General features: G+C 34.8%; 1 protein-coding gene across 5 annotated transcripts; it reads right to left on the bottom strand.

Annotated features, from left to right (window-relative positions):
- Positions 1–41,848: 41,848 nt before the first annotated feature.
- Positions 41,849–112,424, bottom strand: LOC100242759 (probable LRR receptor-like serine/threonine-protein kinase At1g56140). Of its 5 annotated transcripts, none has more exons than XM_010647664.3 (24): positions 112,055–112,424; positions 108,478–108,689; positions 93,164–93,235; positions 92,896–92,967; positions 88,078–88,149; positions 70,192–70,263; positions 70,011–70,082; positions 69,834–69,905; positions 69,609–69,680; positions 69,392–69,463; positions 69,203–69,274; positions 68,995–69,066; positions 68,824–68,889; positions 68,418–68,480; positions 57,371–57,415; positions 57,172–57,233; positions 46,193–46,563; positions 45,854–46,049; positions 45,603–45,746; positions 45,176–45,294; positions 44,820–45,030; positions 43,888–44,119; positions 43,425–43,575; positions 41,849–43,332 (listed from the first exon to the last, which is right to left on the bottom strand). In XM_010647664.3, the coding sequence occupies exons 1-24, from the start codon at positions 112,076–112,078 to the stop codon at positions 42,973–42,975; spliced, it is 2,976 nt and encodes a 991-aa protein (XP_010645966.1). In that variant the 5' UTR covers positions 112,079–112,424; the 3' UTR covers positions 41,849–42,972. The 5 variants fall into 5 exon arrangements, with proteins under 5 accessions (XP_010645966.1, XP_002270976.3, XP_010645965.1 ...); XM_002270940.5 differs by having other exon boundaries at positions 108,478–108,661; positions 112,055–112,423; XM_010647663.3 differs by lacking the exon at positions 93,164–93,235 and having other exon boundaries at positions 108,478–108,661; positions 112,055–112,423.
- Between the last annotated feature and the right edge of the window lie 31,755 nt (positions 112,425–144,179).

A 144,179-nucleotide genomic window follows, 5' to 3' on the forward strand; every position in this document is an offset into this window, starting at 1 on the left:
AAATTAAATTAAATTATTGAATCAATTTAAATTATTAAATTGATATACCACACACCCACTATATATATATATATATATATATATATATATGAGAGAGAGAGAGCTTAAGGAAAAAATTGAAAATATTGAGAAGACAAAAATCTCATTTGAAAAGGAAAATGGGGAGTTGAAAAAGAAAAATAAATGGTTAATATCCTCTCTACAAAAGTTCTCAAATGGTCAATAGACTTTTGATATGATTTTGGCAAGTCAAAAGTACATTTTTGATAAAAAAAAAAAAAGGGCTAGACTACAAGCCTTACAAAAATAAAACATATTTTAGGAATTATTTTGTAAAGGAAGCCTCTAGTTTTTCACCTTCAACCATTTGCAATCTTTGTGGAAGAAGAAGTCACATTTCTGATAATTGTCCCTTAAGAAAATCTCCTCATGTTCTTCAAAACTCTAAATTATTTTGGATTCCAGATGGAGGAAAGACTAACCCTCTAGGATCCAAAAAGATATAGATACCAAAGGTTACTTAATTTGTTTTGTATGGATCCATGCAAGAAGAAGGATATGCTTCTCTTGGAAAGGATGCATTTATAATATTGGTAATGGTATCTCTTCTAAAGCTTAATTTGCAATATCATTTTATCATTTTGCTAACAGTTGGTATAATTTTTGTTAATAATATAACATTTGGTATCAGAGCCGAGGTCATGGGTTCAAACCCTAAGAGTGTCGCTGGGAAATAATATCAAAACAATTGCATATAAAGTAAAAGAGTAGGGAAGAAAGAATGAGGGAAGAAAGAATGCAAACACAAGATTTTTATAGTGGTTCAGCGTAACCTGACCTACTTCCACTCTCTTCTAGCTTCAATCCCAAGCTTGAGGTTTCACTATTTCAAGGCTTTCAAACCAAGCCTTCAAACAATACAATTGGATTATGGTTTTAATCCACCTTCTTGGACTTTTGGCTCCAAGCACCCTTTATAATCCTCAAGAGATATCTCACTCTTGAACAACCCCTCAAGTGATACCCCACACTTGAGAATCCCTAAGTGATACCTCACACTTAAATTCTTCCTCTCAAAGATTTACAAATGAAGATAATAAATGATCTCACAAAATCATAGTACAAAACTTTAACCTCAAATGATATAAGAAAACAAGGATTGAATGGTGCACTAAAGATATACAAGTTTTAGAACAATAGTGCACTTAAAAACACTCTCCCAAGGCTCAAATATATTCAATAAATGTTTAGGAAGGTTAAGCTCATGAAACAATAAAGATTGGAGCCTTTTTATAGAGGAAAAATGCAAAACTAACCGTTGGGGGTTCGACCAGTCAAGTTGGGGGTCGACCGGTTGACTAGTCGTTGGCATTTAATGCTTGACAAGTAACCATTGGACCTCGATCATCTCTTGACCAGTTGAGGCTCAACCTCAACCGGTTGAGGTTCAACCTTGAGCTGTTGAACAACTGTTCTGGAAGAAAGAGAAGGTTTTTGCACCTTTCGATCGGTTGAGCTAAATAGGTTAACCAATTCCTCATCCAGTTCAATCGGTTGAGCCGTTTTTGGCTCAACAACCATCCTTTTCAATTTAAAACCTTTTAAACAAGTTTGGAAAACATTTTACACAAGGTTTTAGTTGAAAACATGAAATCATCCAATTTTAAAGGATTTAAAACAAAATTACTTTTGGATGATTTTGGTGCATAAATTAATAATGTAATGCATGAAAGACCTAGTGCACCAATAACCTTACAAAGAGATCCTATAAAGCTTAGGTCTTGAAAAGAACTTCTCTTTGAGGTCTTCTTCTTCTTATTGATTTCTCTTTGTCTTGATTTTGTCTTTGTGGTTGCCGCTTTGGAAATCCTCTTGCTTAATCGCACTTGAAATATAATCATTAGTTCCAAACCTTGTTTTGTTATCATCAAAACCAAGATTAACCAATCATTGGTTTCACATTTATCATTTTTAATTTCATTCTCATCATCACTTAAGTTATCCAAATATGAGAATGGATGATAAAAAGAATAAGATGTCCATTCCCACTTCTCATTCCCTTATACCAAAGATGTTCTTTGAGTCCAAATCCTATAATTCTCTTATACAAATCCAAACACCAAAACTCCTTTTACCTGACATTAATTTTGATGGTATTTACACAAATACACTCATATTCTTTACATTGCTTTAATGACTAAAGTATTAGGATTAGGTTTAGATTTGATTTTTATAATTGTTGTATACACTTGATTGTCACTTCAATAATTTTTCTTCAAATTAAGTAATTTAATCCAAAAGGTTAATTTAAACCATATATTCAATTCATCATAAATCATATTCCAATGATTAACATAACGCAACTATTCAACTCATTATATCTTCTTTTAAGAATTTAATGAATTTACCTATTTGCATTATAGTAGTCATTTAAGACAATTTGAAGAGAAAATCCCTAAAATTTAATTAATCAATCAATTGAATCAAATTACCTTGGCAAATCAAACTTCATTTATCTGATTCACCATAAATCTTATCTCTAGATCATCATTCATTTGAGAAAAATGAGATTTAGCCACTCATTCTTAGATATTTGATCTCACAAGGCATGTTTGGATACTAAGAAAATGAGGAAAAATGAAAGAAAATAGAGAATTCTATTGTCAGAAAAAAAGAGTTTTAAAAAAAATTCCAACATCCAAAGTGTCAACAGTTCTCAAAGAAATCCTTAATAAGAATTTCCATCTCCTATTTATAGGCTAAGGTCAAGTGGACACTTGTCAACATCTTTGAGGTCTTTTAGAAACTTCCAAATTAAAAAAAATATAAAATTTGACACCAAAAACACATTGCACACCAAATTTGGTCATTTCACACGAGCACCAATAGTTTCACACAGCCATGTGAAATTCCAAAGTGAGTGGCAATAGTAGGTGAAAATGCTTTCTAAACCATTTCACATCTTCATGTGAAATTCACATGGTGGTGCAAAATCCTCTTTTCAAGCTATTGCATATTCTCCTTCTCTAGTCTAATTCAGATGTTCATGTGAAATCTTCTTTGACATTTCTTCAATTTTTCTTCCTTTGAAACCAAGTTGACTAACTCCCACCAATTCCAAATTTGGTCTAAACCAATTTGCATTATTGAAGACATGAACCATATACCCACAACTCTCATACTCTATGAATTCTCAACTTCATCCATCTTTCAAAATCTCTATATTCCAACAAGTTAAACTACTTTTTTCCATTATACATTTGGATCATCATCAACATTACCCTCTTCAAGTTGATTTATCTCTCTTTATCACTCAATTCATCAAAAATCACATCTTGAAATGACTTCAAACCTTACAAAATTTTTTAGTAACTCTTACAAGGGAAACAACATATTAAGTGGGTATTTTAAGCATAATTACTACTAAAAAAATGTGAAATGCATGAGAATTGTTATCTATAACATACTCTTTTTTAGTAGTAATTAAACAACTTCGCCAATTTTCATATGTAACAGTTTTGGTTATGTTAAAAGTTGTCTCTTGAAAAGACACCTTCCACATTTTTTTTTATCAAAAAGTTAATTTCTCAAGATGGCACAAATTGCCATGAATTGGAAATATTTTTTAATGTGTTGCATTTTAAAAGATTTTTTTTAAATGGTTGTACCTTTATAAAAATCATTGACTTTGCTCTATGTGTATGTGAAGCATTTGTGTCTAGGAACACATGTGATGTATATGGTTCCCACATAAGTACATGTATGCATAAGTGTGTACATTTGTGTATATATCATGAATGTATGCATCATGTATGGGTGCATGAATATATGTATCATGCAAGGATTGAAATATCGGTTTTTACGGATATATCGGTACTTCGATTTTACGGATATATCGGAAATATCGGAGAAATATCGGTGGATATTTTTTCACAAATATCGATAAAGTGAAAATGATTTAAAATTAATAGGAATGCTTAAAAAAACTTCAAAAAATGATAAAATAAGTAAAAATACACATTTTAAAGTTATCTTGTAAGTGTAATTGACATATATATAATTAAGAAGAAAAATATCGTAAACGAAGATATATTGGTAGATTCGATATTTGAATTTTAAAAATAATATATATGAATTTTGAAAGTATATAGAGTTAGAATTGAGTTAAAAAATATTTGATTTTATTGAATAAAAATAATTTATACATAAATATAATACATATGATATTACAATAGTCCTTATATTAAGGAAGAAATCGATGTGATTTCATTATATTGTTAGATGAAGATGACCTAATTTGTTGAAGATAATATTTATTTAAAAAATTTTAAAATATTTTTCTTAAAAACATGTTTTATTATATTTTAAATGAAAATTAAATTAATTTATATAAATATTTTATTTGAGATTTAATTTTTAAAATTTTATTAAAAATATATAGTAATAACTTTTTTTTTATTAATATTAATTTATTTAATAATCAAAATAAAATTTGATAATTTATAATTATTTATATGGATAGAGGAAAATTGTTCATGATTTGGTTTTTTTTTTTACCTTTACTAAATCTAAAAATTAAAAAGGCCACCACTTTTGAAGTTGCCCTCCAGCCGAGAGAATTCCCCTTTTCTCTCCCCTTTTCTGAAGTTGCCCTCCAGCCGAGAGACTTTCTTCCTCTGCCACTCTCAATCCTCGCAGGTACTAATCTAATCACGTTGATATTATTTTTTTTTGCAACCCCCGTTTGATTTCCAAGAAAATCCATCCCCCATTCGATTTCCGGGAAAATTCATCCTCGTTTGATTTCCGAGAAAATCCATTCAAAACCCCCAAAGAAAACCAAAAAATTTGCTTTTTTTTTGCTCCCTGTGATTTCTGGATCTGTTTTAAGGGTCTCTTTGCTGTTGTGCCATTGGATTTAAATTTCACGAACCCTAAATCCACGATTTTTGAGCCAGATTTTGTATCCTGTGTGCGGGCTGGATTGGTAGGAAATATCGGGAAATTTTCCGAAAAATCGGTAAAAAATACCGAAATATCGGCGATATTTTCGGCGATATTTTAAAATTCTCCTCCGATTGCTCCGCGCGTCAGTCCACTCGCGATTTTTCTTCGATAAATCGGTGCTTCACCGATATTTCGCCGATATATCGACGATTTTGCCGATTTTTTGCCGATTTTTCCGTCGATCGATAATCGGTGACGATTATCGTTTCGATGCTGCCCGATATCCGATATTTCTTCGAAATATCGGCGATATTTTCCGATTTTTCAATCCCTGGTATCATGTATAGGTTTGTACACATATGTGGCCACCATCACTTAAGTTCAAGGCCACTAAAAACACCAACCACCCCAATAGCCCCAATCCAATAACTTGGTCTTGGCTTCATGTGGTTTTAGTCTTGAGTTGAACTAATTTATAAATTGAATTAGACCATGGTGTAACTTGAACCTTGCATAATTTGGACCTTAATATGATTTAGGTTTGGCTTGAATTTAACTTTAACATGAATTTGGCTTTAAGTTGACTTAAACAAAGTAAACCTAGGTTCTAAATAGCTTGATCTTAGATCAAAGAGGTATTTCGTATATTTCAATCTCAAAGTCAAAACTTGAGTCTTTAACTATCTCAATAATTTGAAGACACTTTGAATAAATTAAAGATTTTTTTTAAAATAAACTTTAAGGATAGATTCATTAAATAATTTTTTCTTTTTTTAAGATTTTGAAAAGTTATAGATCCTTGTTTTCTAAATTGTCTTTAAAGTTGTGCATTACGAACCTTGAAATGAACTCTTACTATGAGAAAAGACAGCTATAGTGGTAGTCATAAATCGTAGCAATAGATCAGTATTGTTATGACTATATCATATTAATATAGTGAAACTTAGTTGCGACAAAGCATCGCTATGGGTGGTGCAAATACAGTAGACAATAACCATATATGTCGAAGCATAAGACATCAACCGTGTAGAGTATGTGGCTAAACATTTATAATATAGCCATAATTTCTTAATTCCCTCCAACAAAACACATTGAAATTATTTTATTGACAAAAACGATATATGTATGATCATATTTGTGACATTTGACAATAATTTGAAGAATTTAAAAATGTATTTAATATTAAAAGAGTTATTCATCTAATTTGTATATATTCACGGATATAAAAGAAATGATAATATCTGTATAATTATTTTTTATTTAAAAATATTTATAATTTTATTTTACAATTTTATGTTTTTATTATATATTTAATTATTATACAAAAATATAAAAAAGACTAGTAAAAAAATTATCATGATGATGTTATATTTTTAACAATTAGTTAAATCAAATTTGAAAATGAGATAACTAAATTTTGTCCATAGATATATGGCGGTGTTAGGTTAAAGTTGTGTTTTAATATTCCATTGTGCATAGTGGTTCTGTCATTTTTTTAACTTAAAAGTATTTTGCAATGAAGTTTTATGAACAAAAATTAAACTAGATTGATTATTGAAACTTTTAGTTCTTGAATAAAAAAAAATTACTAATAGTTATATAATGATTAGGTATCTTCACAAGGAACTTAATCTAGTCTAATCCTAATTAATTAATTGGCCTCAATCCATAAAAATCATTCATAAGTTCTTGTGCAACCTTATGTATTTACCAAAATGCTCTTATATACTCATGTTAATAAACAACCTAAATATCCTTTAAAAAATGGTTATTATGGAATATGAGCTCAAGTGGAGACCATTATTAACTCTCTAAGAATCCAATTTTGAAGTTGATTAAATATCCCACTATAGAGAATTAACTACACTTCGGTATCTTATGATACTAAACTAAGATATAAAGTTTGAGTCCTAGAAGCATAAGTGTTGTCTTTATTAATTAATTAGGACTTAGTGAGTTATATTAAGTGACCTAATCCCAAGATAGAATTCTATATATCTAGGGTTAGACACTTGATTCATTCTATCTTGAAAATAGAGATATCCCTAGCCTTCATCCTTAAGAGAGAATTCCACAATTCTTAAGTGTCAAGATCTAAGAGAAAGCCATTGGGCAAAAGGTCACAATGTTTTCAAGATCTACACCATCCTCTTCATTGATTGGAAGTTATATGGAAACATTAAAATCATAGGTAATGTTTTTGAAGCACTTGGATCTACAATTTTATTTTATCATTACTTTTATTACGTAGATTAGTATCCTTAGGAATATAGTTGCATGCGCTCTAACAATCCAAGACTTGGTATGAAGTTTTCTAGATATTTCAACATGTTAATTGTAGGAGTGGCTAATCTTAACGATGAAAATCACTACTTGGTAACATTGATGTCAAGGGAAGTTCAAGGGAAGAAATGGAAAGAGCAAGCCTACGGGTAAGTACTTCCTTTGTGGCATTTTGAGCCATTAGAAAATGAATGCTCAAACTACCTTAAGGAGCTTGAGATTATGTCTTAATTGAGTGTACTTAAGACTCCACAACAAAATGGAGTAGTAGAAAGAAGAAATCAAACTCCAATGAAATGGTAAGATCAATGATGAGTTTCTCAACTCTTCTTACATCCTTTTAGGATATGCCTCAGAAGTTGTTGGATATCTCCTAAACCCATTTCCTTCTAAATTGGTACTTTTGACACCCATGGAGATGTGACCAAGTCATAAACTTAGTTTACAATCATTAGGATAGAGCCCTCAAAAGCATGACATGATGTAATTAAATAAGTATTCATTAATATATTTATATAATATGATTTTTGGCTCTCATTTATATCATTAATTGCATTGTTTATTATCTGAGCATCCATATCTATATCAATTGTATTGTACATGATTTGGGTACATTAAGAGTTACACAGGGGATCTAAGTCATGAATTTCTAACAAGATGATAAATTGTTCATAGTTGATTCATGGAATTAGATAATCCATTTGAGGGCTTAGGTCACTTAATTAGCCCAAAAAGGGTCTTAATTGATTAACTAACCTAACAATGCTCTAATTAATCAACTAGCCAAGTGTAGAGATACCGTTCACTAACTCTTGTGTGACTTTGCATGATTACCAAAACACCCTTATGCACATAAGTGAACTATGAGCCAATCTAACCCTCATAAACTATGTTATCCAAGGTATATGAGCTTGAGTGAGGACTATTGGAACCCATAAGCAGTAATGATTCTCTTAAAATCAAATTCTAAAGTTGAGTCAACATCCCACTATAGAGAATCAATTACACTTCAACATCCTATGTATATTATAATGAGATATTAAGTACTTGGGTCCGTGACCTACTATCCATTGTATATAATCTATTCATGAATTAGTATTTGCAATCTAATAAGGTGAAAGTTATCAACCTCTTAAGATTCTCAAGATTACCTCTACCATCCTTGAGTTACAAATCTTCCTATTATATGATCAACTAACACACTCTAGCTCACAAAGAGCATATGTCAAATTTCATTTAATAAATTACTATGATTATAGTTTTCCTAATCATATGTCCTTAGGGTCATCCAAGGGAACACACTATCTCAATCTTATGAGATATAATGGTACATCTATTGGGAATACTTATTGCTATTGACTTTCATCAACAATGACCTAATCCATAAGAAATATATGATTACTATAAGATCTTACCTGTAAGTTAAAGCTACAACTAACTTTGGCATAAGCTTATTATTCTCTCAAGGTTGAGAGACAATACAATATAGCAGCTTAGTGAAGCTATAACTACATGATAGCCTTATGTCATGACTCATCATAGGCCTTGTCCAACGTGTAACTATACACACTAGTGCACTCACCGTAGGAACCCTATCCTAATGGCCAAGATCATCCATCCCTCCAATTATGAGGTAGTGTACTATAACCTCAAATGGATTGCCTAAGTCCACAAATTGATTGTGAACAAATCATCTACTTACAAGGAACACATAACTCAGATCTTCTATGCAACTCTTAATGCACCTCAATCATGTACAATGTAAGAGAAGTTAGTCCAGAATGCTCATAAGATATAATATATGAAATAAGGATAGATAAAAATGAAATTGGAATATTATTAAATAATAAATCCATATTTGTTATTCATGTCATGCTTTTAAGGGCTCTTTCTTAACAACTTAAGCCCAATAGGAAGTCTATATGAACCCTTTTAAAGGTTTTGGGTTAAACACACTTGACTATTATCTTTTAGATTGTATAGCCACTTTACACGAGTGCCAAGGTTCAAGAAGAAGTGATCGGATGGAAGATTATGAGGTGGTTGAAATCTTATTTATCAAGTGGATTTTAATCTAGGAACATCTAGATTAAAAGGTAAACTTTTTAAGCACCTAGATACATTCTTTTGTTTTTGTCCTCCACTACGATTAGAACTAGTATCCCTAGGTTGTTAGAAAAGTTTGCACTTATGATCTACGGGTATCTTAATAACAATATAATCACATATGGGATATCCAACACATGTTTTGAAGTCAAAGGCAGATAAATTGGAACAAAAGTCAAAGGTCTATCTAGGATATTCAAAAAGAACAAAGGGTTATTATTTTTATAGTCAAGTTTATTAAAAGGTATTTGTTAGCATAAATGTCAGATTTCTACAAGAAGACTATATGATGATTAATAAGGCTGGAGGTGATGTTGATTGAATAGATCTAGAGGATAGTCCAACATTAGTGCAAGATACTATAGATCTATTAGTAATGACACCTATCATTCTTGATAGTTCTAGTACACCAATGCCTCATTGTAGTGGGAAGATTGTCATATAATCAACATGATTCATGTATGTGGGAGAGTCTTTCAAGGCATTTCTAAAGGAACATGAGATTGATCTCATGGATTATTTTAAAGCTATAATTGATGTGGATTATCATTTGTGACAAGGGTAATAAAAGTTGAGTTAGAATCCATGTATTCTAGTAAGGTTTCAAATCTTATACACCCAAAGGAATAAAGCCTAACATTTTCGAAGTCGTCTTTCTTTTGTTTTTCCAAAATAATAATACACGACTACTATTTTTATTTTTATATTATATATATTTAAATAAATTAAATAATATTTTAGTTTTAATTGCTTTTATTTATATTTTTATTTTTAGATCTCAATATGTTACAAGAAATTCTTCAACAATTTAAGACTAATATTAATTTTTTAAAAATATATAAAATAAATTCATTATTTCGAATAATGTTTTTTTTTTCTATTTCTTAGATTTTAATATTTTTGAAATAATATTTTATGCAAAAATAATAATTTAATACTGATAACCATTACTAAATTTATAGTTTTTTATTTTACTTTATTATATATTCTAACATTTTACAAGTCCATCTTTCTTTGTTTTTTTTAAAATAATAATATAGGACTACTATTTTTTTTTTGTTATATTATATACATTTAAATAAATCAAATAATATTTTAGTTTTATTTCTACTTTTATTTATATTTTTATTTTTAGATCTCAATATTTACAAGATTTTTTTTCAACAAATTAAGACTAATATTAATTTTTTAAAAATATATAGGATAAATTCATAATTTCGGATAATATTGTATTTCTATTTTTTAGATTTTAATATTTTTAAAATCATATTTTATGCAAATATATAGATATATAATTATATTATTATTATTATTATTATTATTATTATTATTATTATTATTATTTTCCATTCTCATTTTACTAATATTTATATTTACAACTACTATTATTAAAACATCATATAATATTTTTATTTTATTTTTAATTTTTAATTTTAATATTTTATAAAAACATGTTAGTTGATAGCTAAACATAAACAATATTACTATTATTTCATATTAATTAAATAAACTAATATCACTTTTATTTTTTAAAATGATTTAGTTCGTTCATTTCTATAAAATGATAATTTACAACAAATATTATTCTAAAAAAAGTAACATAAATCCAGTAAATTGAAAAATATATATAACAATAAATATCATGCATAGCAAAATAAAAATGAAACAAAGTAGAGTAATAATATTACCTAAGAATAAAATAATATAACTTTTATATTTCGAATGATTTAATATATTTAAAATGATAATTTCTATAAATATCCTGCATAACAAAATAAAAATGACACAAAGTAGAGCAAAAATATTACCTAAGAATAAAATAATATAACTTTTATATTTTGAATGATTTAATATATTTAGAATGATAATTTATAACAAATATATTCAAATAAATGTTATATGAATCCAAATAAATTAAAAAACTTATATAACAATAAAAACCATACATTACAAAATAGAATGAAATAAAAATAAAGCAAAAATAGAAAAAATACTACCTATCAAGATGAGTGGCATGAGTGTTTGAAGAAATGGAGAAGATATGCAAGAAAAGTTGCATAGAGGGAAACAAGGAATATGGAAAGAATTGAGGAAGAGTGAAAAAAACTGGTTTTCAAATGGGAAATGAGAGAAAAATGAGGATGGAGATTGAAGCAAATTGAAGTAGATTTTATTTTGTGAGTGAAGATGTGTGGACCCTGCATTTTTAGCATGATGCATTCCCACTCGAATGGTGAGACTCGCTTTTTTATTTATTTGATGAAAAATATGATTTTTAGAAAAGACTTGGAGTCGCCACTTATTTTTGTTTTATTTTTAAAGATAAAACAAAATAAGAAAGAAAACCCTAAGTGTGACTCCTTATTTGGAAAAACAAGTCTGTGAAAAACTGAGTCGAGTCCGGAGATCAAGTTACCTATTAGGAAGGTACGGTGGTGAGCCGTAGCATCCCTCTAAGCCCATATACATACAGTCTCTACTAAACAAATTAAGGAAATTGTGGTAATTAATTAATTGATCATAGATACCAAGATTGAAGAAATGAAACAATATACACAAAGATGATGACAAAATAAAATTACAAGAATGGACAAAATAAATGACAATAGAATTATGTAAATTGATTTATTGAACTAATTAAAAAAAATATTTGAAAAAAATTAGTATTCCGAAAATTTTGAAGGATTTTATTAAAAACAATTTTGAATGAGTGATTTCAATTTATTTATTTACAAAATATTTTCTTCAAGTGATTTGATTCAATTTCATTTGTATTTAATTTTCAAAAAAATTATTTACACTTATTGTATCTAGACTTTGAGACTCAGTTGAGCCTCGAGACTCCGCACTTAGGAGGATGTGGCTCATGAGTTCCTGACTCAGTTTGCTTTCATTGCCGACATTGATGTATCTAGATGAGAGTTGGAGGCTACCAGACAGAGGCTAGACGAGTTTATTTCTTCTTTTGTCAGTCGTTGGAGGGCAAATGTGGTTGGTATGATAGACCGGCCTAAGGAGCAGGATTAAATTGATATGGTTTTTTGGAACCTACAACCGAGGTTTTCTAGACGCCTTGTGGGCATTCCATTTTAGGATCTTAAGAGTCTAGTTTATGCAGCTTTCAGTGTTGAGGAGGCCATTGCTCGAGGATTATGGACAAATATTATTCTTTCCCCTGACAGTATGGGGAAAAAGTCAATTGGATCATCTAGTAGGTCTAGAGAGGTTGATACTATTAGCTATCAGCATCAGAGGCCCGCATTTCACTCATCTTATAGGACTTCTATAGTCAAAGCTCATTTCTCTCATCCACAGTATCGATATCAACTGGTTTATGTTCAGTAGCCTTACATTGCTCAGACTAGCATGCAACCATGACCACCACATCCGAGAGCCACTACTCCCCTGTCGCCCATACCATATGCATAGAGGCCCACGAGACAGTTCATTCCATTGGGCATGACTTTGACTAAAGCTTTTGAGAAGCTTAGAGACACTGGTGTGATTGTTCATTTGGCACTATGCCCCTTGTTGCATCCTATTCCTCCTCATTTTCACTTACATGAGCATTCCTTATATCATCAGATTCAGGGGCATGATACTGAGCATTGTGCGGTGTTCCATCATGCGATATAGAACTTGATTGATTTAGGGTTGGTCAACTTGTCTGGGCCAAGTGTGACTATGATTACTGCCAAAAAGTGCTATTTTGTAGACCTAATTATAATGGTTTTAAGAACCTTTGAGTAGTAATCATATTCATTTAACCCAATTAATTCATTAAGGTCCTTAGTAATTGGTTTTAACCATTTTGTGGCAAGTTTACATGTTTTTATCAGCTTATGAATCAATTCAAGCATGCCAAATGATGGAGGAGCTACTTGGAAAAGTTATGGCAAAGCTTTTGGAAGCTCAAATTCATGAATAACCAAGCTTTGGAGCTCCATAGCCCTTTGCCAAAGTCGTTCAAAGTATGCAAGGAAAGAACAATGGAGAAGAGGAAAACAGAGTGAAGAAAACAGAGGACAGCAGCTGCAGTCTTCTTTCGCACTTTTGGAGCACTTCCCGAAGTCCATTTTCTACATGCTATATACCATTTCAAATCTCAGGAAGTCAAGAATCCAACGCTTCAAACCGTGTACGATTTGGAGCTGAAATGAGGAAGATATGGCCTTCGGAAGACAACTGCTCCAGGCTTGTGCGAAAATTTCGCACAACACCTTCCAAATTCGCACACCCCATGCGTGGTGCGAATTTTCCCCTGTTTCTGCCGACTCCACTTTAGATCTTTTCTTTTAGATATTTTTGTATAAATTTCCATTCTTCTCCTTGTAATCCACCAATCATAAGATTTATTGGCTAGGAAGGTTGGAAAAACTTCTCTATTTATATCTCCTTGCATCCGTTGTAACATATATTGATATATAGATAGAGAATATTTACAGAGCTCTCCCGTTTCTATTTTCTTAGTAGCCAAACAGCCTCTGAGGGTTTTTCCTCAAAGGATGATTGGCTAAAACTTTTAGTTTCTCAAAGTATGGATGTTATGTGATGGCTTGGATGCAATCCCATGGAAATTTCTCTCACCCGGAAGGTAAGGTAGTCGTTTTTCATTAAAGGTTCATTAATGCAAAGTTTGGTTTTTATTTCCTTTGGACAACTTCCAACGGCCAATACTTGATAAGCTTTTGGATTTCTATCCATTAGTTATCTCCTACGAGCTATTGGAAGGTGAGGTTTTCAATTCCAAGTTTTGTATTAATCCGTTAGAACCAATTTCAATGGCCATTGAAAGGTGAGTTTATCACTTGGAATGACTTTGAGTTGCCAATATTTGGTAAGCTTTTGGCTTTAGACCATTAGTTATCTCTTACGAGCCATTCAAATGAAGTCTAAGGTGAATAACCATTGATGAAATTCACTACCATCTGTTTTGCCATTTTAAAGGATTAAAACTTGATTTGCTAAATCCATACCGGTTCGGGAAGCAAGCATCACCATAGTTGCAACCCCAACGCGAGGAGCCTATCCTGAGATTTCCAATTTGCATAAGAGCCAGAGCATAGCTATCCTATCTTTGAGAAACTTGCTTTTACACCCTTTCATTTTAGTCTTTAATGTTAGCTTAGATTAGTTTAAATCTTTCTAAAACATTTACATCTTCTTTTAAAGCTAACATCCATAAGAAAATCACCTATTTTCCTAATTTGAATATCACTTGTGTTTGCGAAAACCCTTCCCAGTGAACGATCCTAGAACCACTATGCTATAGTAGCTTGGCTACTTTAGTAATAGTATTCAAGGTATAAATTTTGTTGATACGCCTTTAAAGCTAAGCTACCATGAGTCGAATCAAATGGCGCCGTTGCCGGGGAAGGTGCCATAAGCACAGTGAAGCAACCATTAAGGGTAACTTGTGATCTTCATCACAAGTTTGGTGAGTTTTCTTATAATTTTTTTTTTTAGTTTAGTTTTTATTTAGTTAAATTTTTTTTTTTATTCTTTTTTCTTTTATTTTTGTTTTAATTTCAATTTGTGCATTCCTTGTTGGATTCGAGACCAAGAGAGAATCCTGGTACAAGTTGAAGAAAAGAGCCTTAGTTGAATATCATTTTTTTAGAAATGGAAATTCCACATGAAGATCAAAACTCTCATTATGATCATGAGAAGGACAAATTCGCATACCTATCCATGAGGGATCGGATTGAATTAGGGAAAAGGCAAGTTCAACAAAGCCAATGGGGTAGTAAGTATGCTTTGAATGGAGATGATTCATATGAGCATACGGTAGGAGAGTGCCCTACCATTCCAACTATGAGAGACATGTACGGTTACCAAAGCTCCTACACCTCAAGTTGGAATAGCCATCCCAACCTTACAACCCACCCTCAACCTCAACCATCAATGAGTACATCTTCATTGGAGCAAGCCATTTTAAAGATAAGCAAAGTCATGGAGGACTTTGTAGGTGAGCAACAAAAGATCAACTCTCATCTTAATGAAAAGATTGATAATATGGAGAGTTCAATAAATGTAAGAATGGAGGGGGTTTATAATGATCTATCACTAAGGATAGAAAAAGTTCAAGACTCCATTGAGAAGCTCACCAATCTCGACATAGCAAGGGGGAAAAGGAAGCTTCCTCCTCAACCCCACCATAACCTTCAAGGAACCAATGCAAAAAGATCAAGGAAAGTGTTGATGATCGACACTGTGGTGGGGGATTGCTATGACAACTTTATGGACCAACCTTCCATTGAAAATCATAAGGTTCAAGATGATAAAGGGTTACCTGAATCCTTTAAAGTATCCACTTCTCTAGGGAAGATAAGAGAAACGAATTCCCTTGGACCAAATGGGAAGGATGCCAATTTTGTTTGGGATCCAGGGGGAATTCAGCATGAAGTGGGTGTGTGAGTGAGGATGAGCTAAATAGTTCATCTTCTTTTTGGGGTACATGCTATCAGCTTCATTTAAATTCTATGTTTTCTTTAAATTTATGCATATTTTAGTTTGAATTCTTAGCTTTAATTTAGTTTTAATATGTTTTTAAGATGAGTTTTGAAGTGTTCATGCAGGTATGATGCTTGCAAAAATCGAAGTTATGGTGAAAACAAGGGAAAACAGGGGAGAAAAGCCAAAACAGAGCAATTCGCACCACCCCATTTTGGCAACTGTTGGGAACATTTCGATCACTTCCCGAAGTTCATTTCATGCGTACTATATCTCGTTTCGAAGCTCGGGAAGTCAGGAGTCCAACGCTTCAAACGGTGTCCAAATCGGAGTTGAAACGAAAAAGTTATGGTCATTGCAAGAAAACTGGACCGAGCTGAGCGGGAATTTCGCACACCTCAATCCAAGGTGCGAAAAATTTCGCACCGTGCGAAACCACCTCCTGGCACACGAGTGCCATTTCGCACACCTCAAGCCAATTTTCGCACCGTGCGAAACAAGGTGCGAAAATTTCGCACACCACTATTCAAGGTGCAAAATTCATTCCAAGGTGCGAAAATCTCAGTTCAAGGTGCATCAATTTCGCACACCACAATTCAAGGTGCGAAATTCATTCCAACGTGCGAATTCGAGTGCGAAAATTTTACTACTGTTGGACATAATTTTGAAGCACTTCCTGGAGCTCAAATTATACATATGATATGTCGTTTTAAAGCTTAGGAAGTCAGAAATCCAGAGCTTAAAACGGTACGTGATTTGGATTTAAAACGAAGAAGTTATGGCCGTTTGAAGACAACTATGCAAAGCTGAACGGAAATGTTGCAGCCGCACCAAATTTCACTACTGTTAGACACGTTTTTGGAGCACTTTCTGGAACTCAAATTATGTATACCATATATAATTTTAAAGCTTAGGAAGTCAGGAATCCAGAGCTTCAAACGGTACGTGATTTGGATTTGAAACGAAGAAGTTATGGCTGTTTGAAGACAGACTGCGCAAAGGTGCAAAAATTTCGCACCTTGAAATCCAAAGTGCGAAAAATCCTTTCCAAGCCTCAGGAACATGCATTAGAGGAGAGAACACCCCCGTGCACCATTTGAGAACTCTCTGGAAATCATGAACAGCCACCTCTCTCCATTCCAGCCATGGCCAAGACTAGAGGAGAGCCCTGTGCACCCTGGGATCACACACATGAAGCCTCTCACTCCATTTCTGACCTCCCTAAACCATCAAAGCTCATAGCTCCAGTTGAGAGCTCCAGCAAAGGAGACTATGCCACTTAAGGAGACTACCAGAGCAGAGGTCAATGTCCTGACCCAACCCATTCAGAAGGCCACCATATCTCCACAGGACCCTTCTATTACTTGATCATCTCTTTATTTTTTGTCTTTGCATATTATATTAGTATACATAATTCCATGTTTTGATGTCTTATATTCTGGGATTGGATGTATTACTGATGATACATCATATATAGACATCAATTCTTGTTTAAAACTTGGCATTTTTCTATTTTCTCTACTCACTAACTCTTTTGTTTTTTTGAAACATGTGGTTTCTCCTATTCGACTCAGACTCCATGTCACTCAGGAGGTACCACTTCCTCCCTATTTTTTAATCGCCTTGTCACATTGAGGACAATGTTCAGCTTGGTTGGGGGGAGAGTTGAGGAAGGAAGTTTTTGTTATTAATGCTAAGTTATTTTGGCAATTTAGTTGTTTTTTGCTTAATTTTAAAATTTTTGCTTTAAACTCCATGGATATTAAGGATTAACTCTCAAAATTAAATGAGAGAAGTCGAGTTTCAACTTGATTACATGAGTCTTAGAGTTTGTATTATGCTCTTCTAAAAGTTGATGAATTGTTGAAACTCCCATTGCATGCAAACTTATCTCTTCCACCTTAAGCTATTCGCACACACATACATTAGATTCCGGTTATAAGATGTGAAACTATCTCACCCTCTAAGCTTGAGAAATCATAATTTGACACCTTTAACCTCTCTTTAATAGTGTTGGGACACCTCATAAAGACCAATGAGTCTTTGAAAAAATAAAAATAAAAAATAAAAAAAAAGAAGAAAAAGAAAAAGAAAAAGAAAAAGAAAAAAGAATATATATATATATAGAATAAACTTCTTTGCTTGCCTTGAAACCTGAGCATGGTCCGAAGGGGTGGCGAAAGCCTTTAAAGCCCGGTGCCCTAAGCCTTTATTGGTTGGGAGTCACTGATCCTTTGCTTGTTACATGGGTGAATTGGTTAAGTTTAGTAAGTGAAAAGAATTGTGAATAAGAGGTGTGTTCCTAGCCTATCAAGAGATGGTTAATTTTGCTAAGCTTAAAGAAAGACTTAGGTTGGGGGGAGATGATAGTTATCCATACTATACTCGGAAGCTAACCACATTAACACTTAGCTTTTAGTGGAAGAATTTGATTTGGATCTTTTGAGAGTGGAAATTCTTTTGATGCTTAAACTTGCATAATATCCATTCTTTGTACTCTATGATCAAGCGAATGCTTTGACAACTCTTATTATAGGTTGAGTTTCACATCTTTATTGATCCATGGATGTCCATCATGCCACTCATATCATTTTTTGGAGTGATTTGCATGATCCCTTTTATGTATATTATTATAGTTTACTTGGTTTTTATCTCCTCCATTGCTAAGGGACTAGCAATGAGTCGGTTGGGGGGTGTGATTACTGCCAAAAAGTGCTATTTTGTAGACCTAATTATAATGGTTTTAAGCACCTTTGAGTAGTAATCATATTCATTTAACCCAATTAATTCATTAAGGTCCTTAGTAATTGGTTTTAACCATTTTGTGGCAAGTTTACATGTTTTTATCAGCTTATGAATCAATTCAAGCATGCCAAATGATGGAGGAGCTACTTGGAAAAGTTATGGCAAAGCTTTTGGAAGCTCAAATTCATGAAGAACCAAGCTTTGGAGCTCCATAGCCCTTTGCCAAAGTCGTTCAAAGTATGCAAGGAAAGAACAATGGAGAAGAGGAAAACAGAGTGAAGAAAACAGAGGACAGCAGCTGTAGTCTTCTTTCGCACTTTTGGAGCACTTCCCGAAGTCCATTTTCTACATCCTATATACCATTTCAAAGCTCAGGAAGTCAAGAATCCAACGCTTCAAACCGTGTACGATTTGGAGCTGAAATGAGGAAGATATGGCCTTCGGAAGACAACTGCTCCAGGCTTGTGCGAAAATTTCGCACAACACCTTCCAAATTCGCATACCCCATGCGTGGTGCGAATTTTCCCCTGTTTCTGCCGACTCCACTTTAGATCTTTTCTTTTAGATATTTTTGTATAAATTTCCATTCTTCTCCTTGTAATCCACCAATCATAAGATTTATTGGCTAGGAAGGTTGGAAAAACTTCTCTATTTATATCTCCTTGCATCCGTTGTAACATATATTGATATATAGATAGAGAATATTTACAGAGCTCTCCCGTTTCTATTTTCTTAGTAGCCAAACAGCCTCTGAGGGTTTTTCCTCAAAGGATGATTGGCTAAAACTTTTAGTTTCTCAAAGTATGGATGTTATGTGATGGCTTGGATGCAATCCCATGGAAATTTCTCGCACCCGGAAGGTAAGGTAGTCGTTTTTCATTAAAGGTTCATTAATGCAAAGTTTGGTTTTTATTTCCTTTGGACAACTTCCAACGGCCAATACTTGATAAGCTTTTGGATTTCTATCCATTAGTTATCTCCTACGAGCTATTGGAAGGTGAGGTTTTCAATTCCAAGTTTTGTATTAATCCGTTAGAACCAATTTCAATGGCCATTGAAAGGTGAGTTTATCACTTGGAATGACTTTGAGTTGCCAATATTTGGTAAGCTTTTGGCTTTAGACCATTAGTTATCTCTTACGAGCCATTCAAATGAAGTCTAAGGTGAATAACCATTGATGAAATTCACTACCATCTGTTTTGCCATTTTAAAGGATTAAAACTTGATTTGCTAAATCCATACCGGTTCGGGAAGCAAGCATCACCATAGTTGCAACCCCAACGCGAGGAGCCTATCCTGAGATTTCCAATTTGCATAAGAGCCAGAGCATAGCTATCCTATCTTTGAGAAACTTGTTTTTACACCCTTTCATTTTAGTCTTTAATGTTAGCTTAGATTAGTTTAAATCTTTCTAAAACATTTACATCTTCTTTTAAAGCTAACATCCATAAGAAAATCACCTATTTTCCTAATTTGAATATCACTTGTGTTTGCGAAAACCCTTCCCAGTGAACGATCCTAGAACCACTATGCTATAGTAGCTTGGTTACTTTAGTAATAGTATTCAAGGTATAAATTTTGTTGATACGCCTTTAAAGCTAAGCTACCATGAGTCGAATCAGACTACCAATCCCCTGCCTACACATTCTACACATGTAGTTCCTCCTCCTCCTAGTCTTTAGTAGATTGATTTGGATGTTGATGATATTGATGGTCATATGGTATTTTAGGATATTCTGAGTGAGGACTTGGTTCAGTCGACATGGGTACATCACTTTGTAGTAGTTTAGCTCAGCGCATTTTTTATTTTGATTATGGTTTTCATCAGAGTCATTTTTGTTTTGTCGAGTCCAGTTTTTAGTTCATCAGAGTTATTTTTTGTTTTGTTGAGTCCAGTTTGGTTCAGAGTCATTGTTTATAGTTCATGTTAAGAGTCCAGTCGTTTGTAGTCCTTTATCGTTTCACACATTATGTACTCATTAGTTCATTTAGTGATATGATCTTTTTATTCCGAGTATGTGTTATTCTCTTTCTCATGAGTATGCTTTACATATCTTGCCTTGATATGTGTTATGCTTTGGATATGAGACATTTTTTCACTTATACATCATGATCACTTTGGCCTGACCTATCATGGAGGATATTGAGCCTATTGACCTAGGATTAGAATATCGACCTAGAGAATTCGAGATTGTGACCCATTTCACCTTCTGATCAGAGCATTATCATATCTATATCCATATCCTGACTTTGTAGACTTGATGACCTACCCATTTTGAGCCTGACATGACACCACTCCTTCGTACCATTATACGACCTTACCATCCTTATTCGTCTTTGTATACTATAGTACCATTGCCTATTCTTTCCATCATTTCCTTGATCTAACCAGGTAGAGTCCGAGATGGTTAGACCTGAGGTGAGCTTTGCATGATGATAGATGGATCATGATGATGAGAGAGTGGTTTGACTACTTGATGATGTTGCTGAGGCAAATGGGTTGTCATGAAGCTTCAAAATCTGAGTTATTACACATGACTTAGGGGTTTTGGTATGATCAGAGAGACTGATTTTATGAGATGATAGTGAGTGGCATGTGATGATAGAGTGAGCTGATTCTTAGAGGGCTTTGATGATTATCATATAGCATTCGTGGGAGCTTTCACACGATTTTAGAGGAGTTGACATGACTGTGTTTGATAGATGCCAGTCTTTAGTATTGACCATATGAGATCTTGAGGGTGTGATGTTTGTGGTTATGGTTAAAAGATGGGTGGCCATTGCTTCATGAACTCATTTACCCTATTTACTTTATCACTCTTGCATATAGAGTTACCTGTTACTAGCTCTTTGAGCCTCACACGAGCACCATAGCCTTTTTATTTCATCACCTCATTTACATATTACACCGGCTTGGGGACCTTATAGTGCTTGCATGCTTTGATTAGATATGTCATGAGTTCTAGACCTGACATACATATTCAGGCCTCATCTCTCACTCCTCATTGTGATATTTTCCACTTTGACATTATCTCATCACTTTTTCCGGCATCACATATCACCACTTGTGATATTCGTTCTCTTTCTTTTCTCTTATCATTGTTTACTCGACATTATCCTTGTTTCACCTTGAGTGGTGGTTTTTTACATATCATTGCATGGAGGATTGTCACATTCTTTCCCCCCATTCACCCCATGGGCAATGGTTTAAAGATTTCGGTTTGAGAGGTTGTCTTGTTAGTGAGGATTCATGTTACATCCGTATGTGGAGAGGGTTTGATCATTTGGGTATGTATTTTCATGGGAGGTCATTCATTATTGATCAAAGTATGCGCAAAAAAAAAAAAAACCTATGAGATAAAAGATAACGCATTCTTCATTGTATCATCCTCCATTGAGCACATGTATGGATGTGCTAGTTTGCTTTATTGAGTTTATGTGTTAGAGAAAGTTCATATGGGAGCTTATTTCTGAGATTCTATCTTAGTATATATTTTGGGTGAGAGTATGAGTTGCTCATTCGATTTTTGTGAGAGAAATGAGCGACCTTTCTTTAATATTTTTGGATCCTTGTCATATTCATCATTAGATCCATTTTTTTATGTGACTTATCTTCATGCTTTGATACGGGTTGACCATCACTCACTTTTCTATCTCTTTGTCTTCTTTTATCTTTATTTTATTCCTCCATTTTACTTGATCTCATCTAATTTCTTTATTTTCTCATCCTGCTTGGTGTTTGATTTGGGTTCATCATCCACACTTTATTCTTGCTTATTTGATATTTCCATTCCTTTATCATCACTTTTTCGTGTGGGGATGCTTAGGTCCGCTACTCATGATGTTTTCTACGCATTGCATCTCATGCATAAGGGGTATGGGGATTATATCATTGGGATTATTGAGCCTAGTTTCCTTTCATTTCTTTTCATTTCTTTCACCCTATTGCTTTAATCTACGTTACGTCCCGTGTCTCAAAACCACCTTGAGGCCATGACTTCACATTGTGCTCGACAACTCACGCATGGGCAATGCTTGAGATTGGTTGGAGATTATTTCTTGGAGCATGTTGAATGAGGAGCTATAATATGATTTACATTGGGGCATACCCCTCTTATCAGTGATGGATTTTAGGAGGTGATGTGATCTACACTGGGGCATACCCCGCTCATCAATGACAGTTTCTTTCGAGATGATGCCTTGCATTGGAGCATAGCCAGTTCACTTTTTCACTTGGGTTATGATGGATTAGGAGTTGTGGGATGACCTTACACTAGGGCATAGCCATTTGAGAAAGCACTTTTATTGGAGATACAATCACTTTACTGGATATTCTGCATTGGGACACGCTCCACTCATTAATGGTTGATTTTTTAGATGATGGTTTATTTTGAGACACCGTTACTTCAAAGATTGTGCATGGTAGACATAACCACTCTATAGTTTCTTGTAGAGCATAAGGTGACTAGGGTTTATTGAGATTATAATGGTATTTTCATTTTCAACATTGATGGATGAGATTGACCTTATTATGAAGACACATGTTGAGACATAACCCTCTCATTGGCGATGGACTTTGATTTATCTTGGAGCATAGACACTTCAAATGGTTTATACTGGGGCATAGCCACTTCATTCACATTCATAGAACCTGAGGATTCTGATTCATATGGATTATGTTTAGATGTTTCCATTTTTGGCACCAGGAATAGAGATTGATTGATTTGTTGACATACACTAGGCATGATCTTCCTCAGCAGTTGTTGACTCAGATACACTACTTTATACTGGGACATAGCCGGGATGGAGAGTATTTTTCATTGGAGCTAACCACCCTATTGGATCATTTACACTAGGGCACATCCATCTTTTGGAGGGAGATCATATTGATTCTTTACATTGGAGCATCTGACGGGTGATATAGAGATCATTAGATTGTTTCATGTTGTCCTCATTACGTACTGGGGCATAGTCACCTAGTCGAATGTTTTGATATCGAGACTTGACTTTCTATTTATGATTGCTGTTTTCGATAGATTATGGAGCTATTGACACCTTGGGTTTAGTCTTCTCGGTATACTTGGATGATCTCGGATACCTACCTACCTTTTATTTCATATTCAGACATTTCACCTTTGATACTTTCATGCTTTCTATCTTACCAGAGCTTGATCATTACTTTCTTTTATCCCACACATCTCACCATGACACATGACCTCACACCCCTCTCTCAATTAAGAGAATATGTAGATCAGTCCTCTATTTCTTTGATTTCACTTTCATACATCTTTTGGACTTTAGGTTCAACATCTTTCATGATGGCAAGGCCTGACAGATTGTTGATTTATTAGTGATGATGCTTTCATTTTGACAGTTGGCATTCTGAGTGTCGATTTGCCTGCTTTTTGTATTTTGAGCATTGGTCATCATTGTTTTTATTCATCAATTAGTTTTGTTTTATTAGCATGGTATCACGATACATGGTCTTGTTTAGCATTACCTATTCAAGGTTGGACATTTTCATTACATGATGGATGAGCATATTTCAGAACACAGTAGTTTTGAGGCATTTTGTATCTTAGTTTGTTCACCTTACATGTTGGGGCATGCCCTATTCTTCGAGAGCACCAGACCTTTTAGCAAACTTTTATTCACCTTTTGATCTAGTTGTTGACGCCTGCGAGTTACATACTGGGGCATACCCTCATTCCTTAGGATCATACAGGCTTCATTATCTTTTGAGCTAGTGTCGATCCTTATGAGTTGTCATACTAGGGCATATCCCCTCAGGCCGAGTTTTCTTGCATCATTATCTTAGTTATCCTTTGGCTTTGGGCCACTTGATCAAATCATTTGTCTTGTTAGTTTGAGTTCAGTTTGAGTTTTTAGGCTCGCACCTATATCGATCGGCCATCTTCTTGTCAGTTTGAGCTTGATTTTTCGAGTTGGGAACGCACCTATATCGATCGGTCATATCATGTCAGTTCAATTTGAGTTTTTAGGGTTGCACCTATATTGATTGGTCATTTGTCTTGTTAGTTTGAGTTTTTGGGATCGCACCTATATCAATCGATCATCTTCATGTCAGTTCCGTGTCAGTTTGAGTTTTTAGGGATGCACTTATATTGATCGGTTATTTTTTTGTCAGTTCAGTTTGAGTTCTTCAAGACCGCACTTATATTGATCGGTCATCTTCATGTTAGTTCCATGTCAGTTTGAGTTTCAAGACCGCACCTATATCGATTAGTCATTGTCTTGTCAATTTGAGTTTGAGTTTAAGTTTTTGGGACTACACCTATATCGATCAGTCATTCATCTTGTTAGTATGAGTTTGAGTTTTCAGGACCGTAACCTATATCGATCGGTCATTATCCATGTCAATTTGAGTTAGAGTTTGGGGTCACACCTATATCAATCGGTCATTCATCTTGTCAGTCATTGTCCATGTCCATGTCAGTTTGAGATTTTAGGTTTTGGGACCGCACCTATATCGATCGGTCATTGTCCATGTCAGTTTAAGTTAGAATTTAGGGTCGCACCTATATCGATCGGTCATGTTCATGTCAATTCCATGTTAGTTTGAGTTTCAAGACCGCGCCTATATTGATCGATCATTGTTTTGTCAATTTGAGTTTGAGTTTGAGTTTTCGAGACCGCACCTATATCAATCGTTCATTCATCTTGTTAATTCAATTAGAGTTTTGGGGCCGTACCTATATCGATTGACCATCTTCATCTCGGTTTGTGTTCAGTTCGAGTTGGGATTACACCTATATCGATCGGGCATTCATCTTATCAATTCAGTTTGAGTTTTTAGGGTCGCACCTATATTGATTGGTCATTTGTCTTGTCGGTTTGAGTTTTCAGGACCACACCTATATCGGTCTATCATTCATCTTGTTAGTATTAGTTGGAGTTTTTAGGACCGCACCTATATCGATCGGTCATCTTCTTGTCAGTTTGGGTTTATGTTTTTGGGACCGTGCTTATATATATCGATCATCTTTTTGTCAGTTCAGTTTGAGTTCTTCAGAATCACACCTATATTGATTGGTCATTTTCATGTCAGTTGTGTTCAGTTCAAGTTGGGACCACACCTATATCAATTGGTCATCTTCCTATCAGTTCAGTTCTATTTGAGTTTTTCGGGATCGTACCTATATCGATCGGTCATTGATCTTGTCAGTATGTGTTTAAGTTTTCGAGATTGTACCTATATTGATCAGTCATCTTCTTGTCAGTTCAATTTGAGTTTTTAGGGCTGCACCTATATCGATCAATCATTCATCTTGTCAGTTCAGTCTTATCTTTAGCATAGACCACATCTTATATGATTGGTCACATCTTTGTCATTTTCCTTGATTTTAGGTGATTTCGATCATTACGACCGCATCCCATCCTTTCTTTTATGTTTTAGGTGATTTTGGTCATTGCGACTGTGTCCCATCCTTTCCTTGTTTTAGGTGCTTTCGGTCACGATGACCGCATCCTGTCTGTTTTTAGGTGTTTTCAGTCATGACAACCCCATCTGATCTTTCCTTTGGTTTGGTGATTCCGGTCATTACGACTACGTCTCATCCTTTCCTTTAGATTTAAGTGACTCTAGTCTTTGCACACCTTATCCTCACAACTTCATATTCCATCCTATTTCATATAGTAGATGTGTGGTTTTCCTCTTTGTACTCATCCCTATGCTCCTAAGTGGTTCGACTACTACTCAACTTTGACATTGATATTCGAGTCACTTTTGGAGACATCTTAGAGGGAGTCTAGATCCATAGCACAACTTTAAAGGCACTCTGGGAGCTATCTTTCTCTTAGGATTTTAGAGCCCCTTTTGTTCATTTGTTGGTTTGAGCAAGTTTGCGTTCTACTTGTGTACCTTTAGGGGTCTTTCTTTTTCTTCGGTAGAGTTCACTTCATTTTACTCACTATTCACACTTTCTTTTCATTCTAGTGTTCATATTCCATACAATTATGAACTCTATTGAAAAGGGGCATATTTGTAGACCCCTTAGTGGACCAAAGGTTTTTTTTTCTTTTTTTTACCACCCCAAGAAGAGTTGGCAGCTTGTTGTTGGAGTGAAGGGGACGACTTCCAGGCAAACCGGCATGGGATGCGTAGCAATGGACGTGACCACTTTGCCTTGGTGGTGGTTGAAGCAGTAGAGCTGGTGGAAGTTGAGAAAAAAAGAAACCAGTTGGGGGAAGGACAGGGGAGGTTGAAGGAAAACAGGAAAAAGAGAGAGGAGTTGAGATAGAGTTTTTGGGAGGGTGAGAGTTGTGGGTCTGGAGATATTCTGGAGGGTCAAGAAACAGGGGGGATCGGGAGAGAAAAACAAAGTGTGATAGGGTTTTCAATAGGTGGAGGTTTTGAGAGCGGGAGAAAAATATGGGAGTAGAAAAAATGGGGAACGAAAACAAAGAGGTGGGTACCTAAGAGAAAATAACATAAGAGAGAGAAAACAGTTTGTAGAGAGAGAAATCTTGAAAATTTTCTTCAATGGCATTGGTTGTGACCTCCTCTTTTACCATTTCTAGCCCGATTTCCTACGCTTCCTTTGAGAACAAAGCTCCTTAGATTGGATCATTTCGGCCTACGGATCGATCCAATGCTTTATTGGCAGCCATGAGTTTTTCACAAAGACGGAGTGCGATGAAGCTGATGAACGTTGAGCTAAAGCAGAACGATTCGATCGTGCGGCTTGTAGCGACGATTGTTGCGCTTGAAGTGGTAGAAAAAATAAAGGTAGAAGACTTTGAAGGTCAGAATCTGTCAGGAAAGAAGAGAGAGAAGTGGCCGAAGTTGGAGTCTCTTCACCGCCGCTGTTCAGACGGGAAACTCATCTTCATCATTCTCACCACAATTTCTCTCACTTCTAGGTTCATCGTCCCTTGTTGCCGTGGTTAGAAGAATGATCAAATCTTTTTTTGGTGATGTTAGCACATTGTATAAGAGTGGAAATACTACAGTTGATTTGAAACTTGATACCTATTCTAATGTGTCTACAAAAGTGACTGCCCTGCCATATACCAAAGTAGCATGTAGCTTCAAAATTCCTGACCACAAATTTGGCAAGCTGGATGTGCAGTACATTCATCCTTTTTTTTTTTTCTTTTTTTTCATCTTTTGATGCCAAAATTTAATTTTTAAAATTTTAATCTTCAAATAATTTTCCAAAATTCCAATTTTCAAAACTTTAATTTTCAAATCATTTTCCAAAATTCCAATTTTCAAATTTATTTATTTATTTATTTTTAAAAAAATCCATTCTCAAATGATTCTTCAAAATTCCATTTTTTTAAAATTTAATTTTCAAGATTTCAATTTTCAAATTCCCAAAGCTCCAATTCTTATGTTTAATTTTCAAAACTCCAATTTCTTTCAAATTTAATTCCAAAAACTTCAATTCTTAAAATTAATTTTCAAAACTCCAATTCTCAATTAGTTTTCAAAACTCCAATTTCTTTCAAATTTAATTTCCAAAACTCCAATTCTTAAATTTAATTTTCAAAACTCCAATTTTCACTTTAATTCCCAAAACTCCAATTCTCAATTAATTTTCAAAACTCCAATTTCTTTCAAATTTAATTCCCAAAACTCCCATTCTTAAAACTAATTTTCAAAACTCCAATTTTCAAAACTCCAATTCTTAAATTTAATTTTCAAAAACTCCAATGTTCAAAACTCCAATTCTTAGATTTAATTTTCAAAACTCCAATTCTCTAACAATTCTTCAAACTAATTTTCAAAACTTTCATTCTCAAATCATTTTCCAAAATTCCAATTTTTAAATTTAATTTTTGAAATTTCAATATTTAAATAATTTTCAAAACTGTAGTTTTCTTTCAAATAATTTTAATTCTACAACTTTTCATCCTTCATTAGGGTTTTAAGTCACTAAAAATCTCGTTTTTGAATAAACTCGCTACCTTTCCTTTTAAGTAAGCACTTTTTACAAATGTTCTCTAATTTTAAAATAATTTTCACATTTTACACTATTTTCAATAAGCATGAATGTGATTTTCATAATTCCAAAATAATGGGATTTGTGGAATTAATTCATGCAAAATCAATTGGGCTTTGGTGGGGCCCTTACATATGAGTTTTCTCTTTTGATTGTCAATTTTGCTTAATGAATATTGTCTAATCTTTGTCTTACTATTTGATATGCATGTAATAATTTTATACTTAAGCTAACCTTGTCTCCATGATAGCGCACTATTACCTGCTGTCAATGTACGTTCTCACTCTTACTTTGTTTATTTATTCATTATCATGACTTGCTTTTGATCTATGATCATTTTGGTATTCATTGATCTCCTAATTAATTGTCATACTTGCCTCACTTTATTTAGTAAAGACATTATTATAGGGCTTAGAGAGGTGTTACGGCTCACCATCGTACCTTCCTAATAGGTAACCTGATCTTCGAACCTGACTCAGTTTTTCACAGACCTGTTTTTTTAAATAAGGAGTCACACTTAGGGTTTTCTTTTTTATTTTGTTTTCCTTTTAAAAATAAAACAAAAATAAGTGGCGACTCCAAGTCTTTTCTAAAAATCATATTTTTCACCAAATAAATAAAAAAGCAAGTCTCTCCATTCGAGTGGGAACACATCATGCTAAAAATGCGGGGTCCATAAGATGGTAAGCAAGGAATTTTGAAGGTAGGATGAGTGTAGTGTACAAGATAAGGGGTGTGTTTTTTTTTTTTTTTTTTAAAAAAAAAAACTTTTAGATATTTCAAAAGAAGTGACAATACTTGAAACGGTAAAATTGTATGAAATGGTGTAGTGTTTAAATATTTCAAAAAAAATAGTGACAATACTTGAAATGGTAAAATTGCATAAAATTGTGTAGTGTGAAATGTCAAACCGATTGACTGTTGCAATGATATTATCTAAAGTGGTGTAGTTGCAATGATGCAGTGTAGTATTGGATTAATGTGTGAAGTAGTGGGGAAAATGGTGTGTGAAGTAGTGGGCGGCCTTGTGATGAGTAAGATTCTCCTAAAAATATGTCATTCAATATTTTATTGTCAAATTTTAAATTAAAGAATAACATTTTTAATTTTAAAGCTTATCTAATAAAATTAATTTAAAAATTAAAACAAAACAAAATTATTTATTTTGTAAATAATTATTTAATAAATTAATAATAAATTTATTTTTTAATCCGAAAGTGAAAGAAACAAAAAGTAATAGATAAATATTATTTATCTTATAAATAAAAAAATATATAAAACTAAATTAGTTTTTATTCATAGTTATAATTAATTGTATTAATTTAAAGATAAAATTGAAGATAAAGATCAAAATATTTTTTAAATCAATATCTACTTAATATCCGAAAGTGAAAGAAACAAAAAGTAATAGATAAATATTATTTATCTTATAAATAAAAAATATATAAAAATAAATTAGTTTTTATTCATAGTTATAATTAATTGTATTGATTTAAAGATAAAATTGAAGATAAAGATCAAAATATTTTTTAAATCAATATCTACTTAATATAAAATAGTATTTTTTTTTTTTAATATTAGATGTTAAACATAATTTATATTTGTAAAAAAATACTAGTATTACAATATGTGCAATATGCATGTGAGCAATGTTTGAGTAATGTTGATTTCATAATTTATTAATCTCTTATTAACATACCATTTGCATTTATTTTTTTTATAGTTATATAAATTTTTTGTTTTTTTAATCAAATTCATAAAATATTATTAATTCATTATTTTAAAAAGGTTTTTTTTCCCCTTTTGAATTTATTAAATTGGATAAAAGTCGAAACTTACATATAAATTTATTTTTATAGTCATTCAAAAATTTCTACCTATTGCTTTAAATAAATTCTTTTAACTCAAAATTTATTTATAATCCTTCAATATTTTCTACCTATCATTACATCAAAATAAATTGTTTTCACTCAAAATTTACTTATAGTCATCCAAAATTTTCTACCTATCATCATTTCAAATAAATTATTTTCAAAATAAAATCTTGAAGTTATTATTTAAATAAGCTTCTTATTTTGTTAAAAAAAAAAATTTAACATAAAATATAAAATTTGAAAAACTTATCTTAAAAAATTAATAACTTTTTAAAAACAATTTTTAAAAATTAAGGTAGCAAATCATTTTTAATACATCAAATTTAAAAAATTTTAAAACTAATTTTCAAGAATGTAAAATAATCTCATAGTTTTATAAAAGAATTCTTACATTTAATATATAATTTATTATTGTTTGTTTATAATAAAAATAGAAAGTATATGCAAATTATGATTCCAATAATATGAATGTGTGGTGTGGACTTCTATACATATCATGATTCCAAATCACATTCCAATTAAAAAAAACAAAACAAAAATAACAAATCAATTTATGTATTAATTTTCCCCATATCTCATTATAAAAATTCTTTAGCAGCTTTGTTTATCCTCAATTATGGAAAATGAAAAATTAAAGGAAAAAGATGTTGAGTCAAATGTCAATTAAGGCATGTTTCATATTATTTTTTATTTCTTAAGTGATGGGTGAAAAGTTACAGGAAAATAACATAATGGGTTTCCAAATATTGTAGATTTTCACTCATTTTCCTATTATTTTTTCTAGGCAACCAAACAATGGAAGATATAAGTTTAAATGAGAATAAATCAAAATGGTGAGGGAGGTTATTGTCAAAACATTTCCATTTAAGATAAACCCATAATCATTTCCACAAACACTCACAACATATATCATTTTCAATTTTTCCAAAAACACCAACTAAGAAATAAACCCAATAACAATGGAATCTCAAGCCTAATCATAAACATTTCTAAAGTACCAACTAACAAAACCCAAAAAAAAAAAAAAAAAAATCTCAAAACTCACCAAAACCTAGAGAGAAACGATTTTTAAGGGAATTTCTTGGAGGTGGCTTCGACTTTACCGACCATAGCTTCCATGGGGCTTTTTCGGCATGACTTCCATAAGCTTTTTCCGGCAATGTCTTCTTCCAAGCAATGGGGCCTGTGGGTAGGTTTTGTGGGGGAGAAATGATGTCTTGTTTTTGTATGGCCGTAGTAGGTTTTGGAAAGGGAGAGAAAGTGGGTTTTGTTTTGTTGGCTGTGTGGTACAACTATTAATGAGTGTTATGTGAGTAAAAAGGCTTTATATATAGATGCAGTTAGGAATTTTTTTTACATTTAGGCATGCAATGTATTTTAAATATTCATGGTTAAAATGTTTTACTAAAATATAACAATGAAAGTTCAATGTTATATTGGACTTTATATTGAACTATTAATTTTTCAAGTTTTTCAAGTTTTAAAATTATCAAGTTTTTCAAATTTAAAATTATTTTAAAATTTTAAAATTTTAAAATTAATTTTAAAAGTTCAATGTTTTACTCAAAGTGTTATTTTAAAATTTTTATTAAGTTTTATCAAGTTTTAAAATTATCAGGTTTAAAATTTAAAAATTTTATATTAGAAATTTATCAAGTTTTATATTTTAAAATTGTTATTTTCAAAGTTTTATTTTAAAAATTTTATCAAGCTTATCAAGTTTTATATTTTAAAATTGTAATAGTTAACTAAAACATTACTCTTATTACATGTTTAGTAAATTTAAGTTTACTAAAAAAAGAAATAACTACATAGTGAGATAAATTTGAATTGAATTACTATAAAATGATAGATAATATTAATGGTGATAAAATTTAATAAAATTTTCTTATAATAACTGGTCTTATTATCATCCTAATTAAAAAAAAACATATCAATGGTCAATCAAATTCTTAATGTCTTTATATAAAACCTATTATTAACAATATAAAACTTATTATCATTAACCTAATATTAATAAACCTATTATGAAGGTTATTTTGATTTTAATTGTTAATAGTAAAATTTAGTTATCACTTTTATTGATACTTTAAATACAATAAGAATTATTTATCAAATATAAAATCAAAATTATTTTTTAATTTACTAACTCACTTGTATTTAAACTTTTTATCAAATAATATCAAATTGAACCATCATATTTTTAAACTAATATATTAAACTTTATTTTACTTCTTATTAAAACATTAATCATAACAAGGAAATTAAATAATTTTAACTAAAGAAAAATAGGTAACACACCAATTTGTTTCTTAACTTAAAAAAAAAAAAGAAAGGACAATTGTGTTTTGGACCTAGTTGGACTTAAAAATTAAGCTTTGGTTCATATAAGTTCACCATTTAAGCTCAAGACCTAGAGAAAGCGTGAAAATTGAGAAGAAGGATATGAATTTTTTATCTTTCCAAAAATGACCTTTATTGACTATGAAAAAAAAAGAGTAGAAAAACATTAATTTAAAATTTATTTCTTTTGTAAACCTCAATAAAATTTAATTTAATTTAGTGATTTGGAAATAAATACACCTTTTTCCACAAAAAAAATAAAAATAAATTTGTGGACCCCGCATTTCGGGCTCATGCGTTTCCCACTCGATGGCGAGTTCGATTTTATTTGAAAAATGATTTTTATTGATTAAGAAAATGACTTGAAGTCGCCACTTATTTTTGTTTTATTTTTTAAAGGGTAAACAAAATAAGAAAGAAAACCCTAAGTGTGACTCCTTATTTGGAAAAGGTGGTCATTGAAAAACTGGATCGGGTTCGGGGGTCAGGTTACTTATTGGGAAGGTACGGTAAAGACCATAGCACCCCTCTAAGTCCCTAAAGTTGGGTCTCTACTAATAAAATGAAGCAATCATGGCAATGGATGAGTAAAACAGTGAATACTCGGAACTATCATGCACATATGAGAATCAAAACATGCATATAGAAATACCAGAATGGGAATAGATACGTACCTGGGTGACGAGCCACAATGCGCTATCAAGAAAGGGGGTTAGCACACAATTAAAGAACAATCTCGTGCATGTCATAGAGCATAATAAAATCAATCATGTATGATAATCAAGTTAATCAATCAGTCAATCAATCAATCATAAATCACATATGTGGGGCCCCCACCAAAGCCTGTTTATTTTGCATGAATTAATTCCATAAATCCCATTATTCGGAATTACGGAATTGAATCTATGCTTATTTTAAAATATTTTAAAATCATGGAAGTAATAAAAAATATATGCCGAAAAAAAATGGCAACGAATTTTATTGGAAAACGGATTTTTAGGAACCTAAAACAAAACTAAGGACGAAGAATAGAAGAGTTAAAATTATTTTTAAACAAACTAAAATCTAAGGAATTATTTGAAAAATGAGGTTTAGAAAAATATTATCCCCAAATTAAAGATGGTGAAATGGGACATGCCACGTGGGTCAAAGGGTCTATGAGATGGTCTTGAAGGACCCTGTAGGAGGGGGACCTGAAGGAGGTTGTAACTGTTAAGTGGGTGGTTGTGGCTGCATCCTTCCTGAATCACCCCCTTGTCGACTTAGCAAACTCTCTCTTCTAATGTGAAATTACCATTGAAGTCATAGTCTTCTCAAATACTTCACAGGATCACCATCCTCTGTCACTTCATCGGGGACATTCACTTTCATGTCGTTGACTTTCAATTCCGGAATTCTATCATTGGGAAAGTCCATCACACCTTTTTACCTCTTCTGTTATTGCCCTCTTGACACTTATGCCCTTTTTCACTATTTCTCCATCTTGCCTTCATTCCCATGGTGCCTACCACAGTTGCAGCCTCGGTTTCAGAAGTGGATGAGTCCTTCAGGAGCTTGAATACCACACCTATGAGTTTCGGTGTATTTCCTTCTAGGGGAGGTGGTCCACATGGACAATCAACAGGTAGTCCTGTTGGCTTATTGGCGAGCAGAACAGATTCCTTTAGAGTGTAGGGACAAAGTCGAAATGAAGGCTCAAATGTGTTCTCAGAAATTCAACGCCATCATGGGTGAGGTGTCGGTAATAATGCATTCATGCAAAGGTCTCCCATGCGTGCCCTAGAAACAAAACTCTCATGCTCAAGCCACCTTGCTGTGGCTGTTGCCGCTGCTATTGCTACGCTTGAAGAGGTGGCCAAAAGGGAACGCAATCAAGGCATTCGAGCATATTCATCCAAACACCCCTTACCCCCACCAGCTACCATGCAGCTGGGGGGTAGTCTTCTTCACCAAGCACTAGAAAGAATTCTACATATACAGGAACATGAGGTTCACGGAAAATGCAAAGGAAGACCCAGTCCAGATTCCAAAATCCAGAACTAAAGATTGGTGAGCTTCATGGAAGAAATTCCTGAACGACATGATGTATCTCAGAGGGTACGTCAGTCTATAACCATACTTCCCAAGACAGCACTGTTTTTCGACCAATTACATGGAGCCAGGAGCCCATATCAGTGCAAAGGATAATATGGTCAAGCGCGACAAGACACATTTCGAAGTGCCATTGCTGAAACCAGACTGCAGCTGAGAGGTGCAGGAGGATATGAGATAGGAAGCGAGCGTTCCGGTGATGACAGAGATAGTTCCCAGCTGCAATGGAGTTTTAGAGATCTTGAGTGGCATGGTTGTGGTTGCTTGGCGTTTAGGTGATGACAGAGGCGTTTCGCCGCCGCCGGCATCGTTCGAGGGCAGCTTTGCTTGCTTCACATAAATTCTGCAAGTTTCTTTCCACTCCATTCAACTGAACCTTGCTCACGCATCAGATTCTTGAAGTTCATCTAGTCTGTTTACAACAACAGTTTCGCATGCCTTAGCAATCCTATTGTTGTCCGCTTTCCTCAATCTTCTGATTGCAATAACTCCAGCTTTACTCAAGTAATGGCATGCCAGGTCACTAGGTCCCTTTTCTGTTATAACCAAAGCCACGACAGTCAACAACATAGATAATCTGAATTTCAGCCAACATCACCTTGTCCCTCGGCTCTTGATGGGCGTAGGCTCATAAGGATCCATCATCTCCAGAGTTCCAGATTTTTCGGACCTCATGATGGGATAGCAATAACCGTTTTCAGCAGAGTCAATATCAAAATTATGGAAGCATCATCTTGAGATGTTGGACATGAAGAAAATTAGCTGGAGATGCGGGTTTGACAGTGGAGATAATGGGTATATATATGGGGGTATGAGATGTGAGCATGGAGATAAAGTGGATGGGAAACGCGAGTGATGAGGTGATGAGGTGGAAAATTGGTATGAAAGATAATGGATGAGAATGGTGATGGGTATGATAGGTGGTGGCTTTTGCAAATGGTTTCATGGGTTAAGTTGAATATGGTGAGGATGGATGAGGTTGAAAGTGATGGGTATATTAGATGGGGACATCGGTGATGGACGAGCATGGTGATGGGGTTAAGGGAGGAAATGTGGTGATATGAAGGATAGGGATATCATTGATGAGATGAATGATGGATGGTGGTGAGAGAAACAAGTCTAATGGGTATTTGAAAAAAATGGAAACGTGGGCATTATGGATTGGGGTTGTGGGTGGATGGATGTGTTGGGGTATGAAGAATGAAGGTATATCGGTTAAAGTGGCTGTGCAAGGCCATGCACAGGTGGGAGGAAATAGTTTTAGTGGGTATGTGAATAATGGAATTGCAAGAGGGGAGTATGAAGAATAGGATGAGAGAAGAAGTCATCATCAGAGGTTAAATTCAGGCCAACCACTTTTCCCATTTGACATGCTGTGCTTTGCTGCCATATTCTTCCCAATTATTTCTTAATGATAGTATGAGCCTGATTTTATACTTCCTTGCTTCACTCAAAACAAAATCCCGGGCCTTGAGCACATCTTCATCATAAACAGAAGGAGACTTTTGAAAGAGCTCTCCACTGGCCAGCATTGAAAGCCCCAGTCCAGCACATAGTTAAGCCCACAGAGACTGCTCATTAAAACACCTCACTGACCTTCCCCTTTGTGGATTGATTCACGGCAAATACCATCAACCAGTAAGTGTTGAACCCGTTCACATAAAAAAGGCTTAGCATTAACCACAAATCGGTTCCCTCTCTTCTGCACAATTGTCCATGGCTCACCTCCAAGGTCACTCATCTCATAAACCCTCGAAGTCTAACTCAAATGAAAATGGGAGTCGGTCCAGGCCGTGCCCATTACAACTTCATATTCAAGAAAATCCAAACATGAAGAGCAGAGAGAAAAAAAAATAGCAAAAACAGAGTGATGGAGGAAAAAAATATGATGAAGCATTAAGAACTATGCTTCATTTCTTCATTAGTGGGTTTGCAGATGGGTGGATTAAAAGGTCTTTTTCTTTCTTTAAAATCCCACAGAGGAGGTAAAATGGAGTTAAATCAATTTTTAAACACCAACAGGAGCAAAAGAGGAATAGTCATCCATGAAGAATAAAGCATAAATTGTCAAAGATCAACAACAATGCATCCCAATAATAATATATGAAGAGAAAAAAGAAAGAAGCAGAAACACAATGGAAAACTTACTCTCGGGAAGAAAAATGTTCGAGGCCCCTTCTTTCTGGCTCTCTCTATAACCTCCAACTTGCTTCTAGCTTCCTCCTCAAACCCAGACTTTTTCTCTCAAAACTCCCAGCATCCTCCCTCCAGCTTGCTTTCTCCAGGATCTCCCTTCTCTCTGTAACCAGCCTCCAGGAACCTCTCACTCTCTTGGAAACTTGCTACCCAAGCTCCCAAAACTCTCCTCTCCAAAAAGCAACTCACCCTTCAAAATATCTCTAACGGCCTCCCCAAAAATATCACCCAACGGCAGCCCAGACCACCTTCCTGTAGCTGCCAGCCTCCACCACTCCCTTCATGCAGCTGGCAACACCTCCTAACGGAAAACACGCTCCCTTCTTCTAGAAGAATCCTATGCCACTTGTCAAACCTCCATTAGCATCCTAAAAGCATCATCTGATTCCGCACCAGCCTCTCAAGAGAAGACACGTGGTGGAGCAAGGCTCTTCCATGTGGCAAAATGAGCAGCTGCCAGAATGGCCCCAAATGGGGGGTCTACAAAATTATTATTATTATTATTTAAAAATAAAGCATCTTGGAAAATATATAGTTTTAAAATTATGTAAGTAAAAAATAACTAAAAATATGTCAAAATTATTTTTTAAAATGATATATTTTTAGAATATATGTTTTTTTTAAAATTATTTTTCTAAAAATAATAAATTTTTAGAATAATTATTTAAAAAAAATTAAGATAAAAAAATTTGTCAAACATTGTGATAGAAAATACTCAAAATAGTTTTGAAGGGTATATTGATCTCTTCATATTTTATATAATTCACATCAATTATGCAACTTTTATGGATCAAATCTTAATTTTTGGACCGAACCGCGTCCAAAACATAATTGTCCAAAAAAAAAATAATAATAATATAACTTTAAACTTTTTATAATTAATAAGAACTATTATTATTACTATTAATGATTATTTCTATGATATAAATACATACATACATATATATATACATACATATATATATATACGATTTAAAAAAATATTATAATAGGTAACCCAAAAATGTTTAAAATAAATAATAGACTTTAGTCATGATTGTGTGAACCTCGTGACCATAGGTTCAAAATATTTAAAATAAACCTCTGTGCATTTGGTCACAGTCAATGTGAAATTTGTGACTATAAGTTCCCATATGATCAATCAATGGTGTGAACAAAAGACACAATATACATATATGTAGTGACGGTTTCACAAAAAACTGTGACTAAAATATCATTTCATTACACTTTTTGTCATGAATGATAAAATTATCGTGACTAAAATTATTGGTGCTAAAATTTCCTTCCATAAATTTACAAATAGTCACAGTTTCAAATAAATCTGTGACTAAAATACCCTCTCATCAATCCTTTTGGTGATGATTGATAAAATCACCATGACTAAACATGTTTTTTTACTTTGAATTGATTGACACGTATAGTCACAATTTTACCTTGATTGTGACAAAATAATATGTTTGGTCACGATATTTATGGCCGTGACTAAAGATTCGTCATTACAAACCTTTTTTTTTTAGTGATTAGATAGAATGTTATTTATGTAATTTTATATATTTATATATTATTAATTTTAAAATATATACTATATTAAAAATAGGAACAAATTGTAAACTATTTTTTTTTACCTAAAAGTATTTTTTTTAAAAATTAATTTCCGTTTATATTAAACAAATTTTCATTGAATATAGAAAATATTTTTTCTTTCTCCCACCACCATAGTTATTTGTATTGACTTTATGTAAAAGTATTTTGCACTTCTTTTTCTTCCTAAAATACCCCTCACTCATTTATTTAATACGATAAAACTATTCCATTTTTACACTTTTATTTACAATTTGCCATTAAAGTATTTTAAATTATCACTATATTTATCATTAAAAACTTGGTTTTCCCTATCTATATTATATTGGTAGTATTAAGGTTTCACTTTTTTTTTCTTTTTTTTTTTTAACTTCCGGTTAATCTTTAGAAGGTGTTAAGACTTTTCTCTATCTAAAAAAATAAATTCAATCATTTATAAACATTAATTACTTTTTGAAACGTTATTTCTTTCAATCAAATAGAAGAGATATAATACAAATTATTAGAACTTATTAAAATTATTTTGTAAACATTAAATTAATCCATAATCCATTCACGATCATAATTATGAAAACGAGCACCAGTGCACTAATTATAATCAGCAATACATTATCTTCACAATGCTAACATGTGTTATGAAATCCATAAAATTAAATATAAAATATCATTATAAGATATAATGAGAAAGAGAAAACAAAAATATGGATTTTTAACTCTATGAGTATTTGTCCATCCACAATAAGTTGTTTATATATAAGTGGATAAATGATAAGATTCTTATTTAGATAGATGAACTAAAATGATTTAGATAAAGTATCAACTGAAAAGACAAATGTTAATCGAAAATATTCTTATTTAGAAAATAAAAATAAAACAAATAGGGTTAAAATTTAATTTTGATTATAATTTCTTGAAATGAACAATATTGATATTATAACAGGCTTTCTAATTCTTTGAAACTCTAATTCTTCAAAAATAAGTAATATATTAATTCATTTTAATTAATTTATTAAAAAAACCTTCAATAAAAAGTGATGCCATAAATTTTAAACATGATGTATAAGATTTAATCCAACTTTTACATGTAAAAATGAATCATTAAATTACATTTCCCTATTCGTATTATGCTTTAAAAATTAAAAGTTACTCATACTTAAATTTATAATCCTATTTAAACATATACTTTTAATTTGATAGGGTACATAATTGTAGACCTCTTTTTTTATAAAAAAAAAAAAAAAACCAAATGCTATTATTTTTTTTTTTATGGATTTTATAGCATTAGAAGGATGCTTTCTCACCACCTGGAGGAGCTGGCAGCGCCTTAGACGAGTGGGGGACCCTTCTTGCCTGGAACCAGTTGCATGGGCATGTGGCAAAGAGCATGACTCGCCATGGTGGTGGTTGAAGATGGAGATTGCTGAGCGGTGAACAAGGGAGCAAGTAGTGGCTTGCGGGAGAAGATGGAAACAGGAGAGGGGCACGATTTGAGGGGGGGATATCAACTAGAGGAGGATTCACTCTGAGGGGGCGGCTACAAACAGAGCAAGGAGGGCATCCTGAGCCTAGGAGAGAGAGCAGATTAGAGAGGTGAGGGAAGACACAGAGGAACCGTCTCAAAAGAAGGTGACACAGGTATTGTTTCTATAAGCTGTCAACTCTTTAATGTTCATGCCATTTTATTGTATTTTTTTTAGTATCATGAGATTATATTTGGATGTTTGAATGTGTTTATTGGAGACTCTCGTTTGTTTTTTATGGAGTCTGGGCTTGCTTGCACTCACCTTACGCTTGATCTCTAACCTGTTTTATGTCCTTTGTTTTGAGATTCCATATGAGATATTAGCATCCATGTCTTGATTTCGTTTTGAAATCCATTTTGGCCCACCCATGCATGTAAACTCGTTGATTGAAACATGAAATGCAGTTTTCATGGATTCATTTTGTTCCTACCCAGTGCTCTGCTTTGTTACCTCCTTCTGTTCATGGAACTCTCAAATACCATCACCCTGAGGTAAAGCACTAGTTTGGAGAGGTAAGCAAAGAAAAACGGGGTGACTAAAAAGGAAGAACCGCCAAGCCCTAAGTAACATTGGTAATTTTGTAATTGTTAAAAGGGTAGAGGGCAAGCCATAACCTCGGATTTCTCATCTAGCTACATGAAGTTTCCGCGCTTGATCACTTGCAGATGTTCTTAGAGAACACCTTAGCACTTACTATTATTATTGAGATGTACGCACTTCCTACATTATTATTAATGTGGGCTCATTTTCACATGCATGTTCCATGACGTCTTCAATATTATTTGAATTTTGTTTCCCCTTTTATTTTCATCTTTATCTTATTTTATTTTTGTATTTGTATTTTTTTTTATTTTCGTTGCTTATACGGTGGCAATAAGAATAATATTTCTATTTTAAATAAAAAGAATGTATGGATTGTCTTTTTAATAATAATAATAATAATAAATAAATAAATATAAATAAATAAAAAATGATGAATAAAACTGAAAGAATGAAATTTAAAATAATAAATGAAGTTGAAATTAACATAAAAGGGAATTATGAAATGAGATTGAAATAAAAATAAAATGCATGAAAGATATGGAAAGCACTTATTCACTTATTTCAACTTTTTGATATAAAGATTAAATAATATGATAATGCATAAATTTCTAATTAATTTTAATTATATTTGATTTTTTTAATATTTTTCATTGGATAACCAAAAACTAGAAAATGATTTTCCTTCATTTTTTTTACAAAAGTATGCATTCCAAATATTTTATGGTGAGGCCCGAGAATACATATTGTATTTGTTGGAAATTCCATAATAATTTCGATTTAAATGTTTAAGTCTAAAGTGACATTTGTTGTTTGGTTGAATGGAAAAAACCAAAATATTTAATTTTTTTTATTCAATTAAAAATAGCATATTGATATCAACCAACATAATTAAACTGGATTTATTGATAACAAGTTCACTTTAATCATATTGGTTAGTATCAACAGATTATTTTTAGCTGAATAGAAAAAACTTCAACAAAAAACAAACACCACTTAAGATTATAATCTACTTGAGTACACATAATTTATCATGAATATATATATATGAATAAAATTTGAATCAAGGTTTTTCCTTAGGTTCTCAATCTATAATTGTATTTTTGTTATAGGCCTTTTGAAAGTTGTAGAAAATTTTATTACTATTAGTATTATTCTAAGATAAAAATAATAATAATAATCAGAAAATATCTTGATATGGCACAAAACAATCATTCATCACCAAGCATACATATACAAATACTAACAGTAGATCCATTTGTTACAAACTATCCTCAGAAAAAACACACGCACTTTAACAACCTTGGTAGCAGAATCTGTCCACAAATTCTGAGATATCCTTTAAATTTTAATAACCATACCCACACCATCCATTCTAAATCCTAAGTTGCTGAGAGTCTATCTTCTAAAAGAGGAGAGACCAGGATCAGATGACTCCAAATGCCAAATTATACGGTTTAGACACTAGAGCTCAGATACCACTCCATCATTACCCAAATTCAAGTTAAGCTCACATGAAAGCTCAAATTTCTCACCTTTGTAAACCAATCTTCTCCAAAGGTGAACAGGAAGCCCCATTGATCATATTCCAGACATCAAAAATAAGGTTCAGACCCTTTTTCCTACCATCAATAGGACATTCAGTAAGCTTGATGCAAAAAGCATTAAGGCTGCAAAGACCAATGCACCAATTGCGGTACAATAAAATTGTAATTCATTAGTTATTCTAGATGCTCGCCACATCTGAAAAAAACCAAAGATTATTTGTATTCCTTGGAAACCCCCGCCCATATCACCATTCAATATTTCTTGGCCCACTATTGGCCAAACCACCTGGGCACTAGGTCCAATGTGAGTAGGATCGCTTAGCCATGCTTCATAATTGGAAAAACGAGCACCGTGGAAATACATGCCACTCACACATTCTGCAGAACCCTGACTCTGAACCAGTCATTGCCTGAACTATTCTCCTTGGAATTACCTGAGCCAGTCATTAATGCTACATATCTATTCTTTTCCACAAGCATGTTGCAGGAGGTCTTGATTTGCATCAGTCAAAATCCTAGGCAAGCATAGAAGGAATGAGTGCAATACTTGACAGCTTCATCTGAAGCTGTCTTTCAATCCAGTATGATGTTTATCTGAAGCCCAAAAATGCAAATACATCCGTGGACCATATATACACACAGCACTGTTGCCAGAACTTAAAATAGCCAAGAGAAAATGCATGGTTAGGAAGGAGGAAGGAGATACAAATGCACAAGGAAGAAAATGGAGTTCCAATGTGGACATCACCAGTCACAGTGCATTGACATAAATTTATCACCTTCCTTCTCCAGTGACTGCGCTGAGCATGGGTTCACTGAGATTTACAGGGGTGGGTGCTGGATAACTTGTACTCGTAGATGCAACAGATGTTTGAGTATCATCACTCAAAAAACTGGTAGTTATATCTTTGAAATCCCAGTCTGTTAAATAACCTGGTTTTGATGCAACTGTGCTCACTTCAATGTCTCCAGCAAGCATTGCCACAACTCGTGACATGGTTGGCCGTAATGCCGGTGATGCCTGGATGCATAAAAGGGCCACTCCTATGACTCGAGCAGCTTCATTTTCATCAAATGTTGTTAATTTTGGATCAACTAGATCCAAACTTCGGTTATTTTCATGTAAGGTCCACGCCTAATGAAATAAGCACAGAGATAAAGCAAGTTAGTTTTACATTTTGATTTTCAAAAAAACGAAAACAAAACTGAAGAATCACTTTTCTATACCCATTCAAGAAGATACATCTTTTCAGCTTCCAAGCTATTGTCATAGTTTGGCCGCCCGCTCACAATTTCTAGAGCAACTACACCGAACCCAAAGACATCGGCCTTCTCTGTCAGGTGACCACGCATTGCATACTCTGGTGCTAGATAGCCACTAGAAGGTCACGTGAAAATGGCTTAGTTGAGGTCAATTAGGAAATTTGTACTAATACCAATGAATTCAACAGTATGGCCTATTTCAAGTTTTAAAATCCACTGGATGTCCAAAATTAATTCAAATTTCAGACCACCAGATATCAGAAGCAATTCATTTATTTTATATTTTTCTCTGGCACAATATTAAATTTGATCATCTGCTAAACAAAATGAAAATAAAAATAAAAAAGAAAAAAAAGAAAAATACTATAACAGAATACTGAACTAACAATGGAATGGAATGATGAAATGGTCATAAGAGCTTGCTTACATGGTGCCCGCAACACGAGTGCTGATGTGGGTTTTCTTGTCATCATACAGTTTTGCCAATCCAAAATCTGATATCTTGGGGCAGAGTTCTGCATCAAGCAAAATATTACTAGCCTTGACATCTCGGTGTATGATTCTTGGCCTTGATTCTTCATGAAGATAAGCTAATCCTCTTGCTGTTGCCAAGCCTATACTGAAGCGGGTTGGCCAATCAAGATGCAAATCATTTTTCCCTGTGACCAGTGGTACCCATTTGGTCAAAAACTTAAAAACCAGCTGCAAACACAGTGGAGTAAAATTGCAGACACCAAAATCACTTGCAGCAAAGTATAGTTTAAAAATGTCTAAAAAAAAAAATTATCATGTGAGAAAAAAAATTCAAGAACCAAGTTGAGTTTCACTTGAAAAATGCATTTAAAAAAAATATGAAACTTATGAAGTCCTATTAATGAATGATCATGAATAGCTTGACAATTAAGCAGATACTTGACAGCCTTAATGTAGTGTAAATTTATGTCTATATTTTTTTTCTTTTTTTTTTTTTGCACTTTTTCTTTTTCTTCTTGTCTTCTTCCTTTTTCCGTAGGCATGCACATCCTCTATTTGGTTGCAAATAAAACCAAGGATAGTAAAAGATAACAAGCTTTTAGTCTTACTACTTATTTATTGGAAAATTAATGTCAACTTAAGACACTGACTCAGTGGATTGAAGTTAATGTTTTCTCCAGGCTCAGCTAGCAGACACAACAAAACAAAATTAGTCTTAGCTGGAAACTTCTAAAAAAGCAGAGAAATCTTCTTTGGGCTCAATGAGCAGATATTGCAAAAAAGAAATAGTTTTACTTTGAACCTTCTTAAAAATGCATAGAAATTTTTTCACCAAAGGTCCATTGAAGATGTGCACAATGAAAGTACTTAAAAACATCTTCATACCAAAGAGAGAATGATCAAGGCTCTTGTTTTCAAGATATTCATAAACCAGGAGCCGTTTATTTCCTTTGATGCAGAAACCGTACAATTTCACGAGGTTGCGATGTTGCACTGCAGAAATGGTAGCAATTTCTGCTATAAACTGACTCTTCCCATGCTGAGATGCTAGAGAAAGTTGCTTCACGGCAACCACCCTCCCATCAGAAAGAGTTCCCTATCAAAGACTAGAAGATTCAGTAACATGAAACTTTTGAATTCTGTTCAATAAAACCTTAAAGTCCTAAACATTGAATCATCTAATTGCCATACGAAGAGAATGTATCTGACATTATATGATTGAAATGAAAATTTTGGCTTACCTTGTAAACAGCTCCAAATCCACCCTCCCCTAGCTTATTTATAGCATTGAAATTTTCTGTTGCAGTTCGCAACTCAGCATAACTGAAAGTGCTTGGTCTGGGACCTATTTCAGGAAGCTCTGCAACTCAGTGAAACATAATTGTTAAGACATGAATTCTAGAATGGATACCAACTAAACTTCTTTTCCAATCTTTTCTAGCACCAAACACTAACCATTATCAGAGGATTTGTATAAAATAAGATGGTAAGGCCAGTATTTCCATCCTTTATATTGGAAGAGGCATCCCAGAATTAATAAAGAAACTCATCCTTTCACATTTTCAAGAAGCACATATTCCTCAGTGGTGAGTGCTTTCAAATTCTTTTTTGATAGTCTACTTGTCCCAAATATAAAAAAAGATCGATTTTTTAGCAATTATTTTGTACCTATATCTTCGTTCATGTCTGATCCTTTCCTTTTAATGTAAAAAACTGCACTGATAACTATAAGGCTAAGAATTCCAGCAGCTATTGCAATACCAGCAATCAACCCAGTCTTGCCCTTTTCTGGTGGAATTGTTCTTTCTGAAGCTGAGCAAAATAAATCAGCAACCAATTCAGTTGCAGTTGGCAAAAGAAGCACCAGTCAGGACATCTTATATTATATGAATTCTATAACTATCATTTAAATGGGTTACCTGAAACAACACTGAGGGCTGAAATGGATGGTCCATAATAACCATCATAAGGTATGCAGCAAGTTCCCTTACCAGCCCAGAACAGATGAATTTCAAGATAGTTTTCTGACACAGTAGCATTGAATTTTTTTTCAATTGCTTTCTGGACACCACCTGCCTCTTTTGATATGTCAAAGTCTCCCAATTGAAGAATTCCCTGCAGAGCAAATGATGAGAGATTAGATGGATCTTTTTACTGTAAAGATAATTAAATGAAACTGCAACAATAGAACTCTCATACGAGGGAATAAGAGTGATTGCCAAATGTAGATGGTTAGATTTTTGGTGTACAATTTTTACCTGAATATAAATATCAAAAACACGCCTTCCTGTACTCTCCCAAGTTTTTGTGCTTGGATCCTTGAGTATCATTTCTGCAAATTGCAAACTGACTATGTAGGGTCCATTCTCCAGACCCATGCCATAGTATCTAAGTGAACCTGGTGATATTCTTGAAGTCTTGAAAAGCTCTGGGGTGTTAGTGCCAGTAACTAGTGATGTGTTTGCTATTTTGTCAACAAACAAACCTACATTGCTAACTCCCCATTTCTCTGTTCTGCTTACATAAAACGATGTTGGTGCAGTGCCACTAATTGAGTTATCTGCCTCATATACTGTACCATCAGATGTTGTCACCTCTGACCCACCACACTTGATTGCAAAGCTGGTATCTGTAACATGTGTACATGAAAGCATTATTTGAAAAGTTGGTATCAGGGAACATTTTTACTTAAAATAAAGTGATCTTATTTCAAACTAATTTTATTTGAAGGAGATATCTTACAAGTTATGAACTTTTGCTAAAGCTGTGCCTTGAGCACAATTTTGAATATGTCAAGAGGAAAAGAGGAATTACAAGTAAGAGATGAGTGAAAACGGTAAAATTTACTAAGGTTATGTTTGGTTTCTGAAAAGTACTAATGAATTTATCATGTTTGGTTGTCTTATGGAAATTACCAAAGAAAATCAAATATCATTAAAACTAGTTAGAAACTTATACATTTTTAAATTATTTAATTTTTATATCAATGAGTTAAAATAAGTGAAATGCGTTTGAAATAACAAATAAAAATAATTTATTAACTTTAAATCTATTTTTTATTTTTCTTCACGTTTTCTTCCCTTATATTTTTTTTCTCTATTTTCTTTCCCTTTCATTTTCCCTTAAATTTTCTAGGAACCAAACATAGCCTAAGTCTCCCAATGGTTCTGTATTTAGAGAGACCATAGATTTAAAAATCAACCACAAATTTAGCCATTTAAGATGATGCAACCTATGAAGTGATTGCATCTTAAGTATTCAAGATTTTTCTATTTCCTCCAAAAGGTGTAAAATCCCTAGTGTTGTGCAGGAATTTTTTTCTTTTTCTTTTTTATTTTTCATTTTATTTTTGGTTAAGAGTTCATGAATGTCAATTAAAAAATTTATAAATAGAATAATTAAAAATCCATAGTCAATTAAATATAATTAGAGAAATCTGATTAGTAAAAAAATTAATAAATTAGCATCACTAATTTGCTAATGATGATTAGTAGATTACAAGAATAACTCTTCTAATTGTACTTAATAAATTCTAGTAACAATGTGAAATTCTTAAAAAAAAATAAAATAGAACAATTAAAGGAAATGTTACTAGATTTTTTGTCACTATAAGACAAGAATTTGAGGAAAAATGCAAGAAAAAGAAAATAGAAAAGAAATGTAGAAGGAAAAAAAAAGTGAAGGAAAATAAAAAATAGTTTTAAACTCAATAAATTATATTCGAATGCTTCTTCAAACTTATTTAACTTATTTCCCTCCCTTATATAAAGATTAAATAATTTGAAAATATATAAATTTTTGGATGAATTTTTCATTAAATTTGATTTTCTTTTGCATCTTTCATGATAAAACAAACATGAGAAAATTGCTTTCCTGAATATTTTTTTTCTTTCCTTAAAACTTTTCAAAACTAAACATAGTTACAAGTTTAGAATCATGACACTAAAAATTTCTATTACTAAGGACAAGGCAAATGGAGCTAAATAAGGAAAAGAATTATTCAATCCTCCAACACAGGAAACTTATGAGAAATCATGGTTCAAGATATTGATGGTTGACTCAAGTGCTAAAGGGACATATTTATCACAATATATCAAATTGGAATATCATGCACAATACGCTAGTTAAAAAAAAAAAAAAAAAATTCTATAAAGGTAATTATTTTTTATTTCTTTAAAAATAAGTATATCATCTCATGGATTCTACAAATTAATTTAAAAAACATCTACTATATTTGATATTATTCAAATATTTTTTTTAAAAAAACTTTTGACATATTTAGAACAATTGTTGACAAAAAATACAAAATTACATAGTCAATTCCAAATTAAATGATGAAGAGACTCCAAATTTCATCTATCCTACAACCAACGTAAATTGGGATAGTAATTTCCATAATAAAGGTAAGACTGAAAATTTTATTGAAAGATCTACTTTATTGATTAAAATGATCGACTTGATGACTTTAAAGGTTGAATAGGCTTGACACCATATATTATCACGATATTACAACGCAACATTTTAGGTCTTTCATACCTTAGTTAAGTTGATCAAGTTGTTTTCAATTTAGTATTCATTCAATGTTGACACCAGATGACTATGTTCCACACCTCAAACATGTAATAAAGAACGATACAATCAATACATGTGATTTGAGTCAATCGAAGATTATTTGAATCAAGATGTAATAGATAGTATAACTTTAGAGGTTGTGCAAGCTCGATGCTTTGTTAGAATGTCACAATATCGTGGCTCATTATTTGTGATCATTCGAAACTTGGTTGAGTTGATTCGAACGTCTTACTTGACATAAAAAAATAGCATGGAGGTTGTGCAGAGATTTTTGTCACTACAAGACAAAAGGGGTAGTCTTGAAATGTTGAGGGCAACCAAAGACATTTCAGTCACTTCATTATTCAAGGAAAGGCATCTAAGTCAATTTGTAATTCAAGACAAAGTAGAAAAGGACAAAAGTGTAATAAAAACCTTATTTCCCTACATTTCTCTTTCTTCTTCTGCTACCCATCTTCTTCTTCTCAAAGCCAAGTTTGGGTGTGGAAAGCTTCAAGAGGTAGAGAAGATTGTCTACTAAGAAGACTGATTTAGGTGAATCTTTTCCTTCCTCTTATCCTTTCTCTTCTTCTTCCCTCTTTGTTGTTGTTGGTTGTAGTGAGTGAGGTTGAGGCTTAGTTAATGGTCTTTTAGCAATCATTAGACTTAGTGTCTGTTTGGATATATTTCTTGTTTTTTGCTTTTGAAATTATAAACTTCTACATAACAATAAAACATCTTGTACCAGAAAGAAAAAATGGTTTTCCTTATATCTTTAAAAATCACTTTAGAAATTTAAAATTTGGTAAAGTAAAATTCTTTTGATACCTCCATTTTTATTAAACAATATTTAAAATTATTACTTTTTCAATATAAGTCTGATGTAGAACAACCCTTGGGTGGTTGCCTTCACTCAAATAGGTGGGCTAGGGTTTCTATTTTTTTAGGGTTTAAGGAGAGAAATAAGGGATAAAGTTTATGGTATAGAAAATTAAAATTAAAATAAATAAATAAATAAAGAAGATATGACGAAGAGAGAGAAACCTTAGAGTCTTACTAAGGTTTTATAGGAGTTTATTCAGTGTTTGCTTTCACAACACATTGTAAGGACATTGATACACTTGGCATTCAACTCATCACCTTGCTTTCATAGCACATTATTAGGATATTGATACTCTTGGCATTCAACTCATCACCTTCATCAAGAAGTTAGCAAGGGAGCACATCAACAAACATGATCTTGTCGACCTATTGCCTTCATGGAAGGAGTTAGGAAAAGTGCAAATTAATTCACCTATAGGTGCTTGAAATTGCTTGTAAGATGCTATATAAACATACCCTAGAGCACATATCATAGGACTACATACAATTTTTATATACATCTCTTGTTAAACTTTGACCACATGAATGAATTCAAAATTTTGTCTTAGATCTTTCATGTAATCAAAGCTTTGCTAATCCCTTACGGGTTTATTTGATCCTTCTGACCTCTTTATCCTCTGTTATAGCTCAGTCTGCAATCCCCTCCACATTTACCATTGAAATTGAATCAAAGAAGTCACATGCTTGGCAAGCATAACTCCTTCCTTTGCCTCTTGGCTACGACTTTCTTGGGTATGTTGACAGTTTGCATCCCCCATCTAAGTTTCACATGACCACCAAATATCCAACAGTTGTTTCAAATACTGAGTTTCCCATCTGGGAATGACAGTCCATCTTTTTCTCAGTTGATTCCTCTCCAAGGATGTTCTTTGCCATGCAGTTAGTACTTCCACTTGTCTTTCCCAAGCACTGGCAGCTTCTTTGGTACCAGGGTCCTTCATCTAAAGCATCACCTTTTTATCAACTCAAAAAAGGGGCACAAACTGTAGCTGATTATTTACAATCTGTCTGCTTTATTGCTGATTCTCTAGCAGCTGCTAAAAGGTTATCAATGATAGGGATTTGGAGCCTATAGTCCTTCACAGCCTTGGAACTGTTGTCAGGATTTTGTTACCTCTATTTGCATTCGATTTTTACTGGTTTCCTTGCTGATTTATGTTTCCTCTCCTTAGCCTAGAAGCACAGCTTGCCGACATTTTGGAACAACCTCAGTTTCAAATTGAAATAGCTAAGCCCACTTCCATCAAGTCCTTGTCTCACTAATGCACCTATTGCTAACAAAGCAAAAAACCACCATCATCAGTTCAATGCTTCATGGTGATTCACTTTCCTTCTCTAATCAATCTCACCCTTCCTACAAGATTCAATTGCAAGATAGGCCTACAAGCCTTCATTGTTCCGAACCACATAATTCTGCATGCCTAAGTGATTGTTCTTCAACTCCTTTTATTGTTTATGGCTTCTAGACTATGGTTCTAACATATACTAGAAGAGCTGTAACTCCCTTTGAATTTGAATGCTTGATGAACAATATATGATCGCCCAGACTTTGTCTATATCCCATGTTCTTTATCACTTAGGCAAACCTTCCAAACCATGTCCTTGGAGACTTCTTCAGCCTATATAGAGCATGGTTCAAAATCGCGGTATCGGTCATTGACTCGGAGGGTTCTGAGGCACATCGGTATCGGCGTCTCGGTTCGGTATTGGGTGATACACAAAATAAGATACTTAACAAGTTCAAAAAATTATAAAAATTATTTTTAATATAATTAAATGAATTAAGAAACTAATAAACTTAATAATAAACTATTAACATAATAATAAATGAAATAATTTCTTAAACTATTAACAATAAATTAACATATAAAATAATACACCTTATATAATACCATTACCATGTAAAATAATATATTACCTAAATTAAAGTCATTCATACCATATTTAATATATAAAATACTAATTTTCAAATTTCCAATTCCAAATGTCATTGGCATACAAGGTAAAATGATGCAAATACATGAACATTTGAAATAATAAATCATTTTTATATAAAACACCATTTTCTTTAATTCTCAATCCCAAACATCACTTATTCACACCACGAGGTACCCGGTTTGCAGAGGCAAAAGCCTCTTTGTAGTACACAGCCAAACAACACTATGGAGATCGAACAAGGGGAGGCAACACCAACATGCAAAGATCATCATCAATGAAAGAATGTGATGTTTCTCACTGATCGGTCACCACAACTACATCACGGACACAAAGCTTTCTTTCTTCTTCTTCTTATCCTTCATGGTTATGGGTCTTGAAAAAAAAAATATTTTTAAGAGAATCTCTCATATTTATTAGAGATTTCTCAGTTTTGGTTGCCTTTTGTTGTGATTTGAAAGGGAAAAAAAATTTGGTTTAATATAAGAATATTTAGATTTTAAACAATTGAACTTGTGATTTCGACCGAGTCCACTCAGAATCTCAACCGAGGTGACCAAGTTTAACGGGTTCTTAGTTGGGTCTATGTTGAAGATGGTACCGGGTATCGGACTCGGCACGAAAAGGTTCGAGGTGGATACAACTCGACCGAGTCGTACTGGACTCGGCCGATATTTTAAACCATGGTATAGAGCTTTTCTCAGTTTACGCATGTTGTTAGTGGATAGGTTACTTCCAAACTCAGGAGAGACTTCCATATAAATCTCTTCTTCTAGGTCTCCATGTAGAAACACATTGTCAACATCGAACTGCAACAAATCCCAATTATAATTAGCTACCAATGATAACAGAATTCTAATTGTGTTCATCTTGACAACTGGGGCAAATGTCTCTAGATAATCCACGACATATGTCTAAGTATACCCTTTAACCATCAATCTTGCCTTGTACCTCTCTAATGACCCATGTGCTCTATACTTAATAGTGCAAATAACTTCCATCCCACCGGCTTTTTTCTTGCAAGTAAATCCACCAACTCCCAAGTTTTATTCTTTTCCAAGGCCTTTATTTCTACATTCATTGCTTGTTTCCAATTTTCATTAGACAAAGCCTCGAATAAAGTGGTAAGAATGTAAATATTTTTCAAACTCATAAGAAAACTCTTATGGGACAATGAAAACTTTTCAAATGATACAACATAAGAGAGTGGATACAAAGGACATTTAGTGCATTCCTTAGTTTCCTTCCTAATGGCAAGAGAGAGGTTCTGATCTATGTTTTTTTAAGATTGAAGTTCTAACTCAATTTGTAAAGGAGGATTAAAAACCAATGCCTCCTTTCTAGAATCTGATTGAGATCCTTAGACTTGTATAATTCTAGGGACTACAACTTTCTTCCTTGAGAACACTTAGTCATTTGATCCTCAGAAGCAATCATGGGCTCACTAGTTTTTTCAATAGTGTGTTTAGGGAATACAAATGACTTAGGTTTAGAAGAGGAGGGTATGGATACTGGTGTAGACACTTTAGGAAGGTCAATAAGAAAGGAATCTTGATCCTTATATTCCTTGATGAAATTCTCCCCTTGAAGATAAGGTGCAATGAAATTTTTGCTAAAAGTAACATCTGCTAAGACAAAAAAAAATTTGGACAGAGGATGGTAACACTTATATCCCTTTTAAGTTGACGAATATTCCACAAAAATATATTTAATTGCCATTGGATTCAACTTTCCTTTGTTTTGACTATGAACATGAGTAAAGGACACACACCTAAATATCTTAGGAATAAGATAACTTGTGGTTCTTAGATTAGGATAAAACTTTAAGAGCATTTCCATAGGACTTTTGAAATATAAGACTCTGGAAGGTAATTGGTTTCTAAGATGTGTGGCGGTTAAGACGACTTCCCCCTCATAAGATTTAGGCACATTTTTTTTAAACAAGAATGCTCGGGTTGTATCAAGTAGGTGGTCATTTTTCCTCTCAGCAACTCCATTTTGTTGTGGGGTGTTTACACATGGTAACCCATGAATTATCCCTTCTTGTTGAAAATATGGAGTTAGGACTTGATTGAAATAATCCCTAGCATTGTCAAAATGGAAACTCTTGATTTTGACACCAAACTAGTTTTTTACCATGTTATGGAAATTTGGGAGAACTAAACTCACATCAAATTTATGCTTAAGTAAGAAGATCCAAGAGACCCTAGTACAATCATCGATAAAAGACACGAACCAACATGTTTTAGATATATTAGGAACAATAGAAGGACCGCAAATATCAATATGAATTAGATGAAAAAGATATGAATTTCTTTTATTGTTGGTTAGAAAGGTTATACACTTGTGTTTGGGTAGTTCACATACATCACAATAAAAGCTCACAACATCTAATCTCCTAAATAGATAAGGAACAAGATCTTAAGAGTTCTAAATGACGAATGTCTAAGTTTATGATGATGAAGCCATATTTTTTCTTTATTGGAAAGATGGTGCTCAAATAGAAATGATAAGGATAATTAGCTTGGTATCTCAAGGTAGTATAGCTCGTCCTATTCCTTAGCAAGTCCAATCGTCTTCCTCAAATCCTAGTCCTAAAATACGTAGTGAGTAGGTAAAAAATCACATTGAAACACAAATCTTGTGTAAGCTTTTGTATAGACAAGATTAGTGGACAACTTTGGAACATGAAACACACTTCTAAGTGTGAGCATAGGACTAATTTGAACATCTCCTATGCCTGCAATGGTGGTTAATGAACTATCAATTGTGGCTTTTTTTCTACCACATGGATAGGGATTATATTTGTTAAATTTGTGTAATGAATGAGTCATGTGATTTGTGGCACCTAAATCTATAATCCAAGAATTCGTAAAGGTTTCATCCAAAACTTTTAATTCAATGGAAATAGGAAACTTACTTAAATGTGCCAAAGAGCAGGTACCTAAAGGTTTCTCAAGAGTTCCTAGCAAAGTTATCAGTTTTTCAATCTCATCTTGGTTGAATCCACCTTGTTCCAGGGATCTCTCTTCAACTGGTTGTACAGAGGACAAGTGTGCTTGCTCATTATCCCTCTAATGCCCTCCTTTGTAGCCTCACTTTCTGCTAAATGTAGATGGTTGTCCATAGAGTTTCCAACACTACTCCCGTGTATATCTTGCCTTCTGGTAGTAAGTACACCATAAGTTGTCCCTGTTATCACTATTTGAGTCCCTTGACTAATCAACCCTCTTATGGTCAAGATTGCTTGTCTTTTAATCATTTTCCTTGTTAGCTACCATAATGAGCCTTCAAAAATTTGAGGTTCAAGCGTGACACCTCTCATACTTTCTTTTACTCGGATAATAGAGATAGTATCATTCAAAGTCGGGAGCTTTTTGCTAAGTATTTGAATTTTAACTTAGTCAAACTCAAGATTAAGACCAACTGAAAAAAAAAAAAAAAAATCACAAACTCAATCCTTCTCAATATAATTCTTTTAAGATTATTACATCCTCAGGACATTTTGTTTCAAATGCATCAATAATGATCGAGTTCTTGCTAAAGATTTTTCAACATATTGGTGGACTTCGTGATTGTCTTGTTTCCTTGTTTTATTGCTCCGATCTTGACTTTTATTTTGTATGCTAGGGTTACATCAAGTGCCTTCAAATATGTCTAGTGAATAGCATCCCTCATGTCTTTAGCGATGGTCAAGAACATACACATATCATTGATTTCAAGTCTTATCGAGTTCCACGACCATGCCATAATCATTAAGTCTTGCTCGTCCTAGGAATAAAACCGAGGGTCTTCTCTCTTCGGTCTAATTCCAAAGAGATGACTTAATTTTCTTTTTCCTTTCAAAAAGGCACGAATAAGTTATGACCATTTTAAATGATTCTTCTCATTAAGTCTTGAATGTCGCTTGAACATTGTACATTTCTCCCGCGGTGTGACTTATCAATTCCTCAGATTGAGCAATGATAGTAGCAGGGGTTTCTAATACCTTTGACATTTTTTTAAAAGAACTATGTTTAAATCTTAAGAAAACACAAAGAAGTCTGAGTGAGGAAGGGGACAGTTCCGGCATTAAAGGTACAGGAGATGCAGGGAAAGAAAAGGGTCTAACTGAGGGATTTAAGGTGGTGGCGCCACTGGAGGTCTTAACTAAGGGAAATAAGAAGGTTTGACTAAGGGATCTGAGGTGGCAGCATCAAAGGACCTAAGTTCACGATCTATTATTGCAAGGATGGTGCGAGGAGGAAGGTAGTCACGAGGAATACGTTCGCGATGAGTTCACGACCTATGGTTTACAATGACAGCATGAAGACAATGGCGTGAGGCGGAGATGAAGGTGGCAATGGAGGTCAAATGAAAAGGCCGGAAGAAACTCTTAAAGGTCAACGATGAACTTCAAACTTGGCGATGAAGGCGGGAAACACTTTTCTTCTTGATTCCCAGGTTTAAGAGCCTAAAGCTTTGATACCATGAAGAATTTTGAAAGGAATAAAGAGATTCATCATTGATTTCAATCTATACAAACACACACACACACACACTTATATATATATAATTATTCCTAACACCAAAAATAGGAACTTTTCTGACGTAATTACATGAGATCCCCTTGATTAAGTGATTGTCAAATCATCTCCTTAATTTCATAATTATATAGCTATAACCTCCCTAATTTAGCTAATTTTCTAGCCTATGTACAAATTACATTTTTCCATAGTATATATTGTGGTGAGCTTTATTCTAACCCAACAACACCAGTTCATAAAATTAGCAATATCATCTTAAGGAAAACATTTCAATTATGTGCCTACAAGCATCTATTCCTCAAGGACAAACTTTTTCCTTCCAGCTTGTCACAACCAACAGGCATGATTTGTAAGACTACAAGAAGAAAATTCTTTTAGATAAAAAAATATAGGTCATGATCTCACAGAGACTTTTGCAAAGTGAAGGCACCACTTACAACTTTTCTCGAAAAATAAAACCTAAAGGAAAGCCACTTGGAATACATCCAAGTATTCGGTTTAATTTAATCATAAAACCATGGATGTGAATTTGATAGGACCAATGAGTTTAAAAATTAGCAAAACATTTTTTTTTTCCAAAATGCCGAATTCCATTGAATATAATAAGTGATATTTTGTATCATCACTCTAGAGTTAACATTTTCAAAAAACCCAATTAGGTAAAAAATTATTGTGATAAATTTTAAAGCTGTGGAACAACAGGGGAAAGCCATTCAGCAGTCCACTCAAGAAATTAACTTGATCACATTTTTAGAAAATTAAATTGTGTGGAGAACCTTTATGGTTATTTTGATAGGACAAATCAGGTTGGATGTAAACTAGATATTAATTTAGAAAACAAATTTATGTAGGCAACAAGCTCCATCTTTTTCCTTTTTCCTATTGTACTGTCTCAACAATTTTTTCCCAAGTACATGTGGCAAATGAAAGGGTGGTGGAATTGTAAAACCAATAAAATATTACCTTTTTTTTAAAATAAATTTTAATATCAAATTGTTATGCTAAAAGCTTTGAAATCATGTTTTAATATAAGCAAGTTGAGCAATTGATTAAAAAGGTCAAATACAACATGCTTTTCATGTAATGTTGAAAAGTTTCATTTTAATGGTTCATTAGGACAGTGCCCATTCCAATAGATTTAGCAACATTACTGCTGAAATCAATGGCACAATGATGTCATTTTGATCTTTTTAATGAAAGGAACAATGATGGTTGATGAGCCAAATCAATCAGACTGGGAATTTGGTTTTTGTAGCATTTTTCAGTCTGTAATTATGTACTTGCATCAAATAAACAAACAAAGAAATAAATAAAGAAGCATAGAATATAATAAAGTGACTTACAGAGGGGAGTATCTCTATTGCATGGAAAGTTTCTCTGAAGACAGTTCAATCCTTCAAAAATACTGTAAGCACGAGTTTAATGAATACTGATTATCTATATTGGAAATTAAATGAAGAATACACTCAATAGTGGAAGCAAAGCCACTTTGCTTGCCGTCTATGCTCTTAAGAATGACTTGTTTTGACTACTACAACTTACCTGTTGTTTGAGCTATCAAATGTGAAGTTATTAGCCACTAAATTCCTGCAGGATGCAAGCCAAGAAAAAAGAGAAGTCAATGTATGACACTAGCAAGAGCCTTAATGTTTGATACAAAAAGGGTGAGAATAAAGAAAAAAAGAACTTGAAGAGAAGTGTCAATGCCTAAAATTGCTTTTGGAAATTAGCAAGGTTACATTTCAGAATATCCAAAATGGGGGGAAAAAGTAAAAATAGAAGTTACTTGATAGGTAGGTTATCACTTATCAGAGAAGTAATAACACATAGTTGTTTAAACAAAAATAGCACGGCCAAGTTCTGAGGACATTTGTATTTCATCTAATAAAATCCTATGTTTTTAGAGGGACCAAGATTGTCTTAGCACCAAGGAATAACAGGAGTTTCATCTTCTTCTTCGCCTAGCGCAAAAATTAACTTGGAGAGAAGTGTCAATGTCTAAAATTGTTTTTTGAAATTAGCAAGCTTACATTTCAGAATATTCAAAATGGGAAAAAAGTAAAAATATAAGTTACTTGATAGGTAGGCTATCACTTGTCACAAAAGTAACAACAAATAGTCGTTTAAACAAAAATAGCACGGTCAGTTCCAAAAAGGACAATCGTCTTTCATCTTATATCATCCTATATTTGTAAGAGTAATATTTAGGGTTTGATTCTTTTATGGTTTCATCAAGCCTGAATTAGACAAAGCAGAGTAGGATTTGGCTCCTTTCTTATTTGTACAAGCATAGACAATCTCCAATGCATTTCACAGGTGAATGTCACTTCATCAACTACAAGATCAACACATTAATTTACTACATGAACTCAAAATGATGTCTCATCAAGCATGTCAGATCAGGGTCAAAAAGCCAGAAGCTTACCTTAGGTGGGTGGGTGGCATCCTTTGGAGTTTGGACAATAATAAGACTAAAATATGAACCACTAACAAATATTAATGAGTTTTCATATTTTGAGAGTATTACCTAATAACCTTATTATTAATCAAGCCATTCAACATATAGATAGAACTACTAGTGTCTAAATAACCAAAGATTATAACTTCAGTGCAATAAGCCATCCCATATGACCACCTACAATTCTCACAAAAGAAAAAGCATCACGATTTTTTCAATAATGCCCTAAAAAGAAGCATGTTGAAATTATGCAAGCTGATATTTCTCCACATGTTGAAAATATGCAAGCTAATGTGTAGGTTATAAATATGAAGGCCGATAGTTCTTTCCTAATTGTATTATTGCGGTAAATATCCAGATTAATATATAGGCTGTCAATTCTCCTACAATGGTGGCTAAACTGATTTGATAGTTTGTCAAACTAATTTCATAGAGCTGTATATATATCCTTGTTGTAATCTCAATATTTGAATGAATGAAATTCAAATTTCTCCACATGGTATTGGAGTAGGTTAGTGTTCTGCTTTAAGGTCTTCTTTTCCTGGTCTGTTCTTTGCCAGAATCTGGTGGCCTTCATTGCCTTCTTACTCTACCTTCATTGTGAAGGCTTTCTTTTCCTCCCTTTGATCCACCTCATTTATATTTTCCCTTTGAAAAACCTAACCTCAACTATCTAGTATCTCTCTCAGATTTATGGTTTTTTGTTACCTAGAATTTTTTTCTACATCAACCTGTGGCCTCAATTGTCTAGTACAACTCCGGATAACCATGTTTTTCTTCTAGCAAACATCTACTGTATGTTCGGTGTTATTGCAATGAGTGCATAAATGAGAAGAAGAGTCAGTAGGAGTACAGGATGTTGGCCATGAGTTATTCTTATGGATAGCCATTGCAGAAGCTTCAAAGTGATCTCCTGTTCCCATTGTGACCTGCCTCTACACTTCATGACGGACTAGTGAATAGGCTTCCTCTAGACTTGGTAAAGGAGAGATGGCCCAAACATGACCGCTAACTTGATCCACACTGTGATCAAGACATGCAAGAAATATATAAACTCTGATCTTTAGCAGTATGCTTCCTTTGTTTCTCAATATCAGCTACGTCATATCATTAGGCCCTCGATAATCAAGCTCCATGAATATTGATTTAACTTGTATTCTGCAAAAGGGCGACCACCTTGGCGTGATTGAAAGGATTTCTTCATCAATTCATATACTTGAGAAGAGTCAGAGACATCAAGATAGCTTATCTTGACTGTGTCCCAAACCTCCTCAACTATTCCACACTGCAAAAGTGTGACATCGGTCATCAATCATGGAATTGATGAGCCAAGACTTGAATAGAGCGTCTTCAGCCTCCCATTCATCATAGTTTGGGTCATCCTCTGCAGGTGCAACCTTATTTCCTGTGATATACCCTTTTTTCTTTCTACCAACAATACGCATCTCCAAAATTTGAGACCAAACACGATAATTAGTACCATCCAACTTAATAAAAATTGTTGGAGAGGGAGTCTCATGAATGGTCACCATGGATGACCTTTTGCTATCAGAAATACTCCTATTTGGTTTTGCAGACATGATATGGTAATGAAGAGGGTGAAAAAAAGGGAAGAAGTGTCTACTAGGCAGCAACGGAAATTCTCTGCCTTTGCTTTGATACCAACTTGATAAATTGTTGAATAATTTTTTCATATATCTCAAGAGTATTTATACAAGGTACATAAGGCTATTTTAGGATAGTCAATTATATAGAATAATAGACAACTATAAAAAAATAACATAAATATGAAGGCTGATGGTTCTTTCCTAATTGTATTATTGTGGTAAATATGCAGGCTAATACATAGGCTGTCAATTCTTCTAGAATGGTGGCTAAATTGTTTTGATAGTTTTTCAAACTAATTTCATAGAGTTGTATAGATATCCCTATTGTAATATAAATATTTGAATGAATGAAATTCAAATTTCTCCACATGGTATTGGAGTAGGTTAAGAGTTCTGCTTTAAAGTCTTTTTTTCCTAGTCTATTCTTTGCCAGAATTTGGTGGCCTTCATCGCCCTCTTACTCTACCTTCATTGTGAAGGCTTTCTTTTCTTCCCTTTGATCCACCTTATTTATATTTTCCCTTTGAAAAACTCAGCCTCAACTGTCTAGTATTTCTCTTAGATTTATGGTTTTTTGTTACTCAGAATTTTTTTTCTACATCAACCTGTGGCCTCAATTGTCTAGTACCACTACAGATAACCATGTTTTTCTTCTAGCAAACATCTACCGTATGTTTGATGCTATTGCAGTGAGTGCAGAAACGAGAAGAAGAGTCAATAGAAGGAGTACAGGATGTTGGCCATGAGTTATTCTTATGGATAGCCATTACGGAAGCTTCAAAGTGATCTCCTGTTCCCATCGTGACCTACCTTTACGCTTCACAACGAACTAGTGGATAAGCTTCCTCTAAACTTGGTAAAGGAGAGATGGCTAAAACACAACTGCTAACTTGATTCAAACTGTGATCAAGACCTACAAGAAATATATAAACCTGATCCTTACTAGTACACTTCATTTGTTTCTCAATATCAGTTATGTCATATCATTGGGCCTTCGATAATCAAGCTCCATGAATATTGAGTTTAATTCGTTGTAGTATTCTGCAAGAGAGCGACCACCTTGGCGTGATTAAAAGGATTTCGTCATCAATTCATATACTTGAGAAGAGTCAGAGACATCAAGATGGCTCCTCTTGATTGCATCCTAAATCTTTGTAACCATTCCATACTACACGAAGTGTGACATGAGCCAGTCAGTCATGGAATTGATGAACCAAGACTTGACTAGAGCATCTTCAGCCTCCCATTCATCATAGTTTGGATCATCCTTTGCAGGCGCAGCCTTCTTTCCTATGATATACCCTTTCTTCTTTCTACCAACAATATGCATCTCCAAAATTTGAGACTAAACACGATAATTAGCACCATCCAACTTAATAGAAATTGTTGGAGTGTCATAAATGGTCACCATGGATGACCTTTTGCTATTAGAAATACTCCTATATGTTTTTGAAGACATTATATGGTAACAATGAGAGTGGAAAAGAAGGGAAGAAGTGTCGACTAGGCAACAACGGATATTCTCTGCTTTTGCTCTGATACAAACTTGATAAATTGTTGAATAATATTTTCATATAGCTAAAGGATATTTATACATGGTACACAAGGTTATTTTAGGATAGCCAATTATACAGAATAATAGATAACCATACAAAATAATCTACAACTGTATAAATCACAATTATACAATCAATAATAGTTGTAAATTACCTAAATCATGGTTGTAAATCATAGCTATGAATATATGTTGACTATAACAACCTAACTTATCAACTCGATGGAGCCAAAAATAGGAAAGTCTTATCCCTTCATAAAAAAATGCAATGGGAGTGTGGGAGGAAGTCCGAGAAACATACTCACATCTAGAAATTTTTTCTTTGATATTTGATCGAAAATCAAGTTGTGGCAATTCAAACAAGGGGATCATGGTGTGACTGAGGATTATAACAAGATTTTGACTTCATGACAGGAGTTGAATTTGTGTTATGAAAAGGAATTGAAAAACCTTAGGAATAGTGCGAGGTACATGAAACAAGTAGAGAATGTTGGAACCCTAAGGATAGTGCGAGGTACATGAAACAAGTAGAGAATGATAGTCTTTGTTTACTTGGCGAGACTCAACAAAGACCTTGATGAAGTGAAAGGTCGAATTCTGGGGAGAAGACCATTGCCATCTCTCCAAGAAGTTTTTTCTTAAGTTAGAAGAGAAGAAGCTAGAAGATCCGTTATGATGAACCTTGAGTCACCAAGGGCTAGAACAGAATTTAATAGTTCTACTCTTATTACTAAGGGTTTCGATCAAGGAGAAAAAAGGAATTCTAAAAAGGGTGATGGACCATGGTGTGACCACTATAAGAAACATTAGCATACTCGTGACACTTGTTGGAAGATTCATAACAAGCTGTCAAATTGGAAGAAGAAACTTGGTGGGGAGAGTCATGCCTACCAAGCTAGAAGCAATGAATGAGGGCAACAACCTTCCTTAAAAAGATCTCCTTTTACTAAGGATCATATGGAGCATTTGTACAAACTTCTTCAGTCTTAGGTCTCTTTAAATCAATCCCCTTCTTGTTCCTCAGCCCAAAAAGGTAATCACCTACTTTACAACAAGGCCATGAATGTGTCGAGAATTTAGGAATATTGTTGTTATTTTTAGGAAAATGGATAAAGTTTGATATTTATTTTTAAATCCAAATTTTATCCTTATATTTATTTTTAAAATTCAGATTTAGATATAGTTAGTTTCTTGTTCTATTTTTTAGGAAGTTCCTATTTTCTAGCTAGAGGAGTCTCTATATAAACTTATATTGTATTCTTTGTATTTTATTCAAAAAAGAGGATTAATAAAAATATATTTTCCTCAAAGCCTATATGGTATCAGAGCATAGGCTCTTTGTCAAAAAATTCCCACAGTGAAGACGACTATGACTAGGCCAGAGAAAATTCATCCTCAATTACAATCAAAGTTTTGAAAGGTGCTTTCTAGGCGCGCATTGAGGCGTGCTTTGAGGCAAGGCGTTTTGAAAATGCCCGAAGGCATTGGAAAAAAAACGCAAAACACAAAAGGCGCACACATTTTGGCCTGAGGCGCTTCTGAGGCGAAAGCTGCGTATGCCTTTTGACGCCTCCCTCAGTGAAGCAAGAGCCTTTTGTTTGCTAAGGTGGCCAATAAATAAATAATAAAAAATAAAAAAATTGAAGAAAAACCTATTAAACCCCAAAAACCCACTGAAGAACAAATAAAAAACGATTTTGAAGGAGAAACCTAACCCTAGCTCTCCTTCCCTATGACGAACTGAATATCAAAGAAGAGACGACGAAATTGCAACTCCTTTCTCACTTTGAGTTTCTGACGACATCTTCTTGCTACCTTGTACATTCAACAACGATGCGGTGTGAAGATAACTGCTGCATCATCTCCAAATTTTCCCACAGGTTGGTGTGAGACTGGTTCTCATCTCTCCTTCTTGCTCTTCTCTCAATTTTGGTTTCACTACTAGTTTTTGAATTTTTTTGCTCTTCTCTCTCATCTCATTTTCTAACAACTCCACTCCCAATTTCCACAACATTGACCATTGTTCACTAGTCAGACTCCACTCAAATTTTCTACCCCGATTTCTCTTAGAATTCTACCAATACAATGTTCTATTTTTTTACAAAAAAAAAAAAAAAAACCCAATTGTTTACAAAAACAAGGCAACAAATAGTGAATAGTGATTTTGGTAAAAAATTATTTTCTTCAATTTTGAAAAAAAAAACTTATTTGTGTTATTTACTTTTTTTTTTAAAATCACAAATTGTAAAATTAAATTTCAAGTCAATTATATCTTCTTATTTTTGTTAAATCAATTTTATTATTATATATAAAATTTTGATTATTATTATTATTATTATTATTTTAGAATGAGTTCCTCCGATTCAAGAACTTCACGAAAAGATTGTGTGGAAGTATGCTATTGAAGTTTCCGAGGAGAAATATATAAGATGTAAATTTTGCAATCAAAGATGCACGAGAGAGGTCAATAGACTTAAACATCACTTAGCCGGAACTCATCATGGTATGAAACCATGCAACAAAGTTAGTGAAGATACTAGATTAGAGTGCAAGGAGGCATTGACCAACTATAAGGATAAAAAATAAAAAAGAAATGAATTACTCCAAGAAATTGGTATGGGTCCAACTTCAACACATGAGAGTGCCTTTTCTAAAACAATGGGGACATTGGGGACATTGGGGAGTGGAAGTGGGAGTGAGAGTGGGAGTATAAGTGGGAGTGGGGAACCTATACCTAGGGGACCCAATAACTAGGGGACCCATGGATAAATTCACCACTTCACAACCTAGACAAAGTACTTTGAATTCCAAGTGGAAGCAAGAAGAAAGGAAGGAAGTTTGTAGAAAAATTGATCGATTTATGTACTCAAAAGGGCTCCCATTCAATATGGTGAATGATCCTTATTGGGTTCCTATGATTGATGCTATTGCAAATTTCGGGCCTGGTTTTAAGCCTCCATCTATGCATGAATTGAGGACATGGATTCTTAAAGAAGAGGTGAATGACATAAACATCATGATGGAAGAACACAAAAAAGCTTGGAAGCAATATGGATGTTCAATTATGTCAAATAGTTGGACAGATGGAAAAAGTAAGTGTCTTATAAATTTTTGGTGAATAGTCCTGCTAGCACATGGTTTATGAAATCAATTGATGCATCTGATACAATAAAAAATGGAGAATTGATGTTCAAATATCTTGATGAGGTGGTTAAAGAAATTGGAAAGGAGAATGTTGTGCAAGTTATCATTGATAATGCCTCTACTTATGTGAATGTTGGAACGAGGCTTATGGAAAAGAGGAGAAGATTGTAGTGGACTTCTTGTGCTGCTCATTGTATTGATTTGATGTTGGAAGATGTTGGAAAGCTAAATGTTCATGCTAATACACTTTTACGAGCTAGGCAAGTAGTGAAGTTCATATATTGATTTGATTTTAGAGGATGTTGGAAAGCTAAATGTTCATATATGAACATTTACAAAAAACCATGAACTTATTCGTCCAACAATTACATGGTTTGTTATTACATTTCTTACTCTCCAAAGTCTTTATAAGCAAAAGCAAGCTCTTATAACAATGTTCTCCTCTGAAAAATGGTGTTCAAGTACATGGACCAAAAAGGTAGAAGGTGTAAAAGTTCGAAGTACAATGTTGTTTGATCCAAATTTTTGGCCTCATGTTGCTTTTTGTATAAAGACTACTATTCCATTAGTTAGTTTCATGAGAGAGGTTGATTAAGAGGAAAGGCCAGCCATGGGTTATATTTATGAGTTGATGGACTAAGCAAAGGGGAAGATTGCATTTAATTGTGGAGGCAAGAGAAAATATGGCCCAATTTGGAGAAAAATAGATGCAAAATTGACTCCGCAACTTCATCGACCTTTACATGCAACAAGTTATTATCTTAATCCTCAATTGCGATATGAAGATAAGTTCTCTAATGTAAATAAGGTGAGGAAGGGATTATTTGAATGCATGGATAAGATGTTGGATTATCAGGAACGTTTAAAAGTTGACATTTAGTTAGACTCATAAGACCAAGCAATGGGTGAATTTGGAAGTCATGTTGCAATTGATTCTCAAAAATTAAGAAGTCCTACAAGTTGGTGGATGCGTTTTGGGGTTCAACACCGGAGTTGCAAAAGTTTGTTATTCGAGTCCTTAGCCTTACTTGCAATGCTTCAGGATGTGAGAGAAAGAGAACTTTTGAATCGGTAGTACTTCTATTTTTAAAATTTTTATACATAGGTTTCTATTCTAATGTGAGAGAACTTTAATTTCTTCTTAACACATAAATTTGTTTCTTTTATTATTTGTAGATCCATACAAAAAAGAGAAATAGGCTTGAACATAAGAGGTTAAATGCTCTAATATATGTGAAGTACAAAACTAGATTAAAAGAGCAAAGTCTACAAAGGAAACAAAATGTTTATCCAATTTTGGTAGATGAGATTGATTCAGATGATGAATGGATTGCGGAAAAAGAAGCTCCCCTCCTCCTACTTGATCTTTGTTGGCTTAAAGATAATGAGTTATTCAATGTTGATGTCATTAGAGTTGTGTCATCCAAAGACCAAGAACCTCAAGAGTTATCGGCTTCGCATTCCAAGAAAAAGAAACATGATGAATTTGCAAGTAAGTACTAAAAATTTTTAAGTTATAAATGTGACTAAATGTATTAATGAACTTATAATATTTACACCTAATTAATACTTTATGCTAAACAAAATTGGTGGCAAAGGCAAAGCGAAGGAGATGAATTTGATACCAATTCATGAAGATGAAGAGTTAGATGAAATGGGAGGATTTGATAGTGGAAACCTTCCTACTATTGATACATTGGATGAGGATGATGATGACATTGGAGATGAGGATTTAAGTTGAAACATTTTAGTCATATGTGTTCAATTCTATTTGTTATTTTGTGACTTAGTTGTGGTTTTTTTGTGAAAGTTTAGAACTACTAGTAAGGTTGACTCTATTTTCTATCTTGTAACCTTGTTGTTGTTTTTTGTGAAAGTCTTAAGCCCATAATGAAGCTTATATAAACCCTCTTAGGGGCTTAGGGCTATGGTCTTCCACTCTCTTTTTAGAGATTCTAAAGAAAAAACCCTAGCCCTCCCTTTTAGAGAGAAGACCACCCTTCTCTTGTGTCAAGATTAGTGAAAAGAGTGATTGGGCAAAAGATTTTCGTGTCTACAAGATCTATGACACCTATAGAGTTTCTTCATCAGATTAGATTTGATCTAGAACCATCCAGATCACAAGTATGTTATCTGCACTCTCTAGATGTATGTTTTTAATGGTTTTTATTACCAAGTTTTTATGCTATATTAGATCTAAAGAGCCCTAGGAATAGATTGCATACACCCTCAAAGATCCAAGGTTTGAAATGGAGATATCCAAGTTTCCCTACAAGATGGAGAGCAATTGAGTTCAAATCAATGGCCCAAGGAGTCTATCAGCTACTTTGGATAAGGATGAAGCTCTCTCAATAGGGAATGAAGCTGGAAGGTCCTATGAAGTTATATCGTGACAAGAAGTTATCCATAAGCAATGCCCATAATCTTGTCCATCATGACCAAACTATATATGTGGAGATAGGTTGGCATTTTATCAATGAAAATTGGGAGAGCGGAGAGATTTGTATTCCCTATGTTGCTTCCAAGGGTCAACTTATAGATTTTCTTACAAAAGTGTTATTGAGTTCTACATTTCAATCTATTCTAGGCAAGCTAGGAATGGGAAATATATTTGACCCAGCTTGAGGGGGAATGTTGCAAAATATTCAGGCTGATATTTCTCCACATGTTGAATATATGCAGGCTGAAGTGTAGGCTGTAAACATGCAGGCTGATAGTTCTTTCCTAATTGTATTCTTGTTGTAAATATGAAGGCTAATATGTAGGCTGTATATGCTCCTCAAATGGTGGCTAGACTGATTTGATTATTTCCTAGAATAATTCCATACAGCTGTGTGTATATATATTTGCATGATTTGACTTTATGACTTGATGGAATAATTCCACATAAGACAATCTGACTTCATCCCAACATAAAGTCAAATCATGCAAGAGGCCATTTTGCCATGTTGTACAACTCTTTGTTGGTTATCTTCTTTACATTGGTTTTTCCCCTTTTTTTTAAGCAGAATCTTCTCTAACACTGGTTGTAGCAGCAAGAGATTTTTTACTCTTGTACTATGATCCAAATTCACAATGAAATTTCTGCCGTGAACTTGGTACTTGTCTTCACTATATTGCAAGATTCAAAATCTAAAAAGTTCTGGTTTTTCTATAGCAGACCTGGAAGTATGCTTTCAACCATAGAAGAAAATATCAGACCAACCAATGAGTTCCTGTCACCAAAACATCCAATATCTACACTCTCAAACACAATGTTCATCTTACTCTAATCAAACATCAAGAGAGTATTCCTTAATCAATGACAAAAGCAATCATAAAATACCCAAGAAACTTTGCCTCAGGGCCAGCTCTCAAACTCATACTAAGAGATTGTAAGGCCTTATTGGTGAAGTGATTGACACAGTTACCTAGGCAACATCTTCAGTTACACTCATGTGACATAACTTCTATTTCTCTTCTTATTTTCTTTACTTGGTTTTTTCATTCTTCTTTCTTTTCTTTTTTTTTGGGTGGGGGGTAGAGAGGAAGGTAGAGTTCATCAGAAAATAAAGATCATTACAATGTCAAAATTCAATCCAACGGACACAAGAATAAGAATAGCATGCAAAAAGTATGTGCTTCAAAAACTTTGCACTAAACAAACTGTTAATTGGCAAAATATCTGAAATGAGGATAGCGATTTCCAAGTCCAAAATTTGCTAGATCCAGTACGTATTCAAGAAAAATAAGGGAAGAGACAGGTTTATGTGAGCTGCTGAGGAGAATGTATACAATCTAGATCTAAGATAAAACAAGACATGCATCATGACTCAAGAGACATACAATTGCAAACCTGACTTAATCCATGAAGGAAAACTTCCTGATATCTCATTGTATGTCAAATCTCTGCATGCAAAAACATATTAGCAGAGTTAGCAGGTATAAAATGCACCGAAATGTATTTCAACATCCAATAGGAACTGCATCAGTTCAATTTTTTCTCCAACTCTCTTGGTGAAAGTACTCAAATTCTAGGATTGACTAGTTAAATAACAGAGCCACATCACAAGTAATAATAAATAGTCATCTACAAGTACAGCTAACTAATGCTATACTGGTAAAGGAAAGAGGTAAAAGGAGACACAGCATGCCCATATGAACACAAACACATGCACATAGGAGCATTTTATAGTGTGAAGTTACTGGCTGTGAAAAGCCAATAGATCAATCTAAGAAAACAAGGGCTTACATAATTTGAAGTTTTTCACTCTTTTGGTCAGGCAGAGTTCCTGACAGTCTATTATTTCCAAGAAACCTGACCATCAAAACGGAAATAGAAGAAAAAATGGAAGACAATATTACGTGAATAGCATAAGCAAGATCTTCGAAAAAAAGATGGAAGGGCTTATTTGATTCTTACAAGGAAGTAAGATTAGTCATGTTGAACAATGGACTTGGGATTTGACCTGTTAAGTTGTTGAAACTCAAATCCCTGCAACAGTTGGAAAAAAAAAATAACAATAAAAAATACAGAATAAAAAAAATTAACAAACAAAAAGAAACATAAAACAAAAGAAAAGTTGATTAATAATGTTGGCATCTGAGTGTAAAATGCACACAAAACTTACAATCTTTCTAAACTTGGGTATTCTCCAATAGAAGATGGAATACTCCCAGAGATCAATGCATTCCTTAGAACCCTATGCAAGAACGAGGAATTGACTTAAATCAACTAATAAAACATATTTAAAAATAATAGAACAAGGAAAGAAGAAAAAGGAGGTAAATATGTCTATAATAATGGAGGACTATCTTACAAGTCGGTTAAATTCTTCATTTCCCTGATGAAATCAAGAGAAGAGCTCACATTTGATAGATCACTTATTCTCCTACATGAGTATTCATGACCATCAGTAAAACTAGTTTTGTCTGTGTTGTGTGTGAACATGCATGTCTACATATGAGCATGTGTGTGGAGATAGATCTAAAATTTTAAATCAAGAATTTTGAAATGATTATATGAGGAAAACTCACAGAGACACCAATGAAGTCAATTTAGAAAAAGTTGATGGTATTGGACCTTCAAGAGAGTTCCCTTGAAATCTCCTGCAAGAGCATTTGAGAAAGTTGATATTAAAAACCATACCTTCACTAGGTGTAACCATACAATATGATTAACTTTTGCAGAGGAATACAAGATATCATCTACAAAAAGTGCCTTCAAAGACAAAATCAATTATGTTCTTTCTTATTGCTTACAGATTCTGGAGCTTTGTCCAGTTCCCGATGAAGTCTGGTATCTTTCCTGTGATTGGGGTGTCTGATGCAAAACTGAAACCAAAATAGGTGATTCATACTAAGCTGGGAAGACATAAAAGCTCATCTCTAAAGAAGAACACTTGATAAAAATAAAGTGTCATGATCACAGAATTTTACAAATCTCGCACGCGTTGCAAGTTAGCAAATGTTGAGGGAATCTCACCACTCACTCCAGAGCTGTCTATGTAACTGTTGAATTCACAAAGAAAAATTACTTTGAATTGTATTAGCTCAATAAAAGAAATATCATCTATTATTTTTATACACATACTCACACAAAAATAAAAGAAAACTTTACATTAGCTCAAGTTTGGGTAGATTTCCAAGTTCTGGAGGGAGAAATCCAGAGAAGTTATTTGAACCAATGGACCTGCACAGAATAATCAAAAGGGTGCTTATCCCAAAAGTCATCAGGATCAATAGAAGCTTTTGAAGATAAAGGTTAAATAGGTGTATCCTTTTATGAATGATTGATAGCATGTTATTGTCTACCTTCTTCTTAAAAGAAGAATAAGAGGGAGGGAAGGATGGAGGGAGAGAGAGAGAGAGAGAGAGAGAGAGATCTTTACGAATGGCCTTGGCTGGTGGCTGGAAGGATTCATTCGATTTTATTTTCAAATGTTTGATATCTTTTAAGGATCATCACTACAATAAATGAAAATTCACAATTGAACTGCAAAATTAAGAAACTTGGCTTGCATAAACACACACTCCCACCTATGAAGAGTACATTATGTAGTTATCACCAATGGTTTGACAAAAATGAGCTGAGCACACTTTACACAGCAAACCACTAGCTATCAAGAGCATAATTTCCTTGTGGAAATAAAAGGATAATTAGTGATTCAGTAAAATAGGACAAAAGGTACTTGAATTATTTTTTCCAAACTTAGAAGTGCTTTCATTAATTTTCCAGAGATAAATGCTTCATGCACAAAAAATCTATACCATCAACCTATGCAAACTAAAAAACACCTGGACACTTCTGAAATTATTATGACAATAAGTGTTTGCTTTAAAATGAAAAATGAAAAATGATGTTCATATTAGCTTGTATAAATTCTATCACATGCTGATGTAAGATATGCTAAATTCCAACTGGCTTAGCTGGCACAATTCAGCTAGTAGTAAAAAATCATTCTTGCTCCATCCACCACCAAAAGCACATGAAAATAAATAAATAAATAAAGGAATGAAAGTTCCACTTCACTTTCTAGTGTGGTTCAACCAGTAGCTAATTCCTAAATATAATTATTTTAACACATCTCAACCAAAACAATGTCACCAACCTAACCCCATCACTGCTTCATGAAAATTCGCTTCTTCCCACTTTACAACAGCACTGGTGCCATCACAAATTCACACCATCACATGACTGCATTGTTTCCCACATGCATTCTGTGCACTTCATCCTATTGTAAACTATGAGCTATCTGTAAATCTTTTGCAAGCTTCACAACTTTAAGAGAAGATAAAAAAACTCAAGATTGTTTGTATTTTCTGGAATAGCTAACACTGCCTACTAGGATATAGCTGATGGGTATAAACAACCAACAGGTAGACAAAAAACTTCAAGACTATCCACACCTTATACACAAATATTAGCCATTGAATTAGCTTATTCCAGAACAAATTAAAATCTAACCAAAAGCACCAAAATGAAAACCATGGTCATCATATCAGTAACATGAAAAGCACAGATTGAGTAACCAGAAAGGTAACTGACTGCAGTAGGATGAAAAGTTTTATCATCACATCTCTATCTACATCTACTTTTAATGACAGAACTGCCTGAAACAACTTTCTACTGGCAGTCCAAGCACCCTACCACCTTCTTTCTGAATATCGAGCTCCCAGTCTGATCTAAGGTTTTTGCCTGCATTCTTCTAAGGAAAGTAGGGAAGCCCTGGCATAGACTCCTTATCAAAGTCCTAGACTCTCACAAGGTTAGCTCTTAAGAGAGGGAATTGGCCTGAAAAAAATCTGTGCCACAGCATACACATAATTACAAGACCTTATCTTTTCAGTTTAAATGTAAAAAAAAAAATAAGTGACTAAAGATAAAAGCATTTGAGTAACCTAAAACTACCCAAGGACACTATAGAAAAATGATTTTTGGATCATCACTAGGCCTATGGCCCTAGTTTTAGGCCTCCAAAGAAGGGACTTCTGCAGCATTAATCAAATATTTACGTTTTCAGTAATACAAGTTGATTTAAGAGGAACTCTTCCTATATATATTTGTTGAAAAGAAGGCTATATGCATTTACATAACTAAGAGAATAAAATAACAGGAAGGAAAGCAGAATATAGAGAGATACTAAACATACAAACCATTTGCTTGAATCTTAATTTGAACTAGTATAAAGTGCCCAGACATTCCCATTAGCATAGAATCCATAGATACTTCTAACTACCACCTTATTACCAAAATACAAGTCAATTACTTAAACTAACTATTGAACTTCTAGTCTTGAGATTATTTTACACATGGGGCTTCCCTAGATTAGTTTTTGTAATATGCATTACACAGGATAAGAAAGATCATATACAATGAAGGATGAGAACCCAAATATTTTCTATCAAATCAGTAGTTGAGTAACTATCACTATAGCCAAAAAGTTTGAAATTGGTAGAGGATGAGTAAAGTAAAACAAAATGAAGTTTAACTTGGATGTAACAAGGAATTCTTTTGCCCTCCTTCAAATGAGTTCCCAATGACGCTTCTATAATTAGCTAATGAACCCAACTCCAATGAGAATATCCTACCTTGTGCATGTCAACTCTCCTAAACTCTTGAGAAGTGGTCAGTGCACCATTTTTCCTTCTTCATGCTTTGACAAGTGAACACAAAGATGAATTGAGAATGAATTTCTAATTCATATTGCTACTATGTACATATAATCATATTTATAGATACAATGGTCTAAATCCATTTAAAGGAATAACCTATTCACAGGAAATAATTCAAAGAATAAAATATTCTCAATATGGACGATACTTCCTAATTTTTAGAAGTGAATTTGAACCAATCTTTCCACACTCCCCCTTAAGCTCGCTCAAAAATGTCTTTCATACCCAGCTTGCAAGTTCGATTGTAGGAATATAAGGCATGCATATCAGTCCACCATCTAAACTCTCTTTCATAAAAGTCTTCGTCAACTTCTACGTGTTTGGTTCTATCATGTTGAACCGGATTATGTGCTATATTGACCATTGCTTTATTGCCACAATAGAGCTTCATAGGCATAGGACTTGTCACTTTGAGGTCTTCAAGTAACTTTTTCAACCATAAAAGTTCGCAAATCCCATAAGCTACAGTTGTAAATTTAGCCTTTGCACTGCTTCAAGCTACCATAGTTTGCTTCTTACTTTTCCAAGTCACTACGTTGCCTCCAATAAATGTACAATAGCCTAATGTGGACCGTCAATCTATTACACTTCTTGTGTAATCATCATTGGTGTAAGCTTCAATCTGAGTGGTCATGATTCTTGAGTTGTAAACCTCTTCCAGGTTTCCCTCTTAAATACTTAAGAATTCAATAGGTTGCTTCGAAATGTTCTTTCCCTAGTGAGTGCATAAATTGACTCACTACACTCATTGCAAACACAATGTTTGATTGAGTATGAGATATAAATGAATCTCCCAACTAACCTTTGATACTGCTCCTGATTCACCACGTTATCTGCATTTGTTGGTTGTAGTCTAAGATTGGGCTCCACTGGGGTTTCTACCAACTTGCAACTAACTAAATCAATCTCTTCAAGCAAGTCAAGTACATACTTTCTTTGTGACACAAATATTGCCTTTTTAGACCTTGCAAACTCCATGCTCAAGAAGTATCTTAGGGCTCCAAGGTCTTTAATTTCATATTCTCTTACAAGGAACTTCTTCAAGACCTCTAGTCCCCCCACATCATCACCGATAAGGATAATGTCGCCCTCATATACAATAAGTATGGCTATCTTACCTATAGTTGAGTGTTTGTAGAATAATGTGTGATCAACTTGACTTTATCGGTATCCACACCTTTTGATAGCCTTGGTGAATCAATCAAACCAAACTCTAGGTGATTGTTTTAGTTTGTAGGGAAACTTCTTTAACTTACATACTTTTCCAACTCCAATCATGATTCCAGAACCTGTTGATAGGGCCATGAAGACCTCCTCCTCTAACTCTCCATTTAGAAAAGCATTCTTCACATCAAGTTGATGCATCAACCAACTCAAGGGATCGCAGTATTCGAATCAAATTAACTTTTGCAACAAGAGCAAAGGTCTTTCGATAGTCAATTTTGTAAGTCTGGGTGAATCCTTTGGCTACAAGCCTTACCCGCCTTGCCTTATACCTATCAATGCTTCCATCTATTTGGTATTTAACCATAAACACCCATTTACAGCCCACGGTCCTTTTATCTCTTAGCAATTCAACAATTTCCCAGGTATTATTCTTCTTAAGAGCTTTCATCTCTTTCAGGATTGTCATCCTCCATTCAATGTGACCTAAGTTCTGAGAAAGTCTATGGAATGAGACATACTTTGCAATAGGATGCATAGTGCAGAATGTGCTCCCTTTCTAAGTGCAATGAGAACACTAAGGCCATGTGAAGCATTGTCTAAACTACTAGTTTTAGGAATTGAACTTGGGTTTGGCGAAGAGATATCTATTTCATCCAGAGGGTCATCATTCAAAGGATTTGCTTGGCTTATGTTTGGTTGTGACTCTGTGTTCTGATCACTTTTCCTTCAAGAGTAGACACGCAGCTCAGTTTGAGTTTCTTTTCGAATGGTTCTCCCCCTGCATTAGAATCTATAATGCTTGGTCCATTAAGTAAAGGCTAAACAATGGGTAACATTTTTTAGTAGGATTTTTATGGATCACTCAGTAATGAAATGGGTAAGAGTCTCATCTCTTCCCAAAAGGATCTTCTCTCTCAATACTCTCCCCCTGAAGATGATTTTTGGTGAAGTATGGTTGGTTTTTGAAAAATGTCACATTTATAGTCACAACAAGTTTCTTTGAAATAGGATTATAGCATTTGTAACCTTTCTATTTAAGAGAATACCTAACAAATACACACTTTTCTAACTGAGGATCAAGTTTAGAACGATTTTGTTTGTGGATGTGGACAAATGCAGTGCAACCAAAGATTTTCAAAGGTAGAGAAGTAAAGATGCAAATATGTGGGAAGATGGCCAGTAATGTATTTAGATGAGTGGCAAATTTCAACATTTTGGTAGGCATCAGAACAGCCTCATCCCACAAGTATTTTGGGACCCCCATAGTGAACATTAGCAACCTAGCCACCTCAATTAAATGACGGTTTTTTCTCTCAACTATACCATTTTGTTGTGGGGTATCAAAACATGTGGATTGGTGGATAATGCCCTTTTCTTTAAACAATCTACCAAGGATAGAGTTGAAATATTCCTTCCCATTGTTAGTTCTGAAGACTTGTATTCAAGTATGGAAACTGAGTTTCAATCCTGGAACAAAACTCTTTAAACACTCCCTTGACATAAGATTTTTCTTTTAAGAGATACACCCAACGAACTCTGGTATGGACATCAATAAATGTAATAAACCACTTGGTTTCGATTATGTTTGTGACTTGAGAAAGTTATCATGCATCACTATGAATGAGGTAAAATGATTTGGATTCTTGATAAGGATGAGGTGAAAAATGAATATGGTTATGTTTAGATAACTAGCAAACTTTGAATTGAAACATCAAAGGATTCAAATTTTTTAACAGGGTTGTAATAGTTGTTTCAAATAAGAAAAACTAGGATGACCTAACCTATTGAGCCATACCATTATTTCATCTATAACAGGAATAGAAATCACACCACTACTCGCAGCTTGAGCTTGTCTACCTTTAAATAGGTTGTTATCAAAATAATAGAGTCCATCAATCATCCTAGCACTGCCAATCATCCTCCCCAAATGTTGGTCCTAAAATTCACAATGAGAGTCACAAAATTTTGCAAAGCAGTTAGAATCTTTGGCTATTTTGCTAACTGACAGAAGGTTGCAAGAATCTTTGGTTATTTTGCTAACTGACAAAAGGTTGCAAGAAAGATTAGGAACATGGAGAACAGATTTGAGAACTAGAACCTTTCCCCGCAACTAGAGACAAATTGTCATTTGCAATTCGAATTTTTAAGCAACCAAAACATGGAGAATAAGTAGTAAATAAGTGAGACTGACTAGTCATGTGATCAGATGCACCAGAATCTATGATCCATGGTGCTGAATTTAGTGAGCTAGTGAATGCACTGCCTGTTTGCAAATATTTTAACCAAGATCATTGATCCATCGTGCTGAATTTAGGTTGCAGGCCTTTGATTGTATGTTGCTGCAATAATTTTATTTGTTGATGCAGTAGCATTAAGTGTTAAATTCTCACTGTTGGTAAGTTTTTTTTCCCCTCAATAATTTTACTGATTGAGGGCAGTGGCTCTCTTGCTAGAACACAACCTCTCACTTCATCCAAAATCCACGTTTTAGACCAGCTAAAAATTCCATAAGACAGTCCTTCTTCACAATCCTTTGATATTGAGCACTGTCTTCAGCACATGACCATTCAAGGTCATAGAACAGGCCAAGTTCCTCCCACAACCTTTTCAACATATTGTAATAACTTGTTACAAACATATTCCCCTGTAATGTATTTTTATATTCGTTTTCAAATCATAAACTTGCGAGGAATTGCCCAAATCTGAGTATGTCTTGCTCACTACATTCCATGGTAGTTTGGTAGTTTTGAGATACATATATGTTTGGCCGATCTTCGATTCCATAGAGTTAACGAGCCATGATAAAATCATAGAATTCTCTACATCCCAAACATGGTACGTAGGATCATCAAATTTTGGGGCTTGTTTTGTACCATTCAAATAGTCGATCTTACCCCTTCCTCTAATGAACAGCTTCACAGATTGTGATCACAATAAGAAATTCTGTCCATTCAATCGACAAGTAATGATCTGCAAGATTGGACTTTCAGCAGCTCCAATCGATGAAATCTGACCATTCTGAGAAGTCTAAATGTTGGAGGAGTCCCCTGAGGTTTCATCAGAAAATACTCTAAGACATTGTAGCAAAATCGTTTAAGGAATAGAAAAAGAAAAGAATCTGGTACACAACCAGATTGAGAAAAGAACCAAAAATCTGGTAAAAGACCAGATAAATGCTGAATTTTTTTTTTTTTTTTTTTTATTTTGTGAGCAGTCAGCCAAAACACTATAAAGTCCGTCCCAGGGTTTAGGGTGGTTTTGATACCATGAACGCAAAAATGAATTGAGAATGAATTTCTAATTCATATTGCTACCATGTACATATAATCATATTTATAAATACAATGGTCTAAATCCGTTTAAGGGAATAACCTATTTACAAGAAATAATTCATTAAATAAAATATTCCAAAATATTCTAAAGAATAAAATAATCTAAAATATTCTTAATATGGATGATACTTCCTAATTTTTAACAATGAACCTGAACCAATCTTTCCACAACAAATTCCATAACTGTGTTGACCAACTTGCGATGCTCATCTTACCTTTATTAAGGACTTCTACATTATGTTGCTAGAAAACGAAAATCCTTAAAACTAGTTGCTTCACTTCCATGCTAAGGCAGTAAACCATGAACCTCATGCAGATCATTTCAATCTAATGAGTCAGTGCTTTCTTAAACTCATTAAAAATCTCTAGATTGTTGTTTACAAAGATTAAATCGTTCATAAACTAACAAACATGCAACATAACACCATTTTATTCACCTAAGAGAGGGTTTATGCTGATGAAGAAACTTACTAAATTTATTTTCTTGGAAGTGTTCATAAATCTTCTACTTTTTTTTTTTATCAAAAACAAACATATTCATTGATATGAATTTAAAGGTATGAATGAAAGAAGAAGAATCCTTCCAAACTACACAAAACTGATCAAAAGAAGAGATAGAGAAAACTTCTCTAAAAGAGTAAGGGTAGCCATACATCACTAGAGCACCACATGAAACTATAGAAGGAAAAGCAACTCAATACCCCTCAAGGGCGTAAAAAATCCTATACAAAAAGAACCTGATGCATTGCTCCACTCTTTGCTAAAAGATTAGCAATATTATTAGTCAAACAAGGAGACCAAGAGAAAGAAGTCCAAGGTTGCTATATAAGAAGTTCTTCCTTTAAGGGGTTATTTCAAAAAGTATATTTTGCATTCATTTGATGAATTTTACGTGTTGAACCAGTAAAGAATTATTAGACTTAAAGTTCCTAAATGAGCTATAGAAGCAAATAACTCATCATAGATAAAAATATTAAGTGGTAACATTCTTACTGATTTGGAGAGAAATTTTTTGTATACTTACTTCACAAATTGTACAATATTTATAAGAGAGAAGAAAAAGCTATACAAGGATTAAAAAGCTATACGAGAAATAATCTAAAACAAATCCCTATAATCTGTTCCCATCTTGCAGCCATAATAATAATCAAATTCTTATAATCAAGGAGCTAAATATGATAGCTACAAATACGCTCCTTGCTTATGGAAATTGAAATAATCAATCCCTAAAAGAAAGGGTCAACTAGAATCAAATCTTAAATAGAATCAAATCTTAAATGTGGAGATCTTTGAATATACTTGTCAACAATCAACACTCCCCCTCACATTAGAGCTAGATGTCTTGAATGCCTAGCTTGTCAAGTATTACTTGAAAGTACCTTTTGATACTCCTTTTGTTAAAATATATGCAAGCTAATTCTCGGTCTTTACAAAAGGAGTACAAATTAATCCTTGAGTCAACTTTTCCTTGATAAAGTGTCTATCCACTTCAACATGTTAGGTAAGATCATGCTCAACTAGATTGTGGGCAATACTAATGGCAGCTTTGTCATTACAGGAAATCTTCATTGGACCCTCAAAATTAAAGCCCAACTCCTTTAATAAGGACTTCAACCATAACATCTTACATATACCATGAGTCATAACTCTAAATTCTACTTCACCACTTTATCTAGCCACAACAGATTGTTTCTTGCTACACCATTTGACTAAATTACTTCTCACAAATGTGCAATATCCTGAAGTTGATCTTTTGCCCACTACAGATCATGCCCAATCAGCATCTCTACATCCTTCTACTTCCAAATGGCCATGTTTACAAAATATCAAACCTTTACTAGGAGTAGATTTTAAATACCTGAGAATTCTATGTACAACCAACATGTGTATTTCAAAAGGAGCATGCATGAACTAGCTTACCACACTCATTGCAAAATCTATATCGAGGCGAGTATGAGCCAAGTACATTAACTTCCCAACTAATCTTTGGTATCACTCTTTGTCTACTAGTGCATCCTATAAACTTTCACCTAATTTATGATTTAATTCAATGGGAGTATCAACAGGTTTACAAGCCAACATTCCAGTTTCATCAAGTAAGTCGAAAATAGAATCAAAGATCCCCAACTTCGACCTAGCAACTTCAATATCTAGAAAATATCGTAGAATGCCAAGGTCTTTGATCTCATATTTTGAAGCCAAATATGTTTTTAGTTTACAATTCTCCTCACTGTCATTACCTGTCACCACAATATCATCCACATACATGATCAAGGCAATAATGTTCCCTTCGAATGCATGGTTGAGAAATAGAGTGTAATCAGACCGGCCTTGATGATATCCATACTCTTTCATAGCTTGAGTAAATATACAAAACCAAGCTCTATACAAGGACTTCCTTAATCTACATACCTTACCCCTTTTTATTAGGTTAGCAAAGCCAAGAGGAAAGTCCATGTATACTTCTAAATCTTCATGAAGAAATGCATTCTTCACATCAAACTATTGAAGAGGCTTATCTATGTTAACAACCAAGGATAAAAGGACTTGAATGGTATTTACCCTTGTCATTGATGAAAAAATTTCCTGATAATCTACCTCATACGTCTATGTATAACCTTTAGCTACTAGTCTTGCTTTGAACCTCTCCACAGAACCATCTACCTTATGTTTCATTGTGAATAGCCACTTGCAACCAATTGTCTTCTTTCCCTTTGGTAGCTCAACTAGTTCCCATGTATCATTTTTTTGTAATGCTTTCATTTCTTCAACCATTGCAACTTTCCACTTTGGATTGTCAAGAGTGTCCTGTAAGTTATTAGGAACAAACACAGAGGATAACTAGTTTGCAAATATTTTATAAGATGGAGATAAATGATGTGAAGACATATGATGAGAGATAAGGTATTTTACAATACAATTTGCAAAACCATAACAAGATGGTGGTTTTCGCTCTCTAAAAGGATAATAAGTTTAATTCTCAACAATTAATTGAGTTGACTTTTCAATGGAAGTATCAATAGAGAGCTTAGGAGAAGGAATTACCTTAAGATTACTTGTTATAGGAGCATCTGATCAGTCATTGGGTGATCAAGAGGTGGTTGAGTCTTCTCCCTTCTTGAATATACTAATTTGTATGGCTCAAGAAATCCTCTTAAAGTGGGTGCAATAGTTTTAGATGATGATACACTAGTACAAGGTAGTGGCGGCACATCCTAAGACTTCTGTCTTGAGAGAAGCATCTAAACCTCCCCCTGAATAGTCATTAGATCTTCAACAAAAGTAAGATCCATGGAAACAAACATCTTTTCTGAAGGTGGGTGGTAGCATGTATCCCTTTGTAGAGGTAGAATATCCTAAAAAGAATGCACTTGAGTGCCCTTGGATCAAGTGTATTCCTATTTTGTTTGTAAATATGAACATAACAAATAGAACCAAACACTTTAAGGGGGATATGAAGACAAGTTGGAATAAGATGTGTTTTAGACAAGGACTTGAGAGGGGTTTGAAATCGAAGGACTTTGAAATTCAAGATGACTCATAACAATCATGACTAGAGGTGCTAAAGGCAAATCCAAACTTACTTGTATTGGCTAAGTTAAGGAAGAATCTTTATGGGATAACCTTTGAGCATTTTCATTGATTTGATCTTCTTGGGCTTGAGAATATTGTGGTTGGGCCGAGGGGTGTGATTATGTATCAAAAGACGTGATGTGCTGTGGAATCTGAATTAAATCCTTTTTTATGAAACCATTCTAGATATCCTTTCAACTTGAAACATGTATCCCAAGCATGTCCTATCTTATTGCAATGTGTACAAAGTAAAGACTCCTTGCTTCCAACTTTCTAAAGTTAGAGATAACTGATGCAGTTGGAACATAAGCAATATTTAAGGATGAACTCTCCTATGAGACACCTGCAAGCATATTAGCTTAACAAAGCTCCTCACTCTAAACATAAGCATATGCACCACGAAGACTGGGAAGAGGATCCTACCTAAAATTTGAACTCTTATTTGATTAAAACTCATCAAGCCCAGCCAAAAAATTGTAGACCCTCTCATTCTCCATTTTCTTCTTTAGTTTTGTTGTATCCATGACATACTCCATATGACATGGCGGGAGAAAATCAAGCTCTAGCTGAATGGCTTGAAGAGTAGAAAAAAAGATGGTCAATGGCTTCCCTTGTTGTCTAGTCTCACATGCCCTGTGCCTAAGTTCATAAATTTGACAAGCATCACTATCATCAAAATATGTTTGAGCCACATCATCGTAAATAGCATGAACGGTACGAAGTCAAAGGAAAGTGGCACTAATATCTGAAGTCATTCAATTAAGAAGCCATGACATCAACATGGCATTCTCCTCCATCCAAGTAGAGAAAAAGAATCAGAAATAGCTGGTTGTCTCTTCCCTCCAATCAAATATCTCAATTTCCCCTTTCCTGTAACATACAACTTCACAAACTGGGACCATCCAGAGTAGTTCATTCCATCAAGTTTGTTAGAAGTCATCTGGACATGCACATTATCATGTTGAATTGTCATGGTAGAAGGAATAACTGGTGGTGCACTAGAACTAGAAACCTTTGCCACCAATTCAGACATGGATTTTTCAGTGGCAAATTCAAACAACAAGGATAGAAGGTAAAAGGGAATAGATCAATAGTAAAAGTTCAGACCTAATGATAAAAAAAATGGATTTGATAACATCCTGATTTGGAGAGAATTTTTTTGTATATTTACTTCACAGATTGTAAAATATTTATAAGAGAGAAGAAAAAGCTATACAAGGATTAAATAGCTATACCAGGAAGAATCTAAAACAAATCCCTATAATCTGTTCCTATTTTTCAGCCATAATAATAATCAAATTCCCATAGTCAAGGAGCTAAATATGGTAGCTACAAATATGTTCCTTGCTTATGGAAATTGAAATAATCAATCCCTCAAAAAAAGGGTCAACTAGAATCAAATCTGAAATCTGGAATTGAATATACTTGTCAGCAATCAACATTTCTATCACAGTATCTCGACTGCCACAATTGTTTATTGTTCAAATGATTAAAACAGAACCATAGCAGAAGAAATATTACAAAGAGAATCTCATATAGTCCATAAGATGCTCGGTGAACCTTTTATAGTCTCCACAAGAGATCACATTGGTTGTCTTCCTGGTCAACATGAACTTTATATAGTATCCATGAGATGTTTACTATCTTCATCCTGCAACTATGCAATAACTACAACTCTCAACTACCTCTAACAATAACAAAGTCTAGTCTTCAGCTTTTCTTATACATGGGATTTCTCCTAGAATACAATAAATAAGTAGCACAAAGAAGAAAGAAAAAATATGTAGGACATATTATGAGAATATAATAACTACAATTTGACCATAAAACTTTTAATAAGTTTACTATATCCCAAAAGTCAAGTTTAGTTGCAATAAAATATTCTTATTTTCTCTTTCTTTCATGGGTTCTTTTCGCTTGTTTCCAACCCCTACCACCCAACAAAAATATATGAGTAAATTCTACTAGGGCTTATCTCAACTCACTAATGCCCATTAGAATTTGAATGCATTAGCCCCTAACTTTTGAATATTGCATGTTCATTTTCTTGAATATAATTGTGGAATTCCGGGTTTATGGATGATTGTAAGATGAAATTAGAAGATATTACAGGCTATAATTAGAGATTTGCTAGCTGTAAATAGTTGTAGATTATTTTCTATAGATGGAAGATAGTTTCCTCTCTTGTGGGATCTAACAAAGTTTTTTAAGGAATTTCCAGGTTGTTAGTAATCTCCTATTTCCCTATAAATATATATATTTCTGCAGAGTAAATAATATGAAAGAAAATTCTCACAATTTTCTTCATGGTATCAGAGCAATTCCGCCTGGACCTATCACTTCTTTCTCGGTTTTAATCTAAAACCCAATTTTCTGGGTGCAAACCAATCTTCTTCTTCGTCCCAACTCATTGCTTCTTTAAGTTTTTTGTTTTTGAGTCTAGTCTCTCATAGGTATCACTTTTCCCTATGGCCTCGGAAACTAGCAGTAGCGTTACGGGAACCATGTTTGGCCAAGAACTCGTGAGCAATGGTGGTGCAGAAGGTTCATCATTCCTCATCACTTGGCACAAGTTAATTGGCCACAATTACCATCAATGGGCAAAGGCAGTTCTAATGTTTATCACAGGCAAAGGTAAGGATGAATACCTTTCAGCACTACTGAACTACCTAAGAAGGATGATAAAAGATTCAAGGTTTGGAACACCGAAAACAATCTGGTTATGTCTTGGATAATCAATGCAATGGACACAGAAATAGGTCAAAATTTTCTATTTTATGATACTGCACATGAAATCTGGATGGCAGCAAAGGAAACATACTCTGACAGTGACAATACTGTTGATCTATTTGACATCAAGGGAGCCCTACATGATCTAAGGCAAGGTGAGATGAATGTGACTCACTACTATAACACTCTTAGTCGTTTTTAGCAACAATTGGATGTGTTTGAGACCATGGATTGGGAGTGCCCAGGAGATGCTAGTCAATACAAAAGGATTATTGAAAAAGAAAGGGTCTTTAAGTTCCTATTGGGATTAAACAAACCCCTAGATGAAGTAAAAGGGAGAATCCTTGGAACCAAGCCTCTCCCTACTATTCGAGAAGCTTTCTCAGAGGTTAGAAGAGAAGAAAGCAGGAAGAAGCTGATGATGGGAACAAGGCCATTCTCCAATGTTCAGGAAGGATCAGCACTCATCTCTCAAGGCTGCACAAACATTCAAGAAGGAACTGCCCTTGTTTCCCGAGGATCTACCTATGATGCAAGGCAGAAGAAAGGAAGACCATGGTGTGATCATTGCCGCAGACCAGGTCACACCAAAGAAACATGTTGGAAAATACACGGGAAGCCCGCTGACTGGAAGTCAAACAAGGAGAAGGAAGCACGAGCATTTGTGGCAGATCCTGAAGGGAAAAAAAGAAGTGCCAATGATTCTACTCTCTTTAGCAAAGAACAAGTGGAGTGGCTGCAAAAGATGTTTAGCCAAGGATCATCCACTAACCCCGTTATCTCAACCGGATCCGCTACTCAGAGAGGTAACTTCCTAACTATTTTACACACAAAAACTGAAGATTCATCAGGTTGGATCATCGATTCGGGTGCCTCCGACCACATGACAGGTGATATATCAGTACTCCATGATTGTAGCCCCTGCCATGAGAATTACAGAGTAAGAATTGCTGATGGCTCTCTTTCCACCGTGACTAGTATTGGAAGAGTGATTATTTCCGAGACCCTAACTCTTAATCAAGTCCTTTTGGTTCCCAAGCTCTCATGCAATTTACTGTCAATCAGCAAGCTTACCCGAGACCTAAATTGTGTGGCTAAATTCTCTTCCTCTCATTGTTTGTTTCAGGATTTGGCTTCGGGGATGATGATTGGCAATGCTAAGGAAAGCAAAGGACTCTACTGGTTTAGGGCAGCTAGAAAACAAGACTCTCAAGCACAACATGTATCTTTCTCTACTCCTGATCCTAGGTTAAACCTATCTTTAGATTCAAATAAAGAAAGTACCATCATGTTACTGCATTATTGCCTAGGACACCCAAATTTTATGTACTTATCAAAGATGTTTCCAGCACTATTTAAGAACAAAAATCCCAAACTTTTCCAATGTGAGATTTGCCAATTTTCTAAGCATTGTCATAACTCTTATCCATCCCAAAATTACAAACCATCAAAACCTTTTTCCATTATTCATAGCGACATTTGGGGACCCTCTCATGTTCACAATATCTCTAGGGCTAGATGTTCGTTAGCTTTGTTGATGACCATACTCAAGTTACGTGGGTATTTCTCATGAAGGAAAAATCAGAGGCAGGTTCTATCTTCAAATTCTTTCATTCCATGATTCAAACACAATTTCAAGCTAAGATCCAAGTGTTTAGAACAGACAATGCTAGGGAGTACTTTAATGTTATACTCGGAAATTATCTTCTAGAAAATGGGATTATTCACCAAAGTTCCTGCATTGATACCCCACAACAGAATGGGATAGCCGAGAGAAAAAATCGACACCTTCTAGAGGTAGCCCGATCTATTAGGTTTACCACTCATATCCCAAAACAATTATGGGGAGAGGCTGTTTTAAATGCTACATACCTAATAAATAGCATGCCTTCTAGAGTCTTGAAATTTGATACTCCATGCCAAACCCTTTCCAAAAACTTTCCTCTAAATCGGATTATAACTGATATACCTCTCAAGGTCTTTGGATGTTCTGCATATGTTCATCTCCCTCCGCATCAGCGAAGTAAACATGATCCCAAGTCTGTCAAGTGTATCTTTATTGGTTATTCCTCTTATCAAAAGGGGTATAAGTGCTATTGTCCTTCCACTCGGAAAACCTATAACACTATGGATGTGACCTTTCTTGAGAATGTACCTTTTTACACCAAAACTCATATTCAAGGGGAGAATCCAGTCAATTAGCAAGCAGAATATCAGTTTTGGGATGTGCTCGTGCTTGACTTTAGGGTGCCAGAACCTAATTTTTCCAATGAACCATCTATGGCACCGGATGGACCACCATCAGAGTCATGTCAAATTCAAGGAGACAAGGAGTTCATTGGCAAAGAACTTCAAGTTTACTCAAGGCGTCAGAAGAACCCTAAACTGGTGGACCTACATCCTAAGCTTCCTCCTATGCCTTATCAAACTGATGACCCAAAATCAAATCCCACCGGAGTCATTCAAGGTAATATTGATTCTCCTGTTATTACTGATGACATTGACTCTATGGATGATCTCAATAGGCCCGTGGCCCATAGAAAGGGAGTAAGATCTTGTACTCAGCATCCCATCTCAAAATTTGTGTCCTATGAGAAGCTATCTCCTAATCTTCGAGCTCTCATCACAAATCTGGAGAGTATTGCTCTCCCAAACTGCATACAAGAGGCCTTACAACATCCTAAGTGGAGAAAGGCAGTGAATGAAGAAATATAAGCACTGCAGAAGAATGACACTTGGAAGATTACGAAATTACCACAAGGAAAACGCCTCGTGGGTTGTAAGTGGGTCTTCAATGTCAAATACAGGGCAGATGGGAGGATAGACCGGTACAAGGCAAGGTTGGTGGCCAAAGGATTTACACAAACCTATGGGATTGATTTTCAAGAAACTTTTGCACCAGTTGCAAGGTTAAATACAATCCGAGTCTTGCTATCCTTGGCAACCAACCTTGATTGGAATTTGCATCAACTAGACGTCAAAAACGCATTTCTCAATGGCGATCTTGAAGAAGAAGTCTACATGGAGATTCCTCCAGGCCTAAAACTCTCCAGTAGCAACGACCTAGTCTGCAAACTTCAGAAATCACTCTATGGGCTTAAGCAATCCCCAAGAGCTTGGTTCGAGAGGTTTACTAAGGTGATTAAAGGAGAGGAATTTTCACAAGGGAAATCTGATCACACTCTTTTCATTAAGAGATCGCCTGGTGGTAAGATTACAGTTCTTATAGTCTATGTTGATGATATAATTGTTACCGGGAATGACAAAGAGGAAATTTCCCGACTTAAAACAGTTCTAAGTAAAGAATTTGAGATTAAAGATCTAGGAACTTTGAGGTATTTTCTTAGCATGAAGGTAGCAAGGTCAAGCAAGGGTATCTTTGTATCACAACGAAAGTATACTCTTGACTTGTTAAAGGAAACATGAATGCTTGGATGCAAACCCTCTAATACTCCTATGGATCCATTCAACAAGATAGGCTCAAAAGAAGATATGGCTGCTGTTGACAAGGGAAGATATCAAAGACTAGTTGGAAGGTTAATCTACTTATCACACACAAGACCTGACATCAGCTTTGCAGTGAGTATGGTTAGTCAATTTATGAACAATCCCACCGAAGAACATCAAGAAGCCGTATATAGGATACTACGCTACTTAAAGATGACTCTAGGTAAAGGATTATTCTTCAAAAGAGTGGCAAGCCGTGACGTGGAGATCTTCTCAGATACAGACTGGGCTGGTTTCTTAACAGATAGAAGGTCTACTTCAGGTTATTATACCTATGTCTGGGGCAATCTAGTTACTTGGAGGAGTAAGAAGCAATCAGTTGTGGCATGGAGTAGTGCAGAAGCGGAAGTTCGTGCCATGGCCCATGGAATTTGCGAAGGGATATGGTTAAAAAGGCTGCTTGAAGAACTCCAGCTCGCTCCTCACGGACCTATGAAGTTGATGTGTGACAATCAAGCAGCAATCAGCATCGCAAAAAATCCAGTCCATCACGATCGAACCAAACATGTTAAGATTGATCGTCACTTCATCAAAGAGAAGATAGAGCAAAAGATCATAGAAGTGGACTACATCCCTACACGGAAACAGATTGCAGATATAATGACAAAGGTTGTTCCTAGAACCCAATTTGACATACTTCTCTCCAAGCTGGGGATGATTAACATTCATTGCCCAGCTTGAGGGGGAGTATGGAATTCCAGGTTTATGGATGATTTTAGGATGAAATTAGAAGATATTACAGGTTGTAATTACAGATTTGCTAGCAGTAAATAGTTGTAGACTATTTTCTATAGATAGAAGATAGTTACCTCTCTTGTGGGATCTGACAGAGTTTTTAAGGAATTACCAGGCTGTTGGTAATCTCCTATTTCCCTATAAATGTATATTTCTGTAGAGTAAATAATATGAAAGAAAATTCTCACAATTTTCTTCAATAATTCTTCTTTTAGTTACACAAAGTAATTAAATTTCATTAAAAGATAATAAAAATAGAAATATATATAAAAAAAAACATAACTTACAACATTATTAGATCTTTAAGATTTCCAAGCTCCTTTGGAATGCTCCCAGATAACCCATTATGGCCCAATGACCTATTCATATAAGAACAAAAACCGTCCAAAGAACCAAGAAACAAATATTAGAACATTGTATCAATATTTGGGAAGCCTTTATTATTAATTTAAAAAGCATACTATAAGAAAAATACGAAGTGTTAGAATTATATATCAAGTGGAAACATCAAGGTGTCAATATGTTCAACATGTACATAGTAACAAAAATACTAAAATAGGAGAATTCTTGTCATAGGGATAGGAAAAACTAGTTGTTAGAAACTGTTTCAAATTCCTATTTAGTACATAGTCCTTTGGGTAAAAGAATATTGTATAGAATATTTCATACGTTGATATTTCCCTAAGTAGATTTCCTTCTAGAATAAGGAACTGGCTTTGATTTGGATTGTGTAGCAAGAAAGAAATGCCAAAGTTTTTTAGGATACGACGAGTTCTTTAGAGGTTCTCTGGGATACCATTCATTTCCTTACTTCATTTTGGGCCTCTTGCACCACAACTTTTAAGAGCATTCCCCCTTACTGTGATTCAACTTGATTGGTTGTCAATGTGTAAGTCCAAAGGTGTGAGTTAGTAAGGAGAGGTTGTGTACTTTCCTTAGGGTATATAGGTTTATTTAGTATCTTAGGGGTCCTAATTGTTTAGTTTTTTGTTTTGGGAGGATTTCTCATCCTTCATTTGTACCTTTTAATCCTTATTTAATATATCACATTGTTGTTTCTCATCCCCAAAAATATATCCACAAATAGTGATAGTCTTGAAAAGACTATAAAAGGTGGATAGAAATGTAAGGAAGAGTAGGAAACACCCGATAAAGCATGTCGTTCGAGATATAGATATTAAGAGTAGAGAAACATGAGAGCATTTCAAGCTCAAAAGTTGTATGTTCTTTTTCTTTGTCTTGTGATTTCCATACAATATAATGGATTAGATATAAGCATAGTTGGTCAAACAATGTTAAAACACTATACATTTGTGTGTGAACTATTTTTTATCTTTTTGTTATTATGGGAATACATGATATTAAAGCTTCCACTGGCATAACACTTGCAACATGGCATTTGTACTTTAGTGTAGAGGTAATTATCAAAAAGAAATAAATAAAAAAAAAAGGTCTTTGCATGTGAGTGTGTCTTAGGTTAAAAAGGAAGGTTGGTCCATGGTTGAAAAAAAAGGTTCATGTGTTTGTTAGTGATTTGAGTGGATGGATGAAAGTAAGCCAACTGGTTTATTGCAACATGAATTTCCTAAGCACTTAAATGGTCTTAAATGTTTCTAGACAACTATCTAGGCTATGTACTTAATGACTTGTATTTTCTAGCATACCCAAACAAGAGGTTAAGAATCTTGCTTTTTTTCCTTTTACCAATTTCCAAGGACATCCCAAATGTAGAAGCTTGTTTTGATATTGCCTTAAAATTAAATCATTTCCATTACCATTAGTTTCTTATTTACTATGTTTTTGGATACAAATCTATGTTGTAAAATAGGATGAAGTAAATGGAGCCATAACCACAAACAAGAAAAAAAATGGAACAACATTGCATGGTACATGAAATCTATAGAATAATCAAGGAGTTTCAAGCAGCGAACTCAAATTATTTTGTTCATATGTCATCTAGGAGCAACCCCAATCTTCCCAACCTTCTAGTTAGCAGTAGGAAATAGAGAAAATCGCTTAATTTCCATATCAGTAGATTCAAAACTTCCATGTATTCCTGTCTCTTAATAACTAGGAGGTACTAAAGAAGTCGCAAGAGAATTTTCAAGGTTTCACCTTGAGGAAAAGTATGGTATCTTCTTCTTTATATTTCAATAGGAAAAAGTGAAGAGATGTACAAAAAGCACTTGAAAAATGACGCATCAAAGTACACATAATGCAAGCAAAATGTGTCAACATGCAAGGAAAAAAATGAAGAGAGGAAACGAAACACAACCACCCTTTTCTTAATTGAACTTAAACCAATCCATAAGGCCTATCATAGCCATAGAAGGATCATCTATGTATACTCTAGCTCAATCCAAGAAGATACACATATAGGAAGATTTGATAATTTGTTCCAATTGTTCCATATCTCTAAAAGCCCTAGGTTTCTTTCATTCCATAACATCCAAAACAGACAAAAGAGTAGCTCTCCAAGCTTTTATCCACTTTTCCACAAAAGATTCATGCCAACTTAGAAGAGCTCTTACAGAAGAGTGCAACACTCATGCCACTCCAAACAAAGAGGAAAACAACTGCCACAAGATTCTCTCTTTGGAACAATAAAGGAGCATATGATTAGCCAACTTTTCTTCCCTTTAAGACATGTAACATCTAATCGAAATGCGCCAATGCCTCCTACTAAGTTGATCAAGCATTAAGATCATTCCATAGACAACTTCCTAAGTAAAGAACCCACTTTCATTAGCATCCATGGATTCTAAACTATTCTTAAGGAGAAAGGCTCACTACTTACCTGGGTTAAGGAAGCATACCACTCTTGAATTTCTTTCGTCCAAAGCTATCCTTCTCAGCCTTCTAATTAAGTTTGTTTATAGTTCGTAAAAAAAGGCATCCACTCCTTCAAATTCTCAATCATGGAACTATTTACAAAAGTGAAGACTCCACCACCCCACTCCTTAACCTACTCCCACATCTCTACCAACTAAAAGTCTTTCATAACAGCTATAGAAAATATATGGAAAAAACTCCTCCAAGGAACTTTCAACACACCACCTTTCTAGAATTTTACCCTTCTACTATTAATGGAAACAAGTTCTGCTTTTAAAGGCCTCCCACCTGAATCTAACAACCTTTCAAAAACTCACCCAATAACCCTCCCTAATCACACATGAACATTAACGCCCCTCATTAGCTGCAAACTTTCTAGTTATGACCTATTTCCAAAGGGTCTCCCTTTTAGTAGTGAATCTCAACTTCATTTGCTAAGTAAAACTTTGTTAAGGATATGAAGATTTCTAATGCCAAGACCTCAATTCATTTTATCCAAGCAAATAGTAAACCAGTTAACCAAATAAGGCTTTTTGCTTAAACACTCCTCTACCTCAAAGGAAATTTCTCAAGATTTGCTCGAACATAAAGCTCACCTTTTTGGGAATGGCAAAAAGACACAAAATAAATAGGCAAGTTTAACAACATGTTCTTGATCAATATGAATCTCCCTCCTTTTGGAAGGTATTGCCTCTTCCACAAGGTGAGCTTTCTCTAAAATTCCTCCTCCATTGGTTCCTATGCCCTCCCAAATTTATGGGGAGCTACCAAAAGAAGGCCTAAATATTCGGTGGGTAGATTCCCTACCTTCCAACCCAACACTAAAGCTAAACCCCCCACATTTGTACCTTCTTCTATATGACTCAACTCACCTTTCACCATGTTTATTTTTAAGCTAGATATTGCCTCGAACCACATGAAGGTCAACTTAGATGCTCCAAATGCTCTTGATCATTGTCACAAAGAACAAGGGTATTGTCGACAAACAAAAATATGATACTTCCATCCCCCTCCCCTCCCCCTCCCCCTCCTCCTCCCCACCTCTTCCTCCCACTTTGAATCTTGAGATGTAGCCCCCTTCTCTAGCTCTCCTCATAATCTAACTAAAAGCCTCCATTTGCCAATATGAAAAGGTAAAAGAGAGAGGGTCTCCTTGCCTCTCAAACCTATTGAGTTCTCAAAGAAACCAAACAAGATCCCGTTTACTAGAACAGAGAATTTCATAGTAGAAATGCACCATTTGATCCACCTTACCCATTTGTGACCAAATCCCATTTTATCCAAAATTGATAACAAAAAGTCTTTGGTTTATATGGTTGTATGCCTTTTCAATCTTTATTTTGCAAAAAGGCTTCTTGTTGCCAGGCAAAATTCCTAGGACCCAAATTGAACATGAGCTAAGTGTCTACAAAGTCATCTTTGTTCATTAATGGGTTGTTATTTTAAGGTAGCAAATTCTCTCAATATAAAGGGAACAATTTTTTCAAACTAAGCAATTTGTGCCTAGGAAAGAATATTTCATTGCAACACTTTTTGCCACTAGAACTTATGGAAATTGAGAAACAAAATTGTAATATAGACAAAGGAGTTTGTTCTATTGGAATTCAGTTGGTGCCATTAACCTTTTGAATAAGCTTTAAAATTGTAATGTTATGGGAATAATGGGATTTCAAGTGAAAAATAATAGGTCTTCTAAGTTAACACAGGACCTCCCAAAGAGGAAAAATTATGATTTTTTTTTTGTTCCCAAGGTCCTCACATTCACCCATCTCATTCTCTACTAAGATTTCTCCAACCAAGGAACTCTCCCTATTTAGAACTTGTGAAGGAGAAATATTGAGTGAAAAACAATAACACTTTTAAGAAATGAAGTACGTGCTTCATATGGTAAAACTGGGTTCATTGATAGGAAACCAAAATAACATGAAACTATTATGAAAATGGGCTTCAAAAATAGCCATTGGAAATAAGAAGAAAAGAAACAAGTTATGGAAAAGATTAGAAGACATGATGTCCACACACATAAATGCCCATCTATGTTAGGATAAGAAATAAAAATAATTAGTGTATGCTAAACTGCATTAGATATGTTTCAATAAAAAAAACCATAATTTTAACTGTTATAGTTAACCAACCCCCAAATTTTGCTCCTTAATTGAAGGATCCTACAAATTTTATCCAAGTTTAAACTTTATAGGGCCAAGTTTCCTTTTTAATAAGAAATCCATCACAAAAATGGAAAAAAGAATAAACAACCATGTAAGAACACTTACAAGTATTGCATCTGAGATAAATTTGCAATAAATGAAGGCAAAGGACCTGTGAAGTAATTTTTATCAAGTCTCCTACAAAGAGTTCAAAAGAAATTAACAAAAAAAATATATTCATCTTAATGAAATAAATAAATAAATCATTTTTTTTAATATTTATTATCTAAAATTATCCATTTCACATGTTCAAATGGGAAATGTGTTTCATTTGAAACTTTTTGCACATTAAGTAGAAAAGCCTAAGCACAAAGCAAGACAGAAAAATTCTTACAAAACCATGAGATAAGTCAAAGTAGTGAGCTCCTCTGGAATTTCTCCTGTTTTGTTTAGAGATAGTACTTTCCTAAAAAAAAAGAAAAAAATAATATCATAGTCACAATTAGAAATTAGAGTGCAGATTTGTATTTCAAACTTCTCCCAACTAAAGGTTTTCCAATCTTTTTAAGGACCTTAGAGTTTCTCTGCTAGAATCCTAGACAAGTGTGCTAACAAAATAAACTTGACTAAATGATTTTTGCCATCCAATCTCGATCAATAAATCTTTCAAATATTAGGGTGCATGCAATACATTTTAAATTGATTCAAAATATAATGTTGCAATGAAATAGTAAACTTAACGAAGTTGTCCACAATAAAATAAGATGGAAACTTAACTTTTTTTTGCTTTTTGTTTCTAAAATGAAAAATCAAAACTTTGATTTAAAAGACAAAACAAAGAAATATAAGTTTATTTTAGCCATGACAATATTTTAGTCCTTAATTTGTACTTAAATAAACTTTAAAAAGGTAAATTCATTAGTAATGAATATGTTTTATTCCTTAATTGTATTTAAAGAAACTTAAAAAAAATATAAATTTATTATTATGTCAATGAAATAGAAGCAAGTTTGTGACTTTGATTTAATAGTCTAAACTCATATGAAGAAGACCCATTAAGTGTAATAGGTTAATAAGCCCTAGCTTAATTTTTCCATCCTATTTTCAGTCATTTGTATAACATGCTATTGAACACATTCATTACAAAAACTTTCAGTATTTAACTCAATTGTGTTATCAAATTTTCACCCAAGATGTCATCACATGGAGAACATGATTATAATTTGAATTTTTTCTTTTAATGTGTCAAGAGTTTAACTACATGTTTTGATCCATGAATTTAAGAAAAGAAAATAAAAAATTCCAAAATTTATGGAAAATGGTTTACATTATAAAGTGTAGCACTAAACCCTTTCATAATTCCTATCGAATACAAAGAATTGGAAAGTAAAAAAGAATAAATTTTTTCATTGATTTCAATCTGTATAGACCCATGTGTTTATATAAAAATTCTTAGCACAAAAAATAGAAACCTTCTTAACCTAGTTATATCAGATTCCCTTGATTACAGGATTGTCCTAATTTTTTCCTTAATTACAAAATTATAAACTATAATCTTTACTAATTGCATTTTTCCAAACCCCTTTAAGTTAGTAAATAGATGTTTTCCATTCCTAGGTTGGATACACTTGCTTGAAACATTGTACTGCTTAAACCTTTGGTGATTATATCTATAAATTGATTTATAAAAAGTATAAATCAATCCACTACCTAGTTCCTCCTTAATAAAATGTTTGTTTATCTCTATGTGCTTTGTTCAACCATGTTGCACTGGATTATGCACAATACTGATTGCAAACTTGTTGTCGTAGTAAAGTCTTATCGGGTCATCCCATTTAATCTTCAAATCTTCTAAAATGATCTTCAACCATAGTAGTTCACAAAATCCTTGAGCCATTGTATGAAATTGGGTTTCTACACTAGATCTAGCTACCAAACTTTGTTTTTTACTTCTCTATGTCACCAGATTCCCACTAAGAGAGGTGCAATACTAGGTGATTGATCTTCTGTCAACCACAACTCCAACATAATTTGTGTCTATATATGTTTCAAGTATTAGCCTCGAAGTTTGTTTAAATAGAATGTCCTTTCCTCAAGACCCATTAAGTTACTATAGTACTCAATTAGCAACTTGCAGATGAACCTTTTTTAGACTGTCCATGAACTGGCTAACCACACTCACAGCATATGTTATATTTGGTCTTGTGTGGCAGAGATAAGCGAGTCTCCCTACCAAACATTGGTACATATCTCTATCCACAACATCTTCCTTAGTATTTCCAAGCTTACAATTAGGATTTATTGGTCTGTTTACCAGCCCACACACCAACTTCCTTATTTCCTTAAGAAGGTCCATTACATATTTCTGCTAAGAAATAAAAATTCCCTACATAAAGTGTGCAACTTTGATTCCTATGAAGTATTTCAACCTTCCTAACTCTTTAATTTCAACTTCCTTGGTCAAGCATTGCCTCAAAGTTTGTCTCTCCTTTTCATCATTTCTCATCATGATGATGTCATCTATATACACAAAAAGAGTTGTAACTCCCCCTGAATCTAAATGTTTAATGAACAACATATAATCTCCCTGACTTTGTTTGTATCCCATGTTTTTCATCACTTTGGCAAGCCTTCCAAACCACGCCCTTGGAGATTGTTTCCGCTCGTATAGAGCTTTTTTCAATTTACACACCTTTTTAATGGCTAGGTCACTTCCATATAAATCTCTTCTTTCGGGTCTCCATTCAAAAATGCATTGTTGATGTCAAACTATTGTAGATCTCACTCAATGATAACAAAATTCTGAGCATGTTCATCTTGGCAACTAAGGCAAATGTCTCTAGATAATCCATGCCATAAAGTATATCCTTTATCCACCAATCTTGCTTTGTACATATCCAATAACCCATCCATTCTATACTTAACAATATAAACCCACTTACATCCCACTGGTTTTTTTCCTGTAGGCAAATGTACTAACTCTCAAATTTTATTCTTCTCGAAGACTTCAATTTCTGTATTCATGGTTTGTTTCCAATTTTCATTAGATAAAGCCTTGGATAGAGTGGTAGGAATATGAATATTGTTCAAACTTGTAAGAAAACTCTCTTGGGACGGAGACAACTTTTCGAATGACACAACATGAGAAAGTGGATACAAATGACATTTAGTGCATTCCCTCATTCCCTTTCTAATCGCAATACCGAGATTCTAATCTATGGGTTTTTCAAATAGTCAACTAGGTACAAGTTGTCTACACAACTATGTACAGTCGTGTGTACAACTATACATACAGCTATAATGTATAGTTGTGTACAACCGATTGTGAGTAGTGATTTATTTTGTATAGTTGTCAATTATTTTGTATGGTTGGCTATCATAAAATAGTTGTGTACTCTAAATAAATACCCTTGTGATATATGAGAATATTCATTCAACAATTTACCAAGTTGGTATCAAAACTAAAGTAGAGAATTTCTGCTACTGCCTAACCGACACTTCTTCCATTCTTTTTCACTCACTTCTTTACCATATCATGTCTGCAAAAACAAATATGAGTATTTCTAATAGCAAAAAGTCATCCATGGTGACCATGCACAAGATTACCTCTCCAACAATTTTTATTAAGTTGGATGGTGTTAATTATCGTGTTTGGTCTCAAATTTTGGAAATGCATATTGTTGGTAGAAAGAAGAAGGGATATATATCACAAGAAGGAAGGTTGCACCTGCAATGGCCAAAGACACTCTAATCAATTCTTGGCTCATCAATTCCATGACTGACTAGCTGATGTCACACTTTGCACAGTGTGGAACAGCTAAGGAGGTGTAGGATTCAGTCAAGAGGAGCTATCTTGATGTCTCTAACACTTCTCAAGTATATGAATTGATGAAGAAATCCTTTCAATCACACCAAGGTGGTCACCCTCTTGCAAAATACTATAATGAGTTAAACTCAATATTCATGGAGCTTGATTATCGAAGACCTAATTATATAATGTGTGTAGCTAATATTGAGAAATAAAGGATGCATACTACTGAGGATTGGGTTTATATATTTCTTGCAGGTCATGATCACAATTTGGATTAGGTTAGCGGTCGTGTTTTGGCCACCTCTTCTTTATCAAGTCTAAAGGAAGCTTATTCACTAGTTTGTCGTGAAGTATAGAGGCAGGTCACCATGGGAATAAAAGATCACCGCAAGGCTTCCACAATGGTTGTCCATAAGAATAACACATGACCAACGCCTTTGACTCGTTCTACCGACTCTTCTTCTCGCTTCTACACTTACTACAATAGTACAAAACATATAGTAGATGTTTGTTGGAAGAAGCATGGTTATCCAAAGTGATACAAGCTTAAATAAGCTGAAAGGAAGAACAAGAAATCAGCTCAAGTTGCTCTTACTGACGCTACTCCTCCAGCTTCTGCTTCTTAAATCTCTCGATTATCTACTCAAGAAAGTAATTCTAGTTTGACATTAAATTCTGCTACGTCTAACACTTGGGTTATTGATTTAAGATCTACTGATCATATGACTAGCCATTCTTCCTTACTTGATTCTCTAATGCCCTCACCTATTAAGTTTGTTCAAGTTGCTAATGGGACTCCTATACTAATTTCAAGATCTAGGAATGTCTCACTTTCCCCCACACTCTCCATGACCTTTGTTTTACTTGCATCTCGTCTCTCTAATGGTCTTCTTTCTATTAGCAAGATTACCAAACATCTTAATTGTTCTATAACCTTCCATTCTACTCTCACTGTGTGTTTCAAGACAATCTTACGAAGATAACGATTGGCATTGGTAAAGAGAAAGGAGGTCTTCTTATGAGAATCAACAAGCATTCAAGGATCCATTGCATGTTCCAGTTGGGCCTATTACTAAAGCAAGATCTAAGAAGATCAAAGAAGCATTTAATGGGCTAATTCAAGATATTTGGGTTGATTCTAACGCAGGACATTCCAAGCTTGGCCCAAAGGAAGATGAAGGTGTAATAAATTTAATCCAAGCTATTAAGGGCTAATTTGGCTTGCTTGGGCGTGATTTATGGCGTGGATTAATGACTGATTGACTTTCCAACTGCATATCAGTTATTTCCTATTCTAAAGCTTCTAAATTCAGGCCAAATCTACCTTAATTTTAGGCTTTTATTATTTAGAACGTTTCTTTGCTATTTTCCTATTTTGGATCTGCTAATTTCAGACCAAATCAACCTTTATTTAGGGTTTTAATATTTAGTACGTTTTTTAGCTATTTTCCTATTTTGGATCTGCTAATTTCAGACCAAATCAACTTTTATTAAGGGTTTTAATATTTAGTAAGTTTTTTTCATGACGTATAAATAGCATGCACTCATTGTAATAGGGGATAATTTTTATTGAATAAAACAATCAGAAAAGGTGAGGCTTTGCTCTTCTTTTGGTTCTTCAAGAACTGTGAACTTATCAGGACTTCTTCCTTGTGGCGTTCAAAATTTATACCTTCGGTTCGTGATTCCATTGTAATCATTGGGTCAAGGTCTGTTACTTATACTTTTTGGTTCGCGTTTCACTTATAAACGTTGGGTCAGGGTTCTATCAAAAATCTGTATTTTAGCTTTCTTGGGCAATTATTCCAATACTGTTTGTTGGGTCTCAAAGCGTGTCGATTGAGGTTCGCATCATCTTCAATACTTGGAAGGGGCAAGGGAGTTACAATTTGAATCTGATTGTGTCTTTCAAGTAGCAAGAGACACGTCTAATAGAGAAAAGATTCTTTTATGGCATTGCCGATTAGGTCGCCCATCTTTTTCTCATTTGGAACATTTATTTCCTCAGTAGTTTTGAAATATTTCAGTTTCTAGTTTAAGGTGTGAACAATGCATTTATGCTAAAATCATCGTGTGTCTTTCAAAATAATTCTCAATAAAAGTTTGATTCTTTTTACCCGTGTTTTTACATATGTTTGGGGTCTTTTTTCTACTTCTTTCGCTTCAAATCATAAATAGTTTGTGTCTTTTATTAATGATTGCACTAGGGTGAGTTGGGTATATTTACTTACGCCTAGAAATGATGTTCTACATGTTATTTCTCAATTTTCCAAAATGATTGCCACACAATTTAATACTCAAGTTAAGGTTTTTTACTCTAACAATGGTTGTGAGTTTGTGAATCAATCCCTTACTAATTTATTCAAAGAAAATGGAATCCTCCACCAGACAGTGTGTACATACACACCATAACAAAACAACATAGCAAAGCGTAAAAACCGCCACATTCTAGAAGTGGCTCAGGCTTTATGCTTTATTATGCGTGTTCCAAAACGTTTTTGGGCCGAAGCTATCATGACTGTTGTCTTTCTCATCAACCGAATATCTACTCATGCCATTGATTATCAAACTCCTTTACGAATGTTATCACGATTTCATTCAATTCCTTCTACTTTGAATCTTTGTCCTAAAATTTTTGGTTGTGTATGTTATGTTCATATACACTCTCATCAAAGGGATAAGCTTGATCCTTGTGCTCTTAAATGTGTCTTTCTTGGTTACTCTAATTCCCAAAAGGGTTATAAATGTTTTCATCCTCCTACAAGCAAATACTATGTCTCCATGAATGTTCAATTCTGTGAAGGGAGGTCTTATTTTTCTAGGAATGTGTCTCTGGTTCCTCTTCAAGGGGAGATTAGTAGTAAGGAAGAGGAAAGGTTATAGTTAGAAGAGAAGAGGTTATGGATTTCAAGTTAAGGGGAGGATTCAACTGATTTGGGAAATGGGGAGTCTTTTGATACTCCTAACCCTATGGCTGTTGAGTTTGCATTTGAGGAAAGAAGGGATGAAAGACCAACCAAATTATTTCAACGAGGTTATACAAGGAAGAAAAAAAATGCTACTATCATACCCTCTCCAAGCTTTAATACTCCTCTTGACGATACTTCCATGTCATCGGATGACTCTTCCGAGACTAATCTTAAGGTATATGTCCTTTCACCTTTAACTTCTAAAATTGCTACCTTGACTCCACAAGATGGTGAACAAGGTAGGAGCTATCCTCTTCGTGATCGTAAAGAACCTAATAGGTTGGGTTTCTCATAATCATCCGCTAATGTTGTATATCCCATTTCTGATTTTATCTCTTCTTATCACCTATCTAAAACTCACCTTGCTTTTGCTCTCCAGTTATCCTCTATGTCTATTCCTAGTCATTTTCAGGAAGCCCTTGAAGATCCTAAGTAGAAGTCTGCTATGGGAGAAGAAATGAAGGCTCTCTAGAAGAATTCTACTTGGGAGATGATCGAGCTTTCTCAGGAAAAAAAACAGTTGGATGTAAGTGGGAGTTTTCAATAAAGTATAAGTTAGATGTGATAATTGACAAGTACAAAGCTAGACTGTTTGCCAAGGGATACACCTAAACTTACGGAATTGACTATCAAGAGACCTTTGCCCTTATGGCCAAGATGAACATTGTTAGAGTCATACTCTCTCTTGCAATCAATCTAGATTGGTCATTGAGACAGTTTAATGTAAAGAATGCATTTCTCCATCGTGATATGTTAGAGGAGGTGTACATGGACTACCCTTCGTGGTTTACACCAAAAGGAGGCAAGGTATGCAAACTAAAAAAGGCTTTTGTAGGGATTGAAACGGTCACCATGAGCATGGTTTGGCAAGTTGAGCTACTCGATGGAGTATGGTTTTAAACAAGCGATGGCAAATCACACTCTATTCTATAAGAAAGATGGTGATGACATTACTTGACTTATTGTTTATGTCGATGACATGATTGTTACAGGTAGCAACTCTACAAAAATAGAGAAGCTTCGAAGCTATCTGGCCAAGGAATTTTAAATGAAGGACTTAGGTGCTCTAAAATACTTCTTGGGCATTAAGGTTTCTCAGTCCAAGCAAGGACTGTTCCTTTCACCATGGAAGTATATATTAGATCTTTTAGCTAAAACCAGTAACTCCGCTTGCGAACCTATAAAGACTCCTATTGAGATAAATTATGGTTTATCCATCTACGCTGATTGGATTCCAACAAACAAGGAAAGATATTAGAGACTAGTGGGGAAATTAATATATAAGACCCACACTAAACCTGACTTGTCATAAGCAGTTAGTGTTGTAAGTCAATCCATGCAAAATTCAAGTGACCGACACGTGAGTGCAATAAATCGTATCCTAGCCTATTTGAAGTCCTCTCCAAGCAAAGGTATTATGTTCTCCAGACATGGGCATCTAGATATTGAGGGTTACATAAACTCTGACTTTGTCGGATCCAGATTAGATGGAAAATCTACCTCAAGGTATGTGTCATTTTTTGTTTTTGTTTTTTTTTATTAGAAACGAAGAAAAATATATTAAAAGAAGAAAAGATACAAAAGAAGGAAGAGATACAAGCGAAAGATAAGAAACAAGAGAAGGATGAGAGGTCCTTCCCACAAAAACAAAAACTGAACAAAAAAAAAAACACCCAACTTTCGAAAACTAAATACAAAGAAAAACCCCAACACTCTCAAACTTTTGAAACGCAAACCGCAGTCCAGTAGAGTTGCAAAACACTAAAAGGAACTCCGCTAAAAGCTACAATACAAGAGGCCAAAAGGGAGGAATAGAAAAGAAGCAAGTCCCATAACATCTCTTCCGTTGTCCCCTTATCCTCAAAAATCCTATTGTTTCTCTCTTGTCACACCATCCATAACAAAATGAGGCGAGTGTTTTGTCAAAGTGTCTTGCCTCTTAATGAATTCCCCAAACCTTTAAAAGCAATAACCATCATGTCCACAATACTCCTTGGAGGGTCCTAAGTCAACCCTGCTAGATTGAACAGCTTGTGCCAAAGTCCAATGGTAACAGGACAATGAAAAAAAAGGTGGTCGATCGATTCTCCATTTCCTTTGCAAAGAATGCACCATTGAGGACAGAGGGATTTGCAGGGTCTTCTCAATTGCAACTTGTCATTGGTGTTTACCTTCTCATGTACTACTAACCAAGCGAGGGCCTTAACCTTTGAGGGGGCTTTTGAACTCCAAAAAAACTTGGCCGGAAAGGAACAAGATAGGATTTAAGACTTTTGACAAGGCCAAGAAAAAAAATCTCACTGAAAACAAGCCTGATGATGACAAAGACCAAGCTCTTGAATCTGCCAAAGAAGGAGAGAAAAGCACTGAACTAAGGAAGGACATGATTCTCTGAAGCAGATCAATTTTTGTATCAGTAAAATTACAACGAAAATTAAAATTCCAAGACAGTGGAAAGGAATTGCCAAGGACGGTATGTGTCATTTGTAGGAGGAAATTTGATAACTTGGAGGAGTAAGAAACAAAATGTGGTCTCATTGTCTAGTGCAAAAGCCGAATATCATGTGCTTCATATACCATGTAGAATACAAAGAATTGGAAGGTTAAAAATAATAAATTTCTTCCTTGATTTCAATCTATGCAAAACAGACCCACATATTTATACAAAAATTCTTATCACAAAAAATAGAAACCTTCCTAACCTAGTTATATCAAATCCCCTTGATTACAGGATTGTCCCGATTCTCTCCTTAATTACAAAATCATACAACTATAATCTTTCCTAATGACATTACCAAATGACATATGTTAGAAAATGTGGACTTTTAGGAATAAGAAATCAGGGAACTTATTCCCTTCCAAATCATATATATCAACTGTACAACTATAGAATATTATAGTAAAAGTTTTTCCTAACTTAGCGAAGAATTATAGGAGTTAGTTTCCTATTTTCTAATTGTATTTCCTGATTATATTCTCCAGTTTCCTGTTTTATTTTAGAAGGTAGTCTATAAATTGTACTCATTTTTCTTCTCAAATAATAAAAAATTCTAATTTCCAACTGTCATGGTATCAAAGCTGGAATCTTTTCTACTGTTATCTTTCTTTGACAACCTTAATTGTTGTTTTTTTTTCTTAGGAATTCATTCTTCCTAGTTTTCTTTGGATTTTTTTTTTCTTAGCCTTAATTGCCATTTACTCTTTTCTTTATCAAACATGTCTGAAGTTTCTGAGTAGTCCAATTCAACCCTTACTCAAACCTCTATCAAAATTAATCCTAGCCTTGAAAATCCCCCTTCAAATTACCATTGAAAAGTTGAATGGAGAAAATTTCTTCTCCTGGTCTTAATCAGCCAAACTATCTTTAAAGAGTCGAGGAAAGATAAGTATGTTCTAGGATGATCTCAATCAGCCAAAGTATCTTTAAAGAGTCGAGGAAAGATGAAGTATGATCTGGGATTGTCAAAGGGCCAAAGGAAACAAATCCAAATTTGAAATTTGGGACTCCAAAAATTCCATGGTAATTTCCTGATTGCTAAACTCCATGAAACCTGAGATTGGTCAACCCTTTCTGTACCTTTCAACAGCTAAAAATGTGAGGGATGCCATGACAAAAACCTACTTCAAGAAAGGGAATGCAGCACAAATCTTTGAATTGAAAATGACCATTCACAATACTAAGCAGCAAGATTAATCTGTAATTGTCTACCACAACAATCTGATCATGTTATGTCAGGAATTAGATCTCCTCCAACATTTTGAGACAGTGGCACCCGAAGATGCTGCAATTATGGTGGAGATGCTGGAACGGGCCAGGTATTTGACTTCCTGGTTGGCCTATGATCAAATTTTGATAAGGTACAGGGTAGAGTCTTGGGTATAGAACCCATTCCTTGTCTCAATGATGTTTTTACTTATGTGATAGTTGAAGAAGGGCGTAAAAATGTTATGATGGACAATGGTTCTCAAGATGTCTTAACCCTTAAGATCAAATATCAAGATAATCAAAAGGTGTGGCAATAGAAGAAAACTAGTGAGAAAGATACCCAATGGTGTGATTATTACAATAGGGTGAGACACACAAAGGATACATGTTGGAGATTGGATGGAAAAACCCCCCTCAAAGACCAAAGCACTAAGGCCCCATACAAGAAGACATAGGCATTGCCTCAAAGACACTTGAACCCGAACTAGCAGTTGAACTTGACAAGAATTTTTTCACCAAAGATCAAATGAAACTTCTTTTCAAATGTTAGGGAAAACTCTAAACTTGTTTAACAATTCCAATTCTTCATCTTTCTTTGCTCAAACCTTGGATCATCGATTCAAGGGCTTCAAATCATATGACAAGTGAGAAAACTTTTTTTCATTCTTATAAATCCAATTCTAACCTTGGAAAAGTTATTGTTGTTGATGAGTCCTTCACAACTATTATCGGAAAAGGTTCAATTTTGGTGACACTAGGACTTACTTTTGATTTTGTACTTCATGTTCCTAAATTGTCTTGCAATCTCCTCCATTAGCAAACTTACAAAGTCTCTAAACTATCGCATGATTTTTTATCTTTCTCATTGCATTTTTCAAGACCTGACTATGGGGAAGAGGATTGGCAATGTTGAAGAGGAGGGACTACATTATCTCAATTCCAAGACCAAGGAGAATGCTCTAGGATATGTCTCTAGCTATCGGAAGAATATGAGAGGCAGATCTGGTTGTTACACTACCAATTAGGTCACCCAAGTTTCTTATCTCTTAAAAATTTGTATATGGATTTCTTTGTCAATGTCGACATCTTAAAGTTTCAATGTCAAGTTTGTGAGTTAGCTAAAAGTCGTCGTGTATCCTTCCCATTGAGCAATAAAAAGTCTTAAATTCCATTTGCTAGTGATATTTAGGGTCCTTCAAGAGTAAACACTTATAATGGTTTTAAATGGTTCATTACTTTCATTGATCATTTTAGCCGAACAACATGGATATATCTCCTAAAAGATAAATATGGAACTAACCAAACCTTCAAAGCCTTCCATAATATGATCCAAACCCAATTCCATAGCCAAATTCAAATTCTTAGGATAGACAACACAAAAGACTATTTCAATTCTACCCTAAGTCCTTACTTGGTGGAGAATAGGATTGTACACTTCTCCACGAGCATAGACATCCCTCAACAAAATGGAGTGGCTGAGAGAAAAAATACACTTTCTAGAAGTAGGGAGAGCATTGATGTTTTCTAGGAAGTTCCTAAGTTTTATGGGAGAGGCGATTCTTACAGCAACATATTTCATAAACCATATGCCATCAAAACCACTTAACCTTAAAGTTCCCATTAACCTTTTGAAACAAGCCTTTCCTAGTGTCAATCTCTTTGGGTCTCTAGTTCCTCGGGTGTTTGGGTGTGCAACATTTATCCATGTTCATGAGGAAAATTGGTTTAAGCTTGAACCAAGGGCCCTTAAATGTGGCTTTGTTGGATATTCATCCACTCAAAAAAGATATAAGTGTTTTCACCTTCCCACTAGGAAAACCTTTGTAACCAGGATGTAAAATTCATAGAGTTTATCTTATTACTCTTAGACAGGTTTTTAGGGGAAGGAAGGGAGAGTAGAAAACCTACCATGTCTTAACCAGAATGAATCTACAACCACTATATTGACTAACTTTAGAGAACAGATTAAGAATGAAAATCCAGGGAAGACGAAGATAACCAATCAAGGGGAGAAAAAACTCATGAACAGTAGATAGACACCACCCCAAGATCTAAAAAAGGTAATAAAATATGGAAAAAAACATTTGTGGTCTATACAAGAAGGAAAAGAAACAATCATCCTCCCATTATAGTCCCAAATTCTCTTTCATGTGGTCAATCTTCAACTTCAGAGAAAGGTATGGAAAATATCTCTTCTCCTTCTTCTTCTTTTGCTTCATCATCTTCAACTTTTCCTCTAAACTCTAAACAACCTTGTTCCTTGTTGGACATCAATCTAGATATTCCCATTGCCATTAGGAAAGGCGTTAAAACTTACACCCAACATCCATTAGCCAACTTTATTTCCCAACATTAGTTAGAATCAACTTATAAGGCCTTCACCACAAACCTATCCATAGAATCTATCCCAAACACTATCAAAGCTTTATTAGATCTTAGGTGGACGGAAGTTACTTTGAAGAAATGAGTGCATTGCATATAAATGACACTTAGGAAGTTGTAGAATTGCCTAGTGGCAAGAAACCCATTGGATGTAAATGGGTCTTTACTATTAAGTACCAAGCATATGGATTGATAGAGAGGTATAAGGCTATGCACGCAAACTTTTGATAATGATTACCAAGAAACTTTTGTGCCAATCGTAAAGATGAACTCCATAAGAGTCCTTTTCTCTAAAGCTCCAAATCGTGATTGGAATCTACATCAATTTGATGTAAAGAATGCTTTTTTACATGGGAATCTTGAAGAAGAGGTGTACATGAAATTGCCGCCAAGTTTTGAGGAGCTCAATGGTTTTAGGAAAGTTTGTAAATTGAAAAAATCCTTACATGGTTTCAAAAATTACCTAGAGCTTGGTTCGAGAGGTTTACCAAATCTCTAAAACTTCTTGGGTTTTGTCGAAGTCAAGGAGACCACATATTATTTTACAAACCATCCTCACTAATGAAACTAATTGTTTATTGTTTATGTCGATGACATAATTGTCTAAGGTGATATCAAGAAGAAATATACAGGTTGAAATCACTTCTTGTCAAGGAATTTGAAATCAAAGATCTTAGCGATCTTCAGTACTTCCTTGGAATGGAGGTGGCAAGGTCAAAAGAGAGCATCTTGGGTTACTCAAAGTATACACTTGATTACTTTAAGGAAACCGGCACAATAGGTTGCAAATCAACCAAGACTCCTATGGATCCAAGACATAAATTAGGAGCTAGAAGGTGTTCCAGTTGACAAAGGAAGATATCAACGGTTGATTGGAAGATTGATATATCTCTCCTACACTTAACCTAATACTTATGCTATTAGCATTATAAGTCAATTCATGCACACAACCCTAAAATGTCACATAGAAGTAGTACTACGAATATTAAGATACTTGAAGGCTACCCTAGAAAAAGGCCCAATCTTCAAGAAGAATGGTGAGCTACATGTAAAGGCCTACATGAATGCTGACTGGGCTAGGTCAATCAAGGATTGAAGATCAACCATAGGTTACTGCACGTTTATTGGAGGCAATCTGGTCACATGGAGAAGCAAGAAGCAAAATGTTGTGGATAGATAAAGTGTGGAGACAAAATATAGAGCTATGGCACTAGGGATTTGTGAAGTTCTATAAATTTGAGGTCTACTCAAAGAACTTTGATTAGAACTCAATGAACCAACAAGGATTCACTATGACAATAACTTACAAGGCAATACAGATGTTATCACAAAGGGGTTGTCATGTACCACATTTGATTTCATGGTGAGGAAGCTAGGAATGCATAACATGTATGCACCAGCTTGAAGGAGAGTGTTAGAAATCGTGGACTTTTAGGAACAAGAAATCAAGGAATTTATTCCCTTCCATTTATGGTGCAACGAAAGGTTTGTTTCGAAACGAAACAAAAAAACACTCAAGAACAAACACAAAGATCACAATAGGATCTCAAAATTAGGGAATAATTCTGAAAAATTATATTGAACTCCTTTCTAACAATTACATTAAGTCTTTAAATAATGTTTGTAATGCAAAAATAAAGGAAATAACTGAAATAGGAAACTGAAAATAGGAAACCAATGATGAACCTAAAATAGAAACTAATGATATAGGAAACTAATGATAAACTTACAATAAAAATTAATGATGTAGGAAACTAATGATGAACCTAAAATAGAAACTAATGATGTAGGAAATTAATGATGAACATAAAATAGAAACTAATGATGATTGTGTTCTGCAAGAAATCGGGGAATTTACTCCCTTCCAAATCATATGTATCAACTGTACAGCTGTAGAATATTATAGTTGGTGTTTTTCCTTAGTGCAGAATTGTAGGAGTTAGTTTTTTTTTTTATTTTATTTTATTGTATTCTCTAGTTTCCTGTTTTTAGTTTAGAAGGTACTCTATCTATAAGTTTGTACTCATCTTTCTTCTCAAATGATAAGAAATTCCGATTTCCAACTTTCAACATATTATTTAAATATTTGTAAAAAAAATCAAGGATATTTATGTCATTAGCCTACTAGGAGAGCAAACAAGCATCTACATTCATGATGTATGTATAACATCACCCAAGATTTATATAATAACCATTCTTGTTAGTGTTCAAATCTTAAACACTAAGCAAAAGAGCAAAAGCAATAGATGTAAAGAAACACGATACAAAAATTATACTAAAATTATATAGATGAAAAATACATATAACAATTTGAGTTTGATAAAATTCATAAACAATAAAAGTATTATAAAAGGAAAAGTTTTACTTATGTCACCACCTACTTATTTGGTATATAGTTATTAACACATTTTTCTACCTTCAATCAACATTTGTCACATTATTAGGTAGTAAATGTAGAAGTGAAAAAGGTTGTATGAATAACACCTTCTTCCTAAAGAAAGAAAGGTAATGCTATGTTTTCCTCCTCTTTATCACTTTTTTTACCTCTAGATAGGTAGGGGTGGGAGGTACAAAATGGTGAGAAAAATAAAATGAATATAAATAGATTTCTTTCTCCAATCACCACCTACCACATCACAAAAATGAGGGTGAAATAGATAGGAAGCTCATTTCCTAAAAGATAATATTACCTATGAGACTTGACCATTTCAACTCTTTGATCCAATACCAACAAGCGAATTTTCATTAGATAAATTTGATAAATATCTAATCAATCTCTTAAAAAGGAGAAAATATGGATCTAAAAACCAAGTGAGAGATATAGGAGAATGGATACGTACAAATGAGTGATATGGCAGGTGGTGTTATCATTGTAAGTACAATTACACATGATAGCCTGTTTGTTCACCTCATCATAGAATTGGATCTCGTTAATGGCCGATCCACTACATGGCTCCCCACTCATGTTCCAGAAGGTCGTTGATTGCATGTTCCATTGTTTGAATAAAGAGTTCAACGCTTCCACTGTCTCACCAATCATAACACTCATGATCTAAGATCCAATACTTTGTGAAAATTCAAATTCAATAAGCTCATATTTGAATTTTTTTTTTCTTTATAATTAGATTTAGTTTGCGTGCCATTTTTTTATCCTTGCATTTAAAAAAAAAAAATTAAATACAAGTAAATTACATCTAAATTTTTCCCTTTTTAGAGTCTAGATTAGAATTTAAATTTTGCTTCCTCGCATAAAATACATTATTAATATTTTCTTACTTAAAATTTAAAGCAATGGGTTTGATCTCAATTAATTGTTTGATGTGATTTAGTTTATTATGCTTTTTATTATTATTATTATTTTGAGTAAAACTGCATTTGGTTAAATAAGATATAAGGTCCATATTGCCTCAAGTGAAAAAATCCTTGTGAATTCTCAAGTGTTTAATAATAGTTTGACACTAACCCCGCTCATAATCCAAATGCCTATATTTCTTTTTTTTCTTTTTTTATTTGATAAGTGATAATCCAAGTGCCTATATTAAAACATCTCATTTCTTTATCTTTTGATATTAGAATTCCATAAAAATTAGGTTAACTATCATCAATGATATAAATAAATGTGAAAATTAAGATTAATAATAGTAAGGTATAAAAATAAAATAAAAATAAGAAAAACTAAAATAAAATTAAAATGGTAGAATATATTGGTTTCTCCCTAAGATGAATCATTGTGTCAATAATAAAATATGAACATAAAATAAAAATGGGGAAAATAAAAATAAAATAAAATTGTAGAAAATATTTACTTCTACTCAAGATCCATCATTTTGTTAATAGTAAAATATGAAAATAAAACAGAAATAGGAAAATTCAAGGATCAAATTAAAAAAAAAAAAAAAGAAATCAATTAAAATAATAAGAAATATTGGTCTTTGCTCAAAATCCACCATTCTAAATATACATACAATTTTTTCTTTTTCTTTATACATATTTGTTTTGTATTCAATTGTTTCATGATTCTTTTAGTTAAGAAAGGTGATATTGAGAGGAGCATAGGTTGCAATTCAATGATAAATGTCATTTTAATTCTTTTAAGACCTTTTTTTAATAAAAAGATTCTTTTTTTTTTTCTTTTTCCTCAATTTTTTTCTTTCAGATTGCAATTGTATTGATTTATTTTCTCTCAAGTTCTACTACTTTAAACCATGCAAGTTTCAATATGCCTATTTTTTATTATCTCATGTCATATTAGTAGTGAAAACATATGTTACATATATGATTCTAAATTTTTTGCATTAAAATAGTAAACTTTTTTTAATGTAATTGAGTACCTTAATGAGAGTTAGAAGTGAATATTGATAGAACTCATCATTGTCATTACACAAAATAAAATATTTAGAAAAAACATATTAAAGTTAAAAAGACCTTATCACTAAAATTTTTTTTTTTTTTTAAATATCAATGTAAAAATTAAAAATGTTAAAATTTATAGAAAACCAAAAGAAAGAAAGTTAAGTTAAAAATAATATAAAAATGAATTAATTCTTAAAAATAATAAACAAATATTAGAAGAATAACAACGCTAAAATAATATTTTCATGAAAAAGAAAATGAAGATATGAGAAAAGAAATTTATTTTTATTTTTAATTTTGATTCTATCTTTTAATTTTATTTTATTTTTTATTTAACGATAGTTAATAGAGTTTTCATTGAATTCTAATGGCATGAGATAAGGTGATGATGCGGTTTTTCAAGTGACATATGTCAAACTATTTTTCAAGTGAATGAATTTTCATCAAATGAAAGAATCTGCTTTTGTCAAGTTATAGATGCATTATACAAGGGAAGAAATATTATACATTATCATAAAATTGACTAGAGAGAAGAAAGGAAAAGAGAAGGATTTCTTTGATAATTCTGGAATGTTCTCACTTAAAATGTTTTAGTAATATAGAGAAAGTTTTTAAAATAGAGGCTGGTAACAAAGTTGTAACAACCTACTTGCAAACAAAACGGAAATAGAAAAAGCTAACAATTATTTAGCTAACTTGTAACCATACTGCAATATACCCAAATATTCTAATATACATAAGTACAACATTAAGGTTATATTTGGTTCCCGTAAAATACTAGGAAAAGAAAAAAAATTAAGAAAAATGATTTTCTCATGTTATGGTTGTCCTATGGAAAGTACCAAAGAAAATTAAATATAATTAAAATTAGTTAAAAACTTATACATTTTCAAATTATTTAATATTTATATTGATGAGTTAAAATAAGTAAAATGAGTTCAAAGTAGTTAAAAATAATAATTTATTAACTTTTAACCTATTTTTTATTTTCCTTCTACTTTTTCTTTATATTTTTTTTCCCTTACATTTTCCCTCTATAAGGAAAACTTCGGATTACCTTTTTAAAATACCCAAGATCCAAAAAGTAGTTGTTTCACCATTCAATTTTTCACCCCAAATCATGAATGGAACCACACTAAAATTGAGAATCACTCTGTTTCACAGCACAAAAGCCTTTCACCTTCTTTTCTGTACAACTTTTCTTCCCGAGTTCTCTTGGTCTTTCTTTTCTCAGAGAAAAATAAAAAATGAGAGAGAGAGAGAGGAATCTTACTTCTTTTTTTTATTGGGGTGGTTTTTGGGCAATTTCTGACAGTTCCATCTCCCAGAAACTGCTCCCCCTAATCTCTCTTATTTGGTTGAATCGGGTTCGGTCAGCCCTACTTGGGCACCCACCCAACTCCAACACCCTCAAATTTTATGGGAACCAAATATAGCTTAAATGTCTATTATAAGGCAATAATAACTATTTCATCTTCGTAACTACATAAAACATAAAAATAAAGTAATGAAATAATATATTACTAGTTTATCATCTATCACATAAATAAGGCAACAATATATATATATATATATATAACACAATTGTTATGGTCATTTCCACATTTTTTTTAATATAAAACGACTTAATTTAGTAATAACCCAATAGAAATTTCACCACTCAGAGAAACCAAATCTTACATGGTAATTTTAAATATAAATATATTTTTCGTTCAACTGAGAATCTAATTTAGATCTTCCAAGTATATAATTATAGGCTAATTATTTACTATAATTTGTTTCACGTATTGAAATTGCATTAAATTTATTATCTGTTAGTGTATTATATTCTTGAGTTCCTAGAAATGGTTCAACCATGAGTTTTGTACTGCCCATTACTATTTTTTTTTTTTTTTTTGTTGCTCTGAGCGATTTTATCGAACAATTGGTGTGTGCCCGCTTGGTTGTTTATTTCCAGGTAAATGCAACAAAATTCGATAAAAACAGAAGAAAAAAAAAATGGAGGCGATCTGAAAGATCAAAGTGCTAACAAATAGAGTGTGGGAGAAGAAGACAGAGATATACCTTCAGATGGGTCCAGAGCAGCATTTTGAGCTGTGGATTTCTGAAATAAGAGCGACATGAAGAGGAAGATGGCGCAGCAGAAGCGAGGAACAAGTGAAGCGGATGCCCTTTGGATCCTGAAATTCATCTTCTACGATTTGCGTCTCTCTTCTCTCTATCTCAATTGGATTTAAGTCAATTACAGACAGAAACATTGAAGATAGAACTTCAAGAAGATACTGCTATGACCGACTGACAACGATTTATGGCAACGAGTGTGAAACTGTCGTCTTACCAGATTTGGACTTTTTAGTATCTTTTAAAGATACCGACGCAAGTTGACATAAAAAAGAAAAAGGTTATAACAGAAAGAGACACATAGGGCTGATGAGTGTACACGTTGATTCCTTCCTGCTTCTTACTTTTCAAAATAACAGCAACTGGAAATCATTCTTAAAAATCTGAGATATTAAAAAAATATATATTCCGATCGTGAAATTATGAGCTGATTCACCTTTTGAGCACCAATGGTGGCTTATATTATTTTTATTTTTAAAAATAAGATATTTAATATTTTATCATAAACAGAAAATTAGAAAATTAATTATATTTTAATTTTTTAATAAAAATAAAAATAAACCCAAATACCACCTATATATATATATTTTGGTCAAAGTTAAGGAGAAATATTTAAATATTTTACGCACGAAAATGATGGCATGTTAGGCAGGATGACTAAAAGGATTTCAAATCATGAATGTCGTGATTCTATGAAGTACGTTTACAATAAAATAATAAAGGTTTTGGTTTCTAAAATGCCACGCCATGTGATTCCACATTTTGAATGTAGAGCGTCACTTTCAACTGAGGCCGCGTGAGCTTGTTTTCAACGAGATATTCATACTGTGACGTGTCCAGCTGTCACGCAGTATCTAAGAAGAACAATTTTAGGATAAGGTTTTTACTATAAAAATTGAAACATTGGGCAAAAAGAGACGGTTGAGTTGACTTTTATTTAATTGTCAAAGACAAAAACTATAGAAGAAAGGAAACGCATCAGTTCTTCCCTCTTAAGATAAGATCGTAAGAAGGTCCATCCATGGGATAATGCTACTATTTTGACCATGCAAGGAGACGTTAGAATTGATTTCCTGCCTGAAGGATTTTTTTTTCTCTTGTTTTTTTACGAAAATTAAATGCTTGTTAAAGTTTCAAAAAATTATGAATGATTACTTGAATTGATTATTGGACTAAAATTCCATAGATGTTTCTTTTAAAAATTTATTATTTTGTTATACAATAAATTATAATGTTCAAGATAAACCTTCTCATGTTTAAAAACATTTTTTTATTTTAAAAAAACCAAGAAATTAAAAAAAATTTAAATCACTTAAAATTTTTATGGAATAAAAATGAATTAAAAAGCAAGAATTTTTTTTTTTTTAAAAAAAAGAATGCTTACTAAAAATAATCTCTTATTTCATTAATAGGTATTTCTTTTATAAAAAATTCATTTATATTAACATTTGAATTCAACACTTGGTAAATTCTATTTCATAATGATAGAAAGAGTCAACATCAAAGAATAAAAAAGTAATTGTCTTTATGAAAGCTCATAACCACATCATGTCACTAACACTAGGGTCAAGAACATTTAGTCCATGAAACAATATAGACAAGAGAAGTTGTCAAAATGGATCCATAACCTCAAAAAAAGGTTTGACTCTAAGGGCCAGGTACGAGGGTCCTAGTCACGACTGTCGATATATTGCTCAAGTTGCTCCCATGATGACCCAATTCATATGTCAACAAATTCTCATAATAAATTTTTTATTTCATACAAAAATAATTATTGAATTAACAATTAATAAGCATTTTTTTTTATAAATAATTATTTTGTCATATAAAATATATTAAATTTGGACACTTTTTTGGTTTACATTTAATATGGGTGTTTATTATATACGTATTAATACTCCTTAAATGTGGATATCCATTAACTGCCACTTTAAATGTAGGTTTCAATATTGTTTATGGGGCCGAGGAATCAATAAAACGGATCAAATCATAATCTTTGATGTGCTTATATTTGCACAATTGCATTTATGAAATGATTATGATTAAATAAACCAAGAAGTGGGCCTCTTTGTCTTAAAAAGATGGTTACGTTCGTCCACCATTTCAATATAATTTCTCATAATTATTGTTATTGTTATTATAACAATACTTTCCATAGCCACCCATTTGGATTGGGTCAATCACTTTTCAGCCACCTCTTTATTAAATTAGGTGATTTGTTGGTTCAAACCACTCATTCATTCATGGTACTTATAAAATTCATTTAACTATAATTTTGATTGATTCTGTAATTTTCTATACTCCTACTTGGAGTTGGAGTTGGACTTGGGCTTTGGCTTCATTCAAATGGTCTATCATAATCTTCGATTAATCAACCATAATTTTACTAATCAGTGAAAGTAATTACAACATTGATTAATATCTTCATTTCAAACATTCGTCAATTTATAAAAGATTTTCTATATTGAACAACTATAATGTTTTCCACTTTGTCTTCTTGATCGGCTATGTTTGGTTTTTAAAAAAGTTTTGAGAAGAGAAAATAGAAAGGAAATGTAAAAAGAAATAAAATGTTTTATTAATTTTAATTATATTTGATTTTCTTTTATATTTTTCATATTTAATTAAACATGAGAAAATCATTTTTCTTAATATTTTTTCTTTCCTTAATACTTTTTAGGAACCAAATATAACCGAGATTCTAATATATATTATTAATTTTTACCTTTAAGATTAAATTATAAATTTAATATTAAAACTCGTTCAATGTTTAACAAAAATATAAATTAATATATGAAATTTTCAAATTATACAATAGTTAGTATAAAGTTATAAAATTAATATAAAAAATTATGCCATAGAAAATATAAAATCGATATATATATATATATATAATATTAGAAATTATAAAGCCCTTGAAACAATTGTTAATGTAATATGTTGAATAAAATTAAAAGTCTAATATTGGTTTGCTTAGCTTATTAATGAACATCAATCCCTCAATTAGGGAATTGATTAGTTAATTAAGGGACATAATTAGTTGGGTAATTAATGTGTTAAACTATTTAAAAAGTAGCTTAAAAGGTGGTCAACAATAGTAGAATTTTTCTTCAAAATCAAGTAGGTAACTTAGTTGTTTTCTTAATTATGTGTGGTTGAAAATTCAATTAACTTTTTCTATTTTACTTGACAATTCCAAAAGTCATTTATCATCTCAAGATCAATTAAAATAGAGACTAGAACATGTATAAGGAGAAGGCAACTTAGAGATACTTAGAGTGTGTTTAGTAGTGATTTTAGAAAACGTTTCTAGCATTTTTAACACTTCAATAATAAAAAATTTCAAGTGTTAAAAATGTTAGAAACGCTTCTTAGAATCACTATCAATCAGGCTCTTAGTATAACTAGTTGTATGGCATGCAACCACAACTAAAGATGAGTAAGTTGCTAGTTTGGAGATATTTTTAATGGGTAGTCTTAAATGTGTAGTGAGTGAAAGAACACTAAATTTATTTTTTTCAAAAATTTAGAACTACTCTTGAAATGAAGGAAACCAAGGAAGATGAAGTCGAAAGCTAAGGAAACGTTAAATTACATAATAGGTGGAGAAGTTTATTAAAAAAAATTGTTTTTAATGGTTCTTTGCATTAAAATTTGGTTTCATAAATGAGAACTTTAGATCACATGTGAATTGTATAATAAGTTAATATGTTGAAGTTATTTATCATTGAGAAAGTTTTGATTGTATGAGATGATTGAATAACTCTGATATTATATGAAATATTAGAGATTGTTGCTCATAGTTGAAATGTGCTTTAAAGTGAGATATATTCTATTTTATTGAGACTAACTTAGAATTTGCAATATCAGCAACATGGAAAGTGCATAAAGCATTGGAAAAAAAATGAAAATTTTGTCTTTAAGGTACTATGATAGGTGGCTTGAAAACAAATAATAGAGAGGAACAATCCTTACGTGAGAATCTTTAAAGGAAGAAGGGAAAAGTATTCTAAGGTGAAAAAGTCAAAACATCCCTAAGAAGATATATAATAAGGGGCATAAGCATATGTCACTATATGAAATTCCATAAAATACAGGTGCCATGGTTATAGAAGGACTTGTTACTCAGTAAGGTATATGGAAGCCTTATGAAAGGTGTATGGTGAGTTAACCATGAGTTGTTGTGGAAATATGTGTATGTTTTGATGAAAATTGATGTCTTGGAATGAATTTCGGTGTGTTGCTAATGAAGAATATTTTTAAAAAAAAAATAATATATCTTTTTATTACACTTAAAGTCTTCTCTATTGAGATGTAACTCACACTTTTGCTAAAATTGATTTTTTTTTTTCAAAAAAAATTGAAAGAATATTAAAAGTGATGAACACTTGAACAATTATGTGAAGTTTGAGAAAATTTTGGTTAGTTGTGTTCAGTGTGGTTCCTCTACGTATTTAGAGTGTTTTGTACACTTATTTCTTGTATTATTAAAGAAACAAAGGACTATAACTACAACTATGTAAAATACAACTATTGTCCATAAAAACCTTATCATAGTTTCATGTTTCTTTTATGATGTATTAACCACTCCCAAATATGTGTGAATAAATCAGAGGTTCTTCAGGCGTAGTGCTGTAGTTGTAGCTTTAAAAACCCAATGAGCTGAGTGTCAAACCTTAAGAAGGTGATCTTGGAATGTAGATGAGGTGGAGAGATCCAAAGAGTGAAAACTAGGTTTTTGGAGGAAAATTTTTTCTTTCAATTTGTTTTGAGAAGAGAGTTGTTGAATTTTTTGTTTTATGAAAAACAATGGAAATGAAATTGTTTTAATCAAATGTAAAAAAACATCAAGGAGAAGGAGATCATTTGGCTTCCTTTCTCATAATGGAATGATCCTTCTTTCCATTAATACAATTAAGACACATAAAGGTTTCCTTAGTTGGAATATTAACAAAGGACACTTAAATCGAGTTAAAAATCTCAAAATGTTAATTGGATTCCCATATAAAATATTTAAACTTCCCACCACCTCATCTAATATAACACTTATTCTTTACACTATCTAGCTGAAAACATGCATTGATAGTTTTTTTCTCTATTTTATTTTCTTAATTTAATACTAGTTTCTAACATGTATAGTATTCAAAAAAATATCTTTAGATATTTCATGTTATTGTATAACCTTGAGTTTAGTATTATTAGGATAATGGTAAGTAGTATTGCCTATGATGAAATATATATTGGTTTTCTTTAAATAGTTAAAACATAATGAAGTTTATTGAATTCTTAGCACTATTATACTCAATTATTTGAGGTTTAACTCTATCTTATGTTGAAAATGATTGAAGTTAAAATAGATGTATCCCCACTTAAATTAATTTTATGATAAAAACAACTATTAATTTATAGTGGCAACATAATTCTTCAAAATAAGTACTTGATCTTGACAACTTAATTTGCATTACTAAACTTCAAATTTTTGCGTGATTTGTGAAGCATGTTTTGGTTATGGTGCAAATTTCAGAGCTGATTCTTTTTTGTGGAAAGACTTATTTTCTTGTATGAAATTTGATGATTTTATTATTTGATAGATTGAAAATCAAATGGAAGTTTGGTTGGTCCTTTGAATTTCAACTATTTTGACATTCAAAACAAATTGTTAAGAATTTAATAGGAATTTGTTTGACCTATACTTTCTTTGAACATATTTCTTTAAACATAGTTTAGTTTAAGTTGCAATATCTTATGTAAACAATTTATTGAGTATGAGAATTATTTTTATGAATGGTTGAGTATATTTAATTTTATATATTAATTTATTGAGAATGAAAATTATCAATTAAGAGATGGTTTACCAACAATGCGATAGAATTAACTTGTTGAATGAAATAAAATAATAATATATTATTTTAACTTAAAGTATTTCGTGATGATAGCAATGTTGAAAAAAAATATATCAATAAAGACTTACCTAGATGAGAAAATAATAGTCAATGTAATTTTATATTGACTTATAAAATTGGGTCAAGATATAAATATATTGACAATAATAAGAAGACCTACATTAATAATGAAACATTAACATTAGCTTACATTGACAACTTTGGAACATCAACATATGTCTGTGGTGATATCAGGTTGTCGTCAACATATCTTATACCTATGTTGACATCTTGATAAATAACACTAATCCTCACCATTAGCATATGCTAATGTTAATGGTGAAATACTATCAATAAAGCCTTTCTTCCTTATAGTGATTTGTCAAATTAGAACATTAATGACTCAATAATCATCATTTCAAGTTAAAATGGTTTCACCATTAAGCAATTCAAATACCTTAAAGGGGGCCTTAAACTCTAATTTCTAAATATTGAGCTATGGTGGTTTCTTAGAGGTTAAAAGAATCCAATTTACAAGTTAATTAGATCTATGAATACCCATGAGTAAAGAATCATTACAATAATGGAAAGGGATGCCCTAAGGACCCTTGTCCTCAATCACAAGACATTGAAGTAAAATTTCGTTGAAGTAAAATAGAATAAAAGAACTTGAATGTTGAAATCTTAAATTCAAATTGAAAATGCATTGATTTCATGGTAATGAAAATATTCAATTACACTTATAGAAAACAAGTTTAATACAACGAAAATAAACAAAACAAAATATGAAATACTAAAAGAAACCTAAGATCAAGATGTATCCAAGATCTCATTTTCTAAAAGACGAATCAAAGAACACCCCCCACGTCCTAAAACTAAGTGAAAGTCGATGGTAAGAACCCTAAGACTATAAGGAATTCCTTATTCCAGGATTAGGTTAGGTGCATGCTTGTTCTTCTTAGGGCATCTATACCTTAGTAACAAAAGAAAAAACACATTTTTAAACAAAAAAATGATTTAGATATTTGAATAAAATAACTTTACTGATAATTTGGATGTTCTCAAATCATTTCCTTTTTGTGAAAGACAAATCTAAAGTCGGTAGAAGTTTCATAAACTCATGATCTTCTACCCAATGACTCTTGATTACTACTAAAAAACAACACATTTTAAATAATAATTCTTATGAATTTCATACCTTTTGAGTAGTAATTATGCCTAATATGCCCAAGTAACACATTGTTGCCCTTGCAAGAGATACTAATGATTTTTGTGAAGTTTTGGAGATATTTCAAAGTGATTTTTGAAGCATTGAGTGAAAAAAGAGAAATAGAATTGAGAAGGGCAAATAATGTGGATGATGAGGAAGAATCAATGCACTTGAACCAAGATTTGAGTTGATTTGGAGGTACTTAAGGTGGATTCAAATGAGTAAATGGAAGAAATAACAAAAGAAAGCTTAAAAATCAAGTTCTTAGTTGTGAAAGAAAGAGTTCAAAGTCTTCAAGTATCAATCAAACATATAAGCACAAACTCCATGATTACGGATCCGCTCACTAAGGGTTTGCCACCCAAAGTATTTCATGAGCATGTCACACATATGGGTGTTGTACATATTAATGATATGCCAGTATAGTGAGAGTTTGTATTTGGGTTTTGTGTTTGTTTTCTTGATGTATTGTTATGTTTGAGTTATCTATACAGACTTCAGTTTTAAAGACTATTGTGTTTGAATACTCTGAATTGAAATGATGACTTTCAGAAGCAGTTTAGCATTGAGTGTTGAAAGTGGAATTTGACTATTTTTAGTCATAAAGTAGGACCAATTGGAAATAGACATATTAAATATCACATTTTATGTAATTTCCATGTTACACATCCATACTTGATCCATGTTGCTAATTTTGTTAATGTTGTGATCATTTATGGGTCTAGTTATAGTTATGATTAACGAAGGCCGCTTTAATCCTGTGTTGGTATAATTAGTAGACCGGATTGTTTAAGGATATTTGGATAAGATAGCAAAGATGAGCTTAATAAAGCATTATCATAAACATTATTCGGTAATATATGTGGTCCAAGTGGGAGATTGTTAGAATAACTATGGACTCACATATATTAATAATTGTTTATGATTAAGTTATCTATACATATTCAATTTACATTTATTAAGTATGGGTCACCTTGTGTGTAGAGCCCAAGTCACATGTGTCTTACATGATGGGCTTAAGACACATGTGGCCCAATAGTCAATGCGTATGGTCCCTAAGACATAGAGGAAATTAATAAAAGGGAAAAATGAAACTAAAGTTTGGTGTCTTTAGTTTTCTTTTCTGAAAATACAAAACATTCCCTCTCCTGCCTCCCATCACAAGAGAGAAAACAGAAAGGTGGTTTCCTCATCTATTGCCTTAGAAAAACCATATTTCTTCGAGATCAACAATGGATTCAGGTTTGTCTACATTTTCTAATCTAATCAACATGTTTTCTTTTTTGATTTAACATGAGAATTCAGGTTTTGGGTTGATAATAAAGTTTACAACACTGGAAACTCAGCTGATCAGGCTGGAGGGAAGCACACTCAGCAATGATTGCCATGGATTCACTGTTATTCTTCATTATTATGTAGCTCTTCCTTTTCTTTTGCCATTTATGGGTATTGCTTTTGTGGTCTGGATGTGGATATCCTGCATCACTGCATGTTTGATTTTTGTTGGTCTTTGGGATGGCATGGATTTCTGTTATTGTCCTATATTCTATTCTTCTTGATTTTACTAGAGAGCAACATGACTCTGTTTCATTTCTGCTGTGAAACATCTGAGAACCATATCCCTGGTTCTTATGTGAACCTATTATCTCTCTCACTTGATTTGCAAGCCCATTGACAACCCATGAAATGGGTTGCGTTTAATGGATCCTTTGGTTTGTTTATTCTTACTCAGTTAATGTTATTGTTCTCTTTTGCAACTTCTCTGCTTCTGAGCCCATTTATGGGTCCATGAAGCTGGAGCTCCCTTCACTTCAATACCTGGAAAAACTGTTTTAGGTGACTGAGGCCATCCTCTTCACCTCCATCTTCACTTGGGTCTGTCGATGCTTTTACCTCAGTCTCCACCATCCGGTGTGGTTCAGTTAGAATACCTTTCACCAAGTGATAGTGGCCTGCTAGATGGGTTGCTCCATGAGGCAAAGGCAGAAGCGTGTAGGTGTTTCAGTTGCAGAGATGGTTTAAGTACGCGACATCCTTGTTCGGTGAGGGGTCCTTGTAAGATCAGTTCACACAACCTCAGCAGCTGCAAAATGAAAGTAGCCCTGATTTTATGGTTCAGGTGGTGTTTCTCTTCTTTGAGGATTCTATGAAGCTTCTCAATGATCTGTCCAGCACCCTAGATCAGTGACATGTAGATTTCAAGAGGGTTGATTCTTATGTTCATCAGTAGAATGGACGTGGCCCCAGCATTGGAGCACATAGAGTCAAAAATGCCTACATTGCCTTTTGTAGCTACTGTGAGGGATAGTGGAATTTGTTGTTACAAAGGAAAATGAGCTGCCCGAGCCAGTGCGTGTTGTGTTTTTCTTTCTGTTGAAGATATGACTGCTCCTATTGGATAAGTATGATGGAATGACTGGGCAGTTAACAAAAGAATGCTGGAGATGGGACTAAAGCTGGATATTTGAACCTGGTTGAGAGGCAACAATTTGTGCCCCATTCAAGAACTGTTGAAAGTTGGCAAAGCCCAAACTTCTCCCTTGCTTTGGAGTCAGCATACTGGAGAGTGCGGTGCGTAGGTACTGATTGCTTCCAGTTTACCAAGTGATTCCAGTCTCCCAAACAACTCAATGGTTGAGACTCCACTGACCACAAATATAACCAGTGGCCATTCATCCAAAGCTCATTCAGAAAATTCAAGGCTGTCTGGTTCCATGCAAGGGACAAGCATCACAATTCAGTTTTTGTTCAAGAATCTGAAGGACTTGATGCAAATGGATCAGCAAGTGGCAGTTTTCCAGATCGAAAGAAAAGAAAACTATGGTCAGTAGTAGAAGATATGAAACTGATTGCTGCGGTATAAATATGTGGTGAAGGAGAGGATCTCTTCAAATTCAAGACTGATGATGAGCAAGTTATTGATGGGCTTGATTAGGCTGTAATGACAATGAAGAAGGGTGAGGTAGCCCTTCTCACTTTCCATTCAGATTATGCATTTGGCACATCTGAGTCACCGCAAGAATTGGCTGTGGTTCCTTTCAACTCTAGTCTACTATGAAGTGTAGCTTGAGTCCTTTGTTAAGGATCAGGAACCTTGGGATATGAACATGGAAGAGAAGATTGAGGTTGCTGGCAAAAAGAAGGAAGAAGGCAATGCACCATTCAAGGCTGATGAATATGCAAAAGCCTCAAAGAGATATGAGAAGGGCTGTAGACCTTACATGTGTGAGGCTAGTTATCGCCACTCCAATTGTCTTGATCAGTTCCACAAGTCACTTTCAAAATCCCCCTCAACAGTACTGCTGCAAGAAGAAATGCCACCCTCAGACACACAGTCATCCCCCATGGCAACTTCAGAAGCAATGGGAAGAATGTTGGATTTAAGGGTATGGAAACAAAAGACTAGCCTAAAAGACACAAACAAAGAACAAAATAAATAAAAAGAATTCCAGAAAAGGCAAGCAGAATCAAATGCAGGTAAAGAGAATATTAGAGAACTTATATCAATTCTGGATCAACTGAGGGATGATTTGATAGAGAGGACATTTAAAGGTGTTGCTAGGCACTTTCGAGAAGTATTCTTTGAACTTGGACAAGGTAGCCAGAGGAATCTTCCAGATCTGCTAGTTGGGATGAGTATTATGCATGGGGACTACACCAGATAGCTAAAGTTGTGAGCTTTTTGAATGAGGACTGTAAGCGAATTCATGGTAATGTTTGCTTGACTAATGTAGTTATTGTAGGGACCCCACACTTTGAGAACACGTGGCACGCATCTTGCCGTGACACATGGCACGTATCTTACAGTGACACATGGCACGCATTGTCATCCGGGTCACCCTCATCCGGACCTTCCTATAAAGCACACATGGCGCACCTTTTATATCCGGACTGCCTCAAGGAAGAGCAAACGACGCTTACAAAGCATAGGCATCTGAACGGCTTCCATAAATACGTCCGCTCCACAATACATCCGGATAACCAACATGGGCTATCCGGATATGATTGTCCGGATCATTGACTAAAGTAAAGCGAGTCTTACACACTATCGCAACAAACCAGCCATGGCCCACGTCCCATCACCTGCAGAGTGAAAGGACGAGTTGAGGTGACAACAAGTCACTTCCCACGATCATTCTACATGATCACTTCCCACGATCTCTGACAGCAGCATCACCTACCACGGTTTCTGACAGCCGCCAGTAGGGTGGCGATGACCATGCTGCCTCCGAATGTCATCATAACAAACATAAAATATTTCCTCGCCATTAATGAGAGGAACAGTACTCCTGGCACTATATATGAACCTTCACACGAAGAGGAAGGTAATCTCCAAGTACCTAGTAAAAGGCCAACTGATTTATATCTCCCTCTCTTAACCATGGCTAACAAAACCATCGGAGGGTGCGTCCGGACACCCTGTCCGGATGTCTTTTGCAGGTATAACGACTGAATCAAGAACCTTTGAGGGTTGAGATCGCGTGTCCATCCATTCAGCAATTGCGTGGATCGTCAGGGACTCGAGGTATCAACATTGGCGCCGTCTGTGGGAATCTTTATTTTTCGTTTGATTCAGTCACTGACAAAGATGGTCACACCTTCCCGAAGCCGATCATTTGGTAGAGGAGTGGAAGATAATTTTGAATGGCGTCTAGCCATCAAAAAGAGACAGTTGGCAAGAGAAAGACAACTGAAAGCTCTCCTCCAGGAGACAGAAAGATTGAGAGAAGAAAACGCATCCAGGCCTCAACATCAGGGCCTCCTCGACGTCAGCATTCAAGGGGCCAAGTAGCAAACTCAAGGCCTCAACAAGAATCGGAATCAGTATATCCTGGGACAACAGGAGCTATCCCAGGAGCATGCAACGTAAGGCCTCATGAGCCACGCACGCCTATGCCCCGAGCTCCCCGTGAGGAAAGCTCAGACTCTACTCACTTTTCAGCAAAAAGACAACGTGATAAAAAATCCCAGTTGTCAAATTCGATGCGCGCAAGACTAGGCACGCAAGAGCCTGGAAGATCAAGGCCACCAATGGCCACAGCCTGGGCACCACGCCCTGACCCCATGGCCACCCCCATGGTGCAAAACGTTTACCCGCATCGTGACCCCGTAGTCACCCCCGAGATGTGGAACATTCATTCGCACCAAGCGGTACAGCAGGCTGGGGGAAACCTTCCAAATGAGCCACCCATTGGCTCCATCAGCAGAAGGCTGGATGACATGCTCTCCACGCCCTTCTGCTCTCATATCATCCATTACGAGCCCCCAAGGGGATTCCTCGTACCAAAATTTTCCACATACGATGGAACCAACGATCCCTTCGATCACATCATGCATTATCGACAGCTTATGACACTCGATATTGGCAACGATGCACTGCTATGCAAAATATTTCCCGCCAGCTTATAAGGACAGGCCCTCTCATGGTTTCATCGCCTACCTCCCAACTCTGTTGGCAATTTCAGGGACCTGTCCGGAGCTTTCGTGGGACAATACTTGTGCTCCGCACGACACAAGCAAAATATCAGCACCCTGCAGAACATAAAAATGCAAGATAACGAATCCTTGAGGGAATTTGTGAAGCGGTTTGGCCAAGCCGTACTCCAAGTAAAGGCTTGCAGTATGGATGCTGTCCTACAGATCTTCAAACGAAGCATCTGTCCAGGCACTCCATTTTTCGAATCACTGGCTAAAAAGCCTCCTACAACGATGGATGACTTATTCAGACGAGCCAACAAATATTCAATACTCGAAGATGACGTACGTGCAGCCACCCAGCAAGTTTTGGTTGCCGGACGGCCATCTAGAAGTGATGCGGAGAGAAATACTAAGCCTCCGGATCGACCAAAGCCGTCTGACCGAAGGCAGGAAGGGCCAAGTCGCCCGGAAAGGCCGCCTCTCACACCTCTTTCCATATCATATGAAAAACTTCTCCCTATGATCCAAGGCTTGTCTGACTTCAGGTGGCCAAGACCCCAAGGAACAGACCCATCCACAAGGGATCGTAGCAAGAGATATGCCTTCCACAAGGAACACGGTCACACGACAGAAACGCGCAGAAGCCTCCAGTATCTGGTTGAGAAGCTCATCAAGGTAGGACATCTAAAGCAATATCTCCGCTCAAATACTGAAGGAAAAGTCGTTTCTCAACATTACAATCCTGGAGCCCCCAGGGCCCCAGTCGCCCTCAAGGCCGTTATAAACTATATTAACGGGGGTCCATCTGACGAGGAATATGACTCTAAGCGAAAGAGGCAAAAATTGTTGTGGGCCGCATCAGTACGCGAACGCATCAATTCCATCCGGCCTGGGCTAATTGGAGGGGGCCCTCGCCCCATAGATGGGACAATCATTTTCCCACCAGTAGATCCCACCCGGACACTGCAACCACATCGCGACGCCCTCATCTTATCCCTGGAAATTGGGGACTTCGATGTGAGGCGTATTTTGGTATACCCAGGTAGTTCGGCCGATCTTGTGCAAGCATCAGTCATTGGCCACATGGGACACAGTCTCACAGGCCTCGAAAACCCTGGACGAATCCTATCCGGATTCAATGGGTCTTCAACTACGTCCTTGGGAGACATTGTACTGCCGGTCAAAGCTGGCCCAGTCAATCTCAACGTACAATTCTCGGTGGTACAAGAGCTATCACCTTTCAATATCATCTTGGGGCACACATGGCTTCACTATATGAAAGCCATCCCCTCTACATATCATCAAATGGTGAGTTTCCTCACCAACGAAGGGCAAATTAACCTATATGGCAGCCATCTGGCCGCTCGCCAATGCTATCAGATAGCACGAGAAGCAGGAGCCAACCAGGAGGATGCATCTCCCCCTGAACCCAGCCATACACATGACCAATAGCAATTATTGGGTCCGGCGGACAAAGATCCCCCGGCAGCAGATCCCTTACAAACAATCCAAATTTCGGAGGAAAACACTCACCTCATGAACATCAGTTCCCTCATGACAACCGAAGAAACTCAGAGCATGCAAAACATTCTCAGACAGAATCATGATATTTTCGCATGGGCACATTCTGATATGAAGGGAATTCATCCCTCTATTACATCTCACAGGCTTAACGTCTTTTCAACTGCCAGACCCGTCCGACAGAAAATTAGGCGCTTTCACCCGGATAGACAAAAAGTCATCTGGAATGAGATTGACAAATTGCTCGAAGCCGGATTCATCAGAGAAGTTTCTTATCCGGATTGGTTGGCAAACGTAGTGGTGGTACCCAAAAAAAAAGGAAAAATTGCGAGTTTGTGTAGATTACACCAATCTCAACAATGCATGTCCGAAAGACAGTTTTCCCTTGCCACGAATAGATCAAATTGTGGATTCCACTTCCGGGCAAGGGATGCTCTCTTTCTTAGATGCCTTCTCCGGATATCATCAAATCCCCATGTCCCCGGATGATGAAGAAAAGACAGCATTCATAACGCTACACGGCCTCTATTGCTACAAAGTCATGCCATTCGGACTCAAAAATGCTGGCGCCACTTATCAAAGATTGATGACTAAAATCTTCAAACCTCTGATAGGCCACACGGTAGAGGTATACATTGATGATATCGTGGTTAAAAGCAAAACCCGAGAGCAGCATGTCCTTCACTTATAAGAAGTTTTTCACCTCTTACGAAAGTATGACATGAAGCTAAATCCTTCTAAATGCGCCTTTGGCGTAAGTGCTGGCAAATTTCTGGGATTTATGGTCAGCCAAAGGGGCATAGAAGTCAGCCCGGATCAAGTCAAGGCAGTCATGGAAACACCCCATCCCAGGAACAAGAAGGAGCTACAACGGCTCACAGGCAAGCTCGTCGCACTAGGGCGTTTTATAGCCCGCTTCACTGATGAATTGCGACCCTTCTTCTTGGCAATACGAAAAGCTGGAGCACACGGATGGACGGACAGTTTCCAAAACGCTTTCGAAAAGATTAAGCATTGTCTTATGCAACCACCCATCTTGAGCAGCCCCATCCCAAAGGAAAAATTGTACATGTATCTGGCGGTATCAGAATGGGCAATCAGCGCCGTTTTATTCCGCTGCCCCTCACCCAAGGAGCAGAAACCTATCTACTACGTCAGCAGGGCATTGGTAGATGTAGAAACCAGATATTCAAAAATGGAGCTAACAGCCTTAGCCCTTCGAAGCGCTGCCCAGAAGCTCCGCCCCTATTTCCAAGCTCATCCAGTGATCGTACTAACTGATCAGCCCCTTCGCAACATTCTGCACAAGCCAGATTTAACCGGGAGAATGTTACAATGGGCCATTGAATTGAGCGAGTTTGGAATCGAATTCCAACCCAGATTGTCTATGAAAGGCCAAGTAATGGCCGACTTCGTGCTAGAATATTCCCGAAGACCCAGCCAAAACCACGAATCAAGTAAACAAGAATGGTGGACTCTACGAGTTGACGGAGCCTCACGCTCATCAGGCTTTGGAGTTGGGCTCCTACTACAGTCCCCAACTGGGGAACATTTGGAGCAAGCTATCCGGCTGGGATTCTCTGCCTCTAACAATGAAGCAGAATATGAGGCCATCTTGTCCGGATTGGACCTCGCCCTTGCTCTATCCGTCTCCAAACTCTGGATCTACAGCGACTCACAACTCGTGGTAAGACATGTCCAGAAGGAATATGAGGCTAAGGATGCACGCATGGCGCGATACTTAGCTAAAGTAAGAAACACCTTGCAACAATTCACCGAATGGACAATCGAAAAAATCAAGCGAGTTGACAATAGGCTCGCTGACGCCTTGGCCGGCATAGTTGCCTCCCTCCCTATCAAAGAAGTCATTCTATTGCCTATACATATGCAACCCAACCCCTCTATCGTAGAAATTTCCACCTGCAATACCATTGAGGCACCCCAAGCGGACGGCCAAGAATGGACGTATGACATCACAGAATATATCCGAACAGGCACTCTACCCGGATATCCCAAACAGGCACACAAAGTCCAGGTGCAAGCTGCCCGTTTCACCCTGATTGGGGGGCACCTGTACAAGCGATCCTTTACAGGACCTTACCTTCGATGCCTAGGGCATTCAGAGGCCCAGTATGTGTTAGCTGAGTTGCATGAGGGAATATGCGGGAATCATTCGGGAGAACGATCTCTGGCACACAGAGCCCATTCGCAAGGATACTATTGGCCAACAATGAAGAAAGACGCAGCAGCATATGTCAAAAGATGTCATAAATGTCAAAGATATGCTCCCATTCCACATAGGCCATCAACAACGTTGAAGTCAGTCTCAGGCCCATGACCTTTTGCGCAGTGGGGCATGGATATAGTGGGACCCCTCCCAGCAGCGCCTGCCCAGAAAAAGTTCCTCCTTGTTGCCACTGATTACTTTAGTAAATGGGTGGAAGCTGAAGCATATGCTAGCATCAAAGACAAAGATGTCACCAAGTTTGTATGGAAAAACATTGTTTGCCGTTTTGGAATCCCCCAAGCCATCATAGCTGACAATGGTCCACAATTTGACAGCATTGCATTCAAGAATTTCTGTTCGGAGCTAAACATCCGGAATTCATACTCCACACCACGATATCCTCAAAGTAATGGGCAAGTAGAAGCCACAAACAAGACCCTAATCACTGCCTTAAAGAAAAGGCTTGAACAAGCCAAAGGGAAATGGGTCGAGGAGCTACCCGGCGTCCTATGGGTCTACCGGACCACACCTGGACGGCCAACAGGAAATACTCCTTTCACCCTTGCATACGGTATGGATGCAGTCATTCCTACTGAAATAGGTCTTCCTACTATCCGGACTGAGGCAGCAAAACAGAATGATGCAAGCACGGAATTAGGAAGAAATTTGGATTGGACGGATGAAGTAAGAGAAAGTACAGCCATCCGGATGGCAGACTATCAACAAAGAGCATCCGCCCATTACAATCGCAAAGTAAAGCCCAGAAGCTTAAAAAATGGTACGCTAGTCCTTAGAAAAGTTTTTGAAAACACTGCTGAGGTAGGCGCAGGGAAGTTCCAAGCTAATTAGGAAGGACCCTATATAGTGTCTAAAGCAAGTGAAAGTGGAGCCTATCATTTACAAAAGTTAGACGGAACTCCATTACTTAGACCATGGAATGTGTCCAATTTAAAACAGTACTATCAATGAAAAAAAAAAGACAAGTATAAATGGAAGAAAAAGAAATATTTTATTGATATATATCAATGAATGTACAAAGAGGTCTTCGGACCACGAAAGTACAAAAAGAAGATTACAGCAAAAAGTTGCAAAAAGATAAAAGCTATCAGGGAGCAGCCTTAAAGTTTCTTCTCTTCACCCGGAGAAATTGAAGGGACATCCCGCTTTATGCCATTTTTCTTCATACAGCAGCGATAGCCGAAGATGAAGGTGTCATCCACTTGTTTTTGGTAGTCCGCTTCAAGTTCCTCCCTCTCTGCAGCAAACTCCCGTTCTAGCTCTTCTTTTTGCGCTGTTAAGCGCAGCTGCAGATCTTCTTTCTGCTTCTTTTCAATAGAAGCCTCTGTCCGGAGTTGCCTCACCTCCCCCCTCAGCCAGGCTATCTCATCCTCTGCCTCATGCAGGCGGGCGATCGATGATTCCTCCCGGCCCTTAGCCTCATCCAAATCCTCCCGAAGGGCTTCATTGTCCTCTCGAACGGTAGATAAGCTGGCTTCAGCCCCCTCCAATCTCAGGCGCAACTGGTTTTCAGTATCTTTGCGCCGAGTGGCGAAGGCCTTCATGTAATCAGTGGTCCGTAGCAGGTCAGTGAAAAGATCGTATTGATTGGCCATGCCACGGAGACCACTCACCAGCTGCAGGCAAACAGACAAACAAGAAAAGCAAAGTTAGAAATCACACTACAAACACACATCAAAATAACAAAGAATCAAAAAACACAAAGACAGTATACCGATTCCACCATCTCGAACATCTTGGCTGAAGGCATAACAGTGGTCAAGCCGGGTGGAATTTGTTTCAGCTTATCTTCCAACTCCGCGTAGCTAAAAGGGCTAGCGGAGGTGCAAGTCGCGTCATTAACAAGATTCCCACTCGATGAGGCGACAGAAGGAGACTCTTGTTCCGGATTCGGGGCCTCAACATTTACGACCGGATGGGTCTCCCCGGGTGCAACCTCAGCCGGGACCATCACCGGGACCGCTGGAGTCTCAGTTGCCATCTCTACTTCGCCCCCCTCCGGATGAGCGTCGTGGGCAGATGTGCAACTAACTTCGATCTCTTGCTAACGATCTTGAAGCCGCCCCAGGAGTCCGGACCTCAGATTGCGCGCTGAGCGAGGCCTCTTTGAAGGTGGCCCCTTCACCAGAACAAGAGCCAGACGGTCCGGATCGTCAGAGTGCTGACTCTGGCTTTCTGCCCCTACTTCCTCCATCGAGGCCGCGCAAACGGCTTCAACTGCATCGACATCCGGAGTAGGGGAGTCCGGATGGTTGATGGACGCAGCTTCCTCAACCAAATTCGCCAGACAGGCAACCGCTGCCAAGGAGGTACTTGAATGGTTCAGCCCCGCGACATGTCCGGATCCGCTTCAGATAGAATGAGAAGCAGGGTTCACTGGCTCCTCTATTATTACCTCCGCCTCATGAGTAATTGGTGGAAGGGCAAAATCCTTGGGAGGAGTGGGCTCCTTCACCCCCTTCCCATTCTTCACCAGCTTCTTCTTTTTCGCTGGAGTTTTATTTGGAGGAGAGGTTGCTCCGCGTTTCTGTCCGGGAGCCTTACGAAGGGTTCCTTCGTTCTTTTTCTTCTCCCGATTATCTAGGAGTGCTCAGCGTTTTTCAGCGTCAACCTCTTTAAACTCCTGGTAAATCGGGAGATCCTTCACAGTATAATGCTCCCCAGGCACCACCTCCTTTGGCATTTTCCTGGGGAGAATGTTGACAACATACTCTTGGGACTCCCGGACGACCACCATCAGGTTCCGCACAGTAAGCAGCGTCTTGTAGTGCCTCTCCTTGGCGTCTATCTCAAATAGTTTACCGAGACAGGCAAAAGACGCATTTTCCACCCAATCCACGAGGTGGCCCCTCCTTTCCGAACCTGCATTGACAGCAAACAAAGGATGAGAATACTGTCCGGAAAAATCAACAAAAAGACAACAAAGTGAAAGCCGGACAAAAGTCGCAAAGCAAACTTACCCGGAATCACTAAGGAGTAGTTTGGAGAGAAGGGCCTCGTCGGATGCTTCGACCCCACCCATGCACCCCGGACCATCACGTGTCCCTTCGCCCCTCCCTTCGTCGAGTCTGGCAGTTCCGTCACCAATTGAAGGGAGGGCAGGTGCGCGGACATGCTGAAGATGTCAGTTTTCGCCTTCTTCAACGAATAGACGAAAAACACCTCCAGCAGGGTGAGGTCGAGGTTGTACAGCATGTTTATGATGCTGCATCCCATCAGCACCCGGATGATATTGGGATGAATGAAGACGGGTGGAATCTTGGTGAAATGGAGGAATTCCTTTAACAACGCCGATAGAGGGAACCGGAGCCCCGCGTTGAATTGTTCCTTGGAGAAGATGACAGTGTCTTGTTCTGCTTTCTCAGTAGACACGACATCCTCCCCATTCAAAAATTCCACAATTACGCCATTTGGAATGCAGAATCGATCTCGGAACTCCTTTACGCTCAGTTTGTCTGTAGACTTCTCATGAGCATCGCCAACTCGGGCAGATGAAGCAGCTTTCTTCTTTGAAGACATTTTTTAGGCCGAGATTGAACCGAAACCTACATACAAGAAATGCAACAGTCAAACACAGCCAACCAACCCCACAAACCCTAAACAATAACAACACTCAGAAAATCTCGCACCACCAATGTACCCATTCCAAAAATCCTTGACTCTACTCCAACAAGAAACCCACAACCCACAAAAACACAAGGGGGCAACGGAAACCCTTAAAACACCCAGTCACAAACAACACTCGCCCAAACAAACCAGCAACAAACCAACAAACACCAAAGCGCAGAAAAGAAAAGAACAAGGCACAAAGAATACGTACCGAATGTAAGAGAAAAGCAAGGGTTGCAAAACCGCAAGGCAAACACCGTCAAAACGCAAATCACCGTCAGGAAATTCTGCAGTTTTACTCAGAAGAAAGCGAAGGTACGTACAAAGTTGAAGAAGAAAGCAATCTCAGAAAAAACGCAGTAGGAAAAAAGCAACAATGGGCACAGTATGCTATTTATAGGGAGACAAGCCCTCGGAAAGCCAAACGCCCAACAACGCCATCATTAAAATGACATGCTGCCTGGGAATACCCAGAGTCAGCAGCTCATTATAAATGCCTTTCTTGGCTCCCGCACCCCCACTCGCCACGTGGCCCAACCAGACGAAAGGTCGACTTCGGTTTCAAAAATCAATTATTTTTTAACCCGCCCATTTTTTCTGAGGCAAAATAGGCAAGTTAAAAAAGGAGGGCATTGTAGGGACCCCACCCTCTGAGAACACGTGGCATGCATCTTGCCGTGACACATGGCACGTATCTTACAGTGACACATGGCACGCATTGTCATCCGGGTCACCCTCATCCGGACCTTCCTATAAAGCACACATGGTGCACCTTTTATATCCGGACTGCCTCAAGGAAGAGCAAACGACGCTTACAAAGCATAGGCATCCGAACGGCTTCCATAAATACGTCCGCTCCACAATACATCCGGATAACCAACATGGGCTATCCGGATATGATTGTCCGGATCATTGACTAAAGTAAAACGAGTCTTACACGCTATCGCAACAAACCAGCCATGGCCCACGTCCCATCACCTGCAGAGTGAAAGGACGAGTTGAGGTGACAACAAGTCACTTCCCACGATCATTCAACATGATCACTTCCCACGATCTCTGACAGCAGCATCACCTACCACGGTTTCTGACAGCCGCCAGTAGGGTGGCGATGACCATGCTGCCTCCGAATGTCATCATGACAAACATAAAATATCTCATCGCCATTAATGAGAGGAACAGTACTCCTGGCACTATATATGAACCTTCACACGAAGAGGAAGGTAATCTCCAAGTACCTAGTAAAAGGCCAACTGATTTATATCTCCCTCTCTTAACCATGGCTAACAAAACCATCGGAGGGTGCGTCCGGACACCCTGTCCGGATGTCTTTTGCAGGTATAACGACTGAATCAAGAACCTTTGAGGGTTGAGATCGCGTGTCCATCCATTCAGCAATTGCGTGGATCGTCAGGGACTCAAGGTATCAACAGTTATCACTCAAAATCTGAACTGGAAGCTGCATGCTTTTGATGTTCTCTGAGTTTGATGGCCATATAGGTATTGTGCACCAGGCTACGCAATGATAGGTCAGTTGACATTAAGACAGATATTTACAGCTTCGGGATGGCTCCTTTGGAACTCATTAATGGCAGGAAAGCAAGTGATAATTCAAAAGGTGCTACAAAGCATTATGAAAGTAGAAAATGCTGGCTTCAGTGTCCATGTGTGGGGATCAGAGTATGTTCAACTGCCTGTATCCAATGATCCCAGTTACCTTTTATTGGTACCTGACAGTGAAATATGAAGAAATTTCAGCATCTCCTAGAGCCTTGCTTTTAGGGTGCTCATAGTCAACATGCTTTAAGCCACCAATTCTCATCAGATTTGGAGGGGAAATTCAGAATTATCTGTACCATTTGAGATTGTCCTCATAGGGGTATGCACAAATGAAAGTTGATGCTAGGGAATGCTCTTCTACAACCTTGTTGTGTCAAGCTTGAGTTCTTCCTCCATGGCCCATTCCCTTCATTGGAAATGTACAAAAGCCTACCAGTTAGAGAAGTTCTTTGAGGAACTTGCTGAAGTAGAAAAGAAGTATCACTTTCAAAAAGCAGCAAGCAACATAGTTCTGCATCAGTTAGGGAAAGATGGAAATCTGATCCATCAGAGGTTCTGGAAATCAGGAACTCAATGATGAGCTGAAAATGAAGGTGAGTGAACTTGAAAAGCTTCTTTTAGAACACAAGCTATAAGTTCCGATAAATCAGTCTACTTTTGGTGCAAATAAGAAGGTGGTGATAAAAACGATGGACCTCATTCAGGAGACTCCTGTCCCGGGCTTCTGGTCAAAGAGAAATTAACAAGGGAATTGAAGATGTGGTCAGATCATCAGATTTGAAGAGCAAGGTTGAGTTGCTGAAGTTGGAGTTGGTAAAGGCAGGACAGACACCAGATTTGGAGTCAAAGGAGAAGATTAGGGCTCTGGATCAAGCAATCAGGCAACCATTGCAGAGGCTATGAATTTCTCAGAGTTATTAGAGAAGTTTGAAAAGCTAAACGCTGAGATATCTGAATCTGCAGAATCTTTTGGTGGACTGAACGGAAGTTTGAGTAAAGAAAGACCAAAAGAAAACAGTTTTGAGAATCCTGCCCCAGAAAACAGTTTTGCTGAGAGATGGCTTTGGAAGTGGCACCTAATGATGCAAACTCGAGTCCCTGTGCTCAAAAGGAGAGAGGAGTGTGAAATGCAGCATGGAAATCTTGTCCATCACAGATTTCTGGAAATTATGGAACTTAGACTAATGGCCCTCATGGTGGGCAAGTTAGCTATGATGGTTGATATGATGCTCAGTCCCGACAAGCCTAGCAGCAGTAATTTTGAAGACAAAAGATGATTTTAGCAGGATGTCAAGCATGCTTTGGGACTGATGGATATTTTTCCTCTGAAAAATTTATGAGATGCAGAAATGCAGTTGATTTGGAAAGCACAGATCCACTAGTTTGCCAATCAACTGACTTTCAGATCTCTGAAACTTCAGGAACTTCAGCTTTACAACCATATTATCCCCTAAGAGACCTCCAAGAGCAACCTGATCCGGCAAAGGATTCTGTAAAATTAGTTCTTGTAGATTCTTTTGGGTCAGAGACAGTTACTGAAAGTAAGGATGATTTAACACCGAAGGAACATGTTTATTTGCACAAGAAGCAATCAAAGCATCACAATTTATCAGAGAGAAAAAGAAAAGGCATTCCGAAACAGGAACAAAGTGTTGGATCTGATTCTTTGGGCTATTCAGACATCCCCTGTAATCATTCAAACTACATACACCCTTCAAATTAACTTCCAGTCATTCTGATTCCATCCTATGTCAAATTCAAAAACAACGATCACTCACCCTTTTCTCCTAAGGAGTCTTCTTACGCATCAAGTACACAGTCCATGTAGAAGCTCACAACTCTACTACTGCTCATCAATGTCCATGCTCCAATCTTTCCTGGGTATACACTCAACAAGAAAGGTTCTTCTGATTATCTGGGTCGTCATTCCTCAGTTTCAAAAAGTCCCATGATATTTGGTGGTGTAATCAGTTCAGCATTGTTAGGACTACAGCAGGGAAAACCTCTGCATCATACGTCTATGGGCTCTCTAGAGGAATAGATGCAGGTAATTGATTTGATCCTCTCCAAGCTGGCAGCATCTCTCTTTGCTCAAAAGCATTCAGTCGATTTCTGAGTTCAAGCCTTCATGGCCTCTTCCTTTCAGCTGTTGGGAGGCCTGTATTGGACATCGTTGAAATATCCAAGCAAGTTCATCAATCTGCCTTGATTGATAGAAAGGTGACTTGACTCAGAAGAGAGTGACAAAAAAGCATACATTTATACTGATGAGAGTGCACTTTTGGACTGTGAGATGCCAGAGCTGGTAGTTGGGAGAAAGTTCAACATGATATCACAACAATATTTATCAACTAAAATCAACCACGCATGCATCGGAATTTTTTAACATGGAAAAACTCCTCAATGTGAGGAGTAAAATCCACGGGACCGGAGTCCACTAAAAAAAGGCTTCACTATCAACCAAAGTGAGAGTACACAATCTGTCCCAACATTAATTAGGGACCATCAACAACAACAATCATCAAGAAAAAAAAATGGCTTCACAAATATAAACATCAAATAATAAAAGAGTAAAAAAAAGATAATACAAATTTGGTGTTTTGTTCAGGTATACCAATCTGCCAGAAAATTCCAATTGACAATCCAACCATTCAAATTGAAGAACCATGAGTGATGGACATCTTTTTAAAATTTTGCCTCAATTAGACCAGGGATCAAAGAGACATCACACTTTGATGAAGACTGCATAGAACCGAGATGTTCTCCTCCCCTTTTCCATCCTGCTCTGTTCAGATGATTATAACTTATATTTGACTAATCCAATCAATGATCCAACCAACCAAAATCAAGAGACATAAGAGATGAAGCTATTGTCCAAATTTCAACATGATCCAACGATGAAAAACAGAGATCAAGAAGATTGATCAAAACTAGTCTAAAGCAATTCTATTTCAGACCAATTCTATTTAGGCAGCTATAAAATGAAATAGACAACTCCTATCAACGATCCCACCAACCAAAATGAAGAGCTACAAGTGATGAACCAACTAACCAAGTTTCGGCTTAAACGTACAATAGATCATGAAAATCTATTTCTTAGATGAAAATGACTCCTTCACACTCTTCAATTTCTTCTTTCTCTCTTACTTTTTTCATTTTTTCTCTCAAAATCATTGATTGCGCTCTTCTCACTTTGCATTCTAAGAAGTGAATCCTTTTTGGGGTTCTCGAAAAAACACTACATCAAAAGAAAAAAAATGGCCATATCATATGAGCTTTGTTGGGTTTGACATATATGGGTCATCCTCCACATGAGAGGGAAACCCAACCTAACAAATCTACCCCTTCTCGATCATATGGAGGAGTTCGCTAACTCGACGATCAAGCAATAAGCTTCAATTTTCTCCATTGGTAACGACTTTGTCAGCATATCAGATTCATTATCATTTATGCGAACTTTTTCAAGTTCTAACTACATGTCATTCAAGATATTTCTAATCAATGATATCTAACATCGATATGTTTTGATCGTGCATAGAAGGTAGAATTCTTTCCAAGGTGTAGAGGGCTCTGACTATCACAAAACAACACATAATTGTTTTGTTTGAAACCAAGCTCTTGGATAAATTTCTTCATCCACAACAACTCCTTGCAAGCTTTTGTAGCCATAATAAACCTTGCTTCGATAGTTGAAAGTACCACACACTTTTGCAATCTTAGTTGCCAAGCCACAACTCCCCTTACAAGGATAATCAAATAACCTGAAGTTCATCTACAAGAATCAATATCTCCAGCCATGTCAGCATCTGTATAACCAATGAACTCAAGTTTCTCACAGCCAAAGCAAAGACTCATGCTAGAAGTACCCTGAAAATATCTCATTATCGACTTTACTATATTCCAATGCTCTTTTCTTGGATTTGACAAAAAACGACTTACTGTACCAATTGCATAAGCTATGTCTAGACATGTACATACCATGACATACATTAAGCTTCTAACTGTAGAGGCATATGAAACTTTTTCAATTTCTTCTTTTTCTTGATCAATAGAAGGACTTTGGTTGGTACTTAATCTAAAGTGAGTAGCAAGAGGAGAGCTAACCACTTTAGCCTTATTCATGTTGAACCTCTGAAGTCCTTTTTCAATGTACTTCTTTTGGGATAAAAACAACTACCTAACCTGTTTGTGTTAAGTAATTTTCATACAAAGAATCTGTTTTGTTAGCCTAAGTCCTTCATAGAGAAAAACTTACTCAACTACTTCTTCAACCATCAATTCTAGAAGCACTCTTGCCAATAATTAACATATCATCAACATAGAGTAGTAAAATTATAAAGTCATCTCTAAGAATCTTTGCACAAATACACAATGATCAGAAGTTGTCTTGTTGTAACCTTGCTTCTCCATAACTAACTCAAACTTCTTGTACCATTGCTTAGTTCTCTGTTTCAAGACATAAAGACTTTTCTTCAATCTGCAAAAATAATTTTTTTTTTTTTCCTTTTACTTTGAATCCCTGTAGCTGCTCCATGTATATCTCTTTCTCCAAGTCACCATAGAGGAAAACAATTTTCACATCCATCTTTAAGTCAAGACTAGTTGCAATACCAAGGACTACATGAATGGATGACATTTTCACAACTAGAATGAAGATTTCTTCAAAGCCAACCTTTCTTCTGGCTAAATCCCTTGACAACTAGTCTAGCCTTGTATCTTGGGCATGAAGTGTGTTCTTCTTACTTCACCCTATATGCCCATTTGTTTTTCAAGGCTCTTTTTCCTTTAGGCAACTTCATTAACTCAAAAGTGTGATTATCATGCAAGGACTTCATCTCATCTTGCATAGCCTCAATTGACTCTCTCTTCTGCTCACTCTCTATAGCTTCTTCAAAGCTCTCAGGTTCTCCCCCATCAGTGAACATCACGTACTCTTCTAGGGAGTATTTTGTGAAAGATTGATGATTCTTGGTAGACCATCTAAGTGGGACTATAGGAGTAGCTTATGGTACTTGTGGCTAGTCAATAACATCAGAATTTCTAACCTCTACAAGTTCTAAATCATCACCTACACCATGTTGGTCATTTTGTGTCTCAACATAAAGTTGATCTACCATTGGTCTTAGAGGAATTATTTCCAAGTCAATCAACTTGTCACTATTATCAGGTTTTTCTTATTCCACCTTATCAAGGTCTGCTATTGTTTGATCTTCCATAAATACAACGTCTCGACTTCTAATCAACTTCTTCTCAACTTAATTATGCAATTCGTATCCAAATTCATTATGGTAATAACCCACAAATACACACTGGCGTGTCTTCACATCAAGCTTGGACCTTTTATATTCATTCAAAGACTCACAAATGATCATAGGAAACATCTTTACCTATCCAAACTCTATCTGGCATATCAAATTGCAAAGGAACATAAGATGAGAGATTCAACACATGAGCCATTGTATTCAAAGCCTCACCCCAAAAATATCTAGGCGGTTTTGCTTATGGAAGCAAACATCTCACTCTCTCAATCAATGTCTTGTTCATCCTTTTAGCTAAACCATTCAATTGTGGTGTCTTTGGAGGAGTTTTTTAATGGTGGATTCCATAATGTTTGCAATAGTCATCAAATGGTCTTGAATATTCTTCTCCATTGTCAGCTCAAATATATTTCAATTATCTGGAACATGCTTTACATCTTTGAGAAGCAATGTCATACCATTATGGGTTTTCAAGCAAACATTACCTCTGCCAACAACCTTAGCCACACCATTGTTGCCCATCCCTACAACTCCAAAGTCATCGGGGGTGTAGGATATGCAGAAATCCTTAAAAAATGTAGGATTAGCAGTAACACCACTATCAATTACCCAACTGGTCTCATTAAATGCTAAATTGATCATATCATCATCATACATCAGTAGAAAGTCTTTTATAGTGGTGGCAACTCGATTTTCATCATTGCTTTTTTTTTTCCCCTTTGTTCTTTTTATTTTCTTTCTTCAACTTTCTACAATGTTTCTTGATATGCCCCTTCTTGCTACAATGATAACACTCAACATTAGCAAATTTTCCATTGGACTTACTTCTTTTGTTTTCCTTGTTCTTCGGACCCTTGCTCTTGTTTCTCCCCCGTTCCTCAGTAACTAACACATTTGATTGTGAGGAGGAACACTATGACTTTCTTCTCATCTCTACATTTAGAACACTGCTCTTAGCAATTTCCATTGTCATCTCACCATCTAAAGTTGAATTAGACAATGACATTCTAAATGTCTCCCAAGAATTCGGCAAAATACCTAAAAGCCATAAATCAGGTACCTTTTCATCAAATTTTACTCTTGTTGTAGCCAACTGATTTATCAAACCTTGGAATGTATTTAGGTGATCGATCATAGGAGTGTCATCACGATATCTCAAACGAATCAATCGTTTCATTAAATACATTTTGTTGTTTCCTGTCTTTTGAGCATATAACTTTTCAGGTTTAATCCACAATGCATGTGCATTTTTCTCACCACTAACATGGTTTAGCACATTGTCATCTACCCACTATCGAATATACCACACACCTGCCTATGAAGCAATGTCCATTCCTTATTAGTTTTGTCAACGAGTTTTCCTTGGGCAAACATAAGGTGATGGTAACCCTTCACATATAATAAATCCTCCATTTTATCCTTCCGCATAGCATAATTTGAGCCATTTAAGCTCACCATTCTATTTGCACTAACATCCATTCTTCAACACAACACAAGTAACAAAAGCTTTGATACCACTTTATTGGGAGAAAGTTTAACACAATATCACAACAATATTTATCAACTAAAATCAACCACACTTGTACCATAATTTTTTAATGTGGAAAATCTCCTCAATGTGAGAGTAAAAACCATGAAACTAGAGTCCACTCAAAAAAGGCTTCACTATCAACCAAAGTGAGAGTACACAATTTGTCCCAACATTAATTAGGGACCTTCAATAGTAACAATCATTAAGAAAAAATTTATTGGCTTCACAAACATAAACACCAAATAATAAAAGAGTAAAAGAAAGAGATTAAAATTTTGGTGTTTTGTTCAGGTATACTAATTTGTCTAGAAAATTTTAATCGATGATCGAATCATTCAGATTAAAGAACCATGAGTGTTGAACCTCCAGTTAAAATTTCGCCTCAATCATACCAAGGATCAAAAAGATATCACTCTTTGATGAAGACTGCACAAAATCGAGATGTTCTCCTCTCATTTTCCATCATGCTTTGTTCGGATGATTATAACTTATATTTGACTACTCCGATCAAAGATCCAATCAACTTAAATCAAGATACATAAGAGATGAAGTTACTCTTCAAATTTCAGCACGATCCTATGGTGAAAAAATAGAGATCAAGAAGATTGATCAAAATTGGTCTAAATCTATTCTATATCTAACCAATTCTGTTTAGGTGGCTATAGAATGAAATAAACAATTCCTATCAACGATCCCACCAACCATATTGAAGAGCTACAAGCGATAAACCAACTGACCAAGTTTCGTCTTAAACTGACCATAGATCATGAAGATATATTTCTTGGATGAAAACGACTTATTCACACTCTTCAATTTCTTCTTCTTTCTCTCTTACTCTTATCTCTTTTTTCTCTCAAAATCATTGATTGTACTCTTCTCACTCGGTATTCCAAGAAGTGAATCCTTTTTGGGGTTCTAAAAAAACCCTACACCAAAAGACAAAAAAGCCCATATCATACGAACTTTATTGGGTTTAACATATATAGGTCATCCTCCACATGAGAGGGAAACTTAACCCAACATTGGTTGTCTTTTCTCAGAAAAACTAATTAGGCTAATTATTTCCTAGAAGTAGTTGTTATTATAGCTGCAAATGCTGGTGGTGCATGGGCTCTCACTGGCAAGGTTACCACAAGGTTCACAACTACATTATGAATACATGGTTAGAAATCCACATTGTAGACAATGATGGGTTTGATTATACCTTTTGTTGTTTCTTGGTTGTCCCACTGGCTCTTAGTTCCCTCACTAGTGAAGTTAATAGGAAGAAACATAATTCTCCTAAGTTTGGTTGTTCTATACAAGGGGAGTAAAGATAGAGATACCGAATTTTTATGCCTAAAACTTCTATTTGATGTAATGGTCATATACTTGAATGAACCATAAGAAGTTGAGCAAAGATCAGAGGCCTTGAGGACCATATTCAATACTCGCTTCCTGTCACCTTCGCACCCTAACCCCCACTCTTGCATGGCCATGCATGGCCACCTTGGTGCACAATATCCTCTTCTTGATGCATTTATTTTATTTTTCTTGTGATTTTTCATGTTCTAAATTGGGTTTTCAAAATCTTTTTCATTAAAATAATCTTGGTTTTTGAATTTCACTTTTAGAAGATAAAATTCAGTTGTAATAAACTTCTTGTTGCCACATTTCTTTTCGGCATGCACCTTTTGGTTTTTTTTTTCTTCGATTTTTAATAAGTTTTATTGTTTTTCTTGATTTTAAATAACATGATTTAATTCTATAATTCCAAATAATGGAAATTCTTCCAGATTTATATGATCCTTCCCAATGATCATTAGAAAGATGAAATCTATAGGATTAATTCGTGCAAAAATAAATTAGACCTTGGTGAGACCCAACATCCATGATGTTTTCTATGATAACAATTTAAGTGAAATAAATGTTTGACTTTGATTGATTTTGATTCGTTTTGTGATAATTTTATTTATACTTGCTATTGTATACTAACATTGTCTTTTGTGGAAGCACATCATTGTTTGATGCTAAAGTATGCTCCCATCTCTACCTGTTCGCCTATTTATTCCTTATGCACTATTCACCCTTATTATTTGGTTCTTGATCCTTAGTATCCATTAACTAATTAATCAATTTCCATATTTGCCTTAACTTGATTAGTAGAGACTTATTATTAAGGCTTAGAGGGTGTTACGTCTTATTACTATACCTTCACAATAGGTAACTTGACGATCGGATCAATTTCAGTTTTTCCAGACCTGTCAAAGTCACACTTAAGGGGTGTTTGGTACAAGGGAATAATGAGTGAGAATAGACATCTTATTCCTTTTCTCCCTCATCCCCATGTTTGGATAATTTTTATTAAGGTAGGAATTGAATAAAAAATGATTCCGGAAGAAATCAAATCTCACTTATATAGTAGGGTTTCAATTCATCACAAGTAGGTAATATTCTAAATCATTCATCTCATATGATAATATAAAATAGTTTAAAATTACTATTTTATCCTTGGATTTTATTCATCAAGCATGATACCTCTATCTTTTCTATCTTTCTTTGGAGCTAAGCCATTGCATCTTAACAATTTCTATGGTTGGGATAAGATCTTCACACCTCCAATATCTTTAGGGATATTTTTTAGTTTAGTAAAAAAAAAAAACTCTCAAAATTTATTATTTTAAAATATAAATAAAAAATTGTTTTAAACTATATGTAAGGATATTATTGCTAAGTTATTTCTTTTTCATTTCTATTCCTATTATTACCAAACATATGGAAGTAAATAATCATTTCAACCTTAGATTCCTAAGTTTATTCAAACACTATAAATGAATTCATCAAATTCATTCCATTCAATAAAAGATAGAAATGGAAACAAAATATTCATTCTAATTCTTTATCCCTGTGTACCAAACACCCTCTTAAGGTTTTATTTTTTTATTTTTTTCTTTTAAAAATAAACAAAAATAAGTGACAATTCCAAATATTTTCCTAAAAATTGATTTTTCACAAATAAAAAGCTAGTTTTTCCATCAAGTGGGAACACACATGAGAAATGCAAGTCGACACTTTCTTTTGTATTTTTTTTTAATAAAACCAAATATGAGAAAATCATTTTTCTTAACATCTTTTTTTTTCTTTCCTTAGTACTTTTTAGGAACCAAACATAACCTTAATAAAATATTTTTCATTACTTTTTTTTTTTCATTTACATTAGCAAGTTTATGTTGTTGAGTATTATTTTAATTTTTTTTATTGGTTATTCAATTAAAATGGACATTGAAAATATAAATAATGTATTTAAAAACATGAAACATAACATATTTTGGAAAAAATATCGCATAATTTTGAAATCCCTATCTCACATCAAACATTTTTTTGTTAAAAAATCCAATGGTAAAAATGTCAAAATAAAATTATATTTGTAATTTTCAATTCATGAAAGTTGTTTTTTGAAAGATGAGTGTTATTCATGGTTTTAAAAATCGAGTCAGATTGGTCGGTCACGGTTCCAGTCTGGTCCGATCAATTGGCTCAAAAAGAGGTTGAATTGATGGTCCGATCAGCAAATTGAATGATTCAATTTTTTTTTTTTTTATAGTATCACAAAAATGTCATTTTGCTGAATATAAAATCTCTCATTAAGTTTCAACCCCCTTCCTCCACCTTAGCAACCTCTCTAGGAGTTGCTCACTGTTGTCGGCACGGAGCTACCACTAGTTGGACATCGCTCCCTCGGTAGCACCCTGTGATAGCAAAATACGCCCCGACGGCACCCTTGCAGTGCTGTGAAGCCTCTACGACTACACCTACTGTAAATCTCCCCCCTCCCCCCCAAATCCTCTCACCCCGATT

Source organism: Vitis vinifera, chromosome 10, assembly GCF_030704535.1.
Source record: "Vitis vinifera cultivar Pinot Noir 40024 chromosome 10, ASM3070453v1".
Lineage (NCBI taxonomy): Eukaryota > Viridiplantae > Streptophyta > Magnoliopsida > Vitales > Vitaceae > Vitis > Vitis vinifera.

Bases quoted from the DNA above. Each gene is read 5' to 3' on its own strand.
- LOC100242759 (XM_002270940.5), bottom strand. From the start codon at position 112,181: ATGAATTTCAGGATCCAAAGGGCATCCGCTTCACTTGTTCCTCGCTTC. The intron at 68,481-68,823 runs GTAAGCCCTTGT...TTTTGCATGCAG, and splicing joins AGTGAAAAACTTCAAATTAT to AGATTTGACATACAATGAGA. The intron at 45,747-45,853 runs GTAACCCATTTA...TATTTTGCTCAG, and splicing joins AGCCCTCAGTGTTGTTTCAG to CTTCAGAAAGAACAATTCCA.